This window comes from Primulina tabacum, chromosome 8 (genome assembly GCF_025594145.1).
Source record: "Primulina tabacum isolate GXHZ01 chromosome 8, ASM2559414v2, whole genome shotgun sequence".
Classification (NCBI taxonomy): Eukaryota; Viridiplantae; Streptophyta; class Magnoliopsida; order Lamiales; family Gesneriaceae; genus Primulina; species Primulina tabacum.
The window spans coordinates 9,583,140-9,710,077 of NC_134557.1; the positions used below are offsets into that span (position 1 = coordinate 9,583,140).

At 34.7% G+C, this 126,938-nt stretch overlaps 8 protein-coding genes across 18 annotated transcripts; 5 read left to right on the forward strand and 3 right to left on the reverse strand.

Moving 5' to 3' along the window:
* The first annotated feature begins 984 nt into the window (after positions 1 to 984).
* Positions 985 to 11,129, forward strand: LOC142553671 (phosphoinositide phosphatase SAC2). The gene is made up of 16 exons (XM_075664099.1): positions 985 to 1,498; positions 3,649 to 3,853; positions 3,971 to 4,136; positions 4,703 to 4,925; positions 5,263 to 5,339; positions 5,635 to 5,822; positions 5,900 to 5,997; positions 6,098 to 6,231; positions 6,322 to 6,417; positions 6,907 to 7,279; positions 8,154 to 8,275; positions 8,468 to 8,581; positions 9,247 to 9,438; positions 9,645 to 9,821; positions 10,235 to 10,328; positions 10,696 to 11,129. The coding sequence occupies exons 1-16, from the start codon at positions 1,418 to 1,420 to the stop codon at positions 10,795 to 10,797; spliced, it is 2,442 nt and encodes an 813-aa protein (XP_075520214.1). The 5' UTR covers positions 985 to 1,417; the 3' UTR covers positions 10,798 to 11,129.
* A 6,614-nt stretch (positions 11,130 to 17,743) lies between these two features.
* LOC142553673 (putative complex I intermediate-associated protein 30) lies at positions 17,744 to 21,958 on the forward strand. Of its 3 annotated transcripts, XM_075664102.1 has the most exons (8): positions 17,744 to 17,975; positions 18,113 to 18,226; positions 20,205 to 20,261; positions 20,389 to 20,480; positions 20,630 to 20,710; positions 20,868 to 20,966; positions 21,439 to 21,472; positions 21,545 to 21,958. In XM_075664102.1, exons 1-8 carry the CDS (start codon positions 17,924 to 17,926, stop codon positions 21,628 to 21,630), a joined length of 615 nt encoding a protein of 204 aa, XP_075520217.1. In that variant the 5' UTR covers positions 17,744 to 17,923; the 3' UTR covers positions 21,631 to 21,958. The 3 variants fall into 3 exon arrangements, with proteins under 3 accessions (XP_075520217.1, XP_075520216.1, XP_075520215.1); XM_075664101.1 differs by having other exon boundaries at positions 17,747 to 17,975; positions 20,401 to 20,480; positions 21,439 to 21,958; XM_075664100.1 differs by having other exon boundaries at positions 17,751 to 17,975; positions 21,439 to 21,958.
* Positions 21,959 to 26,503: 4,545 nt separating this feature from the next.
* LOC142553674 (chaperone protein dnaJ 6-like) lies at positions 26,504 to 29,481 on the forward strand. 2 transcript variants are annotated; one of them, XM_075664106.1, is made up of 6 exons: positions 26,504 to 26,939; positions 27,238 to 27,331; positions 27,909 to 27,982; positions 28,327 to 28,386; positions 28,788 to 28,994; positions 29,158 to 29,481. In XM_075664106.1, exons 1-6 carry the CDS (start codon positions 26,835 to 26,837, stop codon positions 29,275 to 29,277), a joined length of 660 nt encoding a protein of 219 aa, XP_075520221.1. In that variant the 5' UTR covers positions 26,504 to 26,834; the 3' UTR covers positions 29,278 to 29,481. The 2 variants fall into 2 exon arrangements, with proteins under 2 accessions (XP_075520221.1, XP_075520218.1); XM_075664103.1 differs by having other exon boundaries at positions 26,514 to 26,939; positions 28,788 to 29,015; positions 29,158 to 29,476.
* Positions 29,482 to 45,801: 16,320 nt separating this feature from the next.
* On the forward strand, positions 45,802 to 47,397 carry LOC142554514 (dormancy-associated protein homolog 4-like). The gene is made up of 3 exons (XM_075665184.1): positions 45,802 to 46,379; positions 46,676 to 46,760; positions 47,006 to 47,397. The coding sequence occupies exons 1-3, from the start codon at positions 46,088 to 46,090 to the stop codon at positions 47,031 to 47,033; spliced, it is 405 nt and encodes a 134-aa protein (XP_075521299.1). The 5' UTR covers positions 45,802 to 46,087; the 3' UTR covers positions 47,034 to 47,397.
* A 3,521-nt stretch (positions 47,398 to 50,918) lies between these two features.
* Positions 50,919 to 58,944, forward strand: LOC142553675 (uncharacterized). Of its 3 annotated transcripts, none has more exons than XM_075664107.1 (11): positions 50,919 to 51,331; positions 51,724 to 51,913; positions 52,004 to 52,186; positions 52,255 to 52,354; positions 52,438 to 52,459; positions 52,987 to 53,017; positions 53,695 to 53,847; positions 54,086 to 56,186; positions 56,302 to 57,679; positions 57,858 to 57,941; positions 58,671 to 58,944. In XM_075664107.1, the coding sequence occupies exons 2-11, from the start codon at positions 51,846 to 51,848 to the stop codon at positions 58,733 to 58,735; spliced, it is 4,185 nt and encodes a 1,394-aa protein (XP_075520222.1). In that variant the 5' UTR covers positions 50,919 to 51,331; positions 51,724 to 51,845; the 3' UTR covers positions 58,736 to 58,944. The 3 variants fall into 3 exon arrangements, with proteins under 3 accessions (XP_075520222.1, XP_075520224.1, XP_075520223.1); XM_075664109.1 differs by having other exon boundaries at positions 51,733 to 51,913; XM_075664108.1 differs by having other exon boundaries at positions 50,919 to 51,325.
* Positions 58,945 to 59,502: 558 nt separating this feature from the next.
* Positions 59,503 to 61,619, reverse strand: LOC142553676 (DNA N(6)-methyladenine demethylase ALKBH1C-like). 3 transcript variants are annotated; one of them, XM_075664111.1, is made up of 5 exons: positions 61,462 to 61,619; positions 60,831 to 61,364; positions 60,298 to 60,642; positions 59,758 to 60,041; positions 59,503 to 59,645 (listed from the first exon to the last, which is right to left on the reverse strand). In XM_075664111.1, exons 1-4 carry the CDS (start codon positions 61,522 to 61,524, stop codon positions 59,766 to 59,768), a joined length of 1,218 nt encoding a protein of 405 aa, XP_075520226.1. In that variant the 5' UTR covers positions 61,525 to 61,619; the 3' UTR covers positions 59,503 to 59,645; positions 59,758 to 59,765. The 3 variants fall into 3 exon arrangements, with proteins under 3 accessions (XP_075520226.1, XP_075520225.1, XP_075520227.1); XM_075664110.1 differs by having other exon boundaries at positions 59,503 to 60,041; XM_075664112.1 differs by lacking the exon at positions 59,503 to 59,645 and having other exon boundaries at positions 59,757 to 60,046.
* A 9,575-nt stretch (positions 61,620 to 71,194) lies between these two features.
* Positions 71,195 to 82,154, reverse strand: LOC142553677 (protein PHYTOCHROME-DEPENDENT LATE-FLOWERING-like). The gene is given in 13 exon segments (XM_075664113.1): positions 71,195 to 73,129; positions 73,215 to 73,253; positions 74,390 to 74,535; positions 74,613 to 74,839; positions 76,412 to 77,318; positions 77,321 to 77,765; positions 77,846 to 77,944; positions 78,035 to 78,199; positions 78,674 to 78,754; positions 80,286 to 80,366; positions 80,493 to 80,557; positions 81,387 to 81,426; positions 81,832 to 82,154. Coding segments are annotated over 13 exon segments (3,975 nt in total). The 5' UTR covers positions 81,994 to 82,154; the 3' UTR covers positions 71,195 to 71,611.
* A 17,955-nt stretch (positions 82,155 to 100,109) lies between these two features.
* On the reverse strand, positions 100,110 to 112,814 carry LOC142553678 (trafficking protein particle complex II-specific subunit 120 homolog). 4 transcript variants are annotated; one of them, XR_012821984.1, is made up of 12 exons: positions 112,334 to 112,814; positions 111,603 to 111,809; positions 111,296 to 111,478; positions 105,802 to 105,911; positions 105,200 to 105,259; positions 104,791 to 105,070; positions 104,090 to 104,385; positions 102,774 to 103,651; positions 101,360 to 102,313; positions 100,624 to 100,863; positions 100,393 to 100,477; positions 100,110 to 100,288 (listed from the first exon to the last, which is right to left on the reverse strand). XR_012821984.1 is itself a non-coding variant. In XM_075664116.1 (11 exons), exons 1-10 carry the CDS (start codon positions 112,742 to 112,744, stop codon positions 100,643 to 100,645), a joined length of 3,600 nt encoding a protein of 1,199 aa, XP_075520231.1. In that variant the 5' UTR covers positions 112,745 to 112,814; the 3' UTR covers positions 100,110 to 100,288; positions 100,624 to 100,642. The 4 variants fall into 4 exon arrangements, 2 of the variants coding, with proteins under 2 accessions (XP_075520231.1, XP_075520230.1); XR_012821985.1 differs by having other exon boundaries at positions 100,380 to 100,477; XM_075664116.1 differs by lacking the exon at positions 100,393 to 100,477.
* Between the last annotated feature and the right edge of the window lie 14,124 nt (positions 112,815 to 126,938).

Here is a 126,938-nt window from a genome sequence, read left to right on the forward strand (position 1 = left end):
ACCAAAATAATTACACAAAATAGCCTTGAAAGAACCATATTTTTCTTCTTCGAAAATTTTGATGAAGAAATTTTTTAGAGATGAAGAGTAAGTTTAGAGTTATAGAATATGTTTGTGAAATCATATTTATAGGGTAAAAACTATCCGTTTATGACAGTTGCAAAATAAAAAAAATAAAAGTATATATATGTAAATTTTATGGTAATAATATGATGTATATAATGTTAATCATGTTTAAATAATTATGTATATCACATCACAATATTATAATGAGGTGCCATAGACTCATTTTATATAATACTGTGACATTATACATGTATATATAATTATTATATAACACAATAAAAATATATAAACAGTGAAATAATCACAACACGTTATTATAATGAGGTGTTATAGACTCCTTTTATATAATAACATGATATTATTTATATATATATACAATAAATAAACAGTAACATAATAAAATTATATAAGCATTATAATAATATAATCACATCACGTTATTATAATGAGGTGTTATATACTCCTTTTATATAATAACATGATATTATATATTAAATATATACAAAATAAAAATAAATAAACAGTAAAATAAATATCCTTACTTTCGAATATTGTTACCTTTTTCTTGTGTGTTGGAGATTGGAAAAATATGGAGAACCGAATCTTCGAGTATCGTGCTGATAACGCGTTAAAAGTAAAAATTTACAGTAAAAATAAAAATCTCAAACTCACAAAATATATTAAACTACATATTTTTATAAAATTTTCTTCACTCAATTGTGTTCTTCTTCACAAATTGAGAGACCTATTTATTTAATTTTTTTAAAAATAATCCAAAAATAAATATATCAGTTGCATACTTCATCACACATTAATTTTCAATATTTACGACTCTTGTTTTCAACATTAATCAACACAACTCTTTATTTTCAACAATATACATGCAACACACACAATATTTATTCTATACGCATGTATTTATTTATACTAGAATATGCTCTATTGCATTTGGGCTGGAGCCGTCAACGTATTAGCTCTGGTTCTCCCATTGTCCTCTCGATCTACACCTGAGAAAATCTGAGTTTCTCTCTTATATTTGCTTCAATTAGTCTTGGTGTTGCGTAAGGATATGTTGTTTTGTTCTTAATTTTTTTTTTTGGATTTTCTTTGCTGTTTATTTTCCCGATTGTTTGAGACTTGCCTCATTGTAGTGAATTAGCTATATTCTCGGAGTTTCAATGCAATAAAACTTTTGATTCGTAGGAGTGGACTCTGGTGTCTAGATATGTATATACATTTATGTTTGTATGGTGTGATTTGTTGAAGTAGTCTAGGGTTTGTAAGGCAGAGTTGACTCTGGTTATTTTATGCGCTGATCACTTGATCGAAGCCCGGGCACAAAAGGCTCGGGATGGGAAGCATGGCTGTAGAGAATGAGCAGCATTCTGGCTGCGGCTATTTGCAGAAGTTCAGGCTTTATGAGACATCATCGGTATGGTTTTGTGATTGAATTGTTTTGATCCCTTTTTTGCCTCCAATGGATTGATCGTTTATCTTGCGTATTTGTATATGTGTAGTTGCTTAAGCACGAATTTTTGTTGTCTGGTAAGGAAGAATGTAGGATGTTGCTCAAAGGTCGGTGATTGAAGACTGAAATTAAACCAAAAATTGGATCTTGAATTTTCCGTGGCATTTATTATTCCCTACAAAAGGCTATTTTCATGTAAAACCTAGAATTTGAAAAATTGTCCATCATCACAGTAGATTTTGATCTTGGAGACATTGATGATTGGTGTAAATAGTTAGTTTTTCGCTGTGATTTAGAAAAATCCAGAGGTTTCCCTATCTGTTTGTTTCACATCTTTCTCGCTAAATTTCCTAGAACTTGATGGAATATGCAGGAAAGCTTGGCCAGAAAAAACTTTTTTCCCCTTTAACTCCTAAATTATCCCGTGAATATGGTGATCTTCGCCCAACTTTCTCTAACAAAGCTAATTGGAATGATTACGTAGTAAATTGCCATTTGGGATGAAGATAGGTTGGAGCAAACTCAACTGCTCAATATTTTAACTTTACATCCAGACATTTATTTTTTTTGATCCAATCATCCAGCCATTTTTTATACGAATTTAGTAAATTGGTATAATTTATGGACGAAAATATGGAATTACTAGCGTGACATCGTGTCAGATCTGGAGGTAGGATACAACTGGAGAGTTGTGCAACTGCAAGTATAGATGCAGCCGTGAAAGATTCTCAAAACATGATTGAAACCTATACAACTGAAAATTTCGTACGTGAGGGCATGCATGCATGTTTTGCTTGAGTGGAAATAGAAGTGTTGCCCAACAGTTAGCTGATACGACGTTAAAACGGTTCTTTTAACTTGTAATTATAAAAGTGAATGCAAAGTTATTCTCTTACTTTGTGGTTGGATTGAAGAATCTGCCACGTGTGTACTTCATTCTTATTGATATAAGTGAATTTAACTTTAAAACTGTGCTGATTTAAGTTTAACCTTATTACCGTGAAAAATTTTGGCCTTTTTGTTGTACCGGACACGTGTCCAACATTATTTTTTACTCTTAAACATTAGTTCTTAATTTTCCATGACGTGATAACTGCGAACATGCTTCACTTTATAGAACTTCATGAGGCATCCTATGTCTGCTTTCTCCATGTATTATTGTTTTGATTTAATTTGCCTTAAGCTGGTAGGATGGGAGATGTTATTTTTCCCTTGCATCTATGACACTTTTGGCGCGAAAGTGATAAATATTAACTTTTCAGATGAAAGTGAAAGGTGTATCAGAAAGTAAATCCATCTCTCGTGTTTATCACGGGATGGTAGCCGGTAATTTTGACCTTTTAGGTATGAAATCTGTTTCCTAATCCATGGATGGGAAAACAAATGGAGAGAGGAAAGAGCAATTACAAAGATCGGGAAGCTTGAACTAAATCATTGTAATTAATTTTTTGTGAACCATCACATCAATGCTATATGTTGTGACACCACAAGGTTATGCGAGATATTTCTCTTGAGGCAAAATTCACCAAGCCACTCTGGGCAGTTGTATTTGTGTTTATTTGGCAAGGAGGAAAACAGAAGGAAATCACTTATTTGAATATTAGAAAAAAAGGTGAAATCTAGGGTTGTATGCCTGGCATTTATTTTCATTCAACAAGGCCCAGTTATTTTTTATGACGGTTTCTAATTTTCGTACAAAGAGAGTAATTTTGATTCCAATATCTTTATATTTATGTGTGTGCGGTGCGATTTTTCTTCTAAATTTGTAAATGTCTTGCTGAATATTTGTAATTTTGGGTTTTAAGTCAACAGTTCTGTGCCGTTGAAATGGTTGCCATGAACCTAACCCTTTTTTATTTATCTATTTAGTACCTGCAACTAGAGTGGGATCATCTTTTTATATTCCACATCCACAATTTTCTTATAGTCATTGGTCATGTACAGTAGCTTAATATTGCTTTGTTTGTCCCATTTCAAGCTTACACGTGTATTCAACGAGTTCTGTCTTTCGACATCTTTTGTTGTTTCTCCTTTCATAGGAAGTAGTCAGAAGTTGTCACTTATTAGATTTTCATTCTAATATGCTGAGAGTATTTATGTTCGTTTCACTTTAGAACTTTTATATGATTGGGCGGGACAAAAGTAGAACCTGTTGGAAAGTCTTAAAGATCAACAGATTAGAACAGACTGAGCTGATCATCGTTGAAGATTCAACAACATATTCAGAATTCGATTGCTACGACCTCCTGAGAAGAATACATGGAGGAAATATGTCTACTGGTGGACTTAAATTTGTCACCACCTGTTATGGAATTGTTGGTATGTTATATTCTCAAGATTCTATTCCCCAAAATTTGTATGTGTTTAAGCTTGAGAAGCAACTTGCCCTCTCTACCTCTGTCCAGATATTTACTAATGTTTTTCTTGTGGTTTTAGGTTTCATAAAATTTTTGGGACCTTATTACATGCTGCTTATCACTAAAAGAAGGAATATTGGCACAATATGTGGTCATGCAGTATATGCCATTGCCAAGAGCGAGATGATTCCCATTCCCAACGCTATGATTCAATCAAATATGGCTTATTCTAGGAATGAGAACAGGTGTTTGCTGATTTTGCATGAAAATGTAAAGCGATGGTGATATTAGGAGAGTACTGAACTGTAAATTAATCATGCTCATTTGGGGTGTATAGATTACTGTCTTAATGTAGGTTTTTCTCTAATTTTTGTCTTGTTAGTCTAGGGTTTAGCATTAGACCACTTATACAGTGGTGGTAGTCTCTGATTATTTTGCTAGGCACCTTCTCAGCGTGAGGCCAATCATATGAAATTAATTAATTTATGTACATTTATTTGAGCTCGAACAGCGAAGAAATACTTCATGTTTTGTTAGTCTTTGATAGTTCAATGTTCTTTGCACCATTGCGATTTCTTCTCTCCCAGTAACTGTGCAGGGGCACACGATGATGTGTTGTGATGTTAATTTGCCATGTTGTACAAAACAAGGTATTATCATGTTACACAAAAAAGGTATCGTCAGAGGTGAAGCAGGGCATACCTTTTTGTTTTGTTTATATGCGATGAATTTAAGTTTCATTTTTGGTCAATACAGTGGACTTCTATTCATTTGCTTTTACCTCTGCCTTCTCTTTTGCGTTGATCAATAGATACAAGAAGCTACTCCGGTCCATGGATCTTACAAAGGACTTCTTTTTTAGCTACTCCTACCGTCTTATGTATACTCTTCAAAAGAATATGAGCAATCATGAAACAGGACAAGCTATATATGAGACAATGTTCGTCTGGAACGCATTCTTGACACGTGGAATTCGTAGTCAGATCAGGAATTCAATTTGGACAATTGCTCTACTTTATGGATTCTTTAAGCAGGTAATAACAGTTTGAGGTTTTTCTAGAGTACGACGGTTGTGAGTTAACTTAGTAACTACTACTCAAGTCTTCGTAACATAGTATTTTATAGTATCTCTCTCTGGTTGACGTTACATTTTGCTTACTATATACTCCTTCGCTTTGGATTTCTCTACGATTTTCTTTTTCTAAGGTCGAAATTTTAAGAGTAAGCTTTCAAGGATGTATTGCGGTTTATCAAATATGTTGTTGTCATTATTTGGAAGGATGTGGTTTATCAAATATGTTGTTGGCCCATATGTTTATATTTCTTCGTTTTGTGGAATCATATAGATGCACTTTTTATTCTTTTTAACAGGTTCAACTGTCAATATCTGGGCGTTATTTCAACTTTATTCTCATTGCTAGAAGATCCCGTCATTATGCTGGAACCAGGTTTTCGAATTATTTATGATTGGTGACTTTTTATGATTTTGCTGCTATTGCTAATGAATGAAATTGATACTATACATGTAAGTTGACACACATCATTGCATGTAGAAGGAACAAAACATAGTTAACAAAATATTGTCTTAAGCTTAATATATTGCAGCGTGTGTTTTGCTACAGTGGATTTACAAGGCACTTTTGTCTGATGGAAGACCAAAAATTATGACAAATGAGACAGCTAATCTTCTCTTTCTTCCTTATTATACTTTTGACCATTTTCCTTCTCTCTTTTGTATTTCAGATATTTGAAACGGGGGGTGAACGAGAAGGGCCGCGTAGCAAATGATGTTGAGATTGAACAAATTGTGCTCGAGGAGGCTCTTCAAGGAAGTCCCATACAGATGTCTTCCATTGTACAGAACCGGGGATCAATACCCCTTTTTTGGTCACAAGAGACATCACGGTTGAATATCAAACCTGATATTATATGTATGGCTCATAAAACTTAAAGGCTATTTCGAATTGTTTGATTTTCATTCTAATGCTGACTCCACATCTTCTTCTAGTATCAAGAAAGGACCCCATGTATGAAGCCACTAAACTTCACTTCGGGAATCTTGTCAAGAGATATGGGAATCCTATCATTATATTAAATCTAATTAAGGTACTTTTGGTTGGGATTGGTGTTCCAAACACTTGCATACTTCCTTAGCTTTCAGTTTTTGGTTCATATGTCTAATTTCCATATTTTCCTTGATTGTCAGACTCGTGAGAAGAAGCCTAGAGAATCTATTCTCTGTGCAGAGTTTGCTTATGCTATTGAGGTTCTTAATAAAGATCTTACCCCTGAAAGTCGCTTAAAGTTCCTTCACTGGGATTTGAATAAATACTCGAGAACGTATGTTTGCGTATCTTGCTTTCTTTTGGCTTCAATGCATTTTGCAGGTTATAAATAATTGACTCAATTATTTACTTGTTTATGTTTCAGCAAAGGAACAAGTGTGTTGGCATATTTAGTCAAAGTAGCTGTTAATGCATTAGAGTTGACCGGATTCTTTTGCTGCCAAGTATTCCCATCTTCATGGTAAGAGAAGTTTATTAGTGGACCGAGTTTTAGTAGTTCCACTATTAGTAAAACACAGTTTTTCGTTCTTATTCCAGTCAGTATTTCTTGGGAGATTGTCAGTGTGAGACCATAAGGTTGATTTGTGCTTGTATTATGTTACTTTGGTGGTGCATTCGCCTGCTACAAGTTCTAGTTGTTCGGAAAAATCCATGTGCCAATGGACATTTTGTCAAATTTACATGCAATGACTTGTGATACACAAACTGACTTATTATTTCAAATGTATTGCTTATCTTAGCATTAGCTGGGTTTGTGCTCCTTTGGCTCATCTGATAACCCCCAGTTGTTGTTTTTTTTGTCCTTGTCAATAGAATATGTATTTCCTAGAAATGATGTTCTGCTTCATGTATGGGAATCTTTATGTACAATTGCACATTATTGAGCATCTGGGAGCAAAGTATTTCCTTGCGTGTCTCTGTATCTGACCAGCTGTGGAAATTTTTACAGTGAACTTCAATGCGGTAATAACTGTAATGTTAATTGTGCCATTGAGGATCTATGCATTTTGGTTGAGGGTTCTAACAACTTGAATGAAGAGGACAAGGAAAATGGTCAAGTGGATGGAAGTCCTTTTGTCAAGCCTTCTGCCTTCCAAAAAGGAGTTTTAAGGACAAATTGCATTGACTGTCTGGATCGAACAAATGTTGCTCAATATGTGTATGGGCTGGTTGCTCTTGGTCGTCAGCTGCATGCTTTTGGGTACACTGATGTTCCTACCATCAACCTAGACTCCCCTTTGGCAAATGATTTAATGAAGATTTATGAGGCGATGGGTGACACCCTTGCTCTACAATATGGTGGATCTGCAGCACACAATAAGGTAAACGATGTGGCTGGGAAGCTATATTGTTATGATTGTGCTAGAACGAGTTGAGTGGAATTTTTCACTTGATATATTTTTGTTCCCAAAGTTGGGGGAAATTTAAATAATTTATCTTCAAAGGCTTAAAATATATGACTCAGCTTAAGGCTTTTTATCTATGAAATTTCTGCTTAATGAGTGTAAGGTGATCAAAAGATGTATTTCAACGTTTAATCTTTGCTTAGAATATTTACAACTACTCGTGACTGTCAGGATGGGCCACAATGGAGTTGATTAATATTAGATCCAAACTTTTCACCTTTTTTGAGAGCAGTGAGAATCTTTTTTCTTCTGACAAGAGAAGTACATTTTGCACTCAAGAAATTATGTAAGCCACTGCAAAAATCTTTTACTTTTTGTTAGGTAACAATGCTTAACATTTGATTCAAAGATAAGAGCTTGGTTATGTTTGATCATTATCTTCCTGTCGAAGAGCTGAGATTTTTCTGTTTGTGTAAAGGCATTGTTTCACTTAAATTGCTTATTTAAATTTTTGGATTATTGAATGCTGAAAACATGATATTTTATCTATTTGCACTACCTGGGAGATGGTTCATTCCATCAGATCGATGGCATTAACAAATATCATGCACTGTTGCAGTAATGATTCTTTGACTTAACTCATTTCATTGCAGAAGTGTATCAACCATTGTCTGATGAAAAGCTGCAATCTGTGATAAGATGTACAGCTGTGTCTTTTCCTCCATTTATCTTCTGCTTGATTATTCAGTTGAAGCCCATGGTTTTTCTTATATATACCAATGCATTACATGTTATTGCTTCAGAGTCGTAACACACACCATATGCACTCCACATTTGCTATGTTAAACAGATATTTTCAGAAAGAAGAGGTCAATGGAAAGCGGCAACACAATCCCAGGAGTTTTTGAGAACTCTTCAACGCTATTACAGTAATACTTACATGGATGCTGAGAAACAAGATACCATTAATGTGTAAGCCTGTTGGTTCTACCAAATTTATAATGAAAGATATCAGGGTCAACTTGGTTCCTGTTCTAATTTATTTATCTTGTCAAATAAGTTTTCAGGCATATTTTAGTTTAGCCCATTTCTAGAATGTCAATTATCAAGATTATCACATTTCCAGCTTAATATGTAGTGCTTACTTCTTCTTCCCATGAGCAGGTTTTTGGGATATTTTCAGCCACAACAGGGTAAACCAGCTCTGTGGGAACTTGATTCTGATCAGCATTACGATGTTGGAAGACGTGGTTCTGATTTTACTGAAGAAAGTGCTAGGTTTGTTAAGATTTAAGTGTTTATGTACTTGAAGACAGCTTAATGTTGGTCTAATTTTCAATAACTGGACGCTCGTATGTCTTGTTTAATTCGATTTCCTAACAGTATTCATCTCAAAAGTACTTCATTAATAAAAAGGCGACCCGCTCACAACCAATATATTTAAGCCAAAGTGAAAAGATATTTCACCTTTTCAATCTTCATCTAAAACACCCCATTAAAAAAAATTGGAGTTAAAATTAGGTTAGGCGTTGTAAATTTGTTTGTTCAATTTTAGAACATTGTAAATCTAACTTGTACTCCAAATCCTAGTTCATGAAGCTAAATTTTCATATTATTGCAGTCATCTTCATTTGCATTTTCTCTGGTTTCCTCCATGTGAAATTAGCATCTAACATATCACTTATGCCCTTCTTTGCAGCAATATCCTTTTTTTCTGAAAAATGAACCAGACAGGAAATATATAGACATAAGCATCTGATAAGTGTTTTTTAACTCTTTATTTGTATGTCAATTGGTAATTGTTTTTAGAATAGAATTCATTTGGACAAAATTGTTGGGCATCCCACTGGTTGAAGTACTCATTAAACATCTTCAAGGCTTATTTGTGTCGAACAAGTAGGGTCCTCGAAATTGCCTTGATTCTCATTTATTTGATTGTATAGGTCAATTATCAAAAGGTCACTCTCCGATGGAAACATTCTTTGCGATACCAACTCACCTATTGATGATGCAAATGCTGAAAACGTGGATAATTCTAACAAACCACTATCTGGAAAGACTCCAAGCTGTGACATGGGTCTTTCTGAGTTAACTCCGGAAATCTCAACTTGTGGAAGCGAAGTATCTTTTTCCAGGCAAGTCTTGACCTGATGATATTCCGCATTCCTGGCAATTTTTGAATTATGAATGGATGACCGGATTTTTGGACAAGTAAATAGGAAATTATAGTGTTATTGTTCATTTTGAAAAAATTATGATATTCTTTTGACATCACGTTAGCAGTTGTTTGCTGATACTGTTTATATTGTTCACCCTTTCTAATGGAGACTGCGTTATGCAGATTTACCCCCTCAATGTTCCGCAGACAGCTTTTTCCAGATACTGAACCAGATCAGTATCTCCAAACTGAGGACATGTGCTTATATAAATGTGGAGATTCATTCAACTGCTCAAATTTTCTTGACATTGATTGGCTTTCTTCATCTGGAAATTCTTGTGAAGACGAAACATATGAAAGGTAATAATTGTAATTGTTTAGATAAGAATTCTCCATTTTGCTTTAATGTTCTATTCCCATAATTTGAGTGAATACGAGGGCAGATAGAGTTTAGTGAATAATTTTTTATTTTTTTTTTGGAGGGTGGGGTTGGGGTGGGGATGGGGCGGTGCTGGACTGTGGTTCAACGAAAGCAAAAAAAACAAGATTTTTGTGTACGATTTTATCCCAACCATCGATAAAGCTGCTAATTCTGAATCTAGGCCTTAAATTCTGATCAATTATTAATTACTAACTTTGATTATAATCATCATGAATAGCATTTACGTAATTGATACTAAAATCTTTTATCTACTTTCCCTTCGTTTGTGCAACTTTATATTTCGTGGAGTTGCAACAGTTTGACAGACAATTCAACTTATTGACGTTTCCAGATCTGCACTAATTGGCTCGTTGTCTACTGGTTTGTCGTCGGGTGAAATTAAACCGGAGGCCAGCTTGGAAAACGGGTCCAGTTCCCTCCCGAAGGTTAGTTCACTTGCATCTAATTTATTGTTTGGCTGGATGATTACCTTCGTGCATGATGCCTCTATCTCACCATACCTGATATAAAAATAATCTGTCTGTCTCCTGCATATCGTTATAATTCCCCACAATACAAATCTTTAGCTAGACTTGGTATAACATGCTCTGTCCAAACTGACTGATATGATGGATATCCAGTCATCATACGACACGTCGACAATAAATGAACCAAATGTAACACTGAGACTGAAGCTAAATAAATGGAAGGCACTATGGAGATGCAAGCTAATATACATTAAAGGACTTTCTTGAGTTCTATGTATAGTTGGTTGAGTGTCGGGAAATAAAATTGGCCATCTTCGTTGTTCAGGGAAATGAATCTGCAGATGAAGATATTGACTCTCGTCCATTGACCGGATTCCCTAAAAGATTCGTGCAATGGGTTACCCGTGGAGATCTATTTTTTCCTTGAAGTCGAGAATTTCTAATCTGGAACTGAACCCCCCCACCCGAAGGAAATGCATCATTCATTGGAAATAAATATGGCAAAAGATGATATTAAAGAAAGGGACAGGTCAAGATTTTTGGTACAGAAGGTAGTAGATTTCACCAAAAATAATTTCAAACTGTAAATTTGCGGGCATTAATTTACATCTAGAGCCGTTTTAACCCCAAAGCAGCGCACAAATAGACCCCCGTTTATAAATTCCTAGACTAGAAATTCAGTCTTGTAAATATTTGCAGGGAGTTCTTCAGAAATTGACATCTTCAATTCTTTGCTGAAATAATTTTTTTCTTTGCCAATATCATTTTTCTCCCTGCAACGTTAAATTTCTTTTATTATTTTTAATAGGGAATATTGATGTGATATAAATCTCCATAGATGCAACAAAATTTGTCATGGACAAATTGCATCTGAAATATATGGCAAACTATATATAATTTCGGTTCGGCTTGGTTGATCGGTTTAAAACTTTGTGTCTTTCGGTTCGGTCCGGTTCGATCAGTTTAAAACTTCGAGTCTATTTCAGATTAAATTAAATATTTTAATCATTTGTAAAGTTTATTTTTAAACATAGTTTAGTGCATCTGTCTTTTACGGAAAAAATGTTCTATATATATTTAATTGTAATTATTATTATCATAACGATAGCAAAAACTAATGAGTTGGAGGGGCTATGAAAATACATATACAATAACAAATGTCTCAAACTGTTATGAAAAAATAAAAATTTATGATAAAAAGTAAAAATCTCAAACTCTCAAAATTTAATAAACTACACACTTTATAAAATTTTTCTCTCTACTCAATTGTGATTTTCTTTACAAATGACAGATCTATTTATAGAATTTTTTTACAAATAATCCAAAAATAAATTCATCATTACATACATCATCACACACTAATTTTCAATATTTACAACTCTTATTTTCAACATTCAAATATTCAACATTCAGATATTCAATACACATATTTTAAATATTAATTTTCAACACTCCCCCTTGTGATGATGATCATAATGATTGTCTTCATTACGTGTTGTTATACTGCCTCGTTAAAAACCTTACTAGGAAAAACCAATTGGGATAAAAACCATAGTAAAGGAAAAAGAGTGCAATCACGTAAACTCTCCCTCATGTTGACATGAACAATTCTTCACAAATTTCGTAGATTGCGCATCCCAATATTATATATGTGCTTTCTGAATATTGTCGTAGGAAGTGTCTTTGTGAAGAGATCTGATGAGCTTTCACTTGATTGAATGTGACGAACATCAATATATTTATTCTTCTCAAGCTTCTTGGTGAATGCGAAGAACTTAGGAAGAATATGTTTAGTTCTGTTGCTTTTTATGTATCCTTCTTTCATTTGAGCAACACATGCAGCATTATCTTCATATAGTATCACAGACTTCTCATCGAATGATAATCCGCATGAGATTTGGATATGTTGGGTCATTGATTTTAACCAGACACATTCACGACTTGCTTCATGTAGTGCAATAATCTCGGGATGATTTGATGAAGTTGTTACGAGTGTCTGTTTCTGTGAACGCCAAGAAATTGCAGTGCCTCCACGAGTAAATACATATCCAGTTTGAGAACGTGCCTTGTTTGGATCAGATAAGTATCCAGCATCGGCATAACCAATTATACTTGGATTAGCATCTTTTGAATACAAAAGTCTCAAGTCTGTCGTTCCTCGTAGATAACGGAATATATGTTTAATTCCATTCAAGTTTCTCTTTGTTGGAAATGTGCTAAATCTTGCCAACAAATTTACGGCAAAAGATATATCAGGCCTTGTACAATTATTAAGATACATAAGGGCACCGATAGCACTTATATATGGTACTTCTGGACCAAGAATATCTTCATCATCTTCACATGGACGGAATGGATCCTTTTTTATGTTTAATGATCTAACAACCATCGGAGTACTTAAAGGATTTGATTTATCCATATTAAAACGTTTAAGGATTTTTTCTGTATAATTTTTCTGGTGAACAAATATTCCACATTCTTTTTGTTCAATTTGTAAACCCAGACAATACTTGGTTTTTCCAAGATCCTTCATTTCAAATTCTTTCTTCAAGTATGACACAACTTCTTGAATTTCCTTATTCGTTCCAATGATGTTTAAATCATCAACATATACAGCAATAAATACGCATCCATATGTTGTTTTCTTAATGAAAACACAAGGGCATATTGAATTATTTACATATCTCTTTTTCATCAAGTGATTACTTAGCCGATTATACCACATTTGGTCGGATTGCTTTAACCCATATAATGATATTTGTAATTTCACATAATAACATTCTCTGGGTTTTGAACTTTGTGCTTCAAGCATATTAAAACCTTCAGGGATTTTCATATATATATATATATATATTACTATCAAGTGATTCATATAAGTAAGCTGTAACAACATCCATAAGACGCATTTCTAAATTTTCAGATACCGCCAAGCTAATCAAATACCGAAACGTAATTGCATCCATCACGGAAGTATACATTTCTTCATAATCAATTCCAAACCTTTGAGAAAAACCTTGTGCAACAAGTCGAGCTTTATATCTTACTATTTCATTTTTCTCATTTCGCTTTCGAATAAAAACTCATTTGTATCCAACAGGTTTTACACCTTCAGGTGTAAGGACTATTGGTCCAAAAACATTACGTTTATTTAGCGAATCCAATTCAACATGGATGTCATCTTTCCATTTTATCCAATCCTACCGATTTTTACATTCACCAAAAGATTTTGGTTCATAATCTTCATTATCATTTATGATGTCGGTTACCACATTATAAGAAAATATATCATCAATTTCTTCTATATCTTTTCGGTTCCATATTTTTCCAGTATTAATATAATTGATATAGATTTCATGATTCTCGTCAGTTTGTGGTTCTGACAGAACATTTTCATCATCATGTGTTTCTTCAGGAACATCATTCTCTATTTTGTGATAATCATGTATTTCTTCAGGAACATCATTCTCTATTTTGTGATCATCGTGTTTCTCTATTAATTTTCATTTTCGAGGATTTTTATCCTTGGAACCGACTGGCCATTCACGCTTCAGGCTTTTTATGACATCATGAGTTTTTTCAATTTGTTTCTTTGGAATTTCAATTCGAGCAGGAGCATTTACAACATGTATATATGATTTAGTTACCTCTTTTGCATCTGTAAATGCATCTGGTATTTGTTTTGATATTCTTTGCAAGTGCACAATTTGCTGTACATATTTTTCACATTGTTTTGTTCTTGGATCCAAATGTAACAATGATGATACATACCATGTAATTTCCTTTTCGATATGTTTCTTGTCTCCCCCTAACATTGGGAAGATTCCTCATTAAAATGACAATCAGTAACACGTGCTGTGAACACGTCGCCTGTCTGAGGTTCAAGATATCGAATGATTGATGGACTATCATAACCGATATAAATTTCAATCTTTCTTTGAGGTTCCATTTTCTTTCGTTGAGGTGGTGCAATAGGCACATACACCATACATCCAAAAAATCTCAGATAAGAAATGTCTGGTTCTTTACTAAATGCAAGCTGCAATGGGGAGTATTTATGATATGCACTTGGTCTGATGCAAATTAATGCAGCGACATGTAAAATTGCATGTCCCCATATAGAAATAGGTAGCTTTGTTTTCATAATCATTGGTCTAGCAATCAGTTGCAGACGTTTAATCAATGATTCAGCCAATCCATTCTGTGTATGCACATGAGCAACAAGATGCTCAACAATGATTCCCATAGACATACAATAATCATTGAAAGTTTGAGAAGTGAATTCACCAGCATTATTAAGTCTAATTTTCTTGATTGTATAATCGGGAAATTGATTCCCCAATTTTATTATTTGAGCAAATAATCTTGTAAATGCAACATTTCGAGTTAACAATAAACATACATGTGACCATCTGCTGGAAGCATCAATCAATACCATAAAGTATCTAAATGGTCCACATGGTGAATGAATTGGTCCACAAATATCACCCTGAATACGTTCAAGAAACATTGGTTATTCAGTTTGGATTTTGGCTAATGATGGTTTTATATAAAGTTTTCTAAGAGAACATGCTTTACATTGAAACTTATTATTCTGAAAGATCTTCTGGTCTTTCAGCGGATGACTATGTGTATTTTCTATAATTTTTCGCATCATTGTTGAACCAGGATGTTCTAATCGATCATTGCCAATTGGTTAATATTGAAGAATTATCAACTACCATGTTTGATTCAATGTGACTTATATGTGTATAATGCAATCCAGTAGGGAGCATTGGTAGTTTTTCAATCACATATTTTTTTCCTGATTTATATGTGGTAAGACACATATATTTCTCATTCACTTCATTCATTGTTTGAGTATCATACCCATGGAAATATATATCATTAAAACTCAAAAAATTTCTTTTCGATTGTGGTGAATACAAATCATCATTGATAAAAAATTTTGTACCATTAGGTAACAAAAATTGTGCTTTACCACAACCTTTAATCAAGTCTACAGGACCTGATATTGTATTCATCATTGTTTTTGTTGGTTTTAGTTCCAAGAAATATCTTTTATCTCGGAGGATAGTGTACGATTTACCACTATCAGGTATGCAAACTTCAGCTTTATTCATAGCATTTTCCATATTTGAACTTCAAAAAAAATATGCAATGAAATAAAATTACTGACAATACATTTATAAAAATAAAATACAATACAATACATATGTAAAATATAACACACGATAAAACATTATCATATGAGTACATGGAAAAATAAAATATTTTACATATTTATTCCATCAGCAAATTGATCATTGTCCGAGAAATCAATCGGAAAATCTCCAGCATCAAAATGAGTTGAATCACTCAAAGGTTCACTATGTTAAGTGAAGTTGGTCTCCTTTTCTTTCCGCTTTATTGATTCTTTATAAAGTTTACAAATGTGCTCAGGGGCTCGACAAATACGGGACCAATGTCCTAGAGTACCACATCTAAAACAAGAACTTTCAAATCTTTTTGAGTGATTCTCATTAACACTCATATTATCATGATGCATTTTTAGTGGATTGTTTGAGACACTCTTTTGAGATGAGTTATAGAAATAACTATCTCGATTATTTTCAAAACCACGGCCGCGTTCTCGACCACGACCACTTCTACATCCACGTCCACGACCACGACCTCAATCTCGATTTCGTCCTCAACCAAAATCTTGTCTATAACTTTGATTTTGGTTTTCAGATTTAAATTCATTTTTGCTTACGACATTTACTTCAGGAAATGCCGTTGAACCAGTGGGTCGTGCGTGATGATTTCTCATTAACAACTCATTATTCTTTTCCGCCACAAGGAGACAGATGATAAGTTCAGAATATCTCGAAAATCCACGCACTCTATATTATTGTTGTAGAGTTATATTCGATGCGTGAAAAGTGGAAAATATTTTTTCAAGCATTTCCAATTCAGTAATCTCGTGCCCACAAAATTTCAATTGCGAGATTATTCTATACATCGCCGAGTTGTAATCACCGACTTTTTTAAAATCTTGGAATCTCAACGTATTCCGTTCATCTATGGCGGTCGGAAGTATAACTTCCCTCGTCGAGATGTCGACGCAAAAAATATCATGGCCTTTGCCTTTTCTTGTGATGTGGATATGTCATTTTCTTTTATGGTCTCATTTAGACCTAATGACTCAAGATGCATTTCTACATCGAGAGTCCATGACATATAATTTTTCCCCGTAATATCAAAAGCAATGAATTCGAGCTTTGCCAAGTTTGACATGGTGATACTAAAAAAAATTACGATGCATTTTATTAATTAATGAATATTGCAATACAAAGCAATGGATCAACAACAAGTACAATCATTCGTAAAAATATAGAAAACACACGAAGAAGATATTCTCCGATAAATACAAGACTCGTGAGTATGATAACCAAAATAATTAAAAATAACCTTGAGAAAGCCATCTTATTCTTTTTTCGAAAATTTGATGAAGAATAATTATTTAGAGAAGAAGAGAAAGTTGGAGTCATTGAATTTGTTTGTGAGATCATATTTATAGGGCCAAAACTAGTCGTTTTGTTACAGTTTATGACCGTTGGTGTACAAAAAAATAAATGTATGTATTTGTATAATTTTATGGTAATAATATGATGTATATAATATTAGTCATGTTTAAATAATTATGTATATCATATCACATTATTATAATGAGGTGTCATAAGTTATTTTGTTTAAAAACCTTGTAGGCTTTTATATTTGTCGTATCCCTTACCGGGAGTGTGGGATGTCGTCTTAACATCCTCCCAGGATTTATAACAAGTTTTTGAAAAATTTATTTTATTATTTCTGAATAATATTATATTATATGTTAAATATATACACAATAAATAAATAAACAGTAAAATAAATATTATTACTTTTGTTACCTTTTTCTTCTGTTTTGGAGTTTGGAAAAATATGGAGGACTTTTAGAGCTTTGTGCTGATAAAGTGTTATGAAATAGTAAAAATTTATGGTAAAAAATAAAAATCTCAAACTCTCAAAATTTACAAAACTACACACTTTATAAAATTTTTCTCTATGCTCAATTGTGATTTTCTTCACAAATGACAGATCTATTTATAGAATTTCTTTACAAATAATCCAAAAATAAATTATCATTACATATATGATCACACACTAATTTTCAATATTTACAACTCTTATTTTCAACATTCAAATATTCAATACACATATTTTGAATATTAATTTTCAACCCACACAATAAAATAGAATTTTAATATGATTTATTTAAGTACATAAATGAAAAAGTGGGCTTTTGCATCTGCCCGATTCATTCTTCTTGGTTTAATTGATTTGATGGACCAAAACTGGTCCAAACCCGACCCGACGGAGACTGCCCCGATTCACACGGGCCGGTAAACCTTGTTTCTCGAAACGGTGTCGTTTGTCCGTTTTGCTTTACGCTTCCAGATTGTAGCGGTGGCAGGGGCGGATCCATTTCGATTCCCAGGTGCTTCTACTCTAAACTTTTCTTCATAGATTATCGGAGTATGTCGAGGTTTCGCGGATTGTGGCAAGCTTCTGTTAATGCCACGAAAAGAGGTATGTGATTTGATTTCCTGATCGCTCCTACCTCGTCCGTTTTCGTCTAGATTTGTGTGATTTTTCAGTTTTCTTCTGATTTGAATTTTTTGTTGTTTGAATTCGATAGCTGTTTTCAACTTTTCTACGCCTTGCAGCTCTGTCGTGGAACCTTGAAGACTTAGTTCCTCCAAATGAAAAATATATCTTCAATTTCAGTTCAGCAGAGGAGCTTAAAAGGTGGCACTTGTATTCAGATTCTGAATATGGAGGTATGGATATGCCCAAGTTTTCTGCTACTCCGTTAAAAGTTAATTAAACTTCATTGTAGTGTTTTTTTCCGGCGAAGATAATTTAATCGTGTATTTCTTGTAGCTTATAATGGTGACATACATGACTTGTGGGAAAAAAAAGATTCGGTATTGATGGATAGATTTCTCGAAATAATCGAAAAGGAAACGGAAGATGAAACATAAATCATGGAGCAACTAAGCCCTCTCTCTTTTCTTTTTCCCCGGATGTGCGAATAAACCATGAGCTCATTCTTTAATAAACAAGAAAAAATTTGGATATGATTTTTTTTTCTACGTACAGTGGAGTATGTCTTTCCTAGAAAAATTAAATAAAAATGGAAAATTTTCAATCTTGTTGTGGAGTTTTCTATTTTGATTCTGTATGTGTTCAAGTTGCAAGTTTAATCTCATATCTATGCTATGATTGGCAGATTAGCATTGCTTATTTTTAATTCTGTATGTGTTCAAGTTGCAAATTTAGTCTCATATCTATGCTGTGGTTGGAAAATTATTCTCGTGTCTGTTAGCATTGCATATTTAGTAGCATATCTGTGCTTTTTTTTAGCAAAATTGGTTTTATGTCGATCAAAGTTCCAATTTTAGTCCTACTATTTATGCACCAATTAATCCGTTCGGTCTCACATACAGGAAATATAAATTAGTGTTTAGTTTTGAATTTTTCGATTTATCGGATGAAATATTTTATTTTGCATAATGTTGACAAACTTTTTGAAGATTTTTTTTACTATTAGAACATTAAAATTGCATAAATTAAAGTAAATATATATTGATCACATTTAGTTAATAAGTTTTAAGTATGTTCTGATATTAAAATTTTTAATCGTAATCATTCATGTCATCATTTACATACTTTTTATGGTTTCGTGTTGAAACATATACTAGTTATAATTTTATAAATTGCAATAATGTTTTAGGCCACTAAAAACTTAAAATCAAATAACTTTAATATTATTGTACATGATTACAATTATTTTGTCGATCTAAAAAGCATTTTAACAGTAAAATATAATAATTCGTATTTGCTTCAATAGTGAGTTTTTTTAATAAATTAGATGAAGTGTTAAATAATTAAAATAAGAAAATTTTAACATCTTTACATATCATACATGCATATCTTAAACGTGTTTATTGGAGATATTGTATTGACACTCATTGACGTTTAGAAATAAAGATTTAACCTAAAAGGTTACTTCATATATTAAACTTTGGGGAAAATTAAACATCCATAGTTGAAATTATTTTGTACATATGACCGATTTTGGTAATTGAAGCAGATATGGAGCTAAATTTGAAACTTTATTAGATACAAGATCAACTTTTTGCCAATCAAAACATATATACACAGCTAAACAATGTAATGTTTCTAGAGACATGTCCTAATTTTGTAAATAAGAGCATAAATACAGGACTAAATTTGCAACTTGAATATATACTAGTCCAAATTTGCTAATTCCCTATGGTTACATTTCAAAAAATGAAATTTTGCTACTACAGATATAAAGATGATTATGTGTCCATATATTTTCTAGTATAGAATGTGCAGCGATGTTAAGTTTAAAGGGCTCTCCCGCCTAGAAGGCTAATCTTTTGGGTATGGCCCTCCTTTTGGGTTTATGGTATGATATTGGTTGTCTTTCCGAGAGTGTTGAAAGGGGGCTGAGAAAGTGCTACCATCAGTCTATATCGGTAATGCAGCTTGTGTTTGGTTTATCGGCTGGATTGAGATGCATGTACCGATTACTAATGTGCTGGTGCAAATTGTTCAGAGTTGGCAGCTACTCAAGAGTTCCACAATAAAATCTGAAGTAGTTAATAAGCATGAGGGATTCTTCCTTTTCAAAAGCTAGTCTTTTGTGTTTGGGTTTCTCTCTTGTGTATATGGGTTAAATATATAGAATTCTCAAGTACTCATCACTGATTTGAACTGATTGATCAGGTTTATCATCAGCATCACTGGAGATTCAAAACCCTGTAAATGGGTCCAGTTGTACAGGTCCATAAATATCTCTTTCGTTCCTCTTATGGTAAATTATACAGGTTTATTATTTGTGTTTAGTTCATTGACCATTAAATTCCAGTTATAACTGCGGACCTTCAATTGATTATGGTGTATCTCATAGGACTGTTCTCAGGGAACCTTTCATTGGATATCAATGAAAGTTCAAAATGGAATATTAGTAGAAGTGGTTTCTGTGGAATGCGATCTAAAAAGGTGAATGATATTACCTAGTATTGTTGCATATTTGGAGTATTAGGAAATGTTGTGACGAACTAAACTTGGAGGTGTTCGTTGGACGCAATTTCGTGTCTTTCCCAGTTTATATCAATGGTTGTCAGTTTACATTGTCCTTGTTTCTGCAGTTTGATGGCTTCATTGATTTGGATGCATATGACACTATAGCACTTAAACTTAAAGGAGATGGTAGATGCTACATTTCTACTGTGAGTAACTTCGCTCTTATCCGAAGCTTGCACATTATAAATTATAAAAGAAAAAAAAGGAAGTGTCTGCCATGCTTGCAATCTTTGAAACTTGTACGAATGAATGAGTAAAAATGGCTAGGGCCAAGCTTTATTGAACCTTTATTTATTTTCGCAGATTTATACTGAAAATTGGGTAAATTTTCCTGGACAACAGGAAGATAACTCATGGCAAGCATTTGTTTTTGTGCCCAAGGACAACTGGTATATCGCAAAGGCAAGTCTCCACCTCCCTTCCCTTGCTATTGCATGCATACATACACGTGCTCATTCCAACTATGAACTCGATGGCTGTTGTTCGCACAGAACAGACATATCTAGATGCATACTTGCGATAGAGCCTAACCTTCTTTTCAGTTTTCCATTCTCTGGATTTCTCAGAGTTAAATAGTTGAAAACATGGATGAAGTCCTTCAACAAAAACTTACGAATTCATGTGGATTATTGAAGTTTTTACGTCTGTTGTTTTGTTTGAGGTAAATATACAATTGATAATAATGGAGCCCTGTCTAAAGACCAAACAGAATTTACCCAGTTCTTCAAGTGCTGGCTTCGACCTGGTCTTATCCAGAAGACAAGTTGAAGCAAGATCGATCTGAACTTTGCCTATAAATTAAAATGGCAGTGAATTGATGGTAGCAACTTGCATATATATTATATTTATTAATTGCATCACCTTTATGATGCAGATTCCTCTTGCTCGATATCTCCCCACATGGAGAGGTAATGTTATTGATGCACAGTTAGAGATGAACCCAGCTCGAATAGTTGGTTTATCCCTGTCAGTCAATGCAGAAGGTGGATTTCCAGGTGCTAAGTCTGGTCCAGGCGATTTTCACATTGAAGTTGACTGGATAAAAGCATTGAGATCCCAGACTTGACAAAATTGTTGCTTAGAGATTATCAAGGAGAATGTCGAACTGGTTTACAGTATGTGAACGCCACCGGTCCAATGTATGACTATAACAAGAAAAAATATTCGATACATACATCTCAATTTTCTTGGAGCACTGTTTGAGGTAAATAGCATCTGATTCAAAATTTTGTACAAATTTCTAAGATGAAATCCAATTATCCAGGTGTGGAAAAGATTGGAATTGAAAGAAGAGATTAACATCACTTTTCACAACTCTCTTTCTTTTGAGCTGGGGGTACCCATCTATCCTCTTATTCAATAAATTGGAATGGACCATATTTTCCAGTACTGAATTCCATGTTCCAACTGATGGATCAATCTCCAGAAAAATAGCACCCACCAGTTCGTCATACTTGAATTAAATTGGGTAGTGGGAAAGTTACGAAAAAAAATTGATAAATAATTTTATATATAAAAACTTGAGATAATATTTATTTTGTCTAATTGCCTATTTTAAAATTTCCATACCAAAACTCAAATTTAAAATGTTATTGTTTTTGTTCCAGAATTGACCTTAAAATTAAATTTATTTAATTGTTTTGTGTGATGTATAATTAGCTAAATTTAAAAGCTAAAACGATTATGTTAATGGTTAAACAAAATGAATTGTAATTTATTAAATTCTATATTTTATATTGATATTAACATTTGCCGCGGGTTGCACTCGTGAATATTTATGGTATTTATTTAGAATGTGATATAATATAAAGAAAATATAAATCTATATTATATTATTAATTGTAAGATATTTAGAGTAATTATCTTACTTTAGAGGATAAAAATTATTTAATTCTATAATTATCTTTCTTGTCCTGCTAAAAATCTTCTCAAATCATTCCATATTTTACATAGAAAATAATATAAACAAAACTTCTCTTTTAAATTGAACAAATTTTCTAAATTGAAAATAATTTCGTGTTAATTGTTTAGTATTATTTGATCAAATTAAAAAAAATAATAATAACACATGTAACGTGTGTGCACTTTTACTATTATAAATTATTTTTCATGACACAAGGGTTGCGCTTGTAAATTAATATTATGTGTTGAGTTTCTGTAATGTATTTATATTTTTAATTTTTTTAATGATGTTATTCTAATTTTTATTTAATTACTTATAATTTTCATAGATGTGGTAAAATCAGACATGTTTAAATTTTAAAAGATATTTACCTCTTTTTAAATTCTATATTATCCTTTAAATACATTATTATTTGAATATATATTTATATAATTTTCCAATCAAATATTAACATTTGGATACCCGATCAAATTGAAATTTTTTTAAAAAAATATATTTAATAAAAAGCTAAATCATAGGAGTTATAGATTTGGTGGTTACAAAATTTGAGGAAGATAATGAACTGGGAAAAAATGATCAAGATAAGAATTAAAGGATTATGATTTTGATGGTTATAATCAGATGGAAGATAAATACACTCAAATATTAATTGAAATTGAGATACGAAGTCGTCGTTTCAAAATGTCATTACAAATGGAAAATAGATTAACAACCAAAATAGTCCTTTAAATTTGTTTCTTTTATGTTTTGGTCTTGTAATTATTTAAATTTGAATTTAAGTAATGTGAGTTAGCTTATTGTTTGATTGTTAGTTTGTCTAGCTTCTACAATCTCCAGACCGGAGAATTACATAAAAACATGGTTTTAGAAACAAAAAAGTATTGATCGTAGTTGTTAAAGACTTTTATATTAGATATGTAAGATGTGAAAATCGTATTATTGAGAGCATGCTGACTATATGAAAAGTATGTAGCAAGAATAGGTCATCCAGCATGAATTGTTGATGAGGCCTTCGGGCTTGTTTGAAAGCAAATTTGAATTATTTTAATATTACTAAATATAATTATCGATACACATGTATCTCTTGCCAGGTTGAGATTGACAACAGAAACTTTGACAAAAACATGATTGCCTCTGATTTCATTGGTATTGTTAACTGTTAATCCATCTTGTGAGATTAAATATATAAAGCAAATTATCAAAGACAAATATGATTATGAAATTTATATGCCAAGACATGATATAGTTTGAGGTGTGCTGTTGCAAACGTGTATGACACATGGGAGAACTCTGTTCGCACTTTGCCAACATACATGGGTGTTCTTATGAAGTACAATCCAGGAACAATGTTGAGTTGAGGCATTTTCCAACATGCAACTCAACAGTAAAAGTTTTAAACTAAGTTTTTTAGACATTCTGATCATGTGTGGATGAGTTCTGATATTGTCGTAAAATTATTAGCATTGATGACACTAATTTATATACGAAATATAAACAAAATATGCTTATTTTTGTAGGTTTAGATGCCAACAATCAGGTTCTAACTTTGGTGTTTCCACTTGTGGATAAGGAGAGTTATGATGTGGAAATGGTTTTTGGATCTTTTTTGTGTGCATGTTATTCATGGGCTATCAGAAGTTTGCCTTATCTCGACATCATGCCATCATTAGTGCTATTGAAAGAACACCCAATTTGATCTTCCACGTGGTGCACAACATTTTTGCCTTAGACATATTTGTTCTAATTTCAAGTCACTATTCAAAAACGTTCATCTAAAGGACCTTTGTTGACAAGCAAGATCACAACGAACAAAGTGTGAGCCGGATCAAGATCAAAGCTAAGCAGGCAAGCGGTGAAAACCATGGGGCATCTAAAGTGAGGTAAACATATCCAACTTGCCACACTAAAAATGCATGAATGCTCTTGGGAAAAATGGACAATCTTTGGAATTTCTTGTTCTCAATGCAATTTGTACGGCAAAACACATTGAGATAGATCCTTTTACGTTTGTGCAGCCATGGTTCCATATGCGCGAATACGTAAACACATATGAAGGATGATTTTATACTATTCAAGATGATCATTATTAGGATACACCATCATTCGAGCTACACCACAATCCAGTCTGACGTCAGAGACGAAGAGCAGAGAGGAATAAAACGTCTAGAATTCGAAATGAGATGGACCAACCTACTATTCGAGATAGACGATGCTTTCAACGAGAAAATGCATCAAGACAATAATACTATAAATTTTTCTCCATGTTAATTCTACGGTAATGCACATTATTTAATATAGTTTTTTAAATATCTTTGTGTTGATTTATTGATTCCAAAATAGATCATTTTGGATCTGGGAACACGAGCGATGAAAAAAGACTGGAAAAGACAAGAAACACAATAGTATTTTTGTCAAAAATATTTCTATTATTGATATCATTATTTTTTTTAAAATGTAAAAAACATCATTATTATTTAACAATTAATTTGTAATAAATAAATAAAGCCACTATTTCAGTTAGTCAATATCAATTTTAACAATGACTACGATTTCTCACATACATACATAACTAATATATAATTATTTGTGTTTCATAGTTTTGTGTATTTTGCAAGATTGTGCCACAATTCAATATCACTCAATCATAATGTTAATTTTATTTTGTAGATGCACAATGTAATTCAACTTCAAAATATGTTTTAAACTATTGTATTTTGTGTTCCACGTTTTTTTCTTCATATTTTGTGTTCGATATTTGTATCATGATGAACAACTTTGTATTTTTTTTATTGCTGTTATATTTTCACCATAAATTGAATGTTTTTATATTTAAAATATATCAATGTATAATTTAGTTTTGGAAGCATACAAGTAAAACAACCACTTTAATATTGACAACATACAATTAAAATTTTTTTTAAAAAAAAGAAAAAATATTAATATTGGAAGCATGCCGCTAATAAAAATAAAAAATAGTTATGTTAACATCAAAGATACATTAATAATAATAATAATAATAATAACATTAACAAAAACACTTAATAATTTATTTTTCAAATTTAATACATGTACACTTTAATTTTAAGATTATTATTTTTTTGATTTTTTTATAATTTGATAAAATCTTATAAAACATAGTATTTTGATAAAAGGAAAACAAAATAAAAGGAAAACAAAATACCATATTATGATAATGATAATAATAATAAAAAATCATTCTTTATACAGGTTCTGTCCATGCTATCTGTGGGGCACTGCCTCCACAGGATCTGGACCGTTGATTTTAAAGAATTTGGTGGACCCCGCATATATATGGTTAAATTTGAGCCTTTGATCTTCTCATGGGACATTAGCCATGAGGTAGGATGAGATATTCCCTTTATACAAGGGGTGGTACGATGTTATTCGATTCTTTCATCTAATCTGCCCCGACAAAGTACAAGAAGACATACCCAATCAGTTCATAAAGAACTCTGGATACAATCCCTAGTATACAAATATCCACTCCATCCAATCTTAACCCTTCATCTGTTACCTCAATCTCTATCAAGAATCAACCCATATATTCTTTTTTATTCAATTCATAATTAAACAATTTTTCTATATTTAGCAAAAAAGTTACCATCTTTATCATGGGGTCCGGATTTAATATATTAAGTAAAAATTTGTGTGAGATGGTTTTACGGATCGTATTTTGTGAGACAGATATCTTATTTGAGTCATTCATGAAAAATATTATTTTTTATGTTAAGAGTATTATTATTTTTATATGAATATCGGGTTGATCCGTCTCATAGTTAAAGATTCGTGAGACCGTCACCTACTCAACATATTAATAAAACAAGAAATTCAAATAGTAATATATTTTGTTGAATATTTTTTTTCTAACACCAAAATTGTCTTTTTAATGCATTTAGTTGGTGTAATAGAGTGTTTTCTGAATTTCACATTGTATAATTGTAAAAAATAATTAATCTATAAAATAATATAATTAAATAAAGAACTTTGAAAACAAATTGTGTGTCATACATAATATTTATGAATTATATTAGTAATAAATAAAAGTTGATTCGTTCAATATATATACACGGATTTGTATCTGTATCTAGACTCTAGAGGCTTTTGTAGAGATCAGAAGCTCCTGGAAAATGTTAAGGTTCCGTGTGCTGTTGTTATACAAAGATGTAACGACCATTTAGACATTTTTCGATTCTTATCATGATTAGCTGTAAATTATATGTTTTTAGCGTGTTGCATGTGCGATTTGGGCTTTGGATTGAAAAGGGTTGGCTCGGAGTGGGATCTTAATTCCTGTAATTTGTCGACAAAAAAAGATTGCTGCGGGATATCTCTAGGTGTGCTGTACGATGGCGGACGGGGAAGATAAAAGCACTGATTTTTATGGGGTTTTGGAGTTGAAGAAGGAATGCACAACAGCGGAGCTGCGGAATGCGTACAAGAAGCTTGCACTGGTCGGGATTTGAAGATGAATTTGTTTCTGGTTTTTTTTTATATTCGTTTTTTTTTTTGTGTGTGATTTTCATGTGAAGATTTCGTGAAAATGGCTCTGTTTTTCTTGATTTAGATGTCTTGTGCTGTTTTCTCGTGTATCTCACTCGTTTTGTGTTTCACATTAATTGTCTTGGGGAAATATGCTGTCGTGAACTTAGAGAATAAACTCTGCATGATATTTCCATTCTGAATTTTTTAATCAGACACTTTCTGAGACTTGTTTGATTGGAGTCAAATTGTGGTTTAACAATAATGTAGAAGTGGCACCCGGATCGCTGCTCTGCGTTGGGGAATTCAGAGCACGTGGAACAAGCAAAAAAGAAATTTCAGGCCGTTCAGGAAGCTTATTCTGGTGATTGATTTCGTCTTTTTGTCTTCAATTTATTCGAAGAAAGCCACTTGATGCATGTCATAAACCAGTCAAATTTCTTCAAAGTCTTCTCTTTTTGTATGTGCATGAGTGTGTGTGTGACGGCGAAATCTTCCATTCCCTCGACCCAATCGTTACTCAAGAACTTGTGGTCTGTGAAGTGTGAACTATTGTTCAAGAATTAGAAAAAAAATAATTTGTTCTTTGATTCGGATATTGGCATTCACAGCACTTGAATCCGATGCATCTTTTAAATAAATAAGTTGGATTGAATAGGGAGAATGGTTTTTTTTTTTCCTTTATTTTTTTCGGTCAAATTTCTCAAAGCATTAGAAGTTTTCGAAAGCTAGATATTCTGGCTTCTCACTTCTGTGTTCTGGCTTTTTAAGGTGTTTTTTTTTTCTGAAAAATCCCATCCAAGCACCTTTATTCACCAACCCAAAGTTGTTTGTGGGAGTCTTTTTTCATTATTATTTTTATTTTCGAGTCTTTTTTATATAATAATTTTGCTTTAAGTAATGTTTGATTGAAGATGTTTTTGTTGTTTGAATTGGAACAGTGCTTTCAGACTCCAACCGAAGGTTTTTGTATGACTTAGGAATCCTTGATTTTGACGACCAAGATGACGAAAATGTAAGCTCATGATATGTATATATACAGATAAGTTGGACCATTCATTTCATGTGATCCCTTTGAATATGTTGTATTCAAATGAGTGATCAAGAATTCAATAATTTTCTGCATTTATGGTACACCTCTTAGCTACTGCAACCTGTTTAGCTTATCCCATTTTCCGTCGGGTCCTTTTCCGGCTAATATGATAGTTGCTTTTTTTTAAAAAAAAAAACATTTGCGATCATGGTCATTTTGTGTGTTTTTAGGAAATGTGATGCATGTTTGTATTCATTTTTTGAACATTAGATGGATATTCATTCATATGCTTCTATTAGCTAATGTTTCTGCGTGACTCGATGCAGGAGGGTATGGTAAATTTCTTGGATGAAATGGTATCAATGATGAACAGCCATGAGGCCAATGTGAGTCACCTCTTTCTTTAGTTTACCGATGCTCTGCCACTGGCCTATTTCACTTTGCCTCCCTCATCTCATCCAAGTGTGGTCCTGCTTAGAAGGGTATAGAAGTTGTTGGAAATGATCCCTTTTTTTTGTTGAAAAGTGGATTATATATTCTTGGTGTCTTTACCTGTCATTTTCGACATATTTTTCCGATGATTCGATTCTTGAACATCATACAACTTGCTATTGAACCATCATCGTGCTGAACCCAATAGTTTAGTTGAATTCTGACTATCAAATGACCTAAAGATTGCGTTCATTTTTTGGTTATGTTTTGGTTACCAACACGAAATACTTTATTTTATCAATTGAGTAGCTGAATCACGGCGTGATGTTTCATTTTTAGTTACATGGTTTGACAGGGTAATGGAAACATGAGTTTCGAAGAATTGCAAGAGCTCTTCAATGATATGTTCGAGAGTGACATTAAGTCCTTCACGTCTTCTTCTTCTGCTGCCTCTCCCACATCTTCTTCATCGCCCCACACTGTTCACTTTGACACCTATTGTTCCAACAAAAGGAACTCCTCTCAAATGAGCTCGGGCAATCTGAAAGCCCAAGATACTAAAGTCCAAAGGTTCTGCCCTGGGGTAATGTTTCTCCATCTTTCTGGGACAGGCTCCTTTGGATATCGAGTCGTCGTTTTCAATTGTGGGAGAAATGTTTATGCATCAATGTATTGGAAAAATATGTGTGAATTATAAGAAAAAGTGGAATGTCTTTGTTTGACAGGTGGACAGTCGAGAAGAAAGAGTAGCGGGAAGTGGTGGGGATAGGAGGAATGACAGGAAGCAGAAGACTTCACTGGGCCAAGATGACTCGTCCGACAATCACTCCACACTGTCTACCTAAAAACGAGCAGCATATAACTCATGTATCTTGCTCGTACGACTCTTTGTGTTGTATGGACGCCTGGATTTCTACTTTGCGGAGAGTCGCGAGAGGCTGGTAGGAACAGTCGCTAACTCCAATTAACGACTGTTTCTGTTTTGATTTGAAGTATCAAAATGTATGTATGTTACTTTTATGATTTCTAGTTTTTGAGGTATATTTCATAATTTCTAAAATTTAATATTATGAATTATTTTTGTTAAATTACATGTAACTCAAAAAACATAAGTTGTCCGTAATTTTTTTGTCATGAATAAATTTGACGATAAATGGAAGATTTGGTCATTGATGAAACACGTCGTCCATAAGTTTTTAGTTATCGAGATGTATACCATAATTTTCATTTAATTATTGTTAGAGAAATATTTAATTATATTTTTAAATATGCATACATTAAATTATTATATATGTGTCATATATACAAATTATATGTGTACATAATATGTATGTATAAATAATTATATACACAAAATATTATATATATACACATACACATATTATACTGTTCTATACATTACCTTATTTGATATCCTTATATATATATATATATATATTGATAATATCATATATTTTTTAAATATGTGAATATTAATTTTAATTTTAATACTCGACGTGATTTTATTTAAATTGTTATTTTATTTCTTGATATATTTATATGCATGCATGAGCACTATTTCGGTAATTTATCTGAGGGACCTCAATGTAAAAATAATATAAATTCTGAAATAGAATCCATTTTATAAAATCATACATGAGAATTAGTGAACCTTTCTCTAAAAAAAATCACTAGGATATAAATGAATTTTCAAATGAAAAATAAAATCAGATGAAATAATAATAAGTATAAAGACAGTCTGATAGTCAAGGGTTACCGTCAACGTGAAGGACTCGATTACTTTCACACTTATTCTCCGGTAACGAGAATAACCTCAATTCGAGTGATACATGCGATTGTCGCATTGCGGAATCTTGAAGTACAGCAAATAGATTTAAAGAAATTTTTTCTAAATGAAGATTTAGAAGAAGAAATTTATAAGGAACGACTTGAAAATTTCTATAACTAGACGAGAAAATAAGATTTATAAACTTGTGACGTCTCTATATGGTTTAAAACAAGCACCAAAACAATGACATAAAAATTTTATAAAATCGTAATAGAAAGTAGATTTAATTTCATTGAATACGAGAAACATATGCAAGGGATATTGAAAATGACTGTCATTTTATGCCTTGTAATTAAAATTTATAGAACATCAAAAACGCTAGTTCTAACTCAGTCACAATATGTGGACAAAATCCTTGAGAAATTCAATAAAGATGACTCAGCATCGACTAGAACTCTGATAGATACAAGTCAACATCTAAAAAAGAATTGAGGTGAGAGCATCTCTCAATTAGAGTACTCTCGAGTCTTTGGATGTCTGTTGTACTTAATAAGTTGTACAAGATCATACATAGGTTATGCAGTAAGAAAATTGAGTAGATTCACGAGTAATTCAGGATTTGAACACTGGAAAACAATTATCATAATGCTAAGGTACTTAAGATACACTCGTGACCATGTACTACACTATATCAGATATCTCGTTGTTATCGAAGGATACAGTGATGCAAACTGGATATCTGATATGAAAGACTCAATATCTACAAGAAGATTTGTATTCATTTTAGGATGTGCAATATTGTGTGAAAATCTTTTAAAAAACTTGTAATAACCAGATCCACGATAAAATATGAGTTTATAGCTCTTGACAAATGTGCTTAAGAGGCTGAATGAGTATGTCAATTCTCAGAAGATGAACCAAGGTGGGAAAAATTTGTGTCGATTATATGTATACATTGTGATAACCAATCTGCAATTGGAAGAGCGCAAAACAAAATTTATAATGATAAGTCTAGATATATATGTTGTAGACACAATGCTATTAGATAACTACTCTCAACCGAAGCTATTTATGTTATCTATGTAAGGATAAGATAATATAGCGGATCCTCTAATCAAAAGATTAAACAGATAGTTTTGAAATCTTCAAGGGGAATGAGGCTTAAACCTATAGAATAAATTGGTGCGAAGAAAAACCTAACTTGCGATGACTGGAGATCCCAAGAACTAGGTTCATGAGACAACCTAATCATACTGATCAGGTGGATCCATGTGGGAGTTATTCCTAGTCCATTCATATTATGAAACAATGAATGTTGAGGATAAGCATATGTCTTTTAATAATTCTGATGAACAGCAATAAAGAATCACCTGTTTGAAAGAGAAATGGAGCCGCTTCGAAAGAATTATTAGGCTCAATTCCAGACCCTTTCGCAGAAGCAGACGTGTGTTCATGACAAAAAATGAACATAATCATGAGAACAAAATTGTATCAGAGAGATTTATATGTGAAGTATATCTTATTTTACATAAACGACAGAACAGTTCAAAGACATCATGTCCATTGGTCAGTTAGTAAAGCAAATATATTTCACAAGGAAATGTTCAAAGCGTATCATCTTTTTATCATATCCAGGATTCAACTGCAAAACTTTATCATCAAGATTTGTATCAATTTTCATTCATGTATAGAGGATTGCTGAAAATTTGAATTAAATTTAAAGTTTAAATGAAAATGATGGTTCATAAATGTTGGAGTGGCTTTTGGCTCTCCATATTTTTGAGTTAGTTGTGGCTCGTGATTGTGAAAATGTCTTTTGGCTTTTCAAATCTTGAGTTAATTGAAGACTTTTGACTCCTCATATTCTTGAGTTAATTGCAAGATTAATTGAGTTAATTAATCTTGCATGACTTTTAGTCTGCATTTTGGAGCTTAACTCAATTAATCTTGCATGACTTTTAGTCTGCATTTTGGAGCTTATAAATTGTGTATTGATTTCTTTAATTCAAAGATAAAAATAATTTTTTTGCAAACACACTCAAGTTCTCACTCAAATATTCTCTTGCATTTCCGTAAGTTTTCATATCAAGTAAATGTACGTTTTCAGTTCGTCGATGTAGTTACATCGTGTTAAGTTTCTCATGGTTTTGTCATTGTATTTTGGGAAATAGTTATTTGTCTTGAACCTCGAAGCATCATCGGATAAGACAAATCTGTTTTAAGTACAGTGTACTTCGTACTGACCTCTCTTTTGATTTACTAGTTTCTTATTGTTTTACATAATCGATATTTATACTTCCAATTGCAAGATCCTACTTTCGTGTATTGTTCTATTATTGTTGTTTTCATGCTTCGAATTTAGCATTTTGGCTACCAGAATATCCCAAAAATTAACACTTATGTAATGCCCAAGATTATATTATTTAATCCGAAATGATTAATTGATAAAGTGACGTGATAATGAAAGGAACAGACCGAGGAAAGACGTGGGAAAAGAATGGAGCATGATTCGTATGTGCGAGGACAGAAGGTCTCGCGCATATGCGCGAAACGAACTGCGCATATGCGCGAGCAAGGCAGAAGACCTCGCGCATATGCGCGAGCATGTGAAATGAAGAAGTGCCGAGACAGTAGGTCTCGCGCATATGCGCGGGGACAGGGCGCACATATGCGCGAGCTGATGAATCAAGAATTGCCGAGACAGAGAGTCTCGCGCATATGCGCCGGTGATGGTCGCGCATATGCGCGAGACGTGTAGTGCAAAGAGATGAGCCACATGTCTTGCCATGCAATTAAATAAGTAAATCTTTCATTTCTCCTCGGATGAACTCAGCCAAGAATGAGGAAAGCTCCATAGAAAATCCTCAAAGTTTTTTCAGAAAGTGATATTTGATTTGTGCAAGATCCGGCCGTCAGAATTTCAATCTGAATTTAGTACTGTGTTGCTTTCCTCAAAAGCTTCAAAAGGATGTAAGTTTTACTACTTTTTGATATAGTTCAAAAGTTTGATGTTGAAGAAATCATGATATGATTGATATTATCTATTCCTGAGATTGTGATAATTGTATAATCGAAATCAGATTGAAGAACGGATATCGTACGGAATTGTTATCATTTTCTAGATTTGATTTGATTGAGAATATACAGATTTGGTATTGGAATTGTGTTTATCGATCGATTATGAGTTGTTGAGATTGGTATCTATTGATATTATATTGCTGGGTATATCGAGATTGTGATGTTATGCCGTCGAAGCAGAATTAGATTGAATTATGATCATATACAGTATTGCCTTGAGTTGTATATTGATATTGTACTCCTCAATAATGTCATTGCCAGATTGAGTGTTGACAGCTTCAAATTCAAGACTTCGACTTCGTCAGATTGACAAAAGAAAGGTATAAATCAATGTTAAACCGGGAAGATACGACTCGAGTCAGAGATAGCTTGAGTTTCTCCAAACCACTTACTTTATCGTAATTGCTTTGATGTTTACAATTCAAGAGATTGATATGCTTAGTCTATTGATTTATAGCAAAGCATGAGTTAGACTCTTGGGTAGATGTGTCTAGTCTTGGGCAGAGGTGCCAAATCACTGGACATTTGGTTTATATCGATGTTGCTTAGAAGTAGATCGACTCCTATTGTAGAGATTCGATATAGAAGGCCAAAGTCTGGGAATAAGAGCGTATGACCATCTAGCTGGGAAGAGTAGGTGGGAGACTGTTGCGTTCTTATTCGAACCGGGATCCCTAGATAAGAGTCGAGTCAGAGATTGAGAGTCAAAGAGTTTGATTTACAGTTTTATATCGATTCATGTTTTTCAGATTATGATACATGCTATGGATAATTGTTCTATGCTTTTATATATGTTTATATGAAATGCATGTATACGTTTTTTATACTGGGATATATTTCTCACCGGAGTTATCCGGCTGTTGTTGTGTTTGTATGTGTGCATGACAACAGGTGGGACAGGATCATGGTGGAGAAGAGGATGAGAGATTGAGATTAGAGTGGAGGTCCGGACCCAGAAGTAGAGTTGATTTTCATCACTTGATAAGTAGTAGTTGAACCCTAGTTGTTATGATTTACTCTTGTACAAGACTTGTACTTTATATCATGTTGTAGATATTAAACTTGATCTTGTGAGTTGAATAAGATGGGACCTAATTTATTATAGAAAGTTGTATACTTGTTTATAAGGTGTTCAACATTAAAAAAATATTATGACCCAGTTATTTAATTGATCCGTTTAATCCTAATGATGATTGAAAAGAATGAGTTAGCGTCCGGGTCCTCACAGCAGGTGGTATTAGAGCTGTAGCTGTATGTTCGTTAGACTGAAATAGAAGCGAATGAGCGGGGTAGATTAAGTTTTCTTTCCTGCTTTTGTGGTGCTAGCCTATTTTACTGCTTAAAAATACATGTTTACCTGATTATCTAATTTTATTGGAAATATGTATTACTAAGAGAATGAATCAGAACCGATTCTTGATCAGAGGTATGATGATCAGAGGAGGACTGAGACGGATTTGTTATATTGGTTACTAACCATTTTGATAATCAGATATGCCTCCTCGAAGAATCCCAGAACAGAGTAGTACCTCTACTAATCCGATGGATGTTACAGCGACACCCATGGAAACACTGCTGAAGATATTTCAGTCATTTAAACCACCGACTTTGAAGGGCACTGAGAATTCTGTTGATTGTGAGAGTTAGCTTGATCACATTGAGATGTTGTTTGATTCCCTTGATTACACAGATGAACGAAGAGTTAGACTGATTGGGCATCAATTGCATGACATTGCAAAGAATTGGTGGCTCACAACGAAGAGGACTTTGGAGCATCGAGGTACGGTTATTACTTGGAAGATCTTTAAGACTGAATTTTATCAAAGATTTTTCCCAGTATCGTACAGAAAAGACAAGGGTGCAGAGTTCGCTAATTGGAGACAGGGTCAACTAAACATTGAAGAATATGTGGTCAAGTTCTCTACCTTGTTACGATTTGCTCCTCATGTTGTAGAGAATGATGAAGCAGTGGCTAATCAGTTCATTAATGGGCTGAATCCCTAGATTTTTACGCTGGTAAATGCAGGGCGAACCGAATAACTTTGCTGATGCCCTGAATAGAGCAAAAGGAGCGGAAGCGGGCCTGATTAGGCAGAAAGGAGCTTCGTATGTTGCTCCAACACCGAAACAGCAACAACCTCCCACTCAATTCCACCAACCCCCTCCCAGATTTGATAGTGGTGGTAGCAGCAGTGGAAAGAAAGATCATTTGAAATCCCGAGGAAAACAGTTTAAGAAGTCTGGTAGTAGTTCATCTAGCTCCAGTGATTCACGACAGAGCCAGAGTTATACATGGGTCTATTGCAGAACTTGTGGAGGGAGACATCCCACAGAGCAATGCCAATGAGTATTTGGTAGTTGCCATATCTGTCGACAGCAAGGACATTTTGCCAGAGTCTGTCCACAGCGAGGTTCTCAATGATCCCAGGGAGCAGAATCATCTGGATCAGTGGCTCAGACTGATAGACGATCATCTGCTGTTCACTCCTTCCAGCCATCGACTACTCAGTCACAGCAGAGGCAAGGAGGAAGCCAGACTGTTAGCCAGCCTCCGAGACAGCAGGCCAGAGTATTTGCATTGACTGAAGAACAGGCCCAGGAAGCATATGATGATGTTGTTGCAGGTAACTGTTCTCTTTGTGGTTACTCTGCTTATATATTGATTGATACGGGTGCATCCCATATGTTTATTTCTGAGCGATTTGCATTGATGCATGATTTGCCTGTTGAGTCATTATCTGCTGTAGTATCTGTCTCTTCACCTTTGGGGAGAGGTCTTGTATCAGTGAAGTCTGTTAAACGTTGTACACTGCAGTATGATGGTCATGAGATTGAGTTAGATTGTATTGTACTCGGTTTGTCTGATTTTGACTACATTATCGGTATTGATATGTTGACCAAGTACAGAGCTACCGTAGATTGTTTCCAGAAGATTGTGAGATTCAGACCTGAAATGGCTTATGAATGAAAATTTTACGGTAAGGGTTCTAGAGCTAGAATTCCTTTGATATCTGTGTTGTTTATGACTCGATTATTACAGAAAAGAGCAGAGGGATTCCTTGTGTATTCAGTAGATGTACTGAAATTGAGCCCGTCATTGGCAGATTTTCCAGTGGTATGTGAGTTTGCTGATGTATTTCCAGATGAGATTCCGGGTTTGCATCCAATCCGAGAAATAGACTTCAGCATTAAATTGATACTAGGTATTGTTTTTATTTCAAAAACTCCATAGAGAATGGCACCGATTGAATTGAAAGAATTGAAAGACCGGCTAGAAAATTTATTGGCCAAGGGTTACATCAGACCGAATGTTTCTCCTTGGGGTGCTCCAGTACTGTTTGTCAGAAAGAAGGACGGTTCAATGAGACTCTGCATTGATTATCGGCAATTGAACAAGGCTACGATAAAGAATAAATATCCTTTACCTCGTATCGATGATTTATTTGATCAGTTGCAGGGTTCTTCTGTATATTCCAAGATCGATCTGAGATCTGGATATCATCAGCTGAGAGTCAGAGATTCTGACATATCGAAGACAGCTTTCAGAACCAGGTATGGCCTCTATGAGTTTATAGTCATGCCATTTGGTTTAACGAATGCTCCAGCTGTATTTATGGGTTTGATGAACCGTATATTTCAGAAGTATCTTGATGACTTTGTGATTATCTTTATTGATGATATTCTTATTTATTCAAAGAATTTGATGATCATGCTGAGCATTTGAGAACTGTATTGAAGATTCTGAGAATTGAGAAATTGTATGCCAAGTTATCGAAATGTGAGTTTTGGCTGAAGCAAGTGATATTTTTGGGACACATTATATCTGGAGATGGTATTTCTGTTGATCCTAGCAAAGTCGAGGCAGTTGAACAAGTATTGATCTTGATAATCAAAGAAGCACAGAAAGTGGATCAGAATGTTCAGAACTCGATGTTGATGGTCAGATCAGGGCATCAATCAGAATATCAGGTTTGTGATGATGTATTATATGTGAATAATCGACTTGTTGTGCCAGATGTTTCTGACTTGAAACAACAGATTTTGACAGAAGCACACTGTAGTCGTTTGAGTATTCATCCTGGTGGCAGAAAAATGTACAATGATCTGAAGAAACAGTTTTGATGGAAACAGATGAAATCAGACATTGCAGATTTTGTATCTAGATGTTTGAATTGCCAACAGGTTAAAGCAAAAAGAAAGAAACCAGGAGGTCTGTTGCATAGCTTATCTATTGCAGAATGGAAATGGGATCACATTTCCATGGATTTTGTTACGAAGCTACCACGATCCTCCCGAGGGTGCGATGCGATTTGGGTCGTTATTGACAGATTGACCAAATCATCATGTTTTATTCCTTACAGAATGACGTACAGACACGACCAGATGGCAGATATTTATGTCAGAGAAGTGGTCAAATTGCATGGTGTGCCAAAGTATATTGTATCATATCGTGATCCTCGATTTACTTCGCACTTTTGGCACAGTTTGCAACAAGCTTTAGGTACAAAATTACATTTTAGTACTGCATATCATCCTCAGACAGACGGACAGTCAGAGAGGATTATCCAGACATTGGAGGATATGCTGAGAGCTGTAGTGCTAGACTTTGGCATTAGTTGGCAAGATTCTTTGCCACTTTGTGAATTTTCGTACAATAACAGCTATCAGACGAGTATAGAGATGGCTCCGTTTGAAGCGTTGTACGGCAAAAAATCCAGATCCCCTCTCTATTGTGATGAAATATCTGAGGTACCTGAACTTGGTCCTGATATGATTCGAGACATGACTGAGAAAGTGAAGCTGATTCAGCAGAGAATGAAGACAGCTCAGGACAGACAGGCCAAATATGCGAATATTCGATGTCGACCGTTAGTATTTGAGACATGAGATAGAGTATTTCTGAAGATTTCTCCTTTCAAAGGCATTGTCAGATTTGGCAAGAAAGGGTAGTTATCTCCACATTATATCGGTCCGTATGAGATTCTGGAGAAGATAGGTGATCGTGCCTACCGACTTGCTATTCCTCCATCTCTATCTGGTATACATGATGTCTTCCATGTGTCTATGCTGTGGAAGTATCTTCCTGATGCTTCTCATGTTCTTCAGCCAGACGAGGCAGAACTGGATGAAACTCTGAGTTATTTTGAGAAACCGATCCAGATTCTAGATCGTAAAGAAAAGCAGCTCAGAATGAAGACTATTCCGCTTGTAAAAGTTCAGTGGAGTCGTCATGGCATGGAAGAATCTACTTGGTAAAATGAATCAGATATGAGACAGAAATTTTCAGAGTTATTTCATTGATGTAAGTTTCTTATTTAGCTTCTGTATATTTCCTTGTATGTGATTTGATTGCCTGTGATTTCGGGGACGAAATCAGATCTTAGAGGGGGAGAATTGTAATGCCCAAGATTATATTATTTAATCTGAAATGATTAATTGATAAAGTGACGTGATAATGAAAGGAACAGACCGAGGAAAGACGTGGGAAAAGAATGGATTCGTATGTGCGAGGACAGAAGGTCTCGCGCATATGCGCGAAACGAACTGCGCATATGCGCGAGCAAGGCAGAAGACCTCGCGCATATGCGCGAGAAGAGGCGCGCATATGCGCGAGCAAGGCAGAAGACCTCGCGCATATGCGCGAGAAGAGGCGCGCATATGCGCGAGCATGTGAAATGAAGAAGTGCCGAGACAGTAGGTCTCGCGCATATGCGCGAGACGTGTAGTGCAAAGAGATGAGCCACATGTCTTGCCATGCAATTAAATAAGTAAATCTTTCATTTCTCCTCAGATGAACTCAGCCAAAAACGAGCAAAGCTCCATAGAAAATCCTCAAAGCTTTTTAGAAAGTGATATTTGATTTGTACAAGATCCAGCCGTCAGAATTTCAATCTGAATTTAGTATTGTGTTGCTTTCGTCAAAAGCTTCAAAAGATGTAAGTTTTATTACTTTTTGATATAGTTCAAAAGTTTGATGTTGAAGAAATCATGATATGATTGATATTATCTATTCCTGAGATTGTGATAATTGTATAATCGAAATCAGATTGAAGAACGGATATCGTACGGAATTGTTATCATTTTCTAGATTTGATTTGATTGAGAATATACAGATTTGATATTGGAATTGTGTTTATCGATCGATTATGAGTTGTTGAGATTGGTATCTATTGATATTGTATTGCTGGGTATATCGAGATTGTGCTGTTACGCCGTCGAAACATAATTAGATTGAATTCTGATCATATCCAGTATTGCCTTGAGTTGTATATTGATATTGTACTCCTCAATAATGTCATTGACAGATTGAGTGTTGACAGCTTCGAATTCAAGACTTCGATTTCGTCAGATTGACAAAAGAAATGTATAAATCAATGTTAAACCGGGAAGATACGACTCGAGTCAGAGATAGCTTGAGTTTCTCCAAACCACATACTTTATCGTAATTGCTTTGATGTTTGCAATTCAAGAGATTGATATGCTTAGTCTATTGATTTATAGCAAAGCATGAGTTAGAGTCTTGGACAGATGTGCCTAGTCTTGGGCAGAGGTGCCAAGTCACTGGACATTTGGTTTATATCGATGTTGCTTAGGAGTAGATCGACTCCTATTGTAGAGATTCGATATAGAAGGCCAAAGTCTGGGAATAAGAGCATACGACCATCTAGCTGGGAAGAGTAGGTGGGAGACTGTTGCGTTCTTATTCGAACCGGGATCCCTAGATAAGAGTCGAGTCAGAGATTGAGAGTCAAAGAGTTTGATTTACAGTTTTATATCGATTCATGTTTTTCAGATTATGATACATACTATGGATAATTGTTCTATGCTTTTATATATGTTTATATGAAATGCATGTATACGTTTTTTATACTGGGATATATTTCTCACCGGAGTTATCCGGCTGTTGTTGTGTTTGTATGTGTGCATGACAACAGGTGGGACAGGATCAGGGTGGAGAAGAGGATGAGAGATTGAGATTAGAGTGGAGGTCCGGACCCAGAAGTAGAGTTGATTTTCATCACTTGATATGTAGTAGTTGAACCCTAGTTGTTATGATTTACTCTTGTACAAGACTTGTACTTTATATCATGTTGTAGATATTAAACTTGATCTTGTGAGTTGAATAAGATGAGACCTAATTTATTATAGAAATTTGTACACTTGTTTATAAGGTATTCAACATTAAAAAAAATATTATGACCCAATCTATTTAATTGATCCGTTTAATCCTAATGATGATTGAAAAGAATGAGTTAGCGTCAGGTCCCCACAATTTATGCGACCTAGATCAAGTTTATTGAAATTGTGATTGTGGACAAAGGCAGCACACCCAAACACGTTGAGATCAATGTTTGAAAAAATATATATTTTCTGGATAAAATTGAGAAAGACGTTGTAGAGGTGATTTCAAATTCAACACTCGAGACGATATTCTAATTATAAAAAAAACATGTTGTGAGGACGGCATCCCACAATAAATTCTTTGGTAGGTGCTGTGATGTGAACAAAAGAGCCATGACGAATTTTTGTTCCCAATTTCCATTTTGTTGGTAGGTGTTTACATATGAAATTTGATGTCATTTTCACTGATAATATGGGTTAATGAGATCTACATTTATGGGCATTACCCTCACTTCTATTTCAACGGATAAGATCTTGCCACACATACAATTTCAAAAAAAAAGTGGGTCCTATATATGCATAGGGCAAATCTTGGCCATCCATCCTATCATGGGGCAATGCCCACATGGTAGGATGAAATAAACCGATAATATGCACATAGAAGATGTCCAAGAAAGAAGTCGGCATATCTAATAGAATCTATTAGTCTCGATTCATTTCATCACCGATATAGTTAACATTATGTTTAGAATGAAAAAAATGGATTTGGTGGGATTTGGAATTGGAAATACTATTTTTATTTTTTGGAATGACTAGATTTCAAAACGTGATTGATATATGATGAGATTTGACTTAAACTAAATAAAATCTTTAATAAATTAGATAAATTTCACGGGAATTTGAGGCATGAAATAAAATAAATAAATTTTAACGTATTTTTTATTTACCTCATAAAATTTATATATTTTTTTTGTTAGACTTAATTTAATTGTGGTGATGTGAGTCAAAACCAGTAGGTCATATTAGCTAAATCACAAGACAATATAAATTGACAAAAGCAGAACTTGACTTATAAGAGCAGAATCAGAACTTAGAAAAGCAGAAGCACAACTTATCAGAACTAATTAACGTCTTTTAATTGATCGTTACAGTCTTAAATGCTACTGTTACTTTATCTAGTACTAAGCATTAATTGCACCATTAATCCTGAACAAAGACATTTAACGCTCCTTACTAGATTTGGTATGAAACCAGACTGATTACTCTAAAGCTTTCTGCAGGACCTTTTTTAGGTGATAAAGATGATTATACTCAGAAGTCATAGAAGCCGTTTTTTATTATAGACGTTGGACTCAAAACTTTCTATATATAAGAGTCAAATCCTTTATAGAAAATAATTTTATTATCTTTATCAACGCAACGATTATTCCAACGTGAGTTTGAGCTATCATCAACTACTACTTATCTTCAAGCTCAACATACAGAAAAGCAGCACACACTTTATTCTAAATATCTGATCTTTTGAGATCATATTGTGCTGTTGTTTCGTAATCTCTTCAAGCTAAACACTTTGCTATATCTTATTGAGAAGAGCTTGTAATCTGGAAAAGAATCTTTTCCAAAACTATGTTGTATTCACTTACATCGTGTTGAGAAACTAAGAGTTTCAGTAGGCAAAGGATAAGCATACTGAAGTGGGTGTGTACAAGTGTTGTAATATAATAACTAAAGTCTTTTAGTGATTCTTTCTGGAAACAGAAGAAGGGGAGACGTAGAAGAGTTTATCTTCGAAATTCCAGAAACAACCACTGTTCTACTGCCTACTGTTTTATTGTTTTTACTCACAAACCATCAGATCGTTTCCACACTTATTATTGTGATATGTTGGTTATACATTCGAACAAGATAAGCTTTAATCTCTGACATGATTCTAGCACCCTTTTCAAAAACGTCCAACAAAGGAACGTGTTTATTCACCTCATCTAAACTCTATATCGATCCTCAATATTTTTCAAACTTAATAAAATATGATGTTCTTGAAATTATGTATAATAAATTCATTCACTTCATTATTATTATCGGTATTAATTAATATTATTATAAATTTATGTATAATTCATATAAAATATTTTTATACTTAAAATTTCTATAAGTTATTAAAAATTTTATTTTAATTATAAAAGTTTAGTTTATTTTTGGTCAAAACCTCATGGTGAACTTTTTTTGAATTCTTAACAATGATTTAATAACATTATGGCTTTCTATTATTATTTTTCAAAAATAATCTTTTCTTCTATATTATGATAAATAACATATGAATATTTACATAGCATTATTAATAAACGAGATATTTTAAAAAATAAGTGATATATAATTTGTTTTATGAAAAAAGATATTATTTTTACTTTCAAATAAAATTCTTAAATTACTTTTCAAGTTTTCTACCAAACAACAAAATGAATTTTAAATCCATCAAATCTAACTCTAGTTCCAAATCCAAATCCAAATCCAAATCTCATTTTTTTTCATCCAAACACAGTGTTAAGAACAAATATATCAAAAATTTCATAAAACTTGCATAAAAATCATATAATAAAACATTTAAAATCATCTAATTCATAATAAAATAACTACCAATTAATTAATTTTCTTGCTAGTTTCCCAAGTAGATCGTGGACATTAGATGAAATAGATGAATTGAGTTAAAAATTTTCAACAACTAATCTGACAGGTTACCGATCGTCTCCTCCTTATCTGACAGGTAAAGCTATCAAAAACTTAATTTGTTGGCTCGACCCGTCTCATCGTATAAAATAGATGGATGATGTGGACAATTTTCTGACATACCAAAATAGCAGGTGGTGGACTGAGGTCTTGCCCATTTTGACTATACTATCGCTATGTAAAAAAATTACTTGTCAAATATATACATATATTTGTAGCAAAAATATGGAGGACAAAGTGGCTTAAATGCATGACAAGTATATTCTTATAAATGAATATTTATCACATAAAAGTTATTTAATTTGTTTTATTTCTGATTGGTTATTTGAAATATTATATTGGTTAAGGAAACTTTTTTGATATTTATTGTGAATTATTTTGATTGTGATTATTATTTAATGATTATATAGACATTTATTTATGTTCTATTCTATTCCCGTCTCCCTCTTCTTACAAAAGTACTATAATTATTTATGAGTATTTCATAAATCAATCTTAATTCTTTAGAGAAATTTTTAGGGAAAAAAGGTGGGAAATTCAATGAATCGAGTCTTTTTTGGCATGTATTATTATGTCAATTGTTTCATATCAATTCATTTAATGGGCTTAGATTTTCTAAAAAGCCTCACAATATGGATGGGACATCTGACCCGTTCAAAAATGTTTTTCTAGACCAAAATACACTGTCTTAAATTTAAGATTTCAATATCAGATCAGTTACATATAGGTCCCGTTTGGTTAGATAGATTAGGTAGATTTATTTTTTTTAAACCTACCTAATCACCCGTTTGGTACGTTTTTTATTTAACCAAGTCAATCCCTCCTATGAATGATTAGGTTATATTATGTGTGATAAAATAATCACTCCTCATTCCCTAGAATTATTTATCACACTCTTAATTCATCATATTTTTCCAATTTTACCATTCTCCTAAATCCAAACTCACCACCACTTCCCTAAACCGATCGCCGACCGACCGCAGTCGACCGCCGCCGACGCCGACCACCGCTGTCTACCACCGTCGTCGACGACGTCGCCGCCGCCCACCCCAGCCGACCGTCGGCCGACCGCCGGACCGCCAGCGCCGCCGCCGCTTCTGGCCAGCCGCCGGACCGCCAGCGCCGCCGCCGCTTCTGGCCAGCCACCGTCGCTTCCGGCCAGCCACCGTCGACCACCGCCACAAAACTTGAAGGGCAATTTTGTCAATTCATCAAAAGATTATTATTTATCTCATTCTTAAAAATCATACCAAACATAATATTATTTTATCCTTATTTACTTCAATCATTTTTTTTTTATCATTTCTCTTTTAATCATTTCATTATTTAATCACCCCAACCAAACGCAGCTATAGTTGTATAAATAAATCAAATCAGGCTTATTATGATGAAAATTTAAGATCGAATTTGACTCGAAATAGATATATTTGAGCTCGAGTTTAACTCAAAAATCGAAAAACTTAAATTTTTTGTTCGATTTCGATTTGTTTAGCAGTTCGATTTACTTACATCACTCACTATATGTCATTGGCTCATTTAAGATTATTTTAATATAATTTTAGATGGAAAAAGGCATTTGTTGTGCATAAAAATACATATTCTTGAAAAATTAAATTAAATTAATGGAATGAGAAAATATGGAAGAAATAAATGATGTTTTGGAAGGGAACCAAGTCTTAAATGGTGATTGTTGGGATTTAATGCCCACCAACTCCTTTCGTCAGCCACTTCCATGCGCTATTTTTCAATTTATAATTTCATTTATCATTTTAAATTGTAGAATGATATTTTATTAATTTTTACAATTATTATATTAATTATAATTAATTTAAATCAAATTAATTATAAAAAAATTTGTACAATATGGCGATTGAATTATATAAAAAATGATATAGAAGTAATATTAACTGTGTAATTTGGAACTTGAAAAACATTATATAATACGGAAAAAATAGGATGTATCCCATGGCAAATTGTTAGGTTGAAGCAATTATGAATCTTATCCTATACATGAAACTCAACTCCTCTAGAGCCGTTTTCACAGCTTGGCTCAGCTCGTTTATAAATATTGATTGTCAAAAATTTATGTGAGACGGTCTCACGAGTCATATTTTATGAGACAGATATCTTATTTGAGTCATCCATGAAAAAGTATTACTTTTTATGATAAGAGTATTAATTTTTATTGTGAATATCGGTAAAGTTGACCCGTCTCACAGATAAAAATTCGTGAAATCATCTTATAAGAGACTTACTCATACTGGTCACAAGGTTAAGACGAGATCTCGAGATTTAAATAGAAACTGTTTTTTGAGTTTAAAAAAATCCAACATGGCAAATATATCGGTATCAAAAGGAAAAGAAATAAAAAAAATAGCTATTATTGTGTTGCCGATTTGTAAATAAAAACATAGATTAAACAACTTAGAAACACCAAATTTTTATGTAAAAAAAATTAAAAATCAATGGATTTTGAATTGTATAATGTCACATATTGCATATAAAAAATCAATACAAAATTCAATTTATCAAAATCTCATTCATATAATAACAAAATTTTAAGATATCAAGATATTAGATTTAACTTTAAAATTATTCTTCTTAATTTGGTTGATATGTCTCCGATTATAAAAGCCACCTGAGAATGAGATTCACACCATCCCACGCACAAGATTCCGCATCTCCATTGAATCTGAGTGGCTTAAAATGACGCCGTTTCAGTCGGCAGCCGCTGATGCTAAATTCCCCCATTTGTCTCTCTCTATAAAAACCCTAATCCCCTCAATCTCTTCAACCTTTTTCTTTCCAATTTTTTTTTTTTCATTTCGAATTTTTGTAGCAGTCGTATATCAGGTGGTTGGTTCCCAACCTTCAAATTTCAAGCAGATCACCTCTTTTCGGTTGTTACGATCCAGCAAAAATTTTTTTTAAAAAAACTTGAAAATATAATATCTGTGTTTACGATGGGATTTCTCCACAAGCTTTGGGACGAAACGCTTGCCGGGCCCACACCCGAATCGGGCCTTGGGAAACTCCGTAAATACAACTCTTTCTCCGGCACCAGATCCGCGGCGGATCAGCCGGCGGCGGCGGTCGCCACCGATGACGGTGTCCAGATCTCACGCAGCATCACCATTGTACGGAACAACAACAACAACGCTGCTCCTGCTAATCGAAATCTTAACGTCTTCGTTGACTCGCCGTCCGCACCATCTTCTCCTGCGAGTTGCAGCACTCCAACCTCGCCGTTTTCACGTAAGAATCTCGGATTTGTGTTATCTGTTTGCATGATTCAGATTCAGTTAGCCGTAAATTTCTCCAAATTAGACCAGATCTCCTGAATAACAACCGTCGATTTGTATTCGAAGATGGAGGCAAATTTCGCCTCCATTTTCAAGAATAACAAAATTTATTCTATTTTCTCCAAACTCCCTTCAAAATTTCCGACAATGAATCATAAAAACTTAACGCATCCGAATCAAATCTTACTACTTTTCGGAATTCTTGTTCTTTTTCATTAATTTTTTCAAACTTTGGATCATTTCCACCAGCTAGTACGCCAGGTGGAAATTTCAAGAAATTAACAAGTCGAAAATCCGCCGCGGCCGACCCAAAGAGTCCTCATGGTTACGATTGGTTCGTTTCCTCTCGTTTACTGATTTTAATTATCTTCATTTATTATATTAAAATTAAATTTATATATCTTTATTCACAATTAGGAACTTCATTTAAACTAATCAATTAACAAATGGTATAATTTTTAAATGATCAAAATACATAATTTCTTTAATAATAAATTTCTTTTAATAAAATGCAAAATCAAATAATAAAAAAATTATATTTATTTATTATTTCTGATGATTAATTCCTTGTGTTGCCAGGATTATACTGAGTGGTCTGGACCGCTGAGAGTATTTCTCGAGAAGAAGTAAAAAAATTCGTGGAGTATTAAAAAAAATTGTAAATAAAAAACCCTAATAATTATATCAGTTGTACATATTAAAGCACAAGTTAATAGATAAATAAAATAAAAATGGTAAAAAAATATAGGTTTAATTTGGAGAGGAAAAGACTAGATTAGGCTCGAAGATTCGGAACCTTTCAGCTTATGTGTGGGGAAAGTTATGTCCTTTATGGTAAATTCTGTTTTGAAGGCTGGCTTCTTTGTACATATAGGATTTTCTTTTTATTAATTATATCATACTTGTGGTGTAATTTGTACTTTGTACATATTCTAATGAAACCCAGTATAAACCCTAATTATTCTGCTTTTTCTTTTGCTTTTTTTCACTTTTTTTTGTGGTTTAATTTGTACTTTGTAAATGTCTGCTCTCTTAAAAAAAGCTGATATATAATATGATAATAAATTGATGGGGGTAATTATATATTACAAAATATATAATATAAAGATATTTAGAAAATTTTAGAAAGTGAAGGTACGAGAAAATTCTATATTTTGTTTCATATGTTTGATGTTTCTCAGTTCAGTTTCAAATGAAATCGAGAGGTCAATTTAGTATCAAACCTTTGGAATTTTCTTTCTATCCGGTCATTCCTTTAGATTGAGTGTTAAAACAAACAAAAAATTAACATCAAAAATTTCATTAGCAAAAAAAAATTACAAGAAATAAAAAAGTTTGATGATACCAAAAATTTCTTTGGGTCTGGTCTGGTGAGCATAGTTTTCGAACATTCAATGTTTGAACCGGTACTAATGGAGGAACAATTTAATTTGCACAGACGAGCAATAGTTAGGGGGCGTCGAGGATTTTTCCGATGGGTAACCAATGAAGAAATATTTTAAGGTTACTGCTCTATCCCTAACCCCCAAGGTTTTGGGAAGGAAACTAATAGTTCTATCCCGATATACTCATGATACTCATGATCTTGTCTCTCTTTTCAAGTTCCCACGGATGACGTCAATTGATGATAACGAAATTTTCTCTGGGTCTGGTCTGGTGTGTGTGGTCTTCGAACCTTCAATGTCTGAGTCGGAATTGATGGAACGATGCTAATCAACATAAAGTTAATGGACATAACTTTCATAGCTTGAAGGTTAGAAATAACCTTCATGATGGCAAGATCTTCGAAGGATATCAAGTGTCGAACAAAATTTAGAACCTTTGTCCCAGATGGTTTGGCCATGAAAGATATCCCGTGATCAGGATATGTCCCCGCATTAATCTCCTCGAAATCAAGATTATTGAGAACATTTGAAGAACTATTAATCTCCTTCCCAGAACCCTGGGGGTCAGGGACGGAGTAGTAACCTCCCATTGGACTCTATGAGCACTTTTTTTTGCTTTCCCTTAGTCTCGGTGTTAGAGGACTTCGAAGAAGCTGGGAGAAAATATACTTATGACACCCTCTACTTCGACCTTCCTTCTTGTGAAAACTAAATCTACAGAGAAAATAATCCCTAGATCAAGTCTTTGATGTCAAAATACTTCCCCTAGGTACTAGCTAAAAAATGGGTTATATCAAATTACATGTCTAGGTGTTGATAGATCTCTAATGGTTAACTGGTCGGTTTAAGCCATATCACAATACCAAGTAAGTTGTTCAGACTCTACATAAAACTCTACATAAAAATATCGGCTCATCAGACCTTTGTGGGTGAAAGGATTTTCATCTAGCAAATCGCATTTGGGCCGATGTGATAAGTAAAATCGACACGTTTCTTTTCTTATAAATTGCACAAATGATTTAGGAGTGTAACCGATAGGGGTATATCAAATTAGCTGAGCAAGACTCTTAAGGTCATACGTGTGCTAAAGGAATTAGGAGCTAGTTGGCTTGGGCATATCAGATAATGGTCGTGAAGAACGATTTTAGAGATCGAAAACCGAAGATCCATCTCTAGCTGATCCAAGTAAAATGTACAATATCTGTCGGGCGGAAGATGATCCAAACATTGAAAGTTCGAAGACCACGCTCACAAAACCGAAAGTAATATTCTTAGTATAAAAAGTAATATTTTTCATGGATGATCCAAATAAGAGATTATCGTCTCACAAAATACGATCCGTGAGACCATCTCACACAAGTTTTTGTCGTCGATATAATGTTGACTCACTTCACGAATAAAGATTCATGAGATCGTCTCACAAAAAATCTACTCATTTTATCTTATTTTAAATGATGAATTTTATTTGATCGTGGTTTAAAAAAATTCAAACATTTTTCCTCTTCGATTCTCAGACATATCAAAAGCACTTTTAAACGTTTATGCCACTTCCAACATCAAATATATTGAGTTTCAAACATCAAGCCACACCATATTTCTGAAGAAATTTTGTCATATTCCATACAAATTTTAAACCTAGTCGGGAAAGATCTACCACATCTCATTTTGATCATATGAAGGAAGCATTACACACAATTAGATTTAGGATATGAACTGTGAACAAAACACTTAACGTGTAAATTTACAACAATTTATCTCAATATTTACTGATCCATGTATACTCAATGCAATAGCTCAGTCCATATTTGTACAATCCACAAACCGAATTACATTGTTTTCACGCTGTTTATTTATAATTATACTATACTGATATATAAAGGTCGATGATGTATTTAGTTATCGTCCGACTTTGTGATACAAATTAGTTTTCACGAAAATATTATATGCATTTAGATAAACAAAGTTTTTCATATGATTTACTTATAACTACAATATCTAATCCGATTTTGAAATTCAAAAACTCACATATTATCTCTACAAACTATATATTTAATATAATTACATGATCGTTGTCCAAATAATAATAAAAAACCATGAAAATTTTTTATGAATCAATTTGATCTATTAATGATCATGATTCGTATGCATAATAATCATTATTTTTTACACACATCACGTCTGCGTCGTTCGCCAGTATATAAGTAAATTCTCTTACTAATATATTAACTCAATTTTAAGTGTCTTTCCAGACTCAAACTCAATTTGTTACAATAATATTTTAGCTTTATTTTTAAATATAAATAAATATATTTGAGGGCCGAGTTAGATATGACATATGCTTAGGGGTGAGAAGAAATAACGAAATACCGAAATATCGTACCGAAAAAATACCGAAATTACCGAAAAAATCGATATACCGAAAATTTCGGTATGGTATGATACCGAAATACCGAAAATAATTTTTTTTATTATTTTTTTTAAAATTTAAGTTTGATATACCAAAAAAATTTTGGTATACCGAAAATATTTTCGGTATACCAGAAAAATGTCGGTATACCGACAAAATTTCGGTGTCGGTATGGTATCCGGTATGAACTTTTTCATATCGAAAGTTCGGTATACCGAATTTTCGGTATCGGTATTGGTATGAAAAAATTCTACACCGATATTTACGACGGTATCGTAGTTTGGTACGGTATACCGTGCCGTCCCACCCCTACCTATACTATATAATATTTGAGCCATAATTATAGATAAAATAATAGCTTAATATAATTTATTAGAATCCCTAAAATACCCCTATTTCTGTTTTAGCCCTCTATTTCTTTTTCTGTTGGCATAAAAAATGAAATTTATATTTTAAAAAAAGTTATTAAAAATTAAAATTAAAATTAAAATTTGATTTTAATATTTTTAACAAAAATACTTGCGTCACGAGACTAATAACCACAACTATTCGTCCCACGGTCCCCAGTCGACAAAATGGGAAAAGAACTCTTCATAGGGGCACTTTAGTGATTTCACAAAACGGAGCACGAAACAGTCCACGTGACAGGTCTGTTCTCTCGTCCAACCATCAACCATGTTCGCAGTGGAAAAATCCTCATTTCAAACCGTAACAACAAAAACAACAAAAGAAAAGCAAAGAACAAAATTTTTGTAATCCAAAATAATATTGTCGGAAAAGAAGTAGAAATCTTGTTCTACACCTTCTTTCATTCCCAAAGACTCTTCCTTTTCACTCTCTATACACGCAGTGTGTGTATTTACGGCAAAGGAAAGTGGGAGATACGCTGCAATACACTTCTGCTAAAGATTAAAAGGATGGAGTAAAGCATAAACAAACTCTGCTTCCCCTTTGTGGGTTTTCTTTCTCCAACTGAGGGGTAAAAAACCACCCAAACCCTTCTGTTTTTTGGACCCATTTGTGGGGATTTTACCCGCAGATGGAAATGTTGAGTTGGGTCTGCACTTGAATCGGGACTGAGAGTTGAAGATCTCCTCCTTGAAATCGGTAAAGGTAGCTCGATTGTCTCGCATTGTATGAGACTTTATGTTTGTTTAATTTAACTGGTTTTTAGGTTGAACGAGTTAGTTGTCGTAGAATGTGTTCGAACATTGCTGTAGATTGAGCTTATCCCGTGTCGGGATGGACCCGCGTTGAAGCATGAATTTGGTTTTTGTGCATAATCAGATCTGGGTGAATTTCGATTTTACGCTTAGTTTGTAGTTGATTTTATGCTGATTTAGGTCAATGTGAGGTATATTAGAAGAGATGAGATCACTTGTGTGTACTGCTTTTCACCTTATTGAGAATCTTCTTCTTTTTCATATTTCTCTAGATTTCTGCGTGCTCATTTAAATGGATTTTCCATCTTTACGTGTAGTCTGACTTTAAAACATGAAATGCAGGTTCCTCAGGCTGTGCTAAATTCAATCGGTTTTAAAAATAGTTAAGAGATGTCGAAATTTTTGGGATGGAATTTAGTATATATATAAAAGAAGAGTAAGGTGAATACATTGTATTCTCCTTGATGGAAAAAATGAAGTCAGATGCACCTCTAGATTATGCTCTATTTCAGCTGTCTCCAAAGCGTTCCAGGTCAGGATTGTGGTTCCTATGTTTAATTTTACTAGTTAAAGGGTAGTTTCTTTTCTTAGTTTTGTTTACTTTGAGCTTTCTTTTTGCCAGATGCGAATTGTTTGTTTCAAGCAATGGCAGCACAGAAAAGATCGCTTCAGGATTACTTAAACCCTTTGTTGCACATTTGAAGGTTGCAGAGGATCAAGTTGCTTCTGCTGCACAGTCAGTTAAGCTTGAAGTTGGACGACGAAAAAATGCTGAAGTGTGGTTCACAAAGGGAACACTTGAGAGGTAGTGCCATTTCCTGCTTCGAAAATTTGTTAATTCCTGCTCAATATCTATTATTGTTATGCTTTCAGGTTTGTGAGATTTGTAAGTACGCCGGAGGTTTTGGAACTGGTTGTAACATTTGATTCTGAGATGTCACAATTGGAAGCAGCACGGAAAATATATTCGCAGGTATTTGTTTATGCATGATCAGATGGTTCAACTGGTAGTTCTGTGACTATAGCATGACTAAAGTTTCCCCTGTTTAATATCAGGGACCTGGAGATCAACTTTCTGGTATGGATTTCATTACTAATTCTTGATGTATGTTATACAATATTCTTCTTTTTCTTGATTGTGCCTGAATCTAGACATGGATAAACCAAAAGAATGAGCGATAACACCATGTTTTGTGTTATTTGTTCTTTCATGGCACCTTGAAGTATGTATCTGGCTTTTTTATTGAAGGTTTATCCTCAACAAAACACTTTTTGGCTTTTATAGGTTACTTAAACCACAAGCATGTGATACCTGTTGCATGGAATAACGTACCAGTAACTATCTTCTGAAATTATTTTTCTGCTTTTTGGTTGTGAAAGTGGACCCATTTGAATGGCTCATCTAGCTGATTCTAGAGTTTTCAGAACTTGTGGTCCAATTAAGTTTAATTGAGTTGATGTTTGAATTTTTTCAGTTAGTTAAGATGCATTTGAAACAAGTAACATATCTCGAGTTTTCAAATTGTTTTGCCCCTTTGTTTTTTTTGGTGAAATGATAATAGTCTGTTACTCTGAATCAATGACTTGATCTGTTAAATGCTCCAGGTGGCACGACGGCCGCAGAGGATGCTACAAAGTATCAACTCTTTACTCTGTTTCACATTTTAATAACGTCATTCTTTTAACTGTTTGTCTTAATTTATTTTGATGATTCAAACCTAATGTGTGAGATCACTTTCTATCGATGGATGTTATTAATCTCTCTGTACCACACTAGTTTCTGTTACTTCATGGCAGCTTTGAGCATTTTCTTTTTAAGCTAACCTTTATGGTCATTAACTCAGCACATAGAATTTGTAGTTATAATGAAGTCCCTAAGGTGTCAGGTTGATCGCATGAATCTGTTAACAATCAATATTTGCTTGAAAAGTTCGTGAATTTGAGTATACAATCTAAATATAATTTGAGGGTTTAAGCTGTCTTGGGTGTAGTGGCCTGCTATAATTCATTACATTTTTAATAGTTAGCTCTGTGATAGAGGAAGTTAAACTGATGTTTGATGTTGATTTCATGGTGCCCTACATATAAGTGATTTCATCTTGGTATGCTTCTCACAGATGAAACATATTATTTAGCTTGTCTTTTCTTGTAACTAGCATTTGTTTCTTCAACACTTTTGATTGAATTCCCTGTTATAACTATAGTTGACATATCAAAGTCCATTATGAAGGTTTTTCTGCTTTATCTTCCTCTGTGTATGTATGTGCACAGAATTGTCCTTCTGTCCATTTCTCATTATTTACATCCTTGCAGGAAGGAGCTTTTGAGAGCTATCGATGTAAGACTTGTTGCAGTTCAGGAGGACTTGTTAACAGCCTGTGCTCGTGCTGCTGCTGCTGGTTTTAATATTGACACAGTCTCTAAACTTCAAATGTTTGCAGATAAATTTGGTGCTCATCGTTTGAAGTAAGTACTTGGAAAACTTCTGATTTTACATATAAAGGAACAACTAAGAACCCACATAGATTAAATATTGTTTGCTTTTGGTCTAGCTTTGTGAGACTTGAATTATGTCTATGGTCATAGTGTTAAATCAATTCTAATCTGGATCACAAGGAAAAAATATATCTCATGTGAACAAAATTATAGGTGAAAAAATCTTTATTTTAATTTTGAACTAAATTTAAGTTGTATTCGAGTGTAGTGAAGCATGCTGCAAGTTGATATCACTATGTGAGAGGCGGCTGGACTTAATGAACCAGTGGAGACCTGTGTCCGATGATCGAATAATTCGTTCTTCGTGTGGGTCGGACATGTCAATTGATGTCGACGATCTCCCGTCATCCCCACCACCTGATCAAGAACAACCTGCCACATGTCAGCTGCCCAATCCCCTTCCTTCAGTTTCTAGCAATCACACCATCAACAGGGAATCAAGCGTCGAGAGGGAAGCTGTCCAGAAGAAAGAGGAGAGATCGTCGACTTCTGATCAGAATTTTGAGCCATCAATTCAGGCAAGTCAGCCTACTAGACGTCTTAGTGTGCAAGATAGGATAAACTTGTTTGAAAACAAACAGAAGGAGACATCTGGAGGAAAGCCAACTGTAGGGAAGTCTTCTGAACTGAGGCGGATGTCATCTGACGTGTCATCATCTGGAACTACGCTTTTGAGGAGATGGAGTGGTGCTAGTGACATGAGCATTGACCTAAGTGCTGAAAAGAAAGATACTGAAAGCCCCTCTTATTCCCAGTCAACTGCCTCAGCCTCTCAGAGCAAGCAGTCTGAGGAGAAAAAAGCTTTGAATTTGATCGAGAAAGCTGTGGGTTTTGATTTTGTTACACCAGAGATAAAGGCTATGGCTAGTCTGGGTAGGGTTGATGATATTGGAGAGTCGAAAGGGGGCTCTTTTGACAAGTTAGAGTCCAATTCTAACCTGGGTCCTGTTGAAAATGTTCCCTTTAAAGATCAAGTGTGTAACCTAACCCAGTCAATATCATTTAATAGCAGCGGTGAGCATCAAGATAATTCAGAAGAGAAGAGGTCTTTGCCTGGTAGTAAAAACATGGTTGTTTTGGGGTCGGGGGATCAGGGGAAGTTGAAGGATTCTCAGAATGGTGATGAGCTTAGCGCTACTATAGAGGGAGTGACTTCACAGACAAAGGTTGCTAGAGTGAAAGATTCATCTTCTTTGATTCGATTTAGGCCTTCTGGGAGCAAAGGTGGTGGGCAGTCTAAAATTTTAAATCAAAGAGAAGATTCTGAAACAAGAGATCAGGCTGTTAGGCAATCACGATCGAAGGTTGCCCACAAGACACCAGAAGAATCAGGACTTTTTGATGGTGGTCCTGGTTCAAGAATTCGAGAGTCTTTCGCAGCTCGCTTTAAAGGTAACGGGGGGGATTCCTCATCTGCTCATCCAGATGTAAAATCTGTTGCAGAAATTGTAGGAGTTGAAAAGAAAGAATCAGATTCATCCAAGAAGGTAACCGGTAGTTCTGTGCCAAGCATTGAAAATTCAGGCCCTCAGAGAACGAAGTTCCACAAACAAGGCTTGGCAGCTGACCAATGTAAAAAGGCAGAAATTCAAAGAGATGAAAGCAGTTCTGGCAGAATTGTGGGGCCCTTCTCTGGTAACTTCTTGATAGACACTGAAGAAAGCTTTGATTCGTTTAAAACGCCGCCTCTAGAGCAAGCTGAAAGAAAAAGGCAGTCAAAAGGTAATCAGGAACTTAATGATGAGTTGAAGATGAAAGCAAATGAGCTTGAGAAGTTTTTTGCTGAGCATAAGCTACGAATTCCTGGTGATCAATCCCACTCAGGCTCCAGAGGCTGGCCAACTAAAATGCAGCATGAGTCAACAACTAGTTTATACCGATCAAAACCTGTAGTCAGTATTGGTTCCCAAGTGTCTGACAATTACCCGGCAACAGAACCTAACATGATTTCCAAAAACACAGCCAAGCTTGATGCTACCTCCTTCACAACAAGTATTGATAATCAGAATTATGGTGATGCTTTAAGTAAAGAGTTTTCTGAGCTTTCTGTTTCAGATAGTTCTCGAGGGAAATTCTATGACAGGTATACTGAAAAAAGAGATGCAAAACTAAGGGAAGATTGGAGTTCCAACAGAGCAGAGAAAGAAGCTAGATTGAAGTCCATGCAGGATAGTCTTGAGAGGAGTAAATCTGATTTGAAGGTCAAATTTTCAGCTTCTGAAGATAGACAGAATTCAGTATCCAATTCTCGTCGACGTGCCGAGAGACTCAGGTCATTTAACAGCAGGTCAATTATGAAAAGAAAGCAGGTAGATTTGTTATATTCTACTGATGTATGCCACTAATGAGTGCCCATGTAATTTTAGGAGTTTAATGGAGTTGATCTTCTGTTTCTGTTTAACCGACTTTGTTTTCTTTTGGCAGCAACATATTGGCGATGGTGAGGATGATGAAGAAGCTTTAAATTTTTCGGAGCGGAATCATCTTCGGGAAGATGCGCCTTTAGATCACGCCACTTTTGTGGATGGTGCCTCGTCAGGTGCACAAGGTAAGAAGCTTCTACCCAATAATAGGAGTCTGTCATCATCAACTGGTACCTCAGCTACTCCTGGTTCAAGATCTGCTATAAGAACCTCCAGCATCAATTCGAGGAGGCGAAGGACACAACCAGAAAATCCACTCGTACAATCGGAACCCAACTTCTCTGAACTGAGAAAAGAAAATACAAAGCCATCTTCTGGAGCAAGTAAGACGACTCGTGCACAAGTAAGAAGCTATTCCGGTAGCAAGAGCACTAGTGAAGAAGCAGCAGCTGTGAAGGATGAGAAGTCACACCAATCACAATCATTGAGGAAAAGCTCAGTAAATCATAACGAGTTAAGGGATGTGTCCCCTTTGGACTCTGATGGTGCTGTTTTGACAGCGATCAAATTTGATGAGGAACTTGCCAAGAATGTTGCAGCTAAGCCTTTTCTCAGAAAGGGTAGTCGAACAAGCTATGTTGCAAGAGCAAGTATCACAAAACAGAAGGCCTCTGTGCGATCTGAGCCTATAAAAAATGAAGAAGGAAATAATGACTCGGCCTCCGGAACAGATGACCTTGAGAATACTGGTAAAGATGAGGGAGAGGAGGAATTTGAAACCTTGAATGCTGAAGGTAATGAAGTTTTGGATAATGAAGAACCAAGACTGGTGATGGAAACTGAGAAGTTCTTTGATTCAGGATCAGAAAATGGTGATGACAAGATGACATTTTCTCAACTTGACAAGGCTTTGGGTTCTCAGTTACCTACAGTTGTACCTTCTGGCTTCCACCCTGTTGAATCTATGCAAAATTGGCCTGGGGAAAGTCCCATGTCATGGAAATCACACATTCAGCATTCATTTTCTTATCCTCACGATTTGTCCGATGTTGATGCATCTGTGGACTCCCCAGTTGGAAGTCCTGCTTCATGGAACTCACAGTCATTAAGTCAAGTAGAGTCTGATGCAGCTCGAATGAGGAAGAAATGGGGAACAGCACAGAAGCCAATGTTGGTGGCCAATTCATCCAATAATTTATCCCGCAAAGATATGACAAGGGGATTTAAACGGTTTCTGAAATTTGGAAGAAAAAATCGTGGCTCGGAGAGTTTGGTTGACTGGATATCAGCAACCACATCAGAAGGAGATGATGATACGGAAGATGGACGTGATCCTGCTAACCGGTCATCAGAAGATCTGAGAAAGTCAAGAATGGGATTTTCTCAAGCGCAACCCACTGATGATAGCTTCAATGAAGGCGAATTTTTCAATGAACAAGGTAATTCATTATAACTTGTTACATATGGGTGTTTCTTTTAATGTGGTTCTTTCATTGTTACGATATATTTATCTATTCCAATTATCTCCCTTTATTTTTTGTTATTTAAACGGTTTTGTTCCTTCGATATTCAATTTCTAGATTTCAAGTTGACTTGTTTATTCCCTTCTTCTTACAGTTCAACCTTCACAGAGCTGTATCCCAGCACCTCCAGCCAATTTTAAACTGAGGGAGGATCAAATGTCTGGAAGCTCAATTAAAGGTGACTTTGAACAATTATGTATCTTTACATATATTTGAACACTGAAGAAGTACACTCTTGACTTAACATTACATTCTCCAGTTGATTGTTTTGCTTGAATCATAGAGACAGTATGCTCTTGCTTCTTATTTACAACCTATGATACTGTCCATTAGACCATGTTTTGAAGCCTAAAGAAAATGGGTACAGGTGCCTCAGAAAATACTCGTTCTTCTTAAGGTTAGAAGATAAGTGTAAGACTGGAGGCCTTTCTATCCAGGAAGTTACTTCGTGGATGATCTTTTTTTTTTCTAATCTAGATAGTTGATTTAAATTTCGCGGCTTTTTTTCGGGAGCCTATGTTGTTCCCTTGAAGAAATACTTTTTGTCAATGCAAAAGCACATTTAAGATCACACTTGATGAGATAATTTCAACTAATTACACAAAACTTTGCTAATTTGGAGTGGATGTTCTTATTACACGTGTGCACATGCTATATGTGACTGAGATACAGAATCTAAGCCCCTAAGAACCAACGAGTAGTTGGCTGATCTCATGAATGAATGCCTTTTCCAAGGATAGCTCTTTTCGTTTGAAATTTTCTCCTGATCTTCACTGTTTGTGTTTTTTTTTTTTGTTTTTTTTGTTTTTTGTTTTTGTAGATGTGGAAGTACATTTTACTTGTTTATTCGGTTAAACAAAGAAAGCTTGTACAGTTGCATGTTTGATGATTTGGTTTGATTTTACAGCTCAGAGACCATCATTTTTCTCACTGTCTTCGTTTCGGAGCAAGGGTGGTGACCACAAAGCATAGCTAATCATCTGAAACAGGAAGGTCACCTTACAGATACTCGGCTTGCCGATTTTACGACTCCTATGTAAGAAATATGAGAATATGCTGTATAGCTTCATGGATTAATGCTGCCTACGTCTTGAAATATATTTGTATGTGTATGTTGTAATGGATGGACAGTTCCAATTGGTGGAACATTACAGTGATTTTGGTAGTTAAATAATTTTTTTTATCTGAAACTGAGATATGCACTGGATTAGTATGGAGATTTTTTTTAGTTTAATTTTGAATCAACTATTTACCTTGGTGTAAGAAGGGATGCACGAGCGTGGAGTGGTGCTGTGGTTTAATAATGTTTCCCAAGCTAGAGAAATTTGGCTGCGATTGTGAAACGTGAAGTAATCAAAATTTTAGATTAAAGTAGGAAATTTTAAGCAGTTTCACAAAAAACCATAGATAGGCGCACAAATGTAATATTTCAAAAGTACAATTTCTGTATGTGATCATTACTTTTATGTATTTGATTTTACATTAATCCTAAAAATGATTTTATTACCATATGATATATTTTTACAAGGTTTATCACGTTCCCAAGTTTTTAAATAATTATATATTGTTGGTCAACGTAGTTAAGAGTCTCGAGACAAAATTTGGTCTTAGGAAGGATGAATAGAAACATCATAGATTCTTCAAAACAATTGTCCCAAGTCAGTTAAACATGAGAAGCTTATTTTGTTTAAGCAATAAATAATGATACAAAAGACTTGAGCAAAAATAGGAGTAAAAAATGAGCAGTTACAGCATTTCAACAAAATATAACGAGTAAAAAATAAATACTACATAGAAATTCGAAGTTGGTGTAATCAATGTATTCCCTCTCTTCTTCCACCATAGAAAAAGTTAATTCCAGTTTTGTCGTCATCCCAAAATCCTAAAAAATAGTGATCACTATATATTATTTCTATTTCAAAGGAAAAAACATGTTATTTTAATAAAGAAGTAAATAATCCAATATATTTTAGTGTTTCAAAATGTTATATTACCACAGATGTCAATACTCTCTGAAAGTGAGATTTAGACGACCAGGTCTAAACTTAGTTTCCTCAAAAAGAGCTGCAGGAGTAGTGCCAGAATTTATGGTAGCAACTCCATGAAATATATGCCTTGACTTGCCACCAAAAATTAAGACATCCCCTGATTTCAACACAACCTTCTCTGCTTTATCAATGTTTCTCTCGTCCCCATATAGAAAGTCAGCAGAGTCACCAATGGAGAAAGAGACCACGGGTAGTCCTTTATGTAGACTCTCTTTACTTTCATCTTTATCCTGAACTAGGACAGGTCTCAGCAACGTTAGAGAGTAACAAAAATTTCAACCATGAACCACATAATTCAATTCAAGGAAATGACGAAAATGTCAGTAATCCATTAACAAACGCTTCTTATCTCAGAGCCGGATAATAATATTTAGTTCCCAAATAATTGGGTTTAGCTGCTTTTCTGTTAGCACAATTTAGAAACACAGCATAGTCTGTTATGCCAGCTTGACATGAGCAAACTTAAGAGAAACGACATTTATATACCTGATGAAGACCAAGCTTGCCACTCGTTGCATAAAAATTGACAATGCAAATATTTGGTGACATCGAAGGAAGAAAATCTTTTGCATTCCTCACTGCAGCACATGAATCTAAATAAGTATGGCACTCCTGAATTGCTCCTTTGACCAACTGTTGAAACTCATCAGGAATACCGGGGGGTTTTGCTCCATCAACGGGCCTTTCATCACTATACATACTTGTCTCAGGATCCCAATTTTTACCAAGGCACATCATCTTCAAATGTAGCTTGGCTCCATCACTGTAACTAGGCTGGTAGAAACCGCCACAACCAAGACCAAGATCTTGGCAGGTTTTTATTAGTTTCACCTAAATCAATACCAAGGATAACATGAAGATCACCAAAGATAACAAAACAAAGGCTGGATATTTACACACAAGACAAACATTAATCGAATTTTTCATGATTTTTCTTGGACGAAAAACCGGCCTGCTAAGGTTCTCAACAGGGCCGCATAGAAGTCAATCTTTTAAAGATAAGGGTCAAAAAATTTCACCTGATCTGGTAAGGAGAGGAAACCCCTCAAAAGAACCATCCCAGGCCTCAATATGTCAATGCTGTGTCCTTCCATAGGGTTCTTCATTTCATTCTTCCTTTCCCTATTTTTTTCAAGCAGAGAGGGTTTCAGCTTAACACCACCGCTCGCACTTCTGCCCGAGCAGATATCAAAAGGCGAATATTTTTGCTGGCAAGTGGAATACTTTAGCTTACCATCACTTTTCCCTCTTTCACCTTCCAGACCATCTGAAAAACAAGCAGGAGACTCCCAGCTAGTACAATTTTCAACCCCTACCCCCGGGGACTGAATCCCGCTATCGCTCCTTGTACTCAAATCAGATTTGGTTGACAACACCGACAAGTTCGGATTCTTATTTTGAGCTACTTTTACGTTAGGAGTTACATTCCCACCACCACGAAGGGACATTCCGCCAACCTCCTGTGTCACACAACCGACCGCAGTCCTTGGCTTTCCAACCTGCGAGGATCCGCTTTCATTCCCAAGTGAAGTATCATCAAGTTGAGCTCCAACCTGAAAATTTCCCCAATTAACTAAATAAGCATCATGAGAATTCACGATGTCAATTCACACCCTAAGTAATCACGGAGGAAACAAGTGAGAATATTACAGGGCTGTAATGACCCGCTGAACGTCGAGATATTCCTCCACGCCTTCCGCCGCCGCGATTCATCGTAGATCCAAAGCGACACCGAGGAGTCAGGCAGAGAAGGAAGTCTAAAAGATGGGAATTTAAAGAGTGAGAAGATGGGAATTTAAAGAGTCATCACTCGGTGGGACAATCTTTCGAGGTTTATCTATTTCGTGGTATCTAACAATAATTTATCGGAAAAAAACATGTATGAGACGATCTAACGGGTCGTATTTTGTTAGTAGATATCTTATTTAGGTCGTCTATAAAAAAATATTACTTTTTATGCTAAGATTATTACTTTTTATTGTGAATATCCATATGATTGATCCGTCTCACATATAAAAATTCGTGAGACCGTCTCACAAGAGACATACCCTAATTTCATAGATCTTTGAGATTAATATTATTACACATATATTTTCCATTTTCCTTTGCCATCTTCAGCCCTTCATTTCAAACAACAAATCGACAAAAAATAGAAGGAGAGTCACCGAGGAAATATAACTTCTCTGCCGTTGTTAGAAATGATTTTTCCAAAAAAAAAAAAAAAAACTCATCTGAAGCAGTCTTACATATCATTTTTGTTAGACATATATTTTAATTTTGTTAAACATATATTTTATTTTGGATCACTCAAGTTTCCCGAAGGATTGAGTTTTAGACACAATAATTCTAGTATCAAATTAAAATAAAATAAATCAATAATAAATCAATCAGGTTTCTAGTGGAGTTCATGAACCTCACACACTAAAAAGAATTTGTCTGTCAAAACTGTTGTTTGTATCAATATATATACAAAAAAAACTAACAGACAAATATGTTGCAACATATAATAGAATAATACCAGAAATATAATCTAACAAAACTAATTTTTATTAGGAAAATATTGAAACAAACAAACCGAAGCTTGTAACAAAGTATAATTTCATTAAAACAGTTTCGTCCTCTTCTTGAGGTGCTTGAGTATCAACACAAATGCATGTTTTCAGGATACAACGATTGAACCACTAGTGAAATAAGCACCAATTCACTACTCCGGCAAACTCGAATCGTACATTTACTTTATCACCAAAAATCAACGAAGACCAAATAAAAAGCTAGAAATATGAAATGCAAGAGAATGCTTGAGTGAGATTTTAAGTGTGTGTGTGTGTGGATTGAGTAAATGGACATATTTATTTATATAAGCTCAAAAAAAGCACACCAAAAGTCATTCAAGAATGTAAAGAGCCAAAAATCTACATTAACTCAAGAATACGCAGAGCCAAATGACACTCACACATTACACAATTTTTCATTCAAAATTAATAATTTCATTTTCCAACAATCCGCCGCATTTGTGAGAACCCAAAAATTTAAAGCCTTGTTCAACCAACACTCCAGTTTTTTAACCAACTTTCAAACAAAATATTCACCAATTTCAATTATGCATTTTGAAATTCATCACCAATGACTAAGCATTTTTGAAATGTGATATTCAGATTATGAAAGCTTCAGTAGACTTCTTCAATTTGAATCATGACTTTATACAGAAGAACTCCTTCAACTGTCAAATCTTCATCAAACGGATACTTGTACTGATTGCTGACACAAAAACAAGTTTTCTTTTGTCTTCTTTTCTTTTATAGTACACAACATAGCAATAAACGACTTCTGAAAAGCTGATAAAGAAACATGACCGTATCTTTGTCTTATAAGAAGTCATTTTTGTACAACTCGAGATGTCGGATAATATGTATTGATTGGTCAAGTGATCTTCTAAAGTGTCGGGTTGGTATGTACGCAAACAGACTTGCAAACCAACTAGAAATAATACTGTACCTTGAGCTTTCTAATGCAGTCTAGTTAGAGTCTTAGAAACAACTTCATACACATGGAGGCTTACTCTATTAGTATGGCTATCTAATAAATTCAGCCCATGACACGATATTGAAGATTAGGTTGTCTGTCTTGACTTCACGTTGTCTAGTTAGAAACTTGTAAACACATGAAAATAACAGTTGAACCTTAAAACACCTCAAAGCAGGTTGTTATCACCAAAATAAAGATATTTAAATCTACACATGTTAGGATTAATTAAAAATAAAGAAAAAAACAGTACTTAATAGTTTAGCATTATAGCCAATATGCATTGGTCCATCCATTCATAAAGTAGTTCAACAATTTAATATGTACTTTATAATTTATGCATCAATAGATTTTCCTATGTAGGTATGTAAATTTTTTTGACATTTTAAAACTTATTACAATAGTGGAACGGCAATAAATATATATATATATATTTTAAAATTAAAATATAAATAGAAATTAAAATTCATATTTTTTGTCAAGAAATTCATAAATTTTAAGAAATCAAATTTTATTTTGAGAAAAAAAATTAACGAATAATTAAATTTTATTTATTTAAAGAACAAAAAGTGAACGAAAAATCTCTCATATTTTTTTCTACTTCTACAATGGATAATTTAAAACCACATCGGACCAAATATATACTTAGTAAGGAACCACACCAACTATTGACTGTTGCCATAGAAAAGTTTGCCTCTTTGTGGAGCACATAACCATTAATTTTCAGGTTTTCTCTTTGATATTCATTTGTTTCTAAGATCTGTATCACTGTACTATTGCCCAGATGAAATATACAAGACTAATTGTTTCTATCCTTTTTGTGAAATACTTCTTTGTATTGTTGTAATGTTGTCCCCACTTATTCAAATCTTTTAAATCATACAGTACGTCACGATTATTGAATCCCAACAAATACTCACTGTTTTTTCTAACATCCTAAATCATACAGTACATCACGATTCGATTCGAGAGGTTTAGGTTGTTGGCAAAAGTTACCAGTTTTAGGTAGTAATGGAGTGAATAGTAAAATGCATGAAAATGCTGAAAATATCGGATTCCACAAATCGTTCATCAATAGAAGTTGATAAAATGATTATTTAGTCGTGAACTAGATTATGTTATCCATTCCGTCTAGTTTCATATTAATCAACTTCGAAATATGGCAACGAGTTTCATTATACTTGAAATTTTACAGTCCATTCAAACATATGGTTCTTGGTCTCGAATCATGCTGCAACTTTTGATTGTTGTCTCATGGAAGTTCTGAGGAAATTGGTGTATCCAGGCCGCCAATGACAGCTGAACCAGTAAATTTAATTGCGTGAATTTCAAGAACTTGCTAGTCAGGTCCTTCCGAAATGTACTATGACTTTTGAGCTGAAGAACAGCATACACACTCGAAGAAAATATGAAAGCATTTCAGAGGATCATGTAAAGTTTGAATACCTGTTTCTGTTGGTTTTCCACTTTGAAATTTTTCTAACATCATATCTTTTACTTTCCAGTATATATGATCTGTTCAAGAATTCTGATAGACGTGAGCAGAATTTATTTGTCAACAACTATTATGAGTTACAATACCTCGGTACCTATCATAGTTGCTCCAACATCCTCGCACAAGTTGGCACATCCTGAAGCTCAATTATTGTGTAAAAAATTAGACATCATTGTCCCTTTAATGAAATTATTGTTTTTCGATTGTTGAGCAAAGTAAAATCTATAATAGTGTCGATAGATGTCGATGTTTTTCAATGTGAATTGATCAAATTGGCCCTCCATATGTGTAAAATCTTAGACATTACATTGATGTTTTTGTAAATATATTTATGTGCTAGAGACTTACATGGTAAAACATCATCGTCGCTTTAAAAGAAATTATAGTTTTTCAGTTGTTGACCATGTTAGTTAAACCGATAAATACATAATAAACAATGATAGTTAAGGAATTTAATAATTAATAAGTAACTTTAATTTCTCATTTTTCCCCGTTTTAGCCACAAGACAACAAGTTTCCAACTTGATTTATAATATAATATAAATGTAAATAATAATGAAATGATATAAATGTATATAAACTATCAAGAAATTGAACAGTGTGTAAAATATTAGACATTACATTGATATTTTTGTAAATATATTTATGTGCTAGGGAGATACATGATAAAACATCATTGCCCATTTAAATGAAATTATGGTTTTTCAATTATTGACCAAGTCAAACCAGTTGATACATAATGAACAATTATGGTTAAAAAAAGAAAAATATTGTTATACTTAAGTAATTATATTTTCAAATTTAATAATTTTTAATGTTTAATGTATATAGAATTCATAATTAGTATATATAATTTTACTTTTCAAATGATAATAAGAAAATACTAAAATATAGTGAGAACAAATTCAAATTTTCTGTTAATAACTTCAAACCTTAGCAAATACAATTATGCAAAAATGAGGAGATAATGATTATGATAATACATTGCACTGGAGATTGATTTAGAGTTGTAGTATTTTTTTCTTTTTTTGAGATAGAATAGTGATATTTCAATAAATATCACAATATAAAAATAAGATGAATATATAAATATTAGAAAAAGGTTAGGTATTTGTAATATCTATGCATAATTCAAGTCAATTAATTTAATTTTTTAACGTCTATTTACTATTCAACTCAATTAACTTCATAAAATATCAGTTGATTTCAATTACTAATTTAATGAAATGAATACCATATTAGTAAAATTGTAGGAAATTGGGCATAAAAGTGGTGAATGAAGTATTTTTTCAGTTTATTTTCCATTCTTGTGTATAAATATATTATTGGTTTTTTTTTTTTTCAAAATACAATTTATGTTCTTAAACTTTCTTAAACTAATATAATTTTTTATTAATTTTTTTATATAACTCATTGACTAACAAATTCCAGGTTTTGAAAGATTTCGAATTTACGATATTCACGTGGTTATAGTTTATAATATAACTTAAAATGAACAATTATTGTCACATGTTCTTAGTTATTCTAATAATTATATTTAAGTTCTATTTTAGATATTCAAAAGATATTTTTTTTAAAATTTTATGAGCATATTTATCAATTAATTGATGTAATGAATATAAAGATATCAATATTATGACAAAAACTTGTGTGAGACGATCTCACGGGTCGTATTTTGTGAGACAAATCTCTTGTTTGGGTCATCCATGAAAAAATATTATTTTTAATGCTAAAAGTATTAATTTTTATTGTGAATATCGGTAGGGTTGACCCGTCTCACAGATAAAGATTCGTGAGACCGTCTCACAAGAGACCTACTTCAACATCATGTACCAAAATATTTTCTTACACTCTTGTATTGCTTAATTAATTAAAATCCATTAAAATCATTATATTTACATTATTATATTTTTTTAATCAATTCAAATTCATTCATATCATTGTGTTTGTTTTGTTATTTCAATTTAGTATTTATTCTGATAAATCATTATTTTTCAATTCTTATAATTGTTAGAGTAGGTGTCCGGCAAGCCAACTTGTGGCTCGATCTTTATTGATTCTAATGTAAAATAATCTTTATTTTAATAATATTTTACGATTTTATTCTATTATGGCATCATACTTTATCTGTATACCCATGCAAGCTGCATATATAAGTCTTTGAATATACAATAGGTACCATGAGGTCTGCATCGCAACGTAAGATCATGAAACTCATTAGGAAGTGTACCGTATATTCTAAACAGGTTCTTAGTCGAATCAGCCGCCTAAAACAAGGATAAAGGTCGCTCGAGCTTGAGACTAGCATATGTGGTGTAAACGCCATGTTTAATTGGCCAGGACATGGAGATGTCCAATCACACAGATGGGTGATCATATGATGATGCACTGAACAACCCTCCCTCGAACTATCCAAGTGGTTCCCACTTATCAAGTGGAATAGTCCGCAGTTATGGTCGTACACCTTTATTCCTTTGACCCGGGACAATGTAGGGGCTATACGTACTAGCATGCACTTTGATCCGTTTACCGACTCCATCGAGGGTCATCAGGTGACGAGATTAGGTGTAGTTTCGAAATACGTAGGAGAAAATGCATTGTAGTCGGGGGGATTCACCGTTCGCCTACGGGTGAAGATATCCTATGTGATCTGATGATTTAATAGTGCAAGGAGTCTCTGGCCAGAGCAAGAAATGTGCTTTAGGGAAATGTGTTTTCCTAGTTGCACATGCCATGCTACTATTAGTACTCAAAGATAAACCACATCGTTATCGAATTCATATGCAACTCTCGATATACCAATGGTTGCAGATTCGATCAGGATATATGTGTTGAAGGGACCGTACTGTACGCTAACCATGACTAAAGGTTCTTGTAGGCACTATCAGTGCTATCTAAGGGATCATGGGGCGATGCTACTAGACGCTCTTACCATGATCCGATGGGTGCAATCAAAAATGAGTTCTGACATTCTTGATCAAGATGTTGATGAAAAGAATGGGGTTAACTAGGGTAAACCCGAATAAGAATAAATGTTATTTGAATCACATGGAGATGTGAACCCACGGCTAGCTGTATCCCTGAACCATTGAGGGTCACGCAAGTATCGGATTCTGTGTTCCCGTTGAGATAGTCAAATTTCAAGTAGTTGGAATTTGGCGACTATAGTTTGATGGAGATCAAAAAAGAAGCTTATAAAGGAGTTTGTAAGCTGATTCCATAGGATGGAAGAAATGGAAGTTGTCATGATTGCTAAATAAGGAAGGAGAGTAGAACTGCTTGTTTTGTGAAGGAGTTCACTAAAACTGACATCTGCCAAATATGGTAACTGCCATATATGATAAGTTCTAAATTTGATAAATGAAAATTTTGATCTTCGAAATTTTCAATTTTCATTATATGAACAAGATTTGTATCCTTGGTACATCGGCGCTTTTGGATCGTCGATCGGGGTTATAATGAGTTCGGAATCATTTTTTTGTGAATTTGGAATTTACTAATTAAATGATCATGCTAGTAGTTGTGACTACTAACATGCACAAATTCTCATATATGTTCTAGGGGAGTCTAGAATTAAATTAACTAAGGAGTTAATTTATAAATTAAATAATGATTAAATAATGTACATATATATTTTATATGATGATATAAAATATGTGTATATGATATTATTATATCATGTATTATTAAAAGTTAATAAATACATTATATATTAATAATATGAGAGTTTTAATATAATGAAGTTATTAGAGTCATTGTGGGAGAAAGACTCCTAATTGGATTAGGAGTTTCACTCTATATATACACCACTAGGACTCATGATTAATAACCCTAATTTTTTGCACACAAAAGATTTTCTCCTTTACTTGATGAAAAAATTCTCACGGCCATGTGTAGTTGGAAGCAAAAGTCATGTAATTATTTTGGATTAATGACTTCATTAGCTTCAATAACAATTGATTAAGAATCAATTAATTTCCCACCCATGATGAAAAGTTCTCGGCCAATTTCAAAAGGATTTGAGAAATTTCGGCCATGTGCAATCTCTTCCATCGCCGCACCGTCGCCGCTGCACCGTCTACGGATTTTGGAAATTCGGATGCTGCAGTCTCAACGCGTAAATCGTTTGGATTTTCTAGTGCAAACCAAACGAAGAAGACAATCTTCGATTGTGGATCTAATTAGGCGATCAAAGGAGAAGAGCTGTTCGTAGGGATATATTAGAAGGGCAAATGTATAATTCTAAATGTCCTATGAATGTTTTTGAACATACGACGACCAAGAACAAAATTTTTAAAATCCCGCTGCCTCTTGAGTGCGAGAATACGATGTCCCAACAATAATTTGTTTTGATCTATCTTTTTCCGATCAAAATGTTGTTTGATGAATTAAATCACGTTATGTAAGGAATAAAAAATATTTTTATTATTAATTTAATTTTTTGTTATATATTATGGATTCACATGCGACACACGTGCTTTCATGCTAGTTTAAATAAGATGACTATATCTTAACATAAAATAAAAAGATCATCATATCTTGAAAGATAACTATACCTTAACTTACAATCTTTTCGGAATTATCTCATTTATTCAAACTAAACTAGAGTAAAACATAATTATTAAATTAAAGATATCAAGCAACATGATTCGATGAAGATAATAGTAAGATCCTAATTCAATATAGCAACATGTCATAGATTTGAAATTTTCATCTTACTGTGGTGGGTTATCACGTGTAATACACATGAGATCACTCCCCTCTTGAAGATCATGGTTGTCCTCAACCATGAGGATAGGTGGTTGTTCATCATAATTTCAGCATCTTCTCTAGAAGTCACTTCGATCTCTTCAAGTTGTTGAAGCATTTCGAGTATTAAGATTAGATGGCATTGGTTCTTAAATTCATTCGATTCTAACTCAAGCCGATCTTGTTCCTGATTGAGGAACCATGGTTCACCATCACCCTCAAGGTAGAAAGAGGCCAACATTCATTGTCTTTCCCTCGTGCTCGTTGGTATTGAAATGACTTTCACATCGACTAAGCCATCCCAAAAAATCTGATTGGCTGTTGTTATAATCTAGCTTCGAATTTCCAGGTACATAGAATAAATCATCCTTGCTGTCTAGTTTCCCTTTGGAATGCTGGTCGATGGTGCCTCATTGGCAGCTGCCATGTCCTCGTGATAACTCATCATAAAGGCTTCGAATTGTTGCTCGGATGCTTTAAAATTCCCCATGACGACTGGCTCTGGTATCAATTTGTCATGGTTCAACGTTATGGATCTTGTCAGGGGCCATCTATTCTGAAATTTGAGGCTCATTAGGAGAGAACATCTCGGTCTCTTGGGTGTGAGACTCGTTGGAAGAGAACCTCAGATATCATAAAATAAGATTGTGAATAATTTTTTTCTGATATTTTTTTATTGATTCAATCCATCAGATCTCTTGGGTGTGGCCTTAGCCCTTGGTGCTCAAGCTGTAATGGTAAACATTTAACATGTTAAATGTGAATGCTGGTCTAATGCAAACAATATCAACTCAAGTTTTATGAAATTGTGTTATGCAGATTGGAAGGCCAGTTATCTTTGGATTGGCAGCAATGGGACGACGTGGGGTGGAAAGTGTGATAACTATGCTGAAAGATGAGCTTGAGCTGGCCATGGCTTTAGCTGGCTGCTGCACTGTGAAGGACATAACTCGAAACCATGTAATGAATGACTGAACGTGATAGAAGCAGCAGGCTGTGATTTTTGGTTCTTCCTTCATTCCTTGTTGGCTGTACCTTGTTTGGATATTGAATGAAATGCACCCACGTGACTTAGGGTTATTGGTGTTTAGTGATTACAATATAGTAGTCGATTCTCATGATTTTCATGTGAAATAATATTTAGTAGTAAACATCATTATGGGGAAACCAGATGAATGTTTTAATACTCCCTGGATTAATCTGCATGTTGATGCATCTTAAACTGTAAGTATTCAAGCATCGTTGAGTATTAAATAACCAATAATGCAGCTCTTCTTCCGGGTAGAAAAGGCTTATAAGTTGGCCAACTTTTCTTTGTTTACAACATCCTCACCCATGCAACACCGTCCAGGGACCTCACACATCCAATCTAATATGATGCCACCCTCTGGGACATAAAGCTTCAACCATTTGTCCAATTCACGTTCGTTATGAGAATAGGTACAAAAAATAGATTTTCCTCTATCAAGTTTGCTTCTTTGCTGCCGGAAATACCGGGGAAATGTAGTATACGAAAGGAATCAAAAGATAAATAACTTCGCTGAATGTTTTTCAGTTATAAAGAAACTGTAAGTTGTGTAATGATATCATTATATACTTCTTATACGCTTCGTGGTATGAGGGAAGGAAAATACATTTATATACATCCACATATTATTAGACTAAACATAATCAAATTACAACCACTACCGACTGTAGCAAAATTGACAGATAGTTTCAGTCCAGTAAATAAAGGAGTAGCTAAATACTACTGCTTCTCTTGCTAAAACATGGATGACTACTTAATCGCTTAATCCCACATAAGTTACAAAGAAAACTATGTACTTCCTCATTTCTACCTACAAGGGCTGTTTAACTCATCTTTCATTAGTAGACATGAGTTGCCTCTTCTATCTCAGGGTCCTTCCTGCTTATGTTTCATTTGCCTCAAGATGCCACCCAACTTTAAGACATCAGCATATATACGAGGATGCCCGAATTAAAGATGATGCACCACCAGACATTGAAGATCAAGCTGTTCAGAATCAGTTGTCCCTAGGCATTGTTTACGGAGTTACTTTTATTCACTCCTTGCAACTCCATTGGAGAATTGGTGATACTGCCAACTGAGCCCAAAGTCTGTGAACTCACCTGTGGACTAGCTGGACAGGCTTCTGGATTACCGGTGCTCATTGGATGAATAGCCCCTGAACTCAATTGTGGGCTCATTGGAGTTCTCTGGCTTATCTGCTGAGGACTGGTCTTTTGTTGTGCTGGTTGCTGCTGCTGGGGTTGAGTCATTTGATGGGCTATTCCCATGCTTGAAGGAGAACCCACCGGTGGAGGCGAGACAACAGCTCGCAGTGGTGATGTCGTTTCTTGCTGCATCTGCTGCTGCTGCAGCTGCATCTGCTGCTGCTGTTGCTGCTGCAGCTGAATCTGCTGCTGCTGTTGTTGTTGTAGCTGCAACTGCTGGTGCTGTTGAAATTGAATCTGCTGCTGCTGCTGGAGCTGAAGTTGCTGCTGCTGGTTCATGTAAATATTCATTCCTGGCATCAACTTTGGGGGACCCATAGCCCCCATTGCCGTGCGCTGCATCTGGTTGATATTAGCTCGGTTCAGAGCAGGGCCCAGCATCGAAAGACCAGCAGATCCTGGGTGAATCTGTCTAGCTCCAGGTATACCTCCAATATTTGATTGTGGGCTACCTAGAATATTTGATCTGTTTGGCACCACCTTTGCCTTGAGAAAAGCAGCTTGTGCTTGTGTAAGTGTCCCAGAACGCATAGCGTTACTAATATTTGAAGCCTGGCTCAGATTCATGGGGTTCTGGTTCATGCTACCCACATTTGATATAGGCCCCATCGGTGTTCCACCCACTCCCCTAACACCACCTATTCCCATGCCACTGTTGCCCAAGCCTCCCAGCCCAACCATGTTATTGCCAATATTGCTCATACCTACAGTTCCAATACCAGTCATTATTTTCCTCTGCATTTGTGCCTGCTGCTGCTGCTGTTGTGGTTGAAGCGGTTGCTGCTGCTGCTGTTGCAACATCTGCAGTTGGATAGATGAAGGCTTATTTGCCATGGGACCACCAATCTGCATATTTGCATTCTGAGCTATATTATTCAAATGTTGCATTGAATTTGGTGGAAGGACCATTGGCGATCTTTGAAACTGGGGATGCTGCTGTTGCATTAAGGAGCGCTGTTGTGGTTGTGGTTGCTGCTGCAAAGCTGGTGGTTGTTCAGGTTGCTGAGGTATGGATGGTAATGAAACCCCAGGCATAAGTCCTTGGGAGATTTGCAACGTCTGAGCATTTCCTGGAGGTAGCATTCTCGGGCCAGGTACATTCTGCATTGAGTTTACTGATGCATTGACACTGTTGCTAAGTTTGGAGATATCATTGAGTGGCTGACCAAAAGCTCCAGAAAACTGCTGCATCTCTGATGCAGATGCAGAACTACCAGGTGGAATTCCAGGAGCATTAAGTTGATTGATTGAGGCATTATTTGTTCGAACTGGTTTTGGTTGGACATGATCCTCCATGTGATATCCATCACGTTCCATCTGCAAAAGCATATATCATTAACCAAATGTCATTAACTTCTATACTTGAATGAAACGCAGTAAATGAATGATAGACCAAGCATACCAGAGAACAGAACTGCGCTGCCAGTAGATCAGCGGCGTGCTGCAGGAGTCGAGAGGCATTAGTAAACAACACATCATGAAGATCAGAAAGGAATATCCAATTGAAGGATCATGCTTCTGTGGCCAAGTCAAGACCATAAAACTTGATGTAATGAATCATATCCTTCAAGTTTTGGTTTTCATTTATGTATTATGTAAACTTACATTAGCTCCCAGAAATTAAGAATAGCTTGTTAAAACACTACCATGCCTGCTTATCTTATAACATTTATACACATTGAAATTGTCGCAGAAGAAGGGCATAAATGTAAATAAATGGCAAGCGCCATGGCTGAAGTTTTACAAAGGATAAAGTATATTTATATCAATAGCCCAGACCTTAAGATTGATTATGTAGCTTGCCGTAAACATGTATGCTACATATTTGGTTGAATTGGAAAATGGCTGGAACGAGAATATTATCTTATACAAGGGAAGCTGATATGTTTGAAATGTTGAGCAAAAATCTGAGTGCAACATCTTCCAAGGAATTTTTGTGACTTTGAAAATCTGTGCTTTGACTTAATTTTGATTATACCCACCCCCCAAAATTATCCTCCGAGAAACCACCACCTAATTTCTCTTGCCTATCACAATTCACATCCATTTCATCCAATCTTCCTTGTTACCAAAATTGGATCAGAGAAATAGGTACACAAATTGTCAAAGCATTCCGCTTTCCTATATTTTGCAAATATTCGCATAAATGAGCAGGATGAAAGCTTTTCTCTATATCTCATGTTTTTCAGCTTTTCTTTATTTTAAAAGTTATTCTAAAAAAAAGTTACTCTTTTAAGTCAATATAGCAAGTAAAATGAATAATTCCTTGAAAACACAAGAGGCATCTGCTATGAAGAAAAACATATCCGCATTGCTAAATGCAGAAACTTTCAATATTTCACAGAGAAATAGGGATCTCTGTTGAGTTTCACATGTAATAAAAAGCAAAGAGGCCATTGCTTTTAGTATTATCATGTACCTTAGCAAGAAAAAGAATGTGAATATTGGGAGAAGAAAAAGTCCAACCCTAAAAGCTGCTATACTGTACTACAACAAATTGTTATATGAAAATAACAGAATGGCTACATCACAATCTATCCTATGCACCACAAAAAACAAGAACATATGCAAACTCACAGTATTGGGCAACGTTGGGAGGTAATCCTCTCCATCCAGGTACTCATCATCCTCTATTTCTCCGATGCAGTATGCCACTGCATCATTTGGCTTCTCTGTCATGATCATCCTAGTTCTTGCCTTCGGAACATATTCTACACCACTGCCTGACAGATACCCCTTGAGATTAGCAGCATAATTAAACAAAATTTTTATTATTTTCATAATCTGCAAGACAACAAACCTTGAATAATGCGTTCTGTCTGCAAAAAGTTCAAGATCCTTGTCTTGAAAACATTCATATGGCCTCCTACCAGCGACTTTGACAATGGCATTTTACACGTTTCATCATTCAAATTCCCATTGCTTGAATCACTGGAGAGCTGTAGCAGAAGAAGTTGACTAGAAAATGTATTATGTTTCCTGATAGGATACTCATCTACCTTGTTCTTTTTACGGTTAAGTTGACACCTGAAACAGGAATATATGACACAAACAGAACTTGATAAGATGGGATCATAAAACTGCTACATGAAAGAAAAACTCTCATACAAATTAACATTAATATTCAAAACAAAATATATCAACCTACACAAATCATAATGTCTAAAAGCGACAGAAGAAACTTCTGCTACGAAGTTGCAAAGAAAAAGGGCCACATATTAACACATGCACGTGTTTCATAGTTTCCAAGACCGTGCAAATGGTCACCCCCGGGGTTGGGGATCAGTGAAAGGAATAACTACAATCATATTTTTAGGAATGTCGATATTTCAAGGAACGGGAGTCAGGTCTCTAGTATCAAAACACATCAACTGGATTTTTTAATGGATTTGGGAATGTTGATTCAAGCTTCATTCTCCTAAATGTTCATGAGTTGTCCAAAATATGAAACAAGTGCTTACATGCTATTCAAGAAACTTGTGTTTGATTAAACAAGATTGGACGATTATACCCGACTTTTAAGCTTAGAGCTTCAGTTAGGGTGAGAGGAGGTAACAATGTTAGACTTTGAGAGGATAGATGGTGGGGGGATTCTTCTTTTAAAGATATTTTTCCAGCTTTATTTCAACTATCAACAATTCACAATCTACGGCCTATAGTTCATTTTGTCCTTTTTGATAATGTCACGTCTACTCATTCCTGGGATTTTCATTTTAAAAGGGCTGTGAGAGATGAGGAGATTGTTCAGTTGTCTGAGTTACCTGGGGTTTTAGATTCTTTTAGGTTAGTTGAAGGGGTAGATGATTTTCTTGAGTGGCGAGGGGATTCTTCGGGTATTTTCTCTGTCAGATCCTTCTATGACTCTTTTTTTCCACATATTCGCTTTCCCGTTTTTCCTCTTTTTCATGTTATTTGGAAAGTTCCTGTCCCAAAAAAGATCCAGCTATTTTCTTGGACAGCAACTCAGGGTAAGCTACCGACCTCAAAGAGGATTCAAAAAAGATAGCCCTCAATTGCTTTGTGCCCAAACCGGTGTGTGTTGTGTAGAAATGAAACAGACACTCAGGATCATATGCTCATCCACTGTTCATTCACAAACAAATTGTGGGCTAGAGCTTTGCAAGAGCTTCGATTGGTTTGGGTGATGCCTAAGTCAACAAAGGAATTATTCTATATGGATTTGGGGCAGCTTACTGGTACCAGGGGAAGAATTTTTTGGCAAGTGGTGGTTCATTGCATATGCTGGACGGTGTGATTGGAAAGAAATCGAAGAATTTTTTATGACAAGGAAGAAACTACAGAAAAATGATGGGAAAAAATCAAGATCAACATTGCAATGTGGATTGAAACTCATCAATATTTTAAGAATGTTTCGATTTTAGATTTATTGAGAGATTGAGAATATGTGTATCATTAAGATAAATTTAATATTGTGTGCTTCATGATGACAGTGGACTACTAGTCCACTGATGTACTCTTTCTTATGTTATTATTAATAAAATATCGTTTTTTATATAAAAAAAAAAGATTGGACGAACATAAAACTCGTGAATATAAAACTCAAAATGCTCATCATGGCAGCCTGATCGACAAAGATACCTCATTGACACCATTTCAATCTTCGAGAATCGCTCAAGTATGATTTGATCAGCCAAAGGTTGATTTCCTACAGGAGGACTGCTCGCATTTATTGGAACACTCATATTGCTAACACTGGCTGGAGAACCAACTCCACTTATAGCAGGTGTTTTAGGAAGAGAATTGGATCTACGTTTTGCAGCAGCTTGTGCCTGGTTTTGCCGTTGCATGGATTCATTAGCACTAGACGTCAACGATGGGTTGCCACCAACACCAACAGAAGGAACAGATGTGACTGCTGATTTATCCTTTTGGGACGATATTAGTCCACTAGTTACAACTCCTCCAAATTGAGGACCAATCGAACCACTGGAAAATTCTCCAGATTTTGACGATAAAGGAGATTGAGGCAAGCCTCCAGCAGACAAGCGAGGACTTTGAACAAATTTTCGCTTTTGCAAAGAATCCTCCTTCCTACAACTATTTTCAAGAGGCTGACCAAAATTATTCCATGGAGGTTGAGGGAAACCAGATCTCATGAATTGTTGGGGCATTCTTTGCTGCAATCGTGACTGCTGGGATTCAATTCGGGTTGAGTCTGATTCTCCCATGTGCATGCGACTGAGCTCTGGCTTGTCCAATCTCTCTGTCTCAACAGGTTCTTCCTTCAAGCCATATCTTAGTCCTTGTTGCCCAATAGAGAATGGAATTACACCACCTTCCTGAATTAGTCCTCCTTCAAAGACCTGCTGGGAGAACTTTTGCAGACCATTGTTAGTATACTGAATTCCTCTTGCGATTGACTGCTGCTGCATCAATGTGTTCTTCCAGTGTAAATCAGATCCATGAATGTTGTCGGGTTGTGTTCCTGTGTGTTGTGGATTGCCCTCAACACCCATATGTAACAGCTTCGACTTTTTGTTCGTAGTGGAGATGATTGCCCATCTGGATTTTCTCTCTTACCATGAGTGGAGGAAGCACCATTATCCGAAAATGGAATCATACCCTGCCCACCAGGCGAAGCTGCTGATGAATTCAAAAGAGCTCCAGACCGGTGATCCTTCAGATTTCTCGGGCTCGCATCACCAATTTGAAACTTAGACTGGCTCGATACCAGAAGCGAATCCATATGAAGGCCATCAGACCCAAAGCTGTTGTTCCTTCGTGGGAGCATAGTGCTCGACACGTTATTTTGAGTACTCAAGTTCTCATGGGTAGGCTGCTGCACCAAAGACCCCGAATCTCCCAACCTTGAGCAATCAGGAACTCCGTCGGTACATGCCTTTTTTAAGTGAATGTTATCGGTTGAGAACACAGAAACATCGGAAACCTGTCTCAATCGTTTCCTCCGCATGCTACTTAATGCAAGGTTTAACTGCAAATAAAATACATACTAGTCAAATAACATGATGTCCTTACAGCGAGAATTAAAGAAATCAAGTCACTTGAACAAACCTTAGCAGTTACTAGATTGTCAGAGAGTCTATCCAGCTGTGGGGTGGGGTCTAGGTAAAGCTGAGGTTGTAGGGCCCTTAAAATCCGGGACTCCACTTCCTAAACCCAAATATAATAACCACATAAGGCAACTGATTCTTCTGGTGTATGGAGAGAGAGAGAGAGAGAGAGAGAGAGAGTATCACTCACCATCATGTCACCATAGGTCCAACCACTTTTGGAAATAGCAGGAATATCCTTAACTACATTTTCTAGAGACATCCTAAGACAAACTCTGTTAATGATGGGAATACCATCCCCAGAAGCCATTCTACTATGTTCCGATTCAGGATAGCAATTCCGATAATCACGCACCTTCAATTTGAATACAAAAATCAGAAACTGTCAACACGTAAACAAGCACATTAAGCAGACTCAGCATGCAATAAGAATTCATCGGATGGTCTAAAAGCGACAATATAATAAAAAAACCAAAACAGAAATTGAGGAAAATGAGGAAACAGCCAAAGCAATGCTCCTGAAGGTAAAAATGAAGAGGGGATTAAAGAAAATTTAATAGTGTCACCATAAAATGAGCCATTAGGAAATATGTTAAGAATACTTTATTGAGAAAAATATCCTCATATCTTGTAAAATGGAGAAAAAGTAAACATATAGCAGAAGTTTCCGGACACAATAAAAGACTATCGGAGGCATTTGGATATCCTACAGAGCATATAGGGGTAGCCTGCAAGGAAATCTCAAGCACGATAACTGAATGATCAACCAATTGAAGCAACAGTGAAATTCTTTCCAGGTAATTTTAACACGGACAATCAAGTATTATACCTCGCAGACTAGTGTCCCATCAACATACTTGCATGGTATATCATCCAAAATATCTCCCGGCAAGTGTCCAGACTCAATTGCCTTAAATTAAAAGAATGCATACGCAAGTAAAAAGAATCAAAAGGAAAATATAGATCAAAGCTAATGTAAAGGCCTCACAGCTACAATAAAGAACTTGAGCCCAAAAGAATTGCAGCTCAGATAAATATGCTAAGAAGTCAACAAGTAAATGATACCTTAGAGAGCTGCAAGCTTTTACAATTTTTATGACCGTTTAGAATAAAATCAATACATTTGACAATTGAAATGATAGTCAATACATCTTTATCGTAGCACCAAGCTTGTAAAATTTTATGATCCATATAGGTTAAATCCAACATACTTAAGTAGTTAACAATCCAAATGATTATTGATACATCTCTTTACCTTCATATTTTCTTCAGACATAAATTGAAGAATGTATTCCATTAAATAAATAAGCTGTTATATATAATTTGCTAGCTATTGGCAATCCTTCATTTTATCAAGAGAATGATATTTATTGCAAGATATCATTATCGTGAATATGTGATGACAAGAATTCAAGCTTACGACGAAAATGTAAAAGTCTATCAAAGAAGCTTGAAGTCTTGGTCAACAAAATTATTCGAAGAAATCATTTTTCCGAAAAATTGTAGAATATACAGTGATAAAAAAAATGGAGCTCTTTTCTAAAGAAGTTCTTGTTGGTTTAACAAATGCACATAGCTTAATGGGAAGAAGTTCTTGTTGGTTTAACAAATGCATGTAATTGTATGAAGAAATGTATACAGGGGGTTAAAAAAGGAGTTTAAAAATGGGTGGCGATATGTTCGATTAAGCTTAATAGCTTATACACTAGAAAAAATGGCCACAAGGACAACGAATACAGTAAAAAAATCCAAAATTATTAGTGATAAATTGCATCAACAAGCTGCTTTCAGGATGTACTGTTCCAAAACTAACCAACCATGCGCTAGATGAAATCTCTAGGTGTGCACTTTTAATAGATAATATAGTCTGGAGTTCAAAGTACAAATGAAGCATTTAAAATTTGTCAAACTATAAGTATTTGCACTGAAACTAAAAGGCATTTGACCAAAAAAATTAGATAATATAAAGCAATGACAAAATTGTCTTCGAGAAGAAAGTCTATACGGGAAGAAAATAAAAGGATCTATGCATTAGTTAATCCTTCATGAAATCAAGTTGATTACAAGACCCTCATTCCATACTCATGTCTTTCATTGATGATGTCATATTATAGACCACACAAACATATAATTCCAACCATGATGTTTCATTATTTCATACTGTGCATTATTGAAGTGTCCTTTAACATTGAATTTAGTACAAAATTCATAAATGAAGCACAGTTATTGGCAAGTTCACACATGGTTCCCCCTAAGTGCAACGATAATTTAGACACTAGACAAGCTTCACTAAAACTTTTCCTATAAGCTTCAAAATTGAGTTAGGAACTAAAAAAAGATTAACTTGTGCAGTCAACAGTAGCATCCAAAGATACATAATGCAGAAAATATGTTATCTGCTAAGAGTTGAATGAAATAGAAAATAAAACATTATCACCTACCGAAAAGAAGGTCTCTGATGTTCTATCATATGGATGCAAAAATTTAGGAACTTCAATAAAAGGCTGGCGACCAGATTCATTCTGAAAAGAGAAATGTAGAGGTTAAGCCAACTTGAAATGTAAGGCTGTTGCAGAAAAAACATCTTTTCTCCACAAGCATTTTCATTTCTTCTACCGAGTCAAACTAAAATTAAATAGGCTACAAACCTCCAAGGGTTTCCCGACTGTATAACCATTTGGAAAAAGGACAAGCGTGAAGGATACTTCACGATCTGAGAAAAACAATGAAACAAGAAAAAGTAAATCACAAAAGTTATAAAAATTGTATGTTTAGAAGGGAAAAAAATGTAAGAAATATGGGACAAAAAGATCAACTCTGGGTGGTTCTGAATCAATGCTTTAAACTGGCTTGTTTGGGAGAAATTCCATCTGAATTGAAAATTGGATTGCATGTAATCCGATTATACTTTAGAGGAATTCACAGATTCTTGTTTTGGTGTATGGTTTCACAATGTTAAGAACTATAGATTACAGAATGACTGACTGCACTGTGATTATAAAGTATTCTTATTGTAATCAATAATAATGATAAAAAAATGAAAAATTTAACAGTGTTGTATCATATTCCTATCACTTCATTGTTAAAAAAACACAATAATTGGTTAAAAGACGCAATCAATTTGTATTTGCACAAGCCATAATCAAAATATAATTTAAGCATGTATACAACATAGTTGGTATTTTTTGTTTACAAGAACGATATTTGAAATGAATTTTATGCATGTATAAACATAGTCGATATGCAATGGAATTGCAGCTTAGAGCAAGAAATGATGAGTATGATCATAACTTTATGTTTGAATGGGTTATTTTAATCTATTCACTTGGATATTAACTTATTTGCTATTGTGCACATAGAAACCATTCATTGTGTGTGGCTTTCTGAGACTTTAGTCTTTGATTCCAGATTAAAGAAACGAGAAAGCAATTTATAATTGAAATTCATGGATCATGAATTTTTTTTTATGTTAAATTCTGTGTATTTAAGCAATATGTTTCCTCACGACCAAAAAGGGGCGGAAGAGAGAGACATCAGCTCACCCGAGATTTCAGCAATGCCCTTGTTCTCATTGGCCTTTTCCTGCAGAGAAAAACAGAATTCATCACCATAAAGAAAATTGAAAAATCAGTAATTTAGCAGGTCTTATCGGCCATTTCCTATACTAAATAGACGAAATTAATCAACAATGTCAATGTATCCGCTAATCCATCTTCATAAACGAATAATGGTTTATCCAGTAACATATACACCTAAACAATCACACAACTGCAAAAAAATGCAAAATAAAAGCTACGGAAGTGCAACAGCAAAAGAACAAAAACTGCAGACCCCGAGCTCGTTCTGAGTAACCACGAATCGAATAACCCAAAACCTTACGACAGTGAATTATGACCAAAATTTCCCAAATTTGGTGTAAAAAAACAATCTTTTTAAGCGCTTCACGTACATGTGCATCCACTGCAGATATCCCATAGAAAAGCATACCGTGAACTTCCTCGCAGAAACAGAATACGGAGAGAGAACACTCTTCCTTTGCGACGTCACACTCACGACATCTTTCTGTGCTTCTTCCTCGGACGCGACCGGCTGTACGGATTTGGGCCGAAACCTCTTGCCGATCTTGGAGAGATTAAATGAAATCCCCATATCTTCGGGGATTTCTCGTGGAATTTGAAGTCGTTAATCAAGAATCGAAGCTCAAATTCAATGCACTATCAACCATTATACTGTGAAGGAGAATTGAGGAATAAAGTCTGTTTGCGTGTAGCGAGTGCTTCAAGGGCGTTGAAGACCGAAAAAGAAGAGAAGAAGTTTTTTAATACTTAAAAACCTAATTGATCAAATTATGTCTTTATTTTTAAAATCATCTTCATAAACTTTATATTTTTTCATTTAAAAAAACTATCTAAAAAATAGTTATATTTTAAAAATGATATTTTTCTTGATGAAAAATTATACGAATATTTATATAAATATTATTAGTAAAAGATTTAAAATTAGTAATAAAAAATGTTAATATAAAAAAATTAATTTTAATTGTCGAATCAAATTCCAAAATATATTTAAAAAATTTTATCAAACACCAAAATAGAATCTCAATTCCATGGATTTAAAATCAAAATCTAATTTCAAACCTCATCAAGTCCACGGAGTTGGACATGTATATCAAATATTAAAGGGCACCAAAATAGAATCTCAATATATATTCGTTCTTTTATACTATATTATTATTAAGCATGACACCTTAGAGTAACTACTATAAAGAACACCAAAATATTTAATTGCATAATTTCCTTTCTACCTTATTAAAAACCACATCAAGTCACTCTATATTTTACGTAGAAAAAATCTAAACAGAACTTCTTTTTTAAATTGAACAACTCTTCTAAATAAAAAAAAATTTGTGTTAATTGTGTAGTATTATTTGATCAAATTAATAATAATAATAACACATGCAACACATGTGTATCTAATCAGGGCCTTACCTTTTATGAGGCCATGTAGGTCACCGCCTCAGGGCCCGGTTCTTGAGGGGGTCCAACATATATATTTTAAATTGATGACCTGTTGAAATAATTTTTTTTTGCACAATATTAATTTAAAAGATGAGTAATTTGATTATTTTTTGTTTATAATTGATCGAACTCGATTTTTTCTTTAAATTCAGTTTGAACAATTTAAATAATATAAAGAGACTTTGGGGCATTTGTTGATTTTGGAGAAGTTAACAAGTTAGTCTTTAATTATCTTGATGAAGTATTGTATAGAACTTCAACATTTTTTTAAGATGCTACAGTGTTTAACAAAACTGAATGATTTATTCTTAAATACTTATATTACCTATAAGATTTTGTTAACTATTCTAATAACAGTTGCATAAGTAGAAAGAAACTTGTTGAAGTTAAGTTAATAAACACTTATTTTCGATCAATAATGTCACAAATAGACTAAATAAGCTAGTTATGTTGTTAATTGACAAAGAAATAATATTATACCTAGATTATACAAATTTTATATATTTTTTCCTCTAAAATAGCTAGACAATTATTATTTATGTAATTATTTCAAATATTTATTGACTTGTTTTTTTATGTAATATATTGTTTCTTGCGTATTTATTGTATTTATTATTTGCTACCTGAATTTTAGCAACAAGATAATTTATTTTTAAATTTTCGTTTCAGGCCACATCGAACACAGATACGGCTTGTTGTATCTTGTACTAGTATATATAAACACACGGTTAGTTATCTAACACATAACTGTAAATTATTTATAATATTTTTAAAAACATAATTGTATTATAAAGTAAAAAGAAGTTATATAATTAATATTATTAGTATATGGAAAGAAATAAATGAGATAGTACGTGAGATTAAATTGAAATAAATTGTGGATAATATTGAAATCAAATAGAAAACATAATTTAGTATAAATTTACATGGGATTTGTAAATCGTTGGATACGTAATTTATGTATATATTTGTAATTTATTATTATAATTTTTGTAAGTATATTTCATGAAAATGGTGGGAAGTGTTGTAAATATAATCAAATCTCTGACAAAAATATAAATTTTGTTTATAAATAACTTAAATTTCTAAAAGCTTAAATAATATATATGTGTGTGTGTATTCTATATTTAAACTTTTAGAAATTTAAATTTAAAAAATTAAATATAGTCTAATGAAAGATCATAACAATACTTGCTCAAATGAAAAGTAAAATGATTATTTTATTTAAAAATCATTTCGGATAAAATTACTGTATATTTATAACATGCAATGTTCTTGAAAATCCGACTTGAACAACCTATCACTGAATTTATTTTAGAAAAATTAAGGCATTTTTTTACATCTTTACATTAATTATATGGGAAGTTTCAAGCTACCCTAAGATATTACTCCAATTATTCTTAAGAGGATTTAATAATATATATTGTGTCTATCAAAAAATTAATAAACCTCACATGTAACGATAAATGTCAACTTTTCATTTATGCATATCATTGATCGTGCCATTGATCGTGCCATACACAAATAGGTATGGGTACAAGTGTAAAAATATGATACTCATTTTGGAATAAATCATTGATTAAACATTCTCAAGTGTTATTTATTTAAGTTTTTGGGTATAATTTGGTACATTGGACAAGAGAATGATTGATAAATAATTCTCTTTATCCCACGTTTGGTATCTTTTTAAAAAACCCATGATATTGATAAATAATTTTATACAAAGATAAAATATCTCTTTTATGATATGTAATACTTTTAATTTAATGATAAAAAACATCACAAATAACTTAATTGCCCTCAATATATAAAAATCATAAACCATATATATGATCAAGTTCTAAATTAGTATCACTAGATGATAATTATATAAATGATTTTTATAAATCTCTGCTGGTAGGTAGAAATTAAAATCAAATAAATATTTTTATTTATTTTTATACATTATATAATATGATAATTATATAAATGAACTCGAGATAATTATATAAATGATTTTTATAAATCTCAATAAAATTATTAATATCACTCGATTAACTTTAAAATTTGATATTTGACTCGACTCACAAAATCAAGGGCTCAATTATCATATTATATAATATATAAAATTAGGTAAAAATAAATAAATCATGCAAGCACTGTCGGCGCATGAACAAATAAGAAATATGAACTCAAGTAACAACTTTGAAATTATAAAATTTATTATAATTTGGTTAATTTTGTCATTACAATCTAATATATAAATTCAATCGCTCTTATTAAAATCATACAAAACATTAAATATAATATCCTACAATCTACATCTTATTTATCATTAACTTATCTTTATATTTTATTTCACATGTTTATCATATCATGTGTACCAAACTATGCCTTGGAGTATTATACATCAACTGGATAATTCATAACCAAAAAAGGTCAGTTCAGACCTTCCGAAGGGAGATTAGAGCTTCTGATCTTACTTAACCACTAAGGAGTCAAATCGAGCATGAATAGCAAAAGAACCAGTTTGGAACTCGACCAGAACACGACCAATCTCATTCATTCTTTAGGCGCTTTTAGACTAAGCATGATATTCTAGTTTCGATCTCTGATTACCAGTACATGTTTCATGCATTTTTCATATAACTTTTTATTCTCGTATTTGACGATTAGGTCGCTCACACCCTTAAATTAAATTTAGTGATCAAATAGGTTGAAAGTTAGAGAATTCAACGATTCTATACCTCCTCTTAATATATAAGGGAGTGCAAAAAAAAAAAAATAAAAAATTGGTGCAATTGTCATGAGAACAAAGTTCTTGCAAAGAGAACTTTGGGGAAAAAAAAGATTGATATGATTGGTAGGGAGTGAAATAGTGTTTAGAAGAACACTGACGATTTTCACAACCTTTTCGAATATTGATGAATCAGTTTAGTGATAAAGTGAAACTCGGGAATCTTATCACTCGATATCAATCAGTTAAGAGTAATAGTGCGGATATAAACTGAATGATAGATCAAATAAAAACTGAGACAAGAACACACAAGAATTTATGGATGTTCGGAGATTTCAATCACTCCTACGTCACCCTTCAATCTCGAAGATAGGATATTCACTAAAAGACTTTGATCAATACAAACAGTTGTACAGACCCACTTTAGTCTTGGACTTAACAATGCCAAAATGAAACTTTAGTCACAACACAATTTACAGTACTCAAATGAACTGAAATAACTTAGCACAACTAATCTTTTCAAGATCGAGTATTACCACAATAACAGTTTGTGCTAATAAGCTCGAAGTATAGCCTTGAATGCTATGAGTGTATATGATAAGCGTGAGCTTTGAAATCCTTAGAATATGAATAGAAAGCTTGCAAAGATTTCAGAAAAGTAACAACTCAGTTAATAGAATAGTGTTCGGTTTAGTTTCATCTGGTTTGTTTCAGTTCAACTGATTCAGTTTCAGTTGATCAGCAGCTGGTTCAGTTCAGTTCAGCTGATCAGTAGCTGGTTCAGTTCAGTTCAGCTGGTGTGCTGAAATCATCTTAGCTGATTTCAGTTTGTGCAGAACTAATAGCTTCATCGTCATTTATCAGCATCTTAAGCTTCGATTCAGACTTTGACTTCTGAAGATGACTTGTAGATCATCATCTTATCTTTCCAACGCATACTGATTCGCTTCATTCCAATAACCGAACTCAGAGATATGACCAAAATATCGCAACTGCTCATACCCAACTGATTGCTGTTTTCGTGCAATCAGTTCGGTAATTCAGCGATCAGTTAAACCTTGATAACATCTGATTTTTTCCAACTGACGTGAAATGCGACTTGTTTGAAACTGATTTTTCTGATCAGTCAAGTTAGCGGATTGTCATTTGAATCATCCAGTTGAAAGATATCATCAAAATACTGAAGCTTGTCAGAAATTCAGTTTGTGCATAATTCAGCTTCAGCTTGCTTCTTGTTATAATAACTTCACACTTGAGTAAATATGTTAGAAACACAACAACAAGTTTTGTTAACATCAAAATCAAGATTGCTAACATGAAATGTTCCAACAATCTCTCCCTTTTTTTATGATCACAAAACTTAGATAAACAATCGATTCAACTAACATATTTCTCCTTCTTTTTGTGTGAATAAAAAAAATCATATTTTCAAAACATTTTAAGCATAAAATTTTATCCCCTTATATTTTTGAAAGTTTTAAATTTATAAAACTAGAGGAGTGACTAACCAATTTTCTCCATGACTCATTTTCTGCTACAACATATATGATTTGCCTTCAACGAATAAACTGATTTTTCTCGAGCATAAATAGGTTGCAAATTTTATATTATTGTAAACCTCTATGAGTCTAGTTTGTAACGCAAAAGCCGGTTCGTCATTTGGACACTCGAGCAAGGAGATATGTCATTTTTCCTACAGTTGTTGCAAGTTGCGCGAAAATTCAGTTTTGCATATATATATGTTTAAAAAATCTAAAATTTTCGAATTTTAAACATGAAAATCAGTTTCAATGTTCTTTCAAGAACAACCCGCTCTGATACCACTTGAAGGATCGTGTAGGGGGATCATAGTTGAGCTACAATAGCTCGGTTATTAAAATATTGAACACCGATGAATTAAATCGAGTTTGGTTTAAAAACCAAGCGGAAAATACTCGAAATAATCCTTCGTAGAAACCGATTAAATATTTTTTAAAGCATTTAAAATATATGCAAGTTGAATGAGTAAAAAATAGACACAAATTTGTTTATAGATGTTCGGAGACTTCAAATGCTTCTACGTCACCCTTTCTTCCCCTTGGGAAGGATTCACTAGAAGACTTTGATTTATACAACTCTTTGTAAAAACCCATTCAGCTAGGACTTACGCTACTGCCTAACTGAACTCCTAGCACTCAAGATTGTAGGCAGCACTTCACAATCGGCATATTGTTTAATGTCTCATATGCAAAGACTACAAACACAATGTTTTACGTCTTTGTGTAAGACTCACTCAACTAATATTTGAAGTTCAACTCTCTTGTATATGTGTGAGTGATTGTGTGTGAGAAATTTATTCTTTATAGTATACGTCTCAAATGTATCCTCACACAAGGGCTTGTGCTCTCAACTAGATGATTTCTTCATGCTAACTGCCCATGCTTTGAATCCTGTTCAAAAGCTCTTGTTTGATCTTCAAGATGTATCTATAAGCCCCGAACAATGATATATATGTTAGACACAATAATATGACCGTTTGGAAAGTTTTTGTACTGTTTCTGAAATTGCAATGGTCAAATTCGCTTTGCTGGACATTTTCCCGACTGGTCAACTCAACTGGTTGTTCAGTTCAACTGGTCAGCAGCTGGTTCAGTTCAGTTCAGTTGGTCAGCTGCTGGTTCATTTCAGCTAGTTTGCTGAAATCATCCTAGCTGATTTTAGTTTGTGCAGAACCAGTAGGTTCATCGTCATTTATCAGCATTTGAAGCTTCGATTCAGACTTTGACTTTTGAAGATGATTTGTAGATCATCGTCTTATCTTTCCAGGGCATATTGAATCGCTTCATTCCAATAATCGAGCTGAGAGATATGGCCCAAATACCCCAACTGCTCATACCCAACTGATTGTTGTTTTCGTGCAATCAGTTCGGTAATTCAGCGATCAGTTGACCTTGATAACATCCGATTTTGCCCAACTGACGTGAAATACGACTTGTTTGAAATTGAGTTTTCTTATCAGTGAAGTTAATGGATTGTCATTTGAATCGTCCAGTTGAGAGATATCATTAAAATACCAAATTTTGCCAGAAATTCAGTTTGTGCAGAATTCAGTTTCAGCTTGCTTCTTGTTTTAATAACTCCCCATTTGAGTAAATATGTTAGAAGTACAACAACAAGTTTTGTTAACATCAAAATCAAGATTGCGAACATGAAATGTTCCAGCAGAGATGTAAGGTGTAGGAGATCCAAATACAGGAATGAAATTTTATTCTTAGACTAAAAAGATGTGGATGTATGGAGTTGAAGAAAATCAGATGCAAAATATGAATGAGCACGAATCGATATATCATTGTACTCATCTCTTTTTACCTATTTCATCTTGTTTAAAGTAACCCTGACTAAAGTTTTAATATGTGCCTGGCAAGTCCTAATCATCTGTGTTGTTGGTCAATAATTAGTGAAGAGGGACGTGAGATGGATATTTACACTAACATGTTGATTAAACTGTCATGCAGCTTTGGCAATTTAACTGTTTAAGTGCATGAGTCTCGAACCTACATTGCACACACACGTTTAAAAATAAAAAATTGTGGTGTTTAAACTTCTAGGTGATGTGCGAAAACTATCGTTGTGCATTGATTGATGAAGGTTATGTTGGATATTCGTTGAGGCAAATCAAAACCATGAATGCACCGTTGAGCTACTTCTCGTGTTGTTATGTGTTGTAACCTATTTTGCTCAGGGCGAGGAAAATGTTAGTATAGGGAGGTTGATAGGTGTTGTTTTTGCATATTTTATTATGTTAATTTTAATTCATTATCGCATAAGTTTATGGTATCGAGTCTAAATTTTTATTTGTTTAGTCATAATTAATGCATATGTTTGCCCCTCATATGTTTAGGTTGATTTGTAGGTGGACTTGTTTAAAAGAAAATAATTATTGGCAAAATTACGAGCATGACACACTAGGGAGGGTGTTTTTACCCGCCCCAGCGCGCATGAGAGATCCGCGAGGACCTCGCGCTAGGGCGGGTGTTTTTACCCAGCCCAACGTGCCTCGCTCGCACTACAAGGTAAATCGTTCAGTGACCGTGCAACCGTCAATGACAATCTGACATCCTATGATGTCCTGGTTAACTGTTTCCGACATGCAGAGATCATAATTGCTTAGAGCAAGACTTGGCAGGGTAACAGAGGCCTAGTTCTTTGGGGCTATAAGGTCAGTCGTTCAAGAAATCTGCTTCTTCTTCGATTATGGTTTATTTAATTTTGATATTACATGCCAGAATTGTTTAATGTAGGCACTCTAGGTAAGGATGCTACACATCCATACAAAGGTATTTTGACTATAGTAATACTTCGAATCCGCAACAAATAATAATTGCTTCATTTTATCTAGATGGTGATGCATAAGACTGGTATGAAGGGATGAATCAATATAAATCGTTCGATAGATCGGGTGAGTTTTTGTTCACTTTTTACAAGAGGTTTAGGCCATCTGAATTCAAAATTTCCTTTAGAAAATTGAGTAACTTACGTCAAATCAGTACTTATCGAAGTCTCAACATGTGTTTGAACAATTAGCTAGCAAGATTCCAGGTGTTCCTAAATATGTAAGGGTTAGTTGCATCGTCTCTAGACACAAACCTGAATCGAGGAGGAAATTTACCTCTATGGACCACAATAATGGGTTCAACCGATGGGATTGGCTACGTTATTTGATGATGAGTCTATGGTTAACAAGTATATCAACAAACAAAAGGAAGATGATTCAGAATTGCGCGAATTTTTATGGAATTCTAAAATACCAACACTACCACATGTGTTGCCATCTCGACCCGCAGATCATATTCCTAATCCGAATAATTTTCTGGTGAATTGATTACATATGAATTCTCTTTTTCTATAAGGGTGAAACAACCGATGGTGGAAGGATGTGGGTTTGTGATAGTGTGTATCGGGGATCTTACTCGCCAAGCATGCATTGAAAATTTTAGTTGTTAGTCTAAAATGCCATTTGGAAAAGAAAAAGAAAAATCGAGCCCAATTACTCTTATGTTAGCTATGTGACTGAGTGATATCTTTGAGGAAGAAATTAATGGCAACCAAACTTTGATTACTATATTGCCAACAACTTATGAAGATTGTATTCCTAAGTCCACTGAGAAGAAATATCAGGAAACTATCAAAGAGATATCTGATGTGACCGGGTAAAAATGGGTGTAAGATGCTCTGGCAATTTCACCGGGTTGGGTTATGCAAATGATGATGGATGAGAGCATAGCGAGATGTGCCCAAACCATAGATTTTTCATGTGAAAAATCTAATGCTTATCTACAAACACGAAGATAACCACGTGAATGGGTGCCAGAGAGATGTCCGGCGTGGCCACCCCGATACTAAAGTCAGCAGTTAATATAGCAAGGAGAAATGCTGCATCAATGGTATCTTTTTTGGGAGAGTAAAATGGTGGGGGTAGAATATATATGAGACCATGAATGAATCAATGTTTAAACAAACTTGATATTTATAGAAAGAAAGTCATTGATGACCTTGTTTTCAATGTCCACTTACCAATTATGGTAAGATGGTTGCACATACCCTGTTTTCTGACACCAACTTCTCTGACACGCCAAACTATCCATTTTTCCTTATCAAATCCATGCGATTCTGACACTAATGATTACCAAGATAAGGTATCTCATACTTGTGCACTCAAGTGAGATGCTATTATCGAGGTAACCTGGGTAGAGAACCATCACCCGGGAACTCGTCTGGAAGCCCGTGTCTGGCAGCCCAAGGAGATGATGTCTCATGCAGTCACTTACTCGACTATTATTGAACTGTCCCAAAGCTTTTCAGGACCTAACCCATGAGTCGGGATCATCCAGTACCCCCGACCCGGGCCCCCCGGGGGTATCACCACTCCCTCTATAAATAGCCGGGCTAGAGTCTTTCTCGATGTCCCGATAACTCTCTTGCTCCCGATCACTGCTCTTGTTCTCGGTCATGGAAAATTTTTGTCGTTTCATATTCTCGGGTAGTAGGGTGATGTCATGATGATGATGTATCTTCAGAAATCTTGTAAGTTTTATTGTCCTCCGCTTTTCTTTGAAAATGTCCCATTCCACCTCCTCTATCTCTGGAGCAAATGCGCGAGGCTCATCTGGTTATGAGTCTACGATGATGCGCTCTGATTCTCCTTCTTCTCCCTCCCAAAAGCGTTCTTCCACTCACCTTCCCGCCAAAACTAAAAAAACTAAGAATCAAACCCTCTGCTTCTGGCCCCTCTCGAGTTTTGAAAAAAGGTAAAAGTAAAGCTTGGGCTTTCAGCTTTTCTCACTCTGAGATTCCTAGAGTTCCTTGGTTTTCTCCCATGAGCAGCACTCTGCACTCGGGAGCCGACGAAGAACTTCAGGTCTTGGTTCTATCTCTTTTTTTTTCCCTATTTTAATTCTTGGCCCCTCTGATAAGGCCGATCACTCTCCCCTTGGTTTCACCACTTTCTTCCGAGATCAGATCAGAAATGGTCTTCGATTCCCTATTCCTTCCTTTTACATCTAGGTAGCCAAATTTTTTGGTGTCCTTGTGAACCAACTCTATCCAAATTCCTTCCGAATTATGCCTCAATTTATGTGCTTTTCAGATGCAAACTTTCTCATCACCCTTCTTATTTTGCACTATTTCTTCGTTTTCCTGGGGGATAATGCTTTCTCATTATCTGCCCGGTTAAAAGCTCGCTTCCTGTAAATGATATGATGTCTCTGTCTTTTGAGAAGAGAGAGAGAATGTTCGCCAATAGATCATGGACTCGAGTAAGCGCTGAGATTAATTGTTGCACGGAAAATACGAGAATATTTGGGCTATACTCGTCTTATGATAGAAAGTTGTTTCTTGAATTGGGGACACCTGCTTGTTGGTTGAATGAGACCGTAAGTTTTTTCTTATTTTCTTTTTTGTTATTACATTGAGTTAGTAATTAATATATTTCACTTTATCACTTTCAGCATATTCAATAATTAATATATTTCACTTTATCATTTTCAGCATATTCAATAATGTTGTTGAGGTTGCTTGAGTTACAAAGGGCGTATTCACATTTAATGTCACAAGACGTGTCATTGATGGACGTCGATTTTCATCAGCTCGTTTTGAGTGCTTTCAATGAGGGCGAGCAGAATAATGTAGAATGTTTGATGCCCTATGTGACAGCAAAAATTGGTGAATGTCCAGTTGTTCCATTGAATAAAGGCAAAATAATTTTGATACCCTTTCATCTTCCAGGACATTGGGTTTTGTTAAAAGTTTTGTCTAACATTAAGAAGATCACAATCATGGATTCAGACTGCAGCGTAGATAGGTCGGGAAAAATATTACTTAAACTTATTAACCCTTTGTCGCTTATGCTTCCACATATCTTGGGTGTCAGTGACACTTCTAAAAGATGGAGCATAGTTATGCCATATGATTTTCCTACTCAAAAAATCAGGTTAAAATTTTTTATTTTAAAATTATTATTTCATTATTGTTGGTGTATATCAATGTATATTTTATATTTTTTTATTACAGCGGTGAATGTGGAGTTTACTGTTTAACGACAACATCATATACAATGTTCAGAGAAAATGTCTATCAATTGAACGATGAGAAGATTGAGGAATTTAGGCATTTTTGTTGTTATTTTATTTGGGATAAATTATGGTAATTGGATTAAAACAATTATATGCTATTTTATATTGATTTTGAGTTGAATTTATGTGATTTAATAAATTTTCATAAGAGTTTTGGAGTTTCAGTACGCTCAATATATTTTGAACAATGAAAAAAATTCATTGAGTCGAGGATGGGGTTGTGTGGGTCGAGTGGGTCGAGCCACACAAAATCTCTTAGGCTTGACCCATAACCTCAAATTGGGTCGAGAGGCTCAACCCATCGACCTAATTTGAGTTTTTGGGTCGAGCCTAAAAGGTTTTGTGTCGAGACAGGCTCGACCCATCGACCCATGGAGGTGGCTCAACCCATTCGACCTTGGCATGAAGGCTCGACCCACGCTCAGTACACGAACAACATAGAAGATCGACCCATTGAGATACATTAAACATTCAACTCATATGGCTCGAGATACGTTAAATATTCAGTAAATGTTGTAATGAAATTTGTTATTAATTTTTTAGGTTCCATTGTTATGAAATTTGTTAAGAATTTTAGTAGAATTATGAAATTTGTTAAGAATTTTAGTCGAGTAGATATTCAACTCACATTGGTTGAATAAATAATACATTCTTAACATTATGTTTCAATTATTGTTATGAATTTTTTTAACTAGCATCCTTAAATTATAATATATAACTCATATTAAAATTTTTACACAATTAATTTTTTTTATATACTTACATCTTGATTATATTTAAAATGAATGATATATTACAACATGATCAAAACTCAAAATCCATCTACCCACTTGACCCAAATTGACCCAAACTCGACCTAAACCCTAAACCAAACCCCAACCTCCACCACTCGACCCACTCGACCCAAAATCGACCCACTCGACCCAAACATAAAAATCTACCGCAAACACATTACAATCTCCAAACATTACACATTAATAAAATTGATTGTCTTTAAATTCAAAAAAATTAAATATCATTCAACTTTATCTTCTACCAAATTCTCTAATAGAAGAAAATATGTTTTGTTTTTTTCTTCCATGTCTTCTCTTGATCACATGTGGCAGTGCTAACATATTATCAAGTGGCCACTTGTTCTGATTCAAAACAGGATATATTGGCTCAGAATAGGCTAAGGACCATATCATAACATAATAATATTCTGAGCACGAGAAATAAAAATTAACATCGCTGAAGTAACTCGCTGCAACTGCATGAGAACATTGAATCGTGTCAATATCAAATTCTTTACAGGTACATCTCTTCGATTCCGAATCCACAATGTCACTGTTTATAGAACTTCAAACATCGAAATCAAGACGACCCAACTCATAAACTTGATACCCCCGACCATTATTAAACATTTCATGCAGAATCGAATCAACAGTTGGATTGAAATTTGCTGTTGATGCGACGGATGCATTTCAATACCTTGAAAACCAAGATGTAGTTAATGTCTGTAAAGAATTTAGTAGTGCAATGATTGGAAGTTGTTTTTCTTAACGCAATCTTGCATTTATAGATTCAACACCATTTGTTGTCATAATTTTATACCTCGATCTTTGGCTATATGCTTGAGTCCATCAATCCAATGAATCACTTTCGTCCAAAACTTTGCAGCATCGGGATATTTGTCTTAAACTTTTCGTACTCCACGTCAAAGTCGGTTTGCTTATATATTTTTGTTAAATGCATAAACGCTTCGGTACAACCCTTCTTTTTGCAACGAATTTTCATATTTTGTGGCAAGTGCCATACACAATGGCCATGATGTGCATTTTTTAAACATCAGCAACTGCAGCAATGATACCCGAATGTCTGTCTCAGATAATCACCAACTCTTCCTCACAACCACTACTTCTAAGAGCTTCGTCAAAAACCAACTCCATGAAGCAATGAATTCTACATCAACAATAGCCCAAGCCAAAGGATATTGATGAAAATCTTCATCTTGTGTTGAAGCCACAAGTAAAGTACCATCGTACTTTCCTTTCAACCATGTACTATCAATAGATACGACTTTTCTCATGTATCTATATCCTCTTGCACATGCGTCATATGTTAGAAACAAATATTTGAATCTATTATGCTCATCTACTACTAAATCTATTATAATACTTGGATTCATTCTCTTGACCATTTTCAATATGAAGGCAGAATAGCAAAACTTCTTTCAGGATCACCTCTGAAGATATCATGAGCAAGTTGTTTGCCTTTCAAGACTTTGTAATAAGTAATGTCAACCCCTTATTCCGCATCATTGTCATAATATATTTTGGTTGAGGTCTTTTTTGTTTTCCCCGAAAGTTCTCTACCAACATATCACAAACAACATATGAGCTTGCTTGTCTATGCCTTTTACGCATTCCTGTCAAGTCACAATTGTGTGTGTTGCAGTATGTACGAATCACAAAATCTGTTGAGTCCTCATATTTTGAAGTTCAAATTCTCCAGCTGCAACATTTAGTCACACAACGAACCGAATAGATATTTGTGGAAGATTTGACACTTTCAAACTCAAAAAACGAGTTCAAAGCAATTTTGGATAACACTTTCTTCACTTCAGTCTTGCTTGAAAATCTTTGACCAATAAATATGTTGGAACAATCGGTAAATGAATATGTATCATTGTTAGATTGAACATGAATCTCAGTATCATGAGCTACACTGATGTGGTGGATGTAAGTTTGTTGCATTACATCATTATCATCCACATGCACTGCATCTATGTCCTCCACATCATTTTCTCTGCTTCTCACATCATTCTCTTCTATATTTTCAGTTGAACATGAAATATTTATATCTTCCAATACATCATTATTGGTACAATGGTTATTTGAGAATAAAGTTCAATCAAAATAGTAATCATGCATATTTGTTTCATTATCGACACAATCATCATCCAAAGGAGTCACATTTAAATCTGTTGATACGATATTTTCACTTTCAACGATATCAAGAGAAATAATATTGAGCTCAAATTTGACATGAAATACAGTTATTTCTTTTGCACATCCAAATCCAAAATATAAGTATGCTTCCAATTATCATCCTCAATATAAATTGGACGAATATGCAATGCTTCACATCAGGAAGACAACTTAATTTCAATTTTTCTGTGCCGACTAGATTCATAATTTTGTATATCTCTCTTTCTATATATTCTGTAGAAAAAATATCATAATCCAAAGAAATCACTGCCCCCTTACCACTCGACCATGAACGTCATTTAAATATATTATCAACTTTAATTTCTAATTCTCCGTTGTACTCAAAGACAACAACGTTTGGCATAACTTACAAAACATAGATAAGACATATTATTAGATCAAATATTATATTAGAGACAAGATTATTTATTCAAAAGAATATGCTATGTGAAGCGTCACTGGAAATAAATGAGTGCCTAGGCGCTACACACTAGCGCCGCAGCGCCTGAATTTGCGAAGCTCAAGCGCCTAGGCGCTACAAACAAGCGCCGCAGCTCCCGAATTTGCGAAGCTCAAACGCATAGGCGCTACCTATATAGCGCCGCAACACTACTTCAAAGGGATCACAACATGCAACACTCGACCCATGAATTGCAACACATACACATCACTAGACCCATGAATTGCAAGCTAACATGACTCGATCCACACACACAACCCTAGTGTGAAGAGCTCGACCCATACTTCACACCTGGGTCGACGTGTGAAGAGCTTTACCCACCTGGGGGTCGAGGGTGATGGGGCAAGATTTGGGCCGGGATTTGACTCGACCCACACACACGTGCTCGACCAACATACGACCCACACATCAGCACACATGACCATGCTCGACCCACACATATTTGCACACGCGACCCCATACCAGCACACTCCATCCATCTCCTCGACCCACGCACTTAGCACACTCAACCCACACTACCTTGCTCGACTATAAATATTCACGCTAACTTCACCCACAAAAATTCTAACAAAAGATAATCAGAACTAAATTGAAACAAATCTAGTTACTACAACATATTATTATGAGTATATACTTACTTCTCTTACAGATCTTCAAATTTTCAGTTGATTTTTGATTATTTTGCTGTGAAGAACACAAAAATAACTAAAATGAAACCCTGAAATCCTGAGACGAGATCGATTAAAAAATAATTTTTTAAAAGTGAAATCTAACTAACTAATTAATGAATTAGTTAATGATCTCACCTAACTAACAGGGAGTTAACTCCCTTTCCTCGATTTAATAAAGTAAAAATCTATTTATTTAATTAAATTTTAAATAGATCATATATTTTTTATTGAATCTTGGTCTCTATGTCTTACCTTTTGGATCTTACTTTCATAGGCAAGACAAAATGACATGTTCAGTTCTAATCGTCGTGTCATTTTATATAGCACTAAAGATTAGGACATCTTAAGTTTAGTTATTTAAAGAACATGTTTCCCAAGTTACTTTTGAATACAAAAATCTCTTTTCTCAGTGTGAATTTTGTCAATTTTCCAAGCATCTAGCTACTCGAAGGTTGGATCAGGAGATTCATGATGAGAGCCTCAATAACCCGCATGTAGTCTCAAAATTTATGAATAAAAAACATATGATGATCTTGATCTTCTTATTTCCCGGGTCTTGTACACAGCATCCTTTGAAAAAAAAATTTGTATCATGTAAAAATCTATCTTCTTCATTTGGCACCTTTATTTCACAATTATCAAATGTGGTTATCCCGAACAATATTTATGAAACTCTAAAAGTCCTTGAGTGGACGGAAGTTGTTTTTGAGGATATGAAAGCTCTGGAAAGGAATACCATGTAGGAGTCGGTATATCTACCCAAATGAAAAACTACAATTAGATGCAAAAGGGTGTTCATTATAAAATATAGCTCAGATGGATCCTTAGAACGATACAAGGCACGATTGATAGCAAAATGATTAATGCAGACTTATGGAGGTGATTACTCTAAAATATTCTCTATGGTTGCAAAGTTGAACATTGTTCGAATTCTATTATCAATTGATGTTGTTAGTCTTGACCAGCCATTACAATAGTTAGATTTACAAAATTCCTTTTTGAATGATGACCTAGAAGAGGAAGTTTACATTGAACCTTTACAGTCTTAAACAGTTTCTCATAACATGGTTTGTGAGATTTACGACATTCTTTAAAGGTTAATGCTACACTCAAGGACAAGCTGATCATACCATGTTATAAAATATATCAAGAGAAGACATCTATCTTGATTGTCCATGCTAATTACATCATTCTAATTAACTGGGGATGACATGGAGGAAATGGATGGATTGAAACAAAAATTGGCTACATCATTTGAAGTTAAAGATCTAGGCCAACTAAGATACTTCATGGAAACGGAAGTAGCTAGATCAAAAAAAGGATTTGTAGTCTCACAACGCAATTACACCTTTGATCTCTTAAAAGAAATTGGGACAAGTGGTTGTAGACCGACTGTCACCCTAACTGATACAAATTTCAAACTCAAGGAAGTAAAATATGGCACACCTCTTGACAAAGAAAGATTCCAAAGACTAGTGGAAAACTGAATTATTTGTCACGAACGTCATGATATTGCCTTTGTTGTAAGCATAGTTAGTCAATTTATGCAATCTCCACACAAAGAACGTCTTGAAGCAGTGTACCAGATTCTTAGTTACTTAAAAATTCTCCAGGGACAAGACTTTTGTTTGAAAAATGTGAAGAAATAGGAATTGAGGCATAAATGGATGATGGTTGGGCAAGATCAGTCATCGACAAAAGATCGACATCTCGATATTGAACATTTATGTGGGGTTTAGTTGCGGCTGCAAGAACTAGTGTTGAAGCCGAAGTTAGAGCAATGACACATGGAATAAGTGAAGCTATGTGGATCGAGAGAGTTAGAAAATGTCAAGGGACCGTTAAGCTTACCGATAAAGCTTTATTGTGGCAACAATTCAGCTATCAGCATAACATAGTAGTGTTATGTGATCTAATTAAGCACATAGAATAGATAAACACTTTGTAAAGGAAAAGTGGAAGATGAGACCACGTGTATTCCATTTATTCCAAATGTGCAGCAATTTACAAATATTCTTACAAAGAGTTTGTTAAGACAACCATTCGAAGTTCAAATCAGCAAATTGAGCATAACAAACATCTTCACGCCAACTTGAGAGAGAGTCTTGATGAATAAAAAAAATCACGGCTAGAATATCATATTTGTAATGTGATTGATATATAATAATATTTCCATATTATTATATTTTGTATTATTTCATTTTGGATATATTTTCTCCCCTTTATATTTTTTACAATATAGAGAGAAAGTGTAGAATAATAAAATAAAAGAATATATTTCTCTACTTTATTTACTTACAAAACCCCTGCAACTGAGGGAAAAATGTGTATCGTTTTTTTATTAGAATTAAAAAAATGACAAAAACTTGTGTGAGACGATCTTACGGATCGTATTTTATGAGACAGATCTCTTATTTGGATCATATATGAAAAAATATAACTTTTTATTGTAAATATCAGTAAGATTGACATGTCTCACAGATAAAAATTCGCGATACTGTCTCACAAGATATCTACTCTAAAGAAATTACAATCGATAGTAATATACTGGGAAAAACATTAATTATACTTTATTTTTTTTCAAAACGACCAATTATATGGTTCTCTACTACTCATCAGATGGTGTTCCAACGCAAAGAGTTAATTTCCAATCGTTGAAAAAAATTATAATTCATTAAAAAATATATATAATAGAGCGTTTCACTCTAAATAAAATTTGGTGTCATACATTCTGAGCATGCCATTCGAAAATATTGTGCACAAATATAAACAATAATAACCTAATCTAAAACCATCTTGAACACAGAACATGAAAGAAGAACGAACATTCATGGTCGGTAAGCGGCGATTGCCTCGGCCAGCGGTGAGGGCTCAGCAACAAGGAAGGCGATCTTCTTCACTTGGGAGAACAAGAAATTAGGGCACAAGTGATTTCAGGATTTTTGTAGATAAATTTTGGTAAATCAGACTTTGGGAATTCTCTCACGTGCAAAATCTCTCCTGCATTTAACCATCTAAGTTGGGGAAAAATTAAAATGTTTGAGACTAAATCGGCTCATTAAATTTATATTCGACTGAAATGGAAATTTACATTCACTGGTTACCGACATTTTTCTGGTAAAATTGAAGACAAATTGTACTTTTCCTACAGAATACCAATTGTTCATTCGATCATCGATCATGCAAGCACTGTAAATAAATAACATTCGACAGCATAAAATGTTCATGATTAATCCCAAAAACCCACAACATAGAGCAACCTCATTGAATAGTCGCGAAAAATGGCTCAACCAACCATGGATGGTCCCAGAACAAGGAAAGTAAAGGTAACCAACCTTAAATATACAACAGACATCACACAGTCCCATTTACTCGAACATGAAAAGGAGGTCCACGGCAAAAGATAGGCTCTTCAGGTGAGTTTGTTCTTGCTCGAGCTCTAAGCACTTCATTGGCATCATCAATGACAGCAGCCGCCAACAAGGAGTACTCCCCAGGGATCAAGAAATAGAGAGTGAAAGTATGCCTCATCTCTTGCAGAGGAGGGACTTCCATAACAACACCAGTCAAAACACCTGAAAATATTGCCGACAATAACATTCTTTTCCTTGGGGGGGGGGAAAAAAAAGCAGCCTCTTATTAAATACATGCTGTTTGTTTGGGTTCTTGTGTCGATCTCAAGAGCCCAAACATTGTCTGTTTGATGATTTCAAACAACTCCCTTCATCTATCTATTTTTTAAATATTTCATCCATACATCACATCATATGTCGAATCAACTATTTAAAATCTAATAATCAAACTATTATTCTTTTTTTTCTTTCTAATTTTTCATACCGATCATTACAATATTTTACTAATTTCATATAATGATCATACCATTAATTTCTACATGTCACCTCCACTTTAAATTCCTACCTAAACAAAAATTATTTTAATTTTTCTTTCCTGTAACTCTTGAGTGGAGTTTAAGATCAAACAATACCATATTATCTCATGCACAAACTTTGTGAAGTATATCACATGCATATGAAAAAAAACACAAAGTTATTGCATAATCAAATGTTGTACCTTCCCACAGAACAGTTGCCTTGTCACCCTCGATGCAGTTTTCACCAGCCACATCTTTGCATGTGACACCAAGTCTAATTCTAATGTTCTCCTTTGTGTTATTGCGCACCAACACTTCCATTGGGGTCATCTCATGTGCGGTGATGGAGCCCCCTCCCAATTCATGTGAACTCACTCGTGCACCAGATTTTTTTTGTGAATTCAGTTTTGCGTCATTGTGCATACTATTTTTAGCAAGCCTAAAGCCAAATGTCAGCGGATCTGGCAGTAGTACATCCATGACAGATGTCTGGAGAGCAGCCTGTACTGCATCCTTGATATTTAGTTCACCTGAGCTGTTGCGTCCAGAGTGCCACCTCACCTTAATCCTAGAAATCAAATTCCTAATAGAAGCATTGAGCTCAAGCTTAATATTCTTCTCTGAGAAGCTTGAACTTTTACCAACAGTCCCACTTGTTTGGGTACCCTTAACAAGAAAGGAACCATCAAGAACTGGTAATTTGAAATGTTCAAGTGGTATTAGCACTCTAGCGGTGTAATCCCTGTCTATCCTTGTTTTAGGATAACCAAATTCTGTACAATTATAGTGAGAGGGACTCTCCTTTTCATCGGACTTCTCTAAATCAACTGAAACACTAGTCTCAAAGACGACATCAGTTGGATTACACAGCTCTAATTCAAGAAAGCGAAGCCCCCAACTTCCCCTGTAAGGATCAATTTTCATGAACCTATCAGTTTCTCTTTCAGAACCATCATCTTCTTCACTGCCATCACCATTCATTTTTAAAGGCACGGGGTAAGTTTCACCGACATGGGTTGGAATTTCCATTGACAGTAAGCGGGCCTTTACAAAAGACAAGCCTTGCAAAACACAGATGTTCAAGGGGATGACATGACGTCTCCCAGGAGGAGGAACAGACCCCGTTGCAGGTACTCCAGAATGTACCAGTGGAGCTAACCATAAATGATTGGCGATTACAAGCAATTGTAAATAAATTTAACATAAAATTTAGTAGGAAAGTTCACAAGATAGAATAACTGAATTGAGCCAAGCAGTCAATCTAAAATTAATGAAGTTGTGGTTCATTTTCAAATAAAAATTATCAGTAACTAATCATTTTACATGGTCTTAATGTCGCTATTCCAAAGTGATGCTATTCATCTTCAGCTTAATAGTACCCTTTGCATAAGAAATCCTGACAGATTTCCTCTATCTAATCATCACCACCATGACAAAAATTAGTGGTTCTTGACATCATTACTCGAGAACCTCAATGTGGAACCAGCAGTTATAAGTAAGTGGGACAATCAGATCTAAATCCTAAAACCAAGACCCAAAATAGAACAGTAATACCAAACCAGTACAAAAGTGTAAGGCATAAGCAATGATGAGTAACATTTGTCAGAAGTATACCTGCATAGTGGATCAACAATATTGGGCAGCTTCCATCTCTAACTTGTTTCCCTGCAGTTCCAAGGACAGTGTTGCTGGCGGTACCATCAGGACCCAACATGCCAAGCTGCCAGGCCTTTATAGTTAAAGGAATTGTCACTTCGGCACCAGGTTTCAAAGGAAGGGCTGACTTTAGAATTTCGTGAGCCACCGACACAACAGAGTCTTGGTTCTTCCCCGACAATGAGATATGTGCCTGCTCAACAGGAACAGTGCCAGCATTGGACAAACTAATCCACACATCACGAATTTCACCTTCATATAATATAACAGAGCCATCACCGCCAACAATGTGAGACACTAACAACGGCAGGGGTGGTACCACTGAAATATTAGAAATAGATATATTTTTTAACTTTGCTGCCCCACAGCTGCGGAAAGGGTCAGAAAGCACAAGCCCTTGAGTTGCCCCAGCAAGCAGATTCTCGACATCCTTGAAAAAATGTTCAGTGATAATGCCAAAACAATGGACAATACACCCAGGAATAGCAATTGGGCCCTCTTTGGTAGGAATTCCACAAAGTGTGATCACCTTTGAAGAATTAGGTGGAAGATTGACACTTATTGGAAAGGAATCAAAATTTTCTGAATGCACAGACAGATAAATACTATCAACAATCAATTCAAAGCCACAGGGATTTGCTAATTCCACTAGCACTTGAACTGGTTCACCAACCACCCAGATTAGCTCCTGTTCATTGCTATTATTTTGCTCTCCTTTGCTGAATGGTGTATAAATGAATGGTCCCGAAGGAGCAGATCCTACCCACCAATCTTCTCTAGCTAGATTGCGTTTAACAATGTCCGCTGGAGATGTTTGTAAAGGAAATGAATGCAACCTGGAGTGATATAACAAGACAAAAGGTTAGGGAAAAGAAAATTTAATCTAGCAAAGAATAACTTTTTGAGGAACCAGATCCTAATTTCAGAAGTCAAGAAAGACTGTTTCAGATTCTATAATAAATACCAACAGAATTTCAGCTGAAGAACAAGTATAACGCAAAAGTACACGGGCATAAATTACATGTTTTGCTCGTGAAACATGTATAGAATACGTATGCAAATTAAGTACAAAATTTACACATACGCTCCCGTAAACATATCTGCATATTGCTGGGTCAAATTAACGGAATCACACAGACTTGCATCCATAAGCAACTCTATGAGAGGCCAACAAAAGTTCAAAAGACAAATTGCCACAGAACTCCTCCTGTAACATCTAACAACAATTTGTCTAATATCAAGATAAGAAAACAAGATCATTAGATGAAAAACACCTTACGAAGGGCAAAGCCGGATCACTGCACCGAGTTCCTAAAGGAAGCCTGTCAGCTGAATTTGCAAGTGCAACAGCCAGGCCATTTTGCCCGGATGGTGTAATTAGAGGATAATAAGACCTAATTAGACGTGCTGCTGCACTCCAAGCAGCAAGAGGATCTCCCGCACGAACAGCAGAGAGAAGAATTTCCCTTAGTACAACCATTTGCAGGGTACTCCATTGTGACTCAAATAAGGAGACAATCGAGTGGCGATGTGCTTTCCCTTCATCCGCATGAGTTTGTCGTCCAGCATCCTTTAGAAAAGAAGAATATAACAATGAGAAATGCTGGCATCTTGGAAAACCAACAGCACAAGAACAGTCTTCTGTTCTAAGGCTTGAACCTCAAAAATCAATCGCAGCCAAATGAATTTCACAAAACACTGTGGTCAAGCTCCACACTCAGCTTCATGATTGATTCATGATTTTCATGTCCAAATCTACAGAAATTTGAAAACGAAAAACCAAGATGCCCGAAAAGAAATAAAATTTTAATTTTCGAACATGGTCAAACCAGTAGCAAGCATGTCCAAGTATAAGTTGAGTGTTATACTCATCCCAATCTTTATCATGAATGAAATTGCCCCCTCAAGGCATCAAATTGCTACAGAATGTCAAGCAACTAAAATTGCATAAGAAAACAGGCAGTTAAAAATTCACCTGAGATGGGTCACTAGATGCTCTACTTTGGACACGATAAGCTTTCGTTGTCATAGCCAACACTTGCAAAGCACTGATAGCAGCAATTTTATTATCTTGTTGCAAGTACAACTGAGCAACCTGCCTCGAGAAAAAAGCAGCTTTTCTATGATATTTAAGTGCAGCAAAGAGCCGTGCTATTTCAACATATACTATTAGTCTATCACTGGCATCAATCAGCGATTTCGCTCCATCAGCTGCTGCAGTCAACAGTTCCGTAACCTCCTTAGCCAGTTCCCACCTAATTGGAAGAAAAAAGACGGGTCAAGGCATTGGAGGAGGATATTTTTCAGTTCAAAAAGTTTGAAGGATAAGAAAGTCATAGTATGTGAAAATCATCAACTAAATGTGACAAATCTAACAACAATACCTGCAGAGAAATCTTGCCAACTTTAGTGTAGCCTCGAGTTCAAAACTTAAGGGTGAAACCCTGAGCAGAGATTTGATGGAAACAAATAGTAAATTAAGCAATTAAATGATAATCAATGATATCAAAAATGTCAGAAGAAAGTCTTTCCACCAAAAATAAGAGAATCATCGTCCATCATAGAAAATCATCAAATTGTCAGAAGAAAAACCATATCTTTAGGATATTCCATTTTATTCCATTTTTAAAATATATTACACTACCTTTCAACGCTACATCTGCATTGCAAATTACCATAGAATAGACAAATGTGGTCCCAATTTGATTCACTGACAAACAAGATCTTACTAAAGTTGGTCCAAACTAATGCATCAATTGTATGTATAAATCTTAGCTTTGATCACAGTACCGAAAATTGCAATCCACAATTAAATTCTCAAATTTTTTTCTTATCAAAAGTTATGAAGAACGGGTATCAAAAACAAGTTATGAAGGATGTGATAAGTTTCAGTCATACAACCTTATACCTAATACTGGTAGTGAAAGATCATTAAAGAGTAGGCATTACAACAAGAGTTGATTCTTTGGATCATTAATATGGATACCTTTGAGCATTGTCTTGAATAAATGATTTTCTGTAGTGAAGAATGACACTGTTGTACCGATACTTGACCTCCTCTTCCAACACAGGATCCTTCTGACCCACACGGTCTATCTGACAGAGAAAAATAGGGGAAATAATGCTTCTGACATAATATGAAAATAGCACACAAAATGAAGGAACACTGTGATGAGAAGATGCTCCCAAACATAAAGCTTATAGATATATCTTCATTCAAGCTTTAGCCACAAACTAGTCATGGGCACCTAGTATCCTACTTAACACAGAACTTATAAACCAGTATCCTTCATGTTTACTAAGGATTAAAAGGCCATTCTAAATCAGTGAGCCATAGAACACATGCTACCTTGTATCCTTTTAAACGAGGAACTGGCTGCTAAATTGCACTTTCACGTCTCAATTACCAATGCTTGCCCAGCAGTAGAAAAACACACATTAAATTCGATCACGAAAGATTCGTAATTTGAACCTCATTTCTAAGATTAACATTCGCAAAGAATGCTCATCTTAAAAATTAGCATTAGGCAACACATATTTTCTTTCAATCTCATAATAACAGTTAAAAAATAAAAATTTCAATGGTTGTTTCAATCTTATAAAACTGTCAGCTTAATGCTTCAATAGGGTGGATTTGCAGACTTCTATTCTACATCAAAAAGGCATTTTTCAGATTTTTGGTAAAAGATAAACCATACTACAACACACACAAGCTTTTACACCACTAAATGAGGTCAGCTATATGGATCATCATACGCCATTGTGCTCTATCTCCTACCATATCTCATTTATATTTAGATCATGCATATCAAGCTTAATCATTATTATCCAAGTCCTTTTTTTGTCTCCCTCTCCGTCTATTAATATGGGTATGAGTCATGATTTCACATCTCATAACTGGATCCTCTATTGGTTACCTTTGTACATGTCCATACCCTCTCAGGTGCTTCCCTCAATTTTTCTTCGATATGTGCAACTCCAACTTTTCTCTAATATAATTTTTTTTTACATGAAATGGTCATATCATTAATGTAAAATATAGGAGCACAAATACATTGGGCATTCTCAATAGATCTACGAGAACATTAACTCCTTGAACCAACAACTAACCACTTGACATCCAACATACATGGATTACTCAAAACCTTATATAACAATGAACAAAAATCTGTATTTTCATAAATATGTCATCAACTCTTTGTTCTTCATTCTCAAATAGCTAGTGTTCTACAATTCGGACTAGGCACTAGATGCCCAGCCGACCGCACCGAAAATGTGCTAGTCAGCCAGCCTAGGCGGCCCTAGGCACCGACTAAATAAAAAATGAAATGTAATTTTTTTATAAACCTTTAACCCAAAGTCCAGCAATAAATGCAATTTGTCTTGCCCTAAGACACCAAGCTCCATCTTCGTCTGCGATCTAGAGAGAACTTCATGAGGATTATGTTGCATCCGAAGAAGAAGAGAAAGATCACAATGAGATTAAGTTCGTGTCCGCTGACGACAAGTTGTTGAAAATTATGGAGAATAAGTGAAGTAAATTTGTGATATTCTATTAGTTATGTAATTTTGAACGCGTTTTACATTTAATGTTATTGCGTTGGAGTTATAATATTTATTATGTTGATAATGTGGAATCCACCTAGTGACACCTACTCCCTGCCTAGGTGCTGGTCTTGCGCCAGTCGAATTTTAGAACCTTGCAAATAGCCAACGATTTCTTGCACTCCAATTTTCAAAAATGATAGTTGTCATAGTCATGTACCACATCTTTGCCAGGAAGGAAGTCCCTAGGTACATCCCTCTGAAGGCCTTTACTAAGGCTTGATGAGTACCCATGAATTTGATCATTCCTAGTTATTCTCAAATTTTGGTCCAAAGAGAATTAAGAAATAGCAATGAAAAAACAAATGATCAAACATTCATTAAAATCACCACAAAGAATACATATATTCTCCACCACATAAGGTTGTCTATCTCTAGACAATAACTTCCGATGAGCAAACAACCATACAAAAAACTTGTGTTTAGGAATGAGGCAATTCTTCCACACCAGTGGCTTCCTAGGCCAGGCGCTGTTGTGGTTAGGAATGAGGCAATTCTTCCACACCAGTGGCTTCCTAGGCCAGTTTCCATAATTTGGGGCAAAAAAATAGTAGGCTTTGTAAATATCATTATTTCCATCAAACCAACCACAACAGCGCTATAGTCTTCCACCGACCCATGAACCAGAATCTCATCACGGATCGAAAAGATTTTCCTAACAAGACAAGAGTCATTCACATACCCTTTTGTCCCATATACTTCTCTCCTGAACAAAAACTTGATTTATCCATTTGATCCACTGGGCATCTTTTTTTGTGTGAATATTCCACAATGTCTTGGCAAGTAGAGCATTTTCCACAACCTCGAATCCTGTAAACCCATTCCACCATTTTTTCATACACAAAAAGTGGATCAAGCTATCGATGGATGGTTACTTGTCCACATGAATTTCCTACGCAAAGAGTAAATTTTGTCACTGATACCAAAAAGAATTGGGAGAATCTGAAGCCAGAAGCATTATATCCCTTGGATGACAACCTTTATGAACTCAAGTTTGCCTCGTAAGACAAAGTGTTTCTTGACTATGCTCTAATACACTCTGATATACTGTCTATCAGAACACTATAATTGGCGACACGAAGCTTTTCCATGGCTAAGGGAACTCCTAGATATATAACAGGGAAGAATCCTACCTTAAAACCCATAATCTGCGATATTTCTTATCTTGCCAAAGCATCCACACATGCTAAATAAATGCTTGATTTGAGCAAGTTGGCTCTCAACACAGCTATTCACCCAAACTCATCAAGACACATCATAATTTTTCAAACTATCCACATCTGCACTCGAAAAAAGTAGCAGATCATCGGCATAGGCCAAATGTGTGATATTCAAATAGCACATTTGGAATGATGTTTGAAACTTGGCTCTCTTCCTAGAGAGTTGAGTTTCCTTGTCAATCCCTCCAAGCAAATAGCAAACAGAAAGGGGGATAAAGGGTCATCCTGTCGGAGGCTCTTGCCCTTTGGAAGAAACCATGAAGCTGCCCATTAATGGATATCGAGAAAGAGGTGGTGGTGACACATTCCATAACCCAATAAATTTCCCCGAAAAGTCCAACCAAGTCATCGTCTTTCTAATATAATCCCAATGTATAATTGTCTCTCTTGTCATTCCATAAAAGAAGAATTCTACATTTACCATTAATCGGACAATTACTAAAGTGCCTTAAACCCGAGCAATAAAACCCCATGAAATTATCTATCGCAACCAAATCAATTTAAATCTCAACTAGGTATGATATGTCCAAGTCATGTTAAAGTAACATGGCATGTACACATTTCTGTTTAAGAAGACTTATCAAGTCTCTTATGTTCCAGCAAGCAGCCTTCATCTAAGAACCGAGGCGATTAAGGGGGTCGTCGTCCTTCAAAATCTTTCCTTTTGCTATTTTTTTGTGTGTATCCCTTGATTTTTTCTTCTTATTGTATATTACTCATATCCATTTGGTATCACTTAGACTTTCATATGATTGTTTCTTGAGTCCATGTTTGTGAAACATCACCTCTGTCACTGCATCCACTTTTTCCACACGCTCATGAATTTTAGGATTCACTTCCACATTCTGTAAAGAATGATAACTCACATCTAGAATGTTTTCAGTAGTTGGTTTTTCATGAATTACTCCAGGCTTAACAATCTCAGGGGTCACTTCTTTATGCACAACCTGTTTTCTTTCTTGAGTGAACATTGGTTCTGTCTGATTCAAAATGGGAGCCCTTATCTTGTTGCAATCCTCTTCAATAGGTGCGGTGTGTGATCATGAATTTTATGGGTCCGAGAGCTTCCCCTATGATAAATGTTTCATCATCTCTTGTGGCTATTGGATCTCATCCTATTTCCATTCATTATCGTATCCGAATCTCCTGTGTTGGTGTTGCTATTTTTCCCATCACAACCACCAGTAGACCTAATGTCTTACAATCCACACAATACTTCGTCTTACATTCATAGACAAACTCCAGCTTGGTGTATTCCTCTGTAAGCAGAAGGATATATAGATCATTAACTCGAGGTTTCATAGCATCTACTTCAATCAGCAAACAGGCATAAGTAGATTTTATTTCATTTGTCTTAGTTTATCAGTATAGAGAGGCTTACCCATGACCGAGGCCACACGACTTAGGCCTTTGTTGGTCCAACAATCAGAAAAAATACCATAAACTTTGACCCAGATGGGAATGAAATTCATATCCTCTTCTTTGAACAAGAAACACCTGGGTAACATCTTAAGAACCAAATGCCTACCAAGAATCATGTATGAACCTCCATTGAGTATTTTATCGTTTTCCATCGCAGTAGGAAAAGTAAAATGAATCCAACCATTTCTCTGTAACTCGAATTCGACATTCTTTCCCCAATTTTTCACAAAATTCGCGAGGATATATGCATTAGGCCGTAAACCTATCGCATACTCAACCAAGCAGAAGCCCCAGGCTTGTTCTACCGTTTCAATTTCATCAAAATGGACCACCAATTCACCTTCCCGTGAGGAATAAACTCCAGTTTCGACTTGTCATCAAGAATACGATTATCTATAAAGAAGCTGGCATACGGAACTTTATCCTGAGAGACTGCAGACCTTTTCTCTCCTCACCAGGTTGTGAGGAACTAGACATTTTGCCATTCTCTAGGAGGTTCGTCTATGTTTGTTCTACAAATGAAGCTTCACAATCACTAGGGTTTTGCTCGGCCCCAAAATTCATGTTTTTGTCCATCGGTTTTGCTCAGCCCCGACATTCATGTTTTTGTCCATCTTCGGCGTCGTAAATCAGCGAACAACCAGGGTACATAGCCTACGAAGGATGTGTCGCATGCTACGGCTACCAACTAGCGTGGGCAGGGGGTCACAACGAGCGAAAGATGTAGCGAAGTAGAATACACAAGAAAAAAGTCCGCATAAAGTCGAAAACAAAAGTCGGAAGTAAGGAGACAAACGAAAGGAAGAAACTCAGAGAGAACACACGTCGCCTCAGTTTTAGTGAGAGGTGAGATAATCTCTCCCTAGACATGTCGTCTTTTTTCTGATAGCAGTTCCCTCTAATATACTTGTTTCTAACCCTATCAGTCTATCTATTTTTGTATGTCCGTACATCCCCCTTAGGATCCTCATCTTTGTGGTTCTAATCTTTTCTTCGGGGGTCTCATCCACCAAGACAATTTCTTTGGCAAACAAAATGCATCAAGGCACCATGTCCTGGATATTTCTGGTGACACTGCTAAAAAAAGAGACAAACCATATATAATAAAATTCTAATGGCATCATCCTGGACAAACCTAGGAGTAGCATACAAAAAAATAATAATAATAATAGCAAAGAAAAACTCTGGGAGACCGACTAAAAAGACTAGCACAGTTAAGTATTTCATTCTTACCAGCAATGCACATACACTGCCCTCCATTGCCCCAGCATACCAAAAAAAATCTCCAGTCAATCTAGCCAGTTCCATTGCAGTAGAATAATGGGCATTGGCATCAACAGGTGATCCTGCCAGCAAACAGTAATCCCCTATTGTTTTCTGCGCTCGACCAAGTCTCCGCTTTTTTGCCTTAATCACCTGGCATTTTTCATTTACAATGATCAGGCTGTGTTTCAGTATAATCTTATTAAAGACTAATATAATCAAAAGATATAAATGGTAAATAAATAAACAAAACTATCAGGAGACCTAAAATGTAAACCTCCTCTGAGCTGAGACTAGCTTGAGAATCTAAAGGTGTTTTCAGAATAGTGCCACCAGATTCTGCTTGAAGAACCCATTTTTCGAACTCCATTAACAGTGAGGCAGCAATATCTTGCATCATTGTCTGTAGATGGAGTTCCTGTGTTTGCCGGTCAGCTGGGGGAAGCAACACCAAGTTACACTTCTTATAACTCTCCTCTTCTAGCTGCAATACATGATTAACTAAGATGTAAAGGGAAAATGGTAGCAAAACAAAAGTTTATTTGACAAGGATATGACTTCACAACCATAAATTTAAATCAAGATGAGGAAGTTCACAGTTAAGGGAGGCAACAAGTAACTCATTTCCAACAAACTCGTGAGAGTAGCAACAATCACAGGAGATTAAGTAAGAAACCATTTGGCAGTGCTCTAAAAGTACTGAACGTACTGTGTCCAAAGTATTATATAGGAACACAAGAAAAGTTATCTGTTCGAAGTAAAAGAAATCTCAGCTTCCATAATTTTAAAACCCCAATCCAACAATTCCAACAGTTAAACTCGATTAAAGATAACGTCATATTTTCGATGCATTTAAAAATTAATACCCTTTTCAACCATCAGTCAGCATTCTCTCGAAGATGATATGGCTGTAATCGAACTGATCGACCCGTCACGATATTTGAATCTCCATGATACAAGGATATTTGACAGTGTACTATTATCCGAACATAAATAAACCTTGCTAACCTGCAAATCCCCAGGGCTGAAGGCGAAGCATCTCTGGACAAGTGCTGACGAATAACTCTTAGATGCGGCAGCAAATTCATTGGCGACAGAAGCGAGATCAGGGGAAGAGGGGCAGTGACAGATGCCTATAACAGCAAGGATCTTGCGGTTGGACTGGAAGTCCTCCCAGGGAGATGGAGGCGATCCGCCGATGATAAACTTAAAGCGGATGCTGCCGGATTCCCAAGGCTGGTACTGAAACGGGGATTTCTGATGCTCAGTGTAGAAGGAGCTGATGGAGGAGAGGGAGACGGTGTTGTGGCAAAGAAGCATGGACGCGTAGTCGCGGAAGAGAAGAGGCGGTGCCGTGGCGATCGGAAGCACCGCCACTCGGATCATGCTGCTGGTCTCGATGCGGGCGTCGGGTTCCATTTTCGGAGGCGATATGATACAATGTTGAGATCTGTGTATTATTACGAGTTCTTCGGGGAATTTGGTAAGTAGAGACTCTACCGTGACTTATTTGAAAAAAAAAAAATCTATAAATCAATTTACATAAATATTCATATGTTTTAAGTTTAAATTAAATACACGCTTAAATTTTATTAAAACCTTTTTCTATGCAAATTTTATTAAAACCTCCTGTCAGTTGATCGAGAAATTCTAAGCAAATCTTTTTTCCTTCCCCCCGTCGACGCAGATCGATTTTTATTCCCGGAAATTTCCTTCCCTCGAGTCGACGCAAAATCAATCGAAGGAATGGCTAACCAAAATCTGGTAATTTTCATGTTTATTTCGATTTATTGCTTCTGTGTGCGTCGTGTTGCAGAAGAAAGGGTCGACCTAGTGGACACAAGCTTGGTCGACCCACGCTGCTAACCTGACGTATTTATTTGTATCTGTAACAGGTCTATTTGCCGAGAAAACTAGGTATATGGTATTTAATGAGTAATCAGATAGTTGATACTAATAGTGATGATATGTGGATGGTAGTGCGCAAGAGGCCGGTTAGATTTTCTTTGTTAGAGTATTGTTTAATAACCGGTCTCGATTGCGCTATGGATCCCGAAGATGTACCAGATAGAGGTGTCTTTGGCACCACAACTTTGCCAGTAAGTCTGAGATTGTTTCGAGTGATTTGGAGGCAAAGATTAGTGTTCAAGTGCAGAATGAGACTGGTATAGATGTGGAGAAGATAAAGATGGCTAGTCTTTACTTCTGTTGTGCTGTCTTCGGTGAGGCAACAAGGAAAAAGACTATGAAGATCTACCCTAAATACTTGAGGCTTGTAGATGTTTTAACACTTATCATTGGGGTAGAGTAGCCTATCGAGATGCTGGTCCGATGTTTGAAGAATGACCTTTTAGGACGATATAGTTACCTCACCGAGGCAGAGGGTCACAAAGAAGTTGATGGCAGCTTCCTTGTCGGTGGTATTGTGATGCCTCTGCAGGTATATTATTTTTTGAATGTTAAAGTTGATTTGTTATCTTTATTTGTACTAATAACATTGTTTGAAATTTATGTTACAGATCCTTGCTTATGAATATTACCCGAGCGTGGCAAAAAAAGTTTGCAAAGAGAAGAGATGTGGACGGTTTGATGTTGCCTACGATGTTTCAGTGGGTGACTAACACGTGGCCGTCAAACCGTGCCCCATCTGCTGTTGATGTCACAGCAGCCTTTGGTGACTGTGCTATAGATGTAAGTAATATGAATTGAATTGATATAATAATTGTGGACATAATTTTTAATTAATCTGATACGTTATTAACTAAATGTAGGATTGTCTTGGATGTTTGACTCCTACTCCTGAGGAGCTCGTTTCACCGTATTATACGACAGGGGTTTTTGTTGATTCTGCGCCCGATGCGGTTATCACTCGGGTACTCGAGCTCTGGAGACAGGGTCAAACAGTCATATGTAGCGAGCACCCTCTGGAGTCTCCCTCAGTCCAGCACACGCCTTTATCTCCGGATAGTTCCAGCAACCCTTCTGCACGTTCATCTCCTGATGGTTCCGGCACCCATTCTGTTGATGTCAGTAGATCCATCTCTAGCACCAGTTCCCTCATGCGTACGGGTCCTAGAGTCCACTTTGTACTCAATCCTTCCCGCCGCCCATTGGAGGATTGTTTCGAGAGGTGGTTGACGGCATTGGAGGATTCCGTTACGTCTATGCGTCTTGAGATTACAGCAAGATTTATTGAGACCAAGGGCGTGTATCAGGAATATAAATCTGGCTTTCGATGACTTGAGATCGAGTTTGACTGAACAGATTAGAGCTGGTTTTTCAAAGATGAGGTCTCATATGCCAGGTGTTGCTGAGATCAGGTCTCCGACGCTAGTGCATCAGGAGAGAGATTATAGCATGGCCTATAGCAAAGGGCGGAAGAGGAAATCGTCCGAGGCAGATTTTGGTGAGTTAATTTTATTAATTTTATTTATGTTTACGTAATAGATTGGTTTATTAGAATTTTCATTCTAATTCTAATTTGTTTGATGTATGTTGTTATGTGTTTATGATAATATGGCTAGGGAAATTGGCAGTAGTATCCAATCACACCCACAACGGATATTTGAGCATAGACTTCCATTCATAACAGAGGAATCCTCCGAAGGTGAGGTAATGCACTATTTTGAGTTTATATTTATTTATAGTATATTAAACAATAAACTTTTTTGTTTTTAGTTATTCAAGTGACTCCTGATGCGGTTATGTCAGGTGTGCGAGGCGACCACGTCGAGAGGTTAGTACACTACACCTTATCTATTCATATTTGCATTAAAGTTGTTATAATTAATCAATTTACGCAGCGAACCGTCAGATTGGGGCAATTATAGATGACAGTGTGAGGCCACTTGCGGAGAGCGTGACTTTGAAGGTAAACAACTCGCTGGCGCGAGTTAGGGCATCGATGCTCATCTGTTAACCGAGTAGGATTCCAGGTTTTTATTACGAATATGAGAAGTCATTCTACGGGCCCATGGCGAGTATGAACTCACATGTCACTGTCTCTGCAAGCATTTACAACTCGTGTATTTTGTAGAGCAATTATTTTCAAACTTTGAAAACCTTTTTCTTCTGTCGAATTCAGCACATCGACGAAGCTCTCCGTGGATTGCTTGAGATGCAGATCCGACATCTTGAAGTGATGTCACCAGATGTGTCATTGATGGATAGGCATTTCTACACTTCGATGTCAGTATTGGGCCAAAGATAAAGATAAAGTTGTCGACACAAATCTGGTGGGGATAGTGAAAGGTATGGATCCAAAATGGTCGTGCCTCTCGTGGAAAAGGCACTAAGAATTCTCATCTCTGTCCACACAGATGGGTGATGGTTTTTGCTGAAACTCGTGGCTCAATAAGTGCATTATATTTGACTTGCATCGAAGGCACGACCTCAATTTCAAAGCTCTGAATGAGGACATAGAGCCTATACTTATAAATGCTGCTCGTCTGCTATCCATTGTTGGGAACAACCCACATCCCGAGAGGCCATGGTATATAAAGCTACACGATGAATTCATAGCCAAGATTAAACAGTACGATGTCCTATCTATAGTGTGTAGTATGTTTACCATTGATAGATAGACTAATAATTTTATTACTATTTCTATTAAAAATAATAATAACTCAGTGTTCTTTTTACTTTTACAGCGAGGATTCAGGAGCATTTGTATTAGCTGTCGCTGGATATGCTTTGTCGAGGAAGAGTGAACAAATAGTACTAAATTTAGATGATAGATTGGTATCTGAGTTCAGATATTTTTTAGCATGTAATATGTTTGATAATCATTGGACATTGTTTTGATGTATTGGACATTGTATGTAATTATTGGAGATTGTTTATAGTCAAATTTGGTTTGTTTAAAGTCAAATTTTGTTTGTTTAAATTTTGATGTTCATACAGTCGAATTTTGTTTGTTTAAAGTCTAATTTTGTTAAAAAATTTGGTTGATTTTTGGGTCGAACATGCTTGCTTTTGGGTCATTTTTGTGCATCGACCATGATTGTGGGTCGATATGCTTGATCTAGGTCTACCATGTTCATTTGTGGGTCGACCATGATTGTGGGTCGATATGCTTGATCTAGGTCGACTATGTTCATTTGTGGGTCGACCCTGTTGGTTTAGGGTTTAGGTTTAAAACTATGTTATATTTTTTAATAATTTCACAATTATGTTACATTTTTAGCATATGAATCATAATTTCACACAATTATGTTACAATTTTTAATATATGAATCATAATTTCACAATTATGTTATATTTTTTTTACATAAGAATCTCAATTTTGTTATATATTTTAACATATGAATCACAATTTCACAACTATGTTATTTTTTTATGAATTTCATAATTATGTTACATTTTTTAACATATGAATCATAATTTCACACAATTATGTTATATTTTTTAATATAAGAATCTCAATTTCACAATTATGTTATATTTTTTTACATAAGAATCTCAATTTCACAATTATGTTACATGTTTTAACATATGAATCACAGTTTCATAACTATGTTACGTTTTTTATGAATTTCAAAATTATGTTACATTTTTTAACATATCAATCATAATTTCACAATTATGTTACATGTTTTAACATATGAATCACAATTTCACAATTATGTTACGTTTTTTTTATGAATTTCACAATTCTGTTGCGTCTTTTACGAATTTCACATAAGAATCTCAATTTCATAATATACTAATCATAATTTCTAAATTATTTCTAAATTTCTATTATATGAATCATAATTTCACAATTGAAGTAGTCAACAAAGGTCGACCAAGTTGATCCCGCCTTTGGGTCGACCCTTGTTGTTTGCTTTTGGGTTGACTCATGTTGCTCCGGGTCGACCCAAATGATGAATCTCTTCTATCTTTTGCTGAATTCACCAATCGAAGGAAATCTCTTCTGTTTTCTTCTGCCAAGTCTCTTATCTAACAAAGGAGGCAATACCACAGGAAAATTAATTTTGCGTGGCCATACACTTTCATCGGGAACTGGATACACAATCTTTGAATAAGACATGCACAATGTCATCGTAGAATAGTACTCTGAAAACAAATCATATAAATCAATATTGGTTAACCAACTGGCTGCAATGGCATGAGCATGTGGGATTCTATCAATATCAAAAACTCTGCATAGTACATCTTTTTGATTCCTGGTCCACAATGGCTGAATGTCCGCGGCTCCTAACATCAAACTCAAGATGTCCTAATTCAAAAACTTGCATTCCCTGGGCATCAGTGAACCTGCTACGAAGAATCCCCTCGATGGTAGGGGTCAGAATAGTGTTAGTTTCAATTGATGTGTGGCGATATCGGGCAAACCAAGACGATGCCAGTTTCTACAAAGAATCTAAAAGTGCAATGATTGGAAGCTTCCTCTCTTCAAGTAGTCTAGCATTGATCGACTCAACCCCGTTTGTCGTCATAATATTGTAACGGGTCTTTGGACAATATGCTCGAGTCCATCGATCAACTGAATCTCTCTCGTCCAAAAATTGTGCGGCCTCAGGATATCTATTCCTAAAATCATTATATGCAATATCAAACTCGACATGCTTATAAATTTTTGCAATGTGCAGAAACATTTCGGTTCCACCATTCTTTTTGCACCTAGTTTTCAAGTTTTGAGATAAATGCCACGCACAATGACCATGATGCACATTTATATAGACTATAGAAACCGCATTAATGATTCTCTAATGTCTGTCTGAAATTATCACCAGTTCATCCTCATCCGGTACTACTTCTAAGAACTTCGTTAAAAATCAACTCCACGAAAAAGTACACTCGACATCTACTATTCCCACGCCAAAGCATATTGGTGATAATTTACATCTTGTGGCATCGACACCGAGTAAAACACCATTATACTTGCCCTTCAACCACGTACCATCAATTGATACAACTTTCCGCATACTTCGATATCCCCTGACGCATGCACCAAAGTCAAAAAACATATACTGGAATCGATTTTCCTCGTCGACACATATGTCTTTTATGCTTTCTCTATTCATCTTCTCAACCATGTGCAAATAACAAGGCAATACAGTAAAATTATTCGTAGGATCACCTTTCAAAACATTGTCTGCTAGTTCTTTTTCCTCTCCAAGCCTTGTAATATGATATATCAGCATTCATACTATTGTGCATTATCGCCATCACCGCTTTTGGTACAATTGGCATTGGATGACCTTGGAAATTATCCACCAACATATCACGAACAACAGCCGAACTCGCTTCGCGGATTCTCTTGCATCTCCCTGTCAAACCACATGTGTGTATTGCAATATGTTCGAACGGAGAATGCATGTGAATCATTCTTAATCTTTGAGGTCCAGATTCTCCATTTACAATCATATTACGGCGTGCACTTTTTGGCTACTTTTTACAGTCTCGATTTCAAAGTAAGCTTCCAAACTGATTTCACTTAACTCTTTTTCAACGCATCTCTGTTTGGAAATTCTTGACCAACAAACAACTTTGAACCATCCGTGAATGAAAATGTGTCATTACCAATATCCACATCTGCAACCACATTTGCGTCATTACTTGCAACCACATTTGCATCAACCTCAACGTCATGGATGACATTCACATCACGTGCTTCATTGTATATCTCAGTCGTGTTACTACAATCCAATATTATGTGCTTCGTCGAAAAACTCATTGCTATTATTACGATCCAAAGAAACAATATTCAAGTGAAAATAATCATCAAAATGTCTCTATTCGTTAAAATTACTATTGTATTCATCAATACCAACTATGTGAACATTATCAAAAACATCAAAAGAAGAAACGTGTTCAATTTCAACTTGAAGCACTGGCCTAGTTTTCGGACAACCAAAATACAAATATGTTTTCAAATCATGGTCATTCTCTATAAATCGGTTGAATATTGCACGGCAACTCTAGAAGATAACTCAACCTCAAGTTAGTAGTATCATCTAATTTCTCAGCTCTATATAGTTCACTTTTTAAATTTTCAAAATAACAAATATCATCATCTACTGGAATAGCAACAAACTTTGCATTGGACCCTGGATTTCATTTATATATCATCTCTTCACTCACTTCTCATTTACCATCGATATGAACAACAATAACTGTAGGCATATCCTACAAAATTCATTAAGGATAATTAGAATGGGCAAAAATTTAAGTAATAAAAACAAACATGAATAAGCGTGACAACACCAGGTCGACCAATAATTTTTTTGGTCAACCCAAAAATTTTGTTGGTCGACCAAGAAAAATTATTCTTGGTCGACCCAAAATTTGTCGACCAAAATTAAGTTGGTCGACCAAGCAGAATTCTTCTTGGTCGACCAACTTAATTTTGGTCGAGCAATTCAATTGTTTTAGGTGGACTCTTGTTTCTGGGTACCAGCAGCAACCGGGTCAATTAAAAATTTGAATTGGATAAATGAAGAAGTGAAGAAAACAATTAAATGGGGTCCAAGGAAAATGGAGAAAACTTACTTGTGCTGGAATTTTTTCTTCAAATACAGAGGCGATTTCAAATACTGAGGAATCAGACAAGATTTGGAGTAGATTTATATCTAGTTCTAAGGAATTAGCAAAAAGAGTATACGGAAGGGAGATTGTGAAGTTGGATTTAATGTAATGCGGAAGTAGTTGAGAGGGTAGAAGGTTGTTTTAATGGTTTTTTTTATTTTGGTAACCTAGGAAGATGTGGGTCGATGGAGAAGAAAGAAAAGATACAATTAATTAATTAAGTTAAATTTAATTACAGTTAATGTAATATTCAAGAGTCAACTCCTTGATTTTTTTAAAAAAATTCAGAGTCCTTTTTTGTTAAATATTTTGTCGCTCCATCCTATTTTTTTAATTGTCCCTGAGTTAATGCATCTTAAAATGGGTGTTACTAAAGTAATTTAAAAGGGTTAAAAGTAAAAATGTATGGTAAAAAACAAAAATATCAAACTCACAATATATCAAACTACACACGTTATAAAATTCTCTCAACTCAAATGTGATTTTCTTCACAAATTGATAGACCTATTTATAAAATTTCTTTGGAAATAATCCAAAAAAAATACATAATTACATACATCATCACACACTAATTTTCAATATTTACAACTCTTATTTTCAACATTCAACTTTTAATTTTCAACATTCAACTTTCTTATTTTCACATTCCCCTTGTGATGATGATCATGATAAAATGATTTTCTTCATTACGTGTTTTTATACTGCTCGTTAAAAACCTTACTAAGAAAAACTCATTGGGATAAAAACCATAGTAAGGGAAAAAGAGTACAGTTATGTAAACTCCCCCTCATGTTAACACAAACGATTCTTCACAAATTTCGTAGATTGTGCATCCTAATTTTATATATGTGCTTTCTGAATATTGTCGTAGGAATTGCCTTTGTGAAGAGATCAGATGAGTTTTTACTTGATTGAATGTAACGAATATCAATATCTTTATTTTTCTCAAGATCTTGGGTGAATGTGAAAAATGTAGGGGAAATATGTTTAGTTCTGTCGCTTTTTATGTATCTTTTTTTTTTATTTGAGCAACACATGCAACATTGTCTTCATATAATGTCACATGCTTCTTGTCAAATGATAATCCGCATGAGGTTTGGATATGTTGGGTCATTGATTTTAGCCACACACATTCACGACTTGCTTCATGTAATGCAATAATCTCGGCATGATTTGATGAAATTGTTACTAGTGTTTGTTTATGTGAACGCCAAGAAATTGCAGTGCCTCCACGTGTAAATACATATTCGGTTTGAGAACGTGCCTTGTGTGGATCAGATAAGTACTCAGCATCAGCATAACCAATTATAATTTGATTGGTATCTTTTGAATACAAAAGTCCCAGGTCTGTCGTTCCTCGTAGATAACGGAATATATGTTTATTTCACTTCCAGTGTCTTTTTGTTGGATATGAGCTAAATCTTGCTAATAAATTTACAGCAAAAGATATATCAGGTCTTGTACAATTTTCAAGATACATAAGAACACCGATAACACTTAGATATAGTACTTCTGGACCAAGAATAAATTCATCATCTTCACATGGACGGAATGGATCATTTTTTATGTTTAATGATCTAACAACCATTGGAGTACTTAAAGAATATGATTTATCCATATTAAAACATTTAAGGACATTTTCTGTATAATTTGACTGTGAACAAATATTCCACATTTTCTGTGTTCAATTTTCAAACCCAGGCAATACTTTGTTTTTCCAAGGTCTTTCATTTCAAATTCTTCCTTCAAGTACGACACGACTTCTTGAATTTCTTATTCATTCCCATGATGTTTAAATCATCAACATATACAATAATAATTACGAATTCGGATGTTGTTTTCTTAAGGAAACGCAAGGGCATATTGAATTGTTTACATATCCGTTTTGCATTAAGTGTTCACTTAGCCGATTATATCATATTCGGCCGGATTACTTTAACACATATAATGATCTTTGCGATTTTACGTAATAACATTCTTTGGGTTTTGAACTTTGTGTTTCAGGCATCTTAATCATTCGGGGATTTTCATATATACATATATATTACTATCGAGTGATCCGTACAAGTAAGTTGTGACAACATCCATAAGACGCATTTCTAAATTTTCAGATACCGTCAAACTAATCAAATATCAAAACGTAATTGCATTCATAACAGAAGAATACGTTTCTTCATGATTAATTTCCAGATCTTTGAGAAAAATTTTGTGCTACAAGTCGAGCTTTATATCTTACTATTTCATTTTTCGCATTTTCTCTTTCGAATAAAAACTTATTTGTACCCAACAGGTTTTACACATTCAGTGTAAGGATTATAGGTCAAAAACGTTACATTTATTTAGCGAGTCCAATTCAACATGGATTCCGTCTTTCCATTTTATCCAGTCATGTCGATTTTTACATTCACTAAAAAAATTTGGTTCATGATCTTAATTTTTATTTATGATGTCAAATGCCACATTGTAAGAAAATATATCATGAATTTTTTGATATCATTTCGGTTCCATATTTTTCCAGTATTAATATAATTGATAGAGATTTCATGATTTTCATCACTTTGTGGTTCTAACATCATCATGTATTGCTGTCGGAATATCATTTTCTATTTTTTGATCATCATGTTTCTATACTTTTTCTTTTTCGAAGATTTTTATCCTTGGAACCGATTGGCCTTCCACACTAATCGTTTCATGACATCATGAGTGTCTTCAATTTGTTTATTTGAAATTTCAATTTGAGCATGGGCATTAAAGCATGTATATATGATTTAGTTACTCTTTTTTGTCTGCAAATGCATCTGGTATCTGATTTGTTATTCTTTGCAAGTGCACAATTTGCTGAACATCTTTTTCACATTGTTTAGTTTTTGGATACAGATGTAACAATGATGATGTATACCATATAATTTCTTTTTCGATATGTTTCTTTTATCCTCCTAATAGTGGGAAGATTTCCTCATTAAAATGACAATCAGCAACACGTGTTGTAAACACGTCGCTTGTCTGAGGCTCTGATATCGAATGATTTATGGGCTATCATAACCAATATAAATTTCGATATTTCTTTGAGGTCATGTTTTTGTTCGTTGAGACGGTTTAATAGGCAAATATACCATACACCCAAAAATTCTCAAATGAGAAATGTCTGGTTCTTTACCAAAGACAAGCTGCAATAGTGGAGTATTTATGATATGCACTTGGTTTGATGCAAATTGCAGCAGCATATAAAATTGCATCTTCCCATATAGAAAACTTGAAGTTTTGTTTTCATAATCATTGGTCTAGCAATTAGTTGTAGACGTTTAATCAATAATTAGCTAATTTCATTTTGTGTATGTACATAAGCAGCTTGATGCTCAACAGTGATTTCCATTGACATACAATAATTGTTGAAAGTTTGAGAAGTAAATTGACCAGCATTATCAAGTCTAAATTTTTTGAGTATATGATCGGGAAATTGTTTCCGCAATTTTATTATTTGAGCAAGTAATCTTGCAAATGCCACATTTCGGGTTGATAATAAACATACATGTGACCATCTGCTGGAGGCATCGATCAATACCATAAAATATCTAAATGGTCCACATGGTGGATAAATTGGTCCACAAATATCACCCTTAATACGTTCAAGAAACATCGGTGATTCAGTTTGGATTTTAGCTGGTGATGGTCATATAATAAGTTTTCCAAGAGAACATGCTTTGCATTGAAACTTATTTTTTTGAAAGATCTTCAGGTCTTTCAGCGGATGATCATGTGTATTTTCTATAATTATTCGCATCATTGTTGAACCAAGATGTCCTAATCGATCACGCCAATTCATCAATATTGAATAATTATCAACTACCATGTTTGATTCAATTGGACTTATATATGTATAATGCAATCAAGTAGGGAGCATTGGTAGTTTTTCAACTATATATTTTTTTCCTGATTTATATGTGGTAAGACATATATATTTCTCATTTCTTTCATTTATTGTCTGAGAATCATACCCATGGAAATATATGTCATTAAAACTCAACAAATTTCTTTTCGATTGTGGTGAATACAAAGCATCATTTATCATAAACTTTGTACCATTACGTAACAAAAAACGTGTTTTACCACAACCTTTGATCAAGCCTACAAGACCTGATATTGTATTCACTATTGTTTTTGTTGGTTTTAGTTCCAAGAAATATCTTTTATATCGGAGAATAGTGTGTGTTGTACTACTATCAGGTATGCAAACTTCCATGGGATTAGTTCCTTGTTTAGCTTTGTTCATAGCAGTTTCCATATTTGAACTTCAAAAAAAAGCAATGAAAAAAATTACTGACAATACATATGTAATTTATTGAAAAATAAAAGGCATATCATAATTATACAATAAAACAGTATCATATTACCGCATGAAAAATAAAATATTTTACATTTATATTCCATCAATATATTGTTCATTTTCAGAGAAATCGTTGAGAAAATCTGCAGCTTCAATATTTTTTGTTTCTATTCCACCAACATATTGATCATTTCAAGAGAAATCATTCAGAAAATCTGCAGCATCAAAATGAGTTGAATCACTCATATGGCTACTGTGTTCAGTGAAATTGGTCTCTTTTTTTTCTCCTTTATCGATTCTTTATAGAGCTTACAAAGGTGCTCGGGGGCTCGAAAAATACAAGACCAATGTTTTCGAGTGCCGCATATAAAACAAGAACTTTCAAACCGTTTTGAGTGATTTTCATTAACACTTACTTATGTTCTCATGATGCCTTTTCAGTGGGTAGTTCGTGACGCCCTTTTGAGACGAGTTATAGAAATAACTATCTCGATTGTTTCAAAACCACGACCGCGACCATGACCACGACCACTTCCACTTCCACGTCCACGTCCACGTCCACGTCCACGACCTCGACCAAAACCTTCTCTCTGAATTTGATTTTGGTTTCCAGATTTAAATTCATTTTACTTACATCATTTACTTCTGGAAACGCTGTTGATCCAGTGGGTCGGGACTGATGATTTCTCATTAGCAGTTCGTTGTTTTTTTCCGCCACAAGAAGACAGTCGATAAGTTCAAAATATCTCGCAAATCCACGCACTCTATATTGTTGATGTAGAGTTATATTTGATGCGTGAAACGTATAAAATGTTATTTCTAGTATTTCTGATTCCGTAATCTCATGTCCACAAAATTTTAATTGCGAAATTATTCGATACATCGCCGAATTGTAATAACTGACTTTCTTAAAATCTTGGAATCTTAACATATTCCATTCATCATGGGCGGTCAGAAATATAACTTCTCTTATATGTTCAAATATTTTTTTTAATCCTTTCCAAAGAGCACTGAGATCTTTTTTGATGAGATATTCACATTTTAAACCTTCATCAAGATGTCGACGCAAAAATATTATAGCTTTTGTTTTTTCTTGTGATGAAGAGATACTATTTTCTTTAATGGTCTCGCTTAGACCCAATGATTCAAAATGCATTTCTACATCAAGAGTCCATGGCATATAATTTTTTCTTATGATGTCGAGCGCAACAAATTCGAGCTTTGCCAAATTTGACATGGTGGTACTAGAAAAATAACAATGCATTTTATTAGTTAAGTTATATTAATATGACAATAAAAAGTAACGCATAAATTATAAATACAAGCATTCTTAAAAATAAAGAAAAAACGCGATGCGGATATTCTCCTATAAATACAAGACTAGTGAGTATAATAACAAAAATAATTATACAAAATATCCTTGAAAGAGCCATCATTTTCTTCTTCGAAAATTTTGATGAAGAAAATTTTTAGGGAGGAAGAATAAGTTCGAAGTGATTAAATGTGTTTGTGAAGTCATATTTATAGAGTAAAAACTAGTCGTTTATGATTGTTACAAAATCTTAAAAAATAAATGTATGTATATGTAAATTTAATGGTAATAATATGACGTATATAATGTTAATCATGTTTAAATAATTATGTATATCATATCACAATATTATAATGAGGTGTATGGGACTCCTTTTATATAATACCGTGACATTATACAAATATATATATAATTATTATATAACACAATAAAAATATATAAAAAGTAAAATAATCACATCACGTTATTATAATGAGGTATCATGGGCTCCTTTTATATAATAACATGATACTATACATTAAATATATATACAATAAAAATAAATAAACAACAAAGTAAATACTCTTACTTTTGAATATTGTTACCTTTTTCTTGTATTTTGGAGCTTGAAAAAATATGAAGAACCGAACCTTCGAGTATCGTGCTGATAACGTGTTAAAAGTAAAAAATTTACGGTAAAAAGTAAAAATCTCAAAATCACAAAATATATCAAACTACACACTTTATAAAAAAATTTTTTACTCAATTGTGATTTTCTTCACAAATTGATAGACATGTTTATAAAATTTATTCGGAAATAATCCAAAAATAAATACATCATTACATATATCATCACACACTAATTTTCAATATTTTTCAACATTCAACTTTTTATTTTCAATAAAAAGTTATTAAATTGATTCGATTCGTTTTTTTTTTCAAATTTTTTTAATTTAATTTTCAGTCCCTTGCTAGAATTTGATCATCATTACAATTACAAAATTAATACATAGTTCAAAAGTTAGCAAAAGTTTTCTGCTTGTGAAAGTATTCATACAATAGAAAGGTCAGAGTACGTACGTGTTTTCATATCTATTAATAAATATGTCATTTCTATGAAACAAAATCATGAAAAACAATGTTTAATACAAAGACGAAGCAAATGCAATATTGAAAAAAACGATCAAACTAAAACTAAGAACGACTTCTTTTATTTTTTTTAAATATTTTTTTAAGTACATTTTTTTTAAATAATTTATTTTCAACAATGTTTATTTAAATTATCTAATACCGAGTATTTTGAAAGGATTAGTGGCCATTTCAAAAATTGCTTGAGTAAACATAATTTTTGAAATTCTTCAATAACTCGAAGACCCAATTTGTCAAACTTAGTTTCGACATTCATGATCCACTCACTAGTCATCATTGATTCACTCGACATTCTCTGCTACTAAACACGGAGTATG

What these genes read in the sequence shown, in the direction of transcription:
- LOC142553671 (XM_075664099.1), top strand. Translation starts at nt 1,418, where the DNA reads ATGGGAAGCATGGCTGTAGAGAATGAGCAGCATTCTGGCTGCGGCTAT. An exon ending in TATTCTAGGAATGAGAACAG is followed by an intron (nt 4,137 to 4,702) that starts GTGTTTGCTGAT and finishes GTTGATCAATAG; the next exon opens with ATACAAGAAGCTACTCCGGT. An exon ending in AGCGAAGTATCTTTTTCCAG is followed by an intron (nt 9,439 to 9,644) that starts GCAAGTCTTGAC and finishes TGCGTTATGCAG; the next exon opens with ATTTACCCCCTCAATGTTCC.
- LOC142553673 (XM_075664100.1), top strand. Translation starts at nt 17,924, where the DNA reads ATGTCGAGGTTTCGCGGATTGTGGCAAGCTTCTGTTAATGCCACGAAA. An exon ending in AAATGGGTCCAGTTGTACAG is followed by an intron (nt 20,262 to 20,388) that starts GTCCATAAATAT and finishes TGTATCTCATAG; the next exon opens with GACTGTTCTCAGGGAACCTT. An exon ending in GTAGATGCTACATTTCTACT is followed by an intron (nt 20,711 to 20,867) that starts GTGAGTAACTTC and finishes TTATTTTCGCAG; the next exon opens with ATTTATACTGAAAATTGGGT.
- LOC142553674 (XM_075664103.1), top strand. Translation starts at nt 26,835, where the DNA reads ATGGCGGACGGGGAAGATAAAAGCACTGATTTTTATGGGGTTTTGGAG. An exon ending in ACGACCAAGATGACGAAAAT is followed by an intron (nt 27,983 to 28,326) that starts GTAAGCTCATGA and finishes GACTCGATGCAG; the next exon opens with GAGGGTATGGTAAATTTCTT. An exon ending in TCCAAAGGTTCTGCCCTGGG is followed by an intron (nt 29,016 to 29,157) that starts GTAATGTTTCTC and finishes TTTGTTTGACAG; the next exon opens with GTGGACAGTCGAGAAGAAAG.
- LOC142554514 (XM_075665184.1), top strand. Translation starts at nt 46,088, where the DNA reads ATGGGATTTCTCCACAAGCTTTGGGACGAAACGCTTGCCGGGCCCACA. An exon ending in TCCAACCTCGCCGTTTTCAC is followed by an intron (nt 46,380 to 46,675) that starts GTAAGAATCTCG and finishes CATTTCCACCAG; the next exon opens with CTAGTACGCCAGGTGGAAAT. An exon ending in AGTCCTCATGGTTACGATTG is followed by an intron (nt 46,761 to 47,005) that starts GTTCGTTTCCTC and finishes TTGTGTTGCCAG; the next exon opens with GATTATACTGAGTGGTCTGG.
- LOC142553675 (XM_075664107.1), top strand. Translation starts at nt 51,846, where the DNA reads ATGGAAAAAATGAAGTCAGATGCACCTCTAGATTATGCTCTATTTCAG. An exon ending in ACCTGGAGATCAACTTTCTG is followed by an intron (nt 52,460 to 52,986) that starts GTATGGATTTCA and finishes TAAATGCTCCAG; the next exon opens with GTGGCACGACGGCCGCAGAG. An exon ending in CAATTATGAAAAGAAAGCAG is followed by an intron (nt 56,187 to 56,301) that starts GTAGATTTGTTA and finishes TTCTTTTGGCAG; the next exon opens with CAACATATTGGCGATGGTGA.
- LOC142553676 (XM_075664111.1), bottom strand. Translation starts at nt 61,524, where the DNA reads ATGAATCGCGGCGGCGGAAGGCGTGGAGGAATATCTCGACGTTCAGCG. An exon ending in CAGCGGGTCATTACAGCCCT is followed by an intron (nt 61,365 to 61,461) that starts GTAATATTCTCA and finishes GGAAATTTTCAG; the next exon opens with GTTGGAGCTCAACTTGATGA. An exon ending in TCCTCTCCTTACCAGATCAG is followed by an intron (nt 60,643 to 60,830) that starts GTGAAATTTTTT and finishes GTATTGATTTAG; the next exon opens with GTGAAACTAATAAAAACCTG.
- LOC142553678 (XM_075664116.1), bottom strand. Translation starts at nt 112,744, where the DNA reads ATGGAACCCGACGCCCGCATCGAGACCAGCAGCATGATCCGAGTGGCG. An exon ending in GCAGTGTATGTGCATTGCTG is followed by an intron (nt 105,912 to 111,295) that starts GTAAGAATGAAA and finishes TTTCTCTGTCAG; the next exon opens with ATAGACCGTGTGGGTCAGAA. An exon ending in TTGGCAAGATTTCTCTGCAG is followed by an intron (nt 105,071 to 105,199) that starts GTATTGTTGTTA and finishes TCTTCCAATTAG; the next exon opens with GTGGGAACTGGCTAAGGAGG.